The sequence below is a fragment of the Pseudophryne corroboree genome, chromosome 6, assembly GCF_028390025.1.
Source record: "Pseudophryne corroboree isolate aPseCor3 chromosome 6, aPseCor3.hap2, whole genome shotgun sequence".
In the NCBI taxonomy this organism is placed as follows: Eukaryota; Metazoa; Chordata; class Amphibia; order Anura; family Myobatrachidae; genus Pseudophryne; species Pseudophryne corroboree.
Genome location: NC_086449.1, coordinates 69,160,201 through 69,304,379, shown reverse-complemented (window position 1 = coordinate 69,304,379; position 144,179 = coordinate 69,160,201). Strand labels below are relative to the sequence as shown.

The 144,179-nt window shown below is 50.0% G+C and overlaps 1 protein-coding gene across 1 annotated transcript; it reads right to left on the bottom strand.

The window, feature by feature from the left end:
- Positions 1-25,771: 25,771 nt before the first annotated feature.
- Positions 25,772-91,303, bottom strand: LOC134934823 (oocyte zinc finger protein XlCOF7.1-like). The gene is made up of 3 exons (XM_063930173.1): positions 91,153-91,303; positions 88,737-88,782; positions 25,772-28,173 (listed from the first exon to the last, which is right to left on the bottom strand). Exon 3 carries the CDS (start codon positions 27,989-27,991, stop codon positions 26,648-26,650), a length of 1,344 nt encoding a protein of 447 aa, XP_063786243.1. The 5' UTR covers positions 27,992-28,173; positions 88,737-88,782; positions 91,153-91,303; the 3' UTR covers positions 25,772-26,647.
- Positions 91,304-144,179: the final 52,876 nt, after the last annotated feature.

Genomic DNA, 144,179 nt, shown 5'->3' with positions numbered 1-144,179 from the left:
GGATTAGGATCCTGGACATGGCCTTCATATGTCGTATTTCTCTTGTCAAGCCGCACCTAAACAACAAAGAATCGTCTTACTAGGGCTAAAGAAAAAAAAGAACTGCTCTGTTGCTCAGTGGTACAAAGTCCTCTTTTCTGATGAGAGCAAATTTTGCATCTTATTTGGAAACCAAAGTCCCAGAGTATAGAGGAAGAATGGAGAGGAACACAATCCATGATGCTTGAAGTCCAGTGTGAAGTTTCCACAGTCTGTGTTTATTTGGGGAGCCATGTCAGCTGCTGGTGTTGGTCCAAAGTGCTTTATTAAGTCCAGAGTCAATGCAGTCGTCTACTAGGACATGTTAGAGCACTTCATGCTTCCTTCAGAAGACAAGCTTTATGGAGATGCTGACTTCATTTTCCAGCAGGGCTTGGCACCTGCCCACACTGACAAAAGTACCAAAACCTGGTTCAGTGAGCGTGGGATTACTGTTCTGGACTGGCCAGCAAACTCACCTGACCTGAACCCCATAAAGAATCTATGGGGCATTGCCAAGAGAGAGATGAGAAACATGAGACCGAACAATGCAGAAGAGCTGAAGGCCGCTATTGTAGCATCCTGGTCTTCCATAACACCTCAGCAGTGCCACAGGCTGATAGAAACCATGCCACGCCGCATTGAGGCAGTAATTCATGCAAAAGGGGCCCAAACCAAGTACTGAGTGATTATGCATGATTATACGTTTCAGAGGGCCGACATTTGTGTATTTAAAATCCTTTTTTTATTGCGTTTTTGTAATATTCAAATTTTCTGAGATTTTGGATTTGGGGTCATCTTAAGCTGTAAGCCACAATCAAAATTGTAACAAATAAAAGGCTTGAAATATCTCACTTTGCATGTAAGGAGTCTATATAATATATTAATTTCACCTTTTAAGTTGAATTACTGAAATAAATGAACTTTTGCACGATGTTCTAATTTTCTGAGTTTCACCTGTGTACATGTTGCCAGCCCCAGCCCTGTCTATTCTGACTAGTGCTTGGCTCATTCATAAAACTTGACTCATGGGACACGGTGGGCCTTTCGAGATTACAGAATGTTTTCTCAGCAGGTAAATTAGCGCCCTTTTCCCAATTTCAGAGATTCCTAAACATTTTAACAATTACCTGCAACTGTCGCTGGTTGAACACTTAACTTGGAAGGGCGTCTGATATCCCCCCTTTCCCCAAACTAATGTTTTCTAGACTTACTTATTCCCAACACAGAGGGGGCATAACAAAGTGGTATCAATAATAGGATTGTGATTACCTACTGGTAAATCCTTTTCTCGGAGTCCGTAAAGGATACTGGGGTCCATATTAGTACCATCGGGTATAGACGGGTCCACCAGGAGCCATTGGCACTTTAAAAGTTGAATAGTGTGGGCTGGCTCCTCCCTCTATGCCCCCCCTACCAGACTCATGCTAGAAACTGTGCACGAGGAGACGGCATACTTCGAGAGAAGGAATTACACAGATAATTGCGAGATTCATACCAGCTCACACAACAGTCAAACCCAGCTAACATGCCGGAACAACTCAGCAACCGCTGCGAGAGTAACCAACACAGAACTTACCTAGGAACCAGGCAGTACTGAACTATAAAACCAATGCAGGAAAACGCAGCGTTGGGAGGGTGCCCAGCATCCTCTACGGACTACGAGAAAAGGATTTACCGGTAGGTAACCAAAATCCTATTTTCTCTTACATCCTAGAGGATGGCAGAGATGATGGTTCTCCTGCGCAAGCAGGGGGTGAACATAATTCCGTATCTGGACGATCTTCTGATCAAGGCGTCGTCCAGGGAGAAGTTGTTGCGATCCATTGCTCTCACGACACATCTGCTCAGGGAGCACAAAGGGAGGCTGGATGTGCAGAACCCCTTTCAAAAAGGTCTGAACCTCAGGGAGGACAGCCAATTGTTTTTGGAAGATGATGGACAAAGCAGAGATTTGGACTTTGATGGAGCCCAATCTCAGTCCCATATCCACCCCTGCTTGTAGGAAAAGGAGAAAACGTCCAAGGTGAAACTCCACCCCAGGAAACTTCTTGGACTCACACCAAGAAACAGATTTTTTCCAAATGCGATGGTAATGTTTAGATGTTACCCACTTCCTAGCCTGTATCAGGGTAGGAATGACCTCACTCGGGATACCCTTCCAAGCTAAGATCTGGCGTTCAACCGCCATGCCGTCAAACGTAGCCATGGTTAAGTCTTGTTAAGCGAATGGCCCCTGCAGTAGCAGATCCTCCCGAAGAGGTAACAGCCTTGTATCTTCCAGCAGAAGATCCAGTAGATCCGCGTACCAAGCCCTCCTTGGCCAGTCCGGAGCAATGAGGATTGTCAGGACCTTTGTTCTTCTTACCAGTTGAAGAACTTTTGGTATCAGAGGAAGTGGAGGGAACACGTACACTGACCTGAACACCCACAGTGTTACCAGTGCGTCCACCGCCAATGCCTGTGGGTCTCTCGACCTGGAACAGTGCCTCCATAGCTTCTTGTTGAGGTGGGAGGCCATCATGTCTATGTGAGGAACCCCCCACCAACCGGTTACCCCCTCGAACACCTCCGGATGCAGGCCCCACCTCCCCGGATGGAGATCGTGCCTGCTGAGGAAGTCTGCTTCCCAGTGGTCTACGCCCGGAATGAAGATTGGGCAGAAAGGCACGCGGTGGCGATGTCAGCAGAGGAGGATTTTTGACACCCCTGACATGGCAGCCCTGGGCAGAAGGAATTCTTGATCCGATCACCGTCCTTGGAAGGTTTCCTCCTGAGTGACTGCTCCCCAACCTCTTAAGACTTGCATCTGTGGTTAGAAGGATCCAGTCCTGAACTCCGAACCTTCGGCCTTCCAGAAGATGAGGCAGTTGTATCCACCGGAGGAGCAAAATCCTGGCTTTCGGAGACAGACGGATCCTCTGGTGCATGTGTAGGTGAGATCCCGACCACTGGTCCAAGAGATCCAGCTGAAAGGACAGAGCATGAAACCTTCCGTATTGTAGAGCTTCGTAGGAGGCAACCATCTTCCCCAGAAGGCGGATGCACAGATGAACAGAGACCCGGGTAGGCTTTAAGACATCCCGGACCATTGATTGAATCACCAATGCTTTCTCCACCGGCAGAAACACCCTCTGCACTTCCGTGTCTAGGATCATTCCCAGGAAATACAGCCTCCAGATGAGACTTTGGAAAGGTTCAGGATCCATCCGTGCTCCCTGAGCAGATGTGTCGTGAGAGCAATGGATCGCAACAACTTCTCCCTGGACGACGCCTTGATCAGAAGATCGTCCAGATACGGAATTATGTTCACCCCCTGCTTGCGCAGGAGAACCATCATCTCTGCCATCACCTTGGTGAAGACCCTCGGTGCTGTGGAGAGGCCAAACGGCAACGCCTGAAACTGATAGTGATCGTCTAGCAGGGCAAACCGGAGGTATGCCTGATGTGGAGACCAGATGGGAATATGGAGGTACGCATCCTTGATGTTCAGTGACACCAGGAACTCCCCCTCCGTCAGACCTGAGATGACAGCTCTCAGACTCCATTTTGAATTTGAACTCCCTGAGGTAGGGGTTCAAAGATTTTAAGTTCAGAATTGTCCGTACCGAACCATCTGGCTTCGGTACCACAAAAAGGTTCGAATAGTAACCTTTGTTCCACTGATGAGGCTGAACTGGAACAATGACCCTGGACACCACCAATTTTTGGATAGCGTCCAGAAGAATTGTTCTGACTTGAAGAAACGGTGAGGCGGGAGATCTTGAAACTCCAGCCTGTACCCCCTGGACACAATATCCAGTACCCAAGGGTCCAGGCCCGATGGCACCCAGACATGGCTGAACTGCTGGAGTCTCGCCCCCACCTGACCTTCCTCCAGGCCTAGCTGTCCAGCGTCATGCTGAGGACTTTGGGGTATCAGAAGTGGGCTTCTGGTTCTGGGAGCCAGCGGAAGCAGGCTTCTTTCCTTTAGCACGACCACCCTGGAAGGTGTTTGAAGGCTTGTTCTTTCTAGGTTTCGTGGGCCGAAAGGACTGTGATGTAGCCGGTGTAAAAGGCTTCTTCGTAGCCGGTGCCGTTGAGGGGAGGAGACTTACCCGCTGTAGCCGTGGCAATCCACGCATCTAGCGCCTCACCAAAGAGCCTGACCTGTATAGGGTAGACCCTCCACGCTCTTCCTGGATTCGGCGTCCGCAGACCATTGGCGCAGCCAGAGACCTCTGCGAGCCGTGACAGACATGGAGATCTCCGTAACCATGGAACCCAGGTCCTTCATGGAATCTACCAGGAACCCTGCCGAATCCTGAATATGGTGTCAAAATAAATCAACGTCACCTTTATCCATCGTAGTCGATTCCTCCTGCAGAGTGACAGACCACCTGGCAATAGCTTTTGCAATCCAAGCACAGGCTATAGTAGGCCGCAGTATGGCCCCTGAAGCCGTGTAAAAGGATTTTAGCGTAGCATCCACCTTGCGATCCGCCGAGTCTTTCATCGCGGTAGATCCAGGGACTGGTAATACCACCTGTTTGGACAGCCTGGAGACAGAGGTGTCAACTATCGGCGGAGACTCCCACTTTTTTCTACCTTCTTCTGGGAAGGGAAAAGCAACTAAGACCCTCTTAGGGATCTGGAATTTCTTTTCCGGATTTTCCCATGCTTTTTCAAAGATAGCGTTCAATTCTTTGGAAGCCGGGAAGGAACACTTCTATTAGCCAGATAGCATACTGTATGGGAACCAGTTAACATTATACTCCTATCAGTTACTATACGGCATCTACTGTAACACAGTAACTCTCTGGAAACATATTGGATAACTGTCTAGATACTGAATTTATAGACGGATAATATTTCTATTATTATATTGCATTCAGAATATTGAGCAATCATCCCAGAGTATTTAGATCCGTAGTGATCCTTATTACACTAATAAAATCAAATTAAGACAAGATACGACACAGGTAGCGAGCCTTGGTTTTAAAATGTACTTTGTTTATTTCACTTACTGTAGGTAATCAATGTAATATTTGTTGTATTGTATTATTTCATATTTTTGAACTATCTTAATGGATCTATTAAAAGTTAAATTTTAAATTATCCTATGTGCGCCAACAAAGAGACATTCTTTCCTCTTCTTTTTTCGTATAATTGTCTCTGGTTGCACCCTCGAATATCCAGTAATTAGTGACTGACTTCCTGACGGATATTGATCGGGGCTCTTTCTTTGTAATTTGGTATCATCAATTGTCCAGCTAGTGCAGAGCATAGCCCATTCCCCCTATCCTTTTAATGCTCTGAAGATAAATCCTCTGCAGTATATGAGAGTGTCCCTAGACATGTTGTCACATACACACCCAACACCCCACAAACACACAGGGTACTGGGTAGACAGATTTTCCCCCCCAAGAATGGCAGAGACACAGAGATTGGAGCCAACCCACACACAGCGCTATTATAGGTATAGGGAGACCCCAAACCAGCGCTGACGGTGTCCCTTAATAGGTGACACAGCCTATACACAACCTCCCCTCCCTTCTACAACCCCCTGGTACCGTACAGATAGCTGGAGGTGCTCTGGAGGGACCTGTTCATCCACTGGCAGTGAGCTGCAGGCAGGAAAATGGTGCTGAACATTGCTGGGTGCGCTTTGAGGAGAAGCTCCGCCCCTTCAATGGTGCTGTCTTCCCGCTCTTGCAAGATTATACTGGCCTGAGGATCTGTTTGCTGACTGAGATCTGCGGACCCAGACAGGCTGGAAATGGTCAGTGTAGGGTTTTGTGCTGGCTCAGGGCGCCCCACCGCAGTACCGCTGAGCCGTCCTGGAGCGCAGTTAATACCGCTCTTACCCTTAAAGCCGCCCTCTTCACACGGACCTCCCCACTTGCAAGGGGGGACAGTTACTCACTCACCACTTTCAGCTCTGTAAGGGGGTTGCGGCTGGCTGCCGGTGTGAGCATCCCCTCTGGAGCTCAATGTCCAGTCAGCGGCTCAAGACCCCGCAGGGCGGACACTGCTCCCCGCCCCCTAATTCCCTCGATGCAGGCAGGCTGTTGCCAGCAGCCTCCTGTAAAAAAAATAAACTTAAAAAAAAAAAAAAAACTTTTTCCAGGAAAGCTCTGTAGAGCTCCCCTAGCTGTGACCAGCTCCTCCAGGCACATTTTCTAAACTGAGTCTGGTAGGAGGAGCATAGAGGGAGGAGCCAGCCCACACTATTACTCTTAAAGTGCTAATGGCTCCTGGTGGACCCATCTATACCCCATAGTACTAATAAGGACCCCAGCATCCTCTAGGACATAAGAGAAATCGTGTTGAATTCCCAAAATGGGAAACTACCGACTCATCTCAAATGGGAGAAAGATCTATCTAGAGTACTTTGTGAAGCTGAATGGAATTCTATATCATATACCTGTTTTAAAATGTCCAAATGCTTAAGTCATTCTGAGATGCTTTATAAGCTATGTCAGAGGGCATACCTCACATCAGAGCAGCAACATAGCATATGGCCCTCTACTTCCCGACATTGCTGGAGGAACTGTGGTTACATAGGGACTATTTATCATGTCTTTTGGGAATGCCCAATGCTACGGCCGCTCTGGTCTGAGGTGTTTTCTCTTATAGAAGATGTGTTGAAAGTGACTGTTCCTGCTGACCCTGTAGTGGCTTTATTCCATCACTCTTCACAACAACTTCTAAGAGGCGATGACTATCTCTTGGGACATTTTAATATCCACTAAAGCTGCTATCACACAACTGTGGAAGTCAGATTCCATACCTTATATACATTTTATTGTGACTAAAATCCATAAACATTATGTATTTGAAACAGCCAATTGCAAATATTAATCAGCCTCTTCAACACACATGAATTGGTTCAAATGGAACGAATATCAGGAGAGTCAGGGACAGCACACTATTTATAGTGACCCTGTAGACTTATCGGTTCTGTGTTCACCTGGAGACAACATAGATCCGTGATTTAATTTGAAATTGTACCATCTTATATTCTGTAGTTGTAATACCTGATGTACTACATCTGTTTGTCCCTGTTTGATTCTCGTCCCCCCCCCTAATTTGGCTATTTGATTAATCGAGTGTTCGGTCTCACATTCGGTATAATACTTATGTCTCTCTATTTGTGCCACTGCGCAATGGAATGTGACACGGTTGATTGTATATTATTCATTACTACTGCTTAAACCAATAATAAAGTATTATGTAAAAAAAAGAAAACATTTATCCAGATCAGTTTTTATTCATCAATTGTTATTACAAATTATTTGAACATGTCCTTCAGTCTATGCGGAGGAAAGCTCTCTCGGAGATGGATCACTATATACTATAGCATAGTATTATGTATACTTTTAATTTAACACTAGTTTAAAAGAATGTATTATGAATGCTCTTTACTATTTGCCTGTTCCACAATTTGGTCTAATAGGGACTTATTTAATAGCATGGTGTGGAAAACAAGATTGTGTTATAACCCATAGTAACCAGATATCCGCTATTAGGAGGCTATGGTCTGCAAGCTAAAATAGGTTATTATTATTATTATTATTATCATCATTTATTTATATGGCGCCACAAGGGTTCCGCAGCGCCCAATTACAGAGTACATATGCACATAATCAAAACAGTGACTTACAGTTGAAATCAAGTTTGGACAAGTACAGGGTAACTATGCATAACTACACCAGTAAATGACAGAGATAAGTTCCAGGTGGCCCAAAAACTGTGATTTGGGCAGTTGAGAATTATTAAAGAAGAAAAGGGTGAGCACATGAGGGAAGAGGGCCCTACTCGTGAGAGCTTACATTCTAGGGGTAAGGATAAGTTATTATGGGATACAGGTGATCAGTTTCTTAGTTGCACCATTTTACAATATAATACTAACACCCTTTTCCACTAGCTTTTTAGCGGGGCGCGCATTTACCCGTGTTTTTTCCTAGTGGAAAAGGGTTCCCCGGCAAATTCCCGAATCAAGTGATCCAGGAATCCTACCCGGGTAGCTAGCCGGGTTGAACACGTGTTCAACCCGGCTAGCTGTCTAGTGTGAACGGGAGCCGTGTCGAGGCGACACGGCTCCCGTTCACTGTGTATGGGAGGGTGGCGCTGGGAGATCATGTGATCTCCCAGCGCCACCGGGTTGGTGAGCGCTATCATTGGGGGGCTGTAGCACGGGTTGCAGCCGTGTCAGGCGACACGGCTGCGACCCGTGCTACAGTAGTGGAAAAGGGGTATTCGTTTTCAAAATAGAGGGAGATAAGGCTTCAACAAAAAGGTACAAGGGAAAAAAACTGATGTTTCAGAGCCCAGATAAGACCTGTAAGATAAAACATGGCAGTGTGCAAGGTTCCTGTAGAAATGGGATCCGGTCTGAAGGTCGACACTGTCTAGGTCGACCACTATAGGTCAACAGTCACTAGGTCGACATGGATGGAAGGTCGACAGGGTTTCTAGGTCGGCATGAGTTTTTCAAATTTTTTTTCTTTTTTTAAATTTTTCATACTTAACGATCCACGTGGACTACGATTGGAACGGTAATCTGTGCCAAGCGAAGGCACCATGCCCGAAGCATGGCGAGCGAAGCGAGCCATGCAAGTGGACGCGGTGCACTAATTGGGGATCCCGGTCACTCTACGAAGAAAACTACACCAAAAAAAGAAAAGAAATTACACCTCATGTCGACCTAGCACGTCAACCTAGAAACCCTGTCGACCTTCCATCCATGTCGACCTATAGTGGTCGACCTAAACATTGTCAATCTAGATACTGTCGATTTGATGAACCACACCCGTAGAAATATCCAGTACTCTCTGGCTCTGATAGCTCTGGCTGTGATAGAAAGAATCCCAGTACTTGGAAGCTCCTGGTATTCTCTACTGGATAGGAAGCTTCCGTCTGCTAGTCCCAGCACCTGGGTGAGCAGTCCAGCTGTAGATTACATAGTTCAGTAATGGCAACACCATCACTATTGTCTGTTATACTGCAATTCTAGCTCCTAATAATGAGACTGTCCCAGAGGGAAAATGTCCTCAAGCCCGCTTGTCAGACCTTTCCTGTCTTTGGGCTTAATTCAGACCTGATCGCACCAGCAAATCTGCTCTCTAATGGGCAAAACAATGTGCACGGCAGGAGGGAGGATTAGGGGAGAGGGGGCAGATATAACATGTGCAGAGTGTGTTATATTTGGGTGGGGTGTGTTCAAACTGAAATGTAAATTGCATGTAAAATTAGGAATTTAATACATTCCGGTAATTCCTTTTCTCATAGTCCGTAGAGGATACTTGGATGGATTGGTTCCATGGGGTATAGATTAGGCCCATTTTAAGAAATCAGTAGCGTGTGCTGGTCCCTTCCTCCTATGCCTCCTCCTGCAGACCCAGTGTATGAAAACTGTGCCTGAGGAGATGGAAAAAAGCGGTGAGGTAACGAACCAAGACACAATAACAAGGTAGCATTGCTACCCAAAACGAAGGAGATCAACGCTAACCGGAACAAGGAACAGCAACAACAGACCCAACAAAAAAAAGAACTTACAAACAGGTAAGCCAGAAAACAAAGCACTGAGGCGGGCGACTAGTATCGCCTATGGACTACGAGTAAAGGAATTACCGGTAGGTATTAAATTCCTATTTTCTCTAACGTCCTAGGGGATACTAGGATGGATTAGCACCATGGGGAAGTCCCAAAGCTCCCAGAACGGGTGGGAGAGAGCAGAGACCCCTGCAAAACCGCCTGACCAAACTAAAGGTCAACACCTGCCAAGGTATCAAACTTCTAGATCTTCACGAACGTGTTCGAACTAGACCAAGTACCAGCTCAGTACAACTGTAAGGCTGAGACGCCCTGAGCAGCCGCCCAGGAAGAACCCACTGACTTTGTGGAGTGGTCCTGAATAGAAGTCGGAAAAGGCAATGCCGCAGAAGAATTGGGCTGTTGAATGCTCAACCTGACCCATCGAGCAATGGACTGCTTAGAAGCAAGACATCCAATCGTGGTAGCGTCATAAAGGACAAAAAGCAAGTCAGACTTCCTATGATGAGCTGTCCTCTTGACGTAAATCCTTAATGCCTTCACAACGTCCAAGGACTTTGTAGCAACCGATGTGTCAGATAGTACCAGAACCACTATCGGTTGAGTAATGTGAAAATAAGATTTTACTTACCGATAAATCTATTTCTCGTAGTCCGTAGTGGATGCTGGGACTCCGTAAGGACCATGGGGAATAGCGGCTCCGCAGGAGACAGGGCACAAAATAAAAGCTTGAGATATCAGGTGGTGTGCACTGGCTCCTCCCCCTATGACCCTCCTCCAAGCCAGTTAGGATACTGTGCCCGGACGAGCGTACATAATAAGGAAGGATATTGAATCCCGGGTAAGACTCATACCAGCCACACCAATCACACCGTACAACTCGTGATCTGAACCCAGTTAACAGTATGATAAATTTAAAGGAGCCTCTGAAAGGCTGGCTCAACAATAATAACCCGAATTTTTTGTAACAATAACTATATACAAGTATTGCAGACAATCCGCACTAGGGATGGGCGCCCAGCATCCACTACGGACTACGAGAAATAGATTTATCGGTAAGTAAAATCTTATTTTCTCTAACGTCCTAAGTGGATGCTGGGACTCCGTAAGGACCATGGGGATTATACCAAAGCTCCCAAACGGGCGGGAGAGTGCGGATGACTCTGCAGCACCGAATGAGAGAACTCCAGGTCCTCCTCAGCCAGGGTATCAAATTTGTAGAATTTAGCAAACGTGTTTGCCCCTGACCAAGTAGCTGCTCGGCAAAGTTGTAAAGCCGAGACCCCTCGGGCAGCCGCCCAAGATGAGCCCACTTTCCTTGTGGAATGGGCTTTTACTGATTTTGGCTGTGGCAATCCTGCCACGGAATGTGCAAGCTGAATTGTACTACAAATCCAACGAGCAATCGTCTGCTTTGAAGCAGGAGCACCCAGCTTGTTGGGTGCATACAGGATAAACAGCGAGTCAGTTTTCCTGACTCCAGCCGTCCTGGAAACATATATTTTCAAGGCCCTGACAACGTCCAGCAACTTAGAGTCCTCTAAGTCCCTAGTAGCCGCAGGTACCACAATAGGTTGGTTCATGTGAAATGCAGAAACCACCTTAGGTAGAAATTGAGGACGAGTCCTCAATTCCGCCCTGTCAGAATGAAAATTTAGGTAAGGGCTTTTACATGATAAACCGCCAATTCTGACACACGCCTAGCTGAAGCCAAGGCCAACAGCATCGACACCTTCCACGTGAGATATTTTAAATCTACCGTAGACAATGGTTCAAACCAGTGTGATTTTAGAAATCTCAACACAACATTGAGATCCCAAGGTGCCACTGGAGGCACAAAAGGAGGCTGTATGTGCAGCACCCCTTTCACAAATGTCTGAACTTCAGGTACTGAAGCCAGTTCTTTCTGGAAGAATATCGACAGGGACGAAATTTGAACCTTAATGGACCCTAATTTTAGGCCCATAGACAGTCCTGTTTGCAGGAAATGCAAGAAACGACCCAGTTGAAATTCCTGTGTAGGGGCCTTCTTGGCCTCACACCACGCAACATATTTACGCCAAATGCGGTGATAATGTTTTGCGGTTACTTCCTTTCTGGCTTTTACCAGAGTAGGGATGACTTCTTCTGGAATGCCCTTGTCCTTCAGGATCCGGCGTTCAACCGCCATGCCGTCAAACGCAGCCGCGGTAAGTCTTGGAACAGACAAGGCCCCTGCAGTAGCAGGTCCTGTCTTAGAGGTAGAGGCCACGGTTCGTCCGTGAGCATCTCTTGAAGTTCCGGGTACCAAGACCTTCTTGGCCAATCCGGAACCACGAGTATAGTTCTTACTCCTCTCCTTCTTATGATTCTCAATACTTTCGGTATGAGGGGCAGAGGAGGGAATACATACACTGACTGGTACACCCACGGCGTTACCAGAGCGTCCACTGCTATTGCCTGAGGGTCCCTTGACCTGGCGCAATATCTGTCCAGTTTTTTGTTTAGACGTGACGCCATCATGTCCACCTTTGGTCTTTCCCAACGGTTTACAATTTGGTGGAAGACTTCTGGGTGAAGTCCCCACTCTCCCGGGTGAAGGTCGTGTCTGCTGAGGAAGTCTGCTTCCCAGTTGTCCACTCCCGGAATGAACACTGCTGACAGTGCTATCACATGATTTTCCGCCCAGCGAAGAATCCTTGCAGTTTCTGCCATTGCCCTCCTGCTTCTCGTGCCGCCCTGTCTGTTTATGTGGGCGACCGACGTGATGTTGTCCGACTGGATCAACACCGCCTGACCCTGAAGCAGAGGTTTTGCTTGAATTAAGGCATTGTAAATGGCCCTTAGTTCTAGAATGTTTATATGAAGAGATGTTTCCATGCTTGACCACAAGCCCTGGAAATTCCTTCCCTGTGTGACTGCTCCCCAGCCTCTCAGGCTGGCATCCGTGGTTACCAGGATCCAATCCTGAATGCCAAATCTGCGGCCCTCTAGTAGATGAGCCCTCTGAAGCCACCACAGGAGAGACACCCTTGTCCTTGGCGACAGGGTTATCCGTTGATGCATCTGAAGATGCGATCCGGACCATTTTCCCAGTAGATCCCACTGAAAAGTTCTTGCATGGAATCTTCCGAATGGAATCGCTTCGTAAGAAGCCACCATTTTTCCCAGGACCCTTGTGCACTGATGCACTGAGACCTGTCCTGGTTTTAGGAGGTTCCTGACTAGCTCGGATAACTCCCTGGCCTTCTCCTCCGGGAGAAACACCTTCTTCTGGACTGTGTCCAGAATCATTCCTAAGAACAGTAGACGTGTCGTTGGAATCAGCTGCGATTTTGGAATATTTAGAATCCATCCGTGCTGACTTAGCACTACCTGAGATAGTGCCACTCCGACTTCTAACTGTTCCTTGGTTCTTGCCCTTATCAGGAGATCGTCCAAGTAAGGGATAATTAAGATGCCTTTTCTTCGTAGAAGAATCATCATTTCGGCCATTACCTTGGTAAAGACCCGAGGCGCCGTGGACAATCCAAACGGCAGCGTCTGAAACTGATAATGACAGTTTTGTACTACAAACCTGAGGTACCCTTGGTGAGAAGGATATATTGGGACGTGGAGATAAGCATCCTTGATGTCCAGCGACACCATATAGTCCCCCTCTTCCAGGTTCGCTATCACCGCTCTGAGTGACTCCATCTTGAATTTGAACCTTTTTATGTAAGTGTTCAAAGATTTTAGATTTAATATTGGTCTCACCGAGCCGTCCGGCTTCGGTACCACAAATAGTGTGGAATAATACCCCTTCCCCTGTTGTAAGAGGGGTACCTTGATTATCACCTGCTGGGAGTACAGCTTGTGAATGGCTTCCAGAACTGCCTCCCTGTCGGAGGGAGACTTTGGTAAAGCAGACTTCAGGAACCGATGAGGAGGAAACGCCTCGAATTCCAGTTTGTACCCCTGTGATACTACCTGTAGAATCCAGGGATCCACTTGCGAGTGAGCCCACTGCGCGTTGAAATACTTGAGACGGGCCCCCACCGTGTCTGAGTCTGCTTGTAAAGCCCCAGCGTCATGCTGAAGACTTGGCAGAAGCAGGGGAGGGCTTCTGCTCCTGGGAAGCGGCTGCATGGTGCTGCCTTTTTCCTCTTCCTCTGCCCTTGGGCAGAAAAGAGTGACCTTTTGCTCGCTTGTACTTATGGGAACGAAAGGACTGAGTTTGAAAAGACTGTCTTTTTCTGTTGATGTGAAGTAACCTGGGGTAAAAAGGTGGATTTTCCAGCCGTTGCCGTGGCCACCAGGTCTGTTAGACCAGCCCCAAATAACTCCTCCCCCTTATACGGCAATACTTCCATGTGCCGTTTGGAATCTGCGTCCCCTGACCACTGTCTGGTCCATAATGCTCTTCTGGCAGAGATGGACATTGCGCTTACTCTTGATGCCAGGGTACAAATATCCCTCTGCGCATCACGCATATATAGCAATGCATCCTTTAAATGTTCTATAGTTAACAGAATATTGTCCCTATCCAGGGTATCAATATTCTCAGTCAGGGAATCCGCCCATGCGACTCCAGCACTGCACAACCAGGCTGATGCGATTGCTGGTCGCAGTATAACACCAGTATGTGTGTATATACTTTTCAGGATATTTTCCAGCCTCCTATCAGCTGGTTCTTTGAGGGTGGCCGTATCAGGGGACGGTAACGCTACTTGTCTAGATAAACGTGTGAGCGCCTTATCTACCCTAGGGGGTGTTTCCCACCGTGCCCTAACCTCTGGCGGGAAAGGGTATAGTGCTAATAACTTATTAGAAATTAGCTGTTTTTTATCGGGGGAAACCCACGCTTTATCACACACCTCATTTATTTCCTCAGACTCAGGAAAAACTATTGGCAGTTTTTTCACACCCCACATAATACCCGCCTTTGAGGTATTTGTAGTGTCAGAAAGGTTCAATGCCTCTTTCATTGCCGTGATCATGTAACGTGTGGCCCTACTGGACATTACGTTTGTCTCGTCACCGTCGACACTAGATTCAGTATCTGTATCTGGATCCGTGTCGACCCACTGAGGTAGCGGCCGTTTTAGGGCCCCTGAGGGTGTCTGAGACGCCTGAACAGGCACTAATTGATTTGCCGGCTTTCTCATGTCGTCAACAGTTTTTTGTAAATTGCTGACATTATCACTTAATTGCTTAAACACAATCATCCAGTCAGGTGTCGACTCCCTAGGGGGTGACATCACTAACACAGGCAACTGCTCCGCCTCCACCTCATTTTCCTCCTCATACATGTCGACACACGCGTACCGACACACAGCACACACACCGGGAATGCTCTGATAGAGGACAGGACCCCACTTAGCCCTTTGGAGAGACAGAGGGAGAGTCTGCCAGCACACACCCAGCGCTATATATATATACAGGGATAACCTTATATAAGTGTTAATCCCTTATAGCTGCTGTTAATCTAGTTATTTGCTGCCAAAATGCCCCCCCTTCTCTTTTTTTACCCTGAATCAGATGCAGTACTGCAGGGGAGAATCAGGGAGCCGTCCTTCCAGCGGAGCTGTGAGGGAATAATGGCGCCAGTGTGCTGAGGAGATAGGCCCCGCCCCTTCACGACGTCCTTAACTCCCGCTTTTTTGTGTAAAATGGCAGGGGAAAAAATACATCCATATAGCCCTGGAGCTATATGTGATGTATTCCTTTTGCCAGCTAAGGTATATGTGTGTTATATTGCGTCTCAGGGCGCTCCCCCCCAGCGCCCTGCACCCTCAGTGACCGGAGTGTGAAGTGTGCTGAGAGCAATGGCGCACAGCTGCGGTGCTGTGCGCTACCTTAGTCTTGAAGACAGGATGTCTTCTGCCGCCGCTTTCACCGGACCTTCGTCTCTTCTGGCTCTGTAAGGGGGACGGCGGCGCGGCTCCGGTGACCCATCCAGGCTGAACCTGTGATCGTCCCTCTGGAGCTAACGTCCAGTAGCCTAAGAAGCCCAATCCACTCTGCACTCAGGTGAGTTCGCTTCTTCTCCCCTTAGTCCCACGATGCAGTGAGCCTGTTGCCAGCAGGACTCACTGAAAATAAAAAAACCTAACTAAACTTTTATTCTAAGCAGCTCTGGAGAGCTACCTAGTTTGCACCCTTCTCGGCCGGGCACAAAAATCTAACTGGCTTGGAGGAGGGTCATAGGGGGAGGAGCCAGTGCACACCACCTGATATCTCAAGCTTTTATTTTGTGCCCTGTCTCCTGCGGAGCCGCTATTCCCCATGGTCCTTACAGAGTCCCAGCATCCACTTAGGACGTTAGAGAAAAGCCGATACCACTTTCTGCAAAAACTGTGGGCGAGTCCTGAGCTCTGCCCGATCCTCGTGAAATATCAAATACGGGCTCTTACAGGATAACGCCACCAATTCTGACACACATCTTGCAGAGGCTAAAGCCAGTAACATGACAGTCTTCCAAGTAAGATATTTCAAGCCCACCCTGTGTTAGGGTTCAAACCAGTCCGACTGGAGAAAAGTCAGGATCACATTGAGATCCCACGGAGCCGTGGGAGGGACAAAGGGTGGTTAAGTGCGAAGAACACCCTTCAGGAATGTTTGTACTTCTGGAAATACAGCCAGCTGTTTCTGGAAGATGGAGAGAGCTGAAATCTGAACTTTGATGGAGCCTATTCATAAGCCCATATCCACACCTGCTTGAAGGAAGAGCAGAAAATAGCCAAGTTGAAAATCCACAGGAGAGTATTTTCTACCATCACACCACGAAACATATTTCATCCAGATTTGGTGGTAATGTTTAGACGTGACCACCTTCCGTGCTTGGACCATAGTTGTGATAACCCTGGAAGGAAGCCTTTTCCTGGCTAGAATCTCCCTTTCAACCTCCAAGCCGTCAAAAGAAGCTGCAGTAAGTCTGGATAGACGAATGGGCCTTGTTGAAGATCGTTGAGAAGAAGTAGAGGCCAGGGTTCCTCTAGAGACATGGCCAGGAGGTTCGCATACCAGGCCCATCGAGGCCAATCCGGGGCAATTAGAATTCACTGTACATTTTCCCTTTTCAGGATTTTTAGAACACTGGGAATGAGAGGGATTGGAGTAAACAGCTACATGAACTGGCAAGTCCACAGTGCCATAAGAGCATCCACTGCTGAAGCCTGCGGATCCCTTGTTCTGGAACAGTAACAACAGAGCTTCTTGTTAAGACGAGAAGCCATCAGGTCTATCTGCAAACAGCCCCACCAGTGAACCAGTTGTTGAAACACCCGAGGGTGAAAGCCCCATTCCCCCAGATGGAGGTCATGCCTGCTGTAGAAGTCCACCTCCCAACTATCCATGCCTGGAATGAATATGGCTGAGATAGCCCTTGCGTTGGTTTACGCCCAGAGGAGTATCCGAGACAGCTCATGTATTGCGGCCCTGCTTCTTGTTCCTCCCTGCTGGTTTATGGGGATCCGGTCTTTAGATTGACCACACTTAGGTCGACCACTATTGGTGGACCGTAAGTAGGCCGACATGGTTTCTAGGTCGACATGTTCTAGGTCAACATGAGTTTTTCACATTTTTGGAACTCTTTCATACTTTACGATCCACGTGGGACTACATTTGGGAACAGTAACCTGTGCAGAGCACAGCGAGGCACCTTGCCCGAAGCATGGCGGGTGCACTAATTGAGGTTCCCAGTCACTGTACGGAGAAAACACCAAAAAAGTGAAAAAACTCATGTCGACCTCGAAACCATGTCGACCAATAGTGGAAGACCTAGAGTGTGGTTGACCTTACATACCACACCCAGTTTATGTACGCCACAGCCGTTGCATTGTCCGACTGTACCTGAACAGCCTGATTTCAGAGAAGAGAAGAAGCCACAGAAGAGCATTGTAAATTGCCCTGAGTACCAGAAAATTTATCGGGAGTGCAGATTCCTGACTCGACCACTTTCCCTGGAACTGTGCCCCCAGGGTCACTGCCCCCCAACCTCGGAGGCTGGCATCCGTTGTCAGTAGAGTCCAAGATTGGGTACTCAAACTCGGACACTCCACAAGGTGAGAGACTTATAGCCACCATAACAGGTAGATCTGTGCTTTTGGCAACAGAGCTATATACTGGTGCATGTGAGACCCCGAACACTTGTCAAGCAGATCCAGCTGGAACGGACGGACATGGAATCTGCCGTATTGGATTGCCTCGTAAGAGGCCACCATCTTTCCCAGCAGGCGGATGCAAAGGTGAACTGAGACCCTGCAGGATCTGAGCACCGCGCGGACCATATCCTGGAGTGTCAATGCCTTGTCCATGGGGAGGAATACTTTTTGAGGCATCGTGTCCAGGATCCACCCATGTTCCGCAAGAAGGTGAGTAGCCAAGTTGATGCTGTTCAGCAATCTCTCCTTGGACATCACTTTTATCAGGAGATCGTCCAAGTAATGAACTATGTTGACTCCCATCATGTGGAGTTGCATCATCATCTCCGCCATGACTTTTGTGAATACCCTTGGAGCTGTGGAGAGACCAAAGGGTAAGGCCTGAAACTAGGTGTGGTGGTCCAGTACAGCAAATCTTAGATAAGCTTTATGAGGGGGCCTTATCGGGATGTGTAGATATGCATCCTCGACATCCAGGGACACCAGGAATTCCCCCTTCCTCCAGGCCAGAGACCACTGCCCATAGGGAACTTGAACATACGTAGGTACGGGAGCAGAGATTTGAGGTTCAAGATCGGCCGTACCGAGCCGTCCGGTACCACAGACTTGAATAAAATCCCATGTTGTGCAACATAGGTGGTACTGGAAAAATGGGCCCAATTCAGACCTGATCGATAGGGTGCGTTTTGCATCCCTGCGATCAGGTAGTCGGCGCCTACAGGGGGAGGGCGAAATCGCTGTGCAGGGGTGCGATCACATGAGCAGAGAGCTGCAAAAACAGAAGTTTGTGCAGTCTCTACCCAGCCCAGGACTTACCCGCTGCAATGACCGGGGCTGGAGCTGACATCAGAAACCCTCCCTCCAAACGCCTGGATCCTCCTGTGTTTTTCCAGACACTCCTTTAAAACGATCAGTTGCCACCCACAAACAGCCTCTTCCTGTCAGTCACCTTGCAATCGCCCGTGTGATCGCTTTTTTCGTACCATCCTGTATGCACTGCGCATTGCATACGCAGTTCAGACCTGATCGCAGCCTGTACGAAAACGCAGACTAGCGATCAGGTCTGAATTACCCCTATAATAACCTTTGTTTGTAGCAGTTTTTTTAATGGCATCATGCACGGTAACTCTTGCTACAGGTGAAGCTGGACTTGAAGAATCTGGGAGGAGGTAGTGCATGAAATTCTAATCGGTACCCTTGGGATATGAAGTCTCTCATCCAAGGGTTCCGGCCGGAGTTCACGCAGACATGGGCGAAGAGTTGAAGACTAGCACCTACCTGAAAGCCGCCCTGCAGCTGGGGCCAACCGTCACGCTGAGGGCTTAGTGGATGAGGATCTGGAGGTCTGGTCCAAAGACGCAGCAGCTTCTGGTTTACGGGAACTACCTCTATTTCCTCTAGCTGCATTTGAGGCACCCCTGGCTCTGCCTCTAAATCTGGCCAGATGAAAGACTGCAGAGAGGGCCCAGGATAGAAACGTCTAGCAGGAGCTGCAGCAGATGGCAGACAGGTAGACTTACCCACCGTTTAAGAAATCCAACTGTTCAGTTCTTCCCCAAACAAGGCAACCCCTGTAAAAGGAAGATTTTCCATGCCTTTCTTGGAATCAGCATCCACTGACCATTGTCGAGGCCACAGAGCTCTGCGAGCCGAGAACACCATTGGTGTGGCATGGGCATTGAGGAGTCCTATTTCTACGCCCACTGCTGAATAAATTGATTTGAGTGTTGTCTCAATTTTACAATCACCCCGGTCTTTGAGATAGCCCCAGGTACAGGCAGCACAATCTTATGCGACAGCCTGGACACAAGTATCCACGCACAGAGGGGGTGGTGTTCCTATACTTTCCTCTCCTCAGTAGCCAACCTTTAAATTATTCTAACCACTCTGGATCCTGAACACTACTACCCTGTGAAGGTAGAGAACACTGGGTACATAGGAGAGATCCCCCTGGAGAAGGGGAAAACTTAGTGTTGCATGAGGGATACACAGCCTTCTTCCCAGACATTGATTTAGCAGCAACACAGAGCTCAGTGAAATAACAGTTCAGTGAAAACACAGGAAAGTGAACGCCACAGTAAACCCCAGACAATCCGATGGAGTGACACAGAGAGGAATGAGACCAGCACACAATACTTCAGTCAAAGCAGTGCTCTGCTGGGTATAATTCCAGAGCCTTAGCAAGGCAGAATGTGTAAACTAACCTAAATGCTCCCCCCCCCCCCCCCCCCCCTCAAAAAAAAAACAAAAAAACTGGTACCAGTACAATTGGTGAATCAGCAGGTTTTGTGGAGGAGCAGCTCTTGCATGCAGCCTAGCAGTCAGCAGGAAATGGCGCCTTTCAGCTGCTGATCCTGCTTTCCGGGAAGCCCCGCCACCTCAACGGTACACGGTCTCTAAGTGTTTATACTGATCTAAATATAGTGTAAAAGAGTTTAAAAAACAACCTTTTTTCATACATCCTAGAGGATGCTGGGGTCCACTTTATGACCATGGGGTATAGGCGGTTCCGCAGGAGCCATGGGCACTCTTAAGACTTTTCAGTGGGAGTGAACTGGCTCCTCCCTCTATGCCCCTCCTCCAGACCTCAGTTTTAGAAATGTGCCCAGGCAGACTGGATGCACTTAGGAGCTCTACTGAGTTTTTCTCTGAAAAGACTTATGTAAGGTTTTTTATTTTCAGGGAGAACTGCTGACAACAGTCTCCCTGCTTCGTGGGACTGAGGGGGCAGAAGTAGGAACCAACTTCCTGAAGAGTTTCATGGCTCTGCTTCTGGCTGACAGGACACCATTAGATCCTGAAGGGAACTGAACGCTAGCCGTGTCTAGATGCTCACTCCCACAGCACAACGTCACCCCCCTCACAGAGCCAGAAGACAGGTGAGTAGAAGAAGACAGATCTTTAAAAGAGTAAAGTGACGGCTAAGGTACCGCACGGCTGGCGGGAGCGCAGCGCACCATTGCTGTCCACAAATACACAGGCACTGCAGGGCGCTGGGGGGGGGGGAACGCCCTGGCCAGCAAATAACCTCGTAAACTGGATGAGCCAGCACACTATTCAGAGCCATTTTCTCTCATTCACAGACTGCAGGGAAGAAGCTGGTCCACCTCCACTTCTGAACAGGTATCAGGGTGAAAAAAAGGGGGGGGGGGGGGCCTGGGTGCTAAAATATATTGTGCACAATAGAGCTAAAAAGTTTCTGTGTACAGAGTACGCGTCACAGGGATTTTGTCTGCTAGATTTTACTGTGGGTCTGTCCCCTATAAGTCCCAGTGTGTCCGAGTGTGTGTTGTACATGTGTGTGTGACATGTCTGAGGCAGGGAGTTCCTCCCCGGAGGAAGGCATGTTAGGGACACAGAGTTGTAATATGGTGGCGCTGCCGGCCCACCAAGAGCCTGCATGGGTGAAAGAAATACGTGATAGTATGCATCATATCAATAGGAGATTAGATAAGGCTGAATCTCATGCGGAATGCTGGAGAAAATCTGTGGAGGATGTGATTTTTCAGGGCTCTGTTCTTCCATCGGCAGGCGACCCCTCTGGGTCACATAAAAGACCATTTGCAAATGTTGTGAATACAGATACTGACACAGACACTGATTCTTGTGTTGACGATAGTGACTCCAGGTAAATAGATCATAAATTGGCTAAAAATATACAATATATGATTGTGGCTATAAGGGAGGTGCTGGAAGTTACAGAAGCCACGCCTGTACCTCAGGAGGTGGCTTATTTCTATAAAAGAAAAGAAATCCAAGGTCACTTTTCCCCCTTCTCACGAGCTTAATACTCTGAGGGGATGTGGGTGAATCCCTAAAAGAAATTTCGTATTCCCAAGAGAATTCAGATAGCTTACCCTTTCCCGGTGGAGGACAGGAGAAAATGGGAGTCACCCCCTGTGTTAGACAGTGCACTGTCCAGGTTGACAAAGAAGGTAATTCTCCCTGCACCTGGCACGGCTTCACTAAAGGAGCCGGCAGATCGAAAGCTGGAAACTACATTAAAATCCATTTATGTTACCAATGGTACGCTGCTCAGGCCCACAATTGCTTGCGCGTGGGTGAGTTGCGCTATTGAAAAATGCTCAGAAAGCGTGTCATCTGAAATTGACACAATTGACAAAGATGAGATACTCCTTAAGTTAGGGAATATCAAAGACGCTGCCGCATACATGCTAGAGGCGATGAAAGATATTGGACTCGAGCGTTGTGGATTCGCCAGTGGAACGCGGTTGCAAATTCCAAAAGAAATATGGAGGCTCTCCCATATAAAGGAGAGGCCTTATTTGGCGATGGAGTAGATGTGTTAGTCCCGGCGGCTACAGCAGGTAAGTCGACATTTTTGCCCTCTGCACCTGCACCGGCAAAAAAAGACATCACTCTCACATGCAGTCCTTTCGGCCCAATAAATACAAAAAAGCGAGAGGTTCCCTCCTTCTTTGCAGGTAGGGGAAGAGGAAAGGGAAAGAAGTCCACAGTCGCTATAGGTTCCCAGGAGCAGACGTCTACCCCTACTTCTGCCAAATCTTCAGCATGATGCTGGGGCTCCCATGCGGGAGGACGCTCGGGTTGGGGAACGTTTCAAACTGTTCAGCCAAGGTTGGATTCTGTCTGTCCTGGATCCCTGGGTGTTGCAAATAGTGTCCCAGGGATACAAGCTGCAGTATCAAGACGTTCCCCCATGTCGATTTTTCAAATCGACCTTGCCAGCTTCTCTTCCAGAAAGAGAAGCAGTAACAGCGGCAATCCAAAAATTATGTCAGGATCAGGTCAAAGTCCTGGTACCTTTGTCACAACAAGGGGAGCGGTTTTAGTCAAGCCTTTTTGTAGTTCCGAAGCCGGACGGCTTGGTCAGACCGATCCTAAACCTAAAAAATCTGAATCGGTTCAAGTTTTAATCACTCCAGGCAGTGATTTCCAGTTTGGCGGATGGAGACTACATGGTGTCAGTAGACATAAAGGATGCTTACCTGCATGTTCCCATTTATCCCCCGCGCCAGGCTTATCTGAGATTTGCGGTTCAGGATTGCCATTACCAGTTCCAGACGTTGCCTTTCGGTCTCGCCACGGCACCGAGGGTATTCACCAAGGTGATGGCGGAGATGATGGTTCTCCTGCGTCAAAAAGGAGTCAATTTAATTCCTTATCTAAACGATCTCCTGATAAAGGCGAGATCCAGGGAGCAGTTATTACAAAACATCACATTCTCCCTGTCGATACTCCAACAACACGGTTGGATCATAAAGTATCCAAAGTCACAGTTAGAACCGACGACAAGATTGTCTTTTCTCGGGATGATTCTGAACACAGAAGTTCAGAGTATTTCTTCTGGTGGAAAAGGCTCTAGAAATCCAGAAAATGGTAAAACAGATATTGAAACCATCAAGTGTGTCGATCCATCAGTGCATTCGGTTGTTGGGGAAGATGGTGGCGGCCTACGAGGCCAGTTTGGCATGTTCCATGCCAGAGTATTACAGTACAACCTGTTGGAAAAATGGTCGGGATCCCACCTACACATGCAGCGGAAGATAATCCTGTCATCCAAAGCCAGAATTTCGCTCCTGTAGAGGCTATGCAGTTCTCACCTACTAGAGGGGCGCAGGTTTGGGATTCAGGACTAGGTCCTAGTAACCACGGATGCAAGTTTCTGAGGCTGGGGAGCTGTCACTTCCAAGGAAAATGGTCAAGTCAGAAAGCCTGCCTTCACATAAACGGTTCCGGTATGAATGGTCGACCATGTTATGGTCGACAGACATTAGGTCGACATTGACATGGACACATGGTCGAAACATGAAAAGGTCGACATGAGTAACTTTTTTTTGGTGTTGTTTTTTGCGTTAAGTGACTGGGAACCCCAATTAGTGCACCGCGTCCCCTCGCTTGCCATGCTTCGGGCATGGTGCCTTCGCTCCGCTACCGCTTCGCTCATATTACCGTTCCAATCGTAGTCCACGTGGATCGTAAAGTATGGAAAAGTTTCACAAAAGGAAAAAAGTTAAACTCATGTTGACCTTTTCATGTGTCCATGTCGACCATGTCAATGTCGACCAATAGTGGTCGACCTAATGACTGTCGACCATAACATGGTTGACCATCAGAACTGATACCCACATAAACGTGCTGGAATTGAGAGCCATTTACAACGGCCTTCAACAAGCGGTACATCTTCTTCAAGATCATCCCGTGCAGATCCAGTCGGACAATGTATCTGCAGTCGTGTACATAAACAGGCAGGGAGGAACGATAAGCAGAGCGGCAATGGCAGAGGTGATGAAGATCCTCCCCTGGGCAGAAAAACATGTAAGAGCTCTGTCGGCAATTTTCATTCCAGGAGTAGACAACTGGGAAGCAGACTTCCTCAGCAGACACTATCTCCATCCAGGAGAGTGGGGCCTCCACCAAGAAGTCTTCGCAGACGTGACAAGTCTTTGGGGAGTTCCTCAAGTAGACATGATGGCATCTCGTCTCAACAAGAAGCTTCAGAAATATTGTTCCAGGTCAAGAGACCCTCAAGCAATAGCAGTGGATGCACTGGTGGCCCAGTGGGTGTTCCGGCCGGTATACATCTTCCCTCCACTTCCGCTGATCCCAAAAGTGCCCAGGATCATAGGAAGAACAAGAGTTCGAGCAATCTTCATTGCCCCAGGCTGGCCAAGGAGGGCTTGGTACCCAGATCTTCCGGAGTTGCTCATAAAAGATCCTCGGCCTCTTCCTTTTCACGAGGACCTGCTGTAGCAGGGGCTGTGCGTGAATCATTACTTACCGCGGCTACGTTTGACGGCATGGCTGTTGAGCGACGGATCCTAGCCCGAAACGGTATTCCCAAGGAAGTCATCCCCACCCTTATTCAGGCCAGGAAAGGAGTAACGTCGAAACATTACCACCGTATTTGGAGAAAATGTGTGTCTTGGTGTGAATCCAAGAAGGCTCCTACGGAGGAGTTTCACTTGGGACGTTTTCTTCATTTTCTGCGGGCTGGTGTGGAGGCGGGCCTCCGATTGGTTTCAATCAAGGTCCACATTTCGGCCTTGTCAGTGTTCTTCCAGAAACAATTGGCCTCTCTTCCAGAGGTTGACCTTCGTGAAAGGGGTTCTGCACATCCAGCCTCCATTTGTGCCTCCGGTGGCACCATGGGACCTTAATGTGGTGTTGCAGTTCCTTCAATCGGATTGGTTTGAGCCTCTACAAGAGATAGTGTTGAAGTTTCTCACTTGGAAAGTGGTGATGCTTTTGGCATTGGCATCCGCAAGGAGGGTGTCTGAATTGGGGGCCTTGTCTCACAAGAGCCCTTACCTGGTCTTCCATGAAGATAGGGCGAGTTGCGAACTCGTCAACAGTTTCGTCCAAAGGTGGTTTCATCTTTCCACATAAACCAACCTATTGTGGTGCCAGTAGTTACTGGCACGTTCACTGAGTCAAAGTCTCTAGATGTGGTTAGGGCTTTGAAGATTTAGGTCGCTAGAACAGCTCGAATACGGAAAACAGTCTTTGTTTGTCCTGTATGCTCCCAACAAGATTGGGACCCCAGCATCCTCTACGGACTAGAAGAAAAGGATTTACGGGTAGGTATCAAAATCCTGTTTTTGTCAGCACCAGTGTGGGTGTCTCCGGGGGCACCACAGCCCGCAGCCAGGTGCACGCTGCCCTGTATGCCGCCATTTACACCAGGGACCCGCTAACCGGGACCCTGGTGTCTGTACTCACTGCACCACATCTTCGCAGTCTGTTAGGGGTGGCAGCATGCTGCCAGCCTGTGCGCACACCCTGGGGGCAAGTAAAACAGCACCTTACGAGCTTAAAGTACTGTCAGCGGGGATACGAACCATTAACCCTATAAGACAGGCCTGGCCAACCTGTGGCTCTCCAACTGCTGTGAAACTACACAGCCCAGCATGCCCTGCCACAGTTTTAGTATTCCCTCATAGCAAAACTGTGGCAAGGCATATTGGGACTTGTAGTTTCACAACAGCTGGAGAGCCACAGTTTGGCCATGCCTGCTATAAGAGGTTGGTTCGGTCCCACCCTTCCCCCTCCCAAGTCCCACAATGCAGGCAGACTAGTGCAAGCCAGTGCTGCCTGGAAAAAGGAAAGAAAAAAAAAAAAAGGAATGCACCCAGCTCCTTGGGCACATATTTCTAAACGGAGTCTGGCATAGGGGGAGGAGCAAGCACTATTGATATCTTAATGTGCCAGGCTCCAATGGACCCGATCTTTACCCCATGGCACTAATCCATCCCAGTATCCCCTAGGACACAGGTTCTTAAACTCGGTACTCAGGACACCACACGGTGCATGTTTTGCAGGTCTACTCACAGAATCACAAGTGAAATAATTAGCTCCACCTGTGGACCTATTAAAATGTGTCAGTGATTAATTACTACACCTGTGCACCTGCTGGGTTACCTGCAAAACATGCACTCGGTGGGGTTCTGAGGACAGAGTTTGAGAACCACTGCCCTAGGACATTAGAGAAAATAAAGCAGCCAGTATTTACCCTGCACAGAAACAAAATAATCCACCCAAATCTAACTCTCGCTGCACATTATATCTGCCCCACCTGCACTGCACATGGTTTTGCCCATTAAAGAACACATTTGTTGCTGTGATCAGGTCTGAATTAGACCCTTTATCAAAACGGATTTATATAAAAACACTTGCCACATTCAGAAAATAAATATTGCTATATTATTTCCCTGGAATACATATTGTCATGATACAAGTTAACTAACTTCTGAAACCTAAAATATTCAGTATTTAAGAAAGACTCCTTGTGTGATAAGTATCATCTTTCTATTAAAACACTTGCTACATTCAGAAAATCTAAATTTTTCTTCTCCTGTGACTCCTCTTATGTCTAAAGAGATGAGGCTCACGGGAAAAACATTTGCTACATTTTGAGCATTTAAATGTTCTCTCCTGTGAGAGTCATCTGATGTCTAACAAGATGTGATTTATTGGTAAAACATTTGCTACATTGAGCATTTAAATGGTTTCTCTCCTGTGTGAGTCATCTGATGACTAACAAGATGTGATTTATTGGTAAAACATTTGCTACATTCAGAACATTTAAATGGTTTCTCTCTTGTGTGAATCCTGTGATGTTTATTGAGATGAGACCGACGGGAAAAACACTTGCTGCATTCAGAGCATTTAAATGGTTTCTCTCCTGTGTGAGTCATCTGATGACTAACAAGATGTGATTTATTGGTAAAACATTTGCTACATTCAGAGCATTTAAATGGTTTCTCTCCTGTATGAATCCTGTGATGTCTATTGAGATGACACTGACGGGAAAAACATTTGCTACATTTTGAGCATTTAAATGGTTTCTTTTCTGTGTGAGTCAGCTGATGACTAACAAGATGTGATTTATTGGTAAAACATTTGCTACATTCAGAGCATTCAAATGCATCCTCTCCTGTGTGAATCCTCTCGTGTCTAATAAGAGGAGCCTTATGGGAAAAACATTTGCTACATTCAGAACATTTAAATGGTTTCTCTCCTGTGTGAATCCTGTGATGTTTATTGAGACGATACTGACGGGAAAAACACTTGCTGCATTCAGAGCATTTAAATGGTTTCTCTCCTGTGTGAGTCATCTGATGACTAACAAGATGTGATTTATTGGTAAAACATTTGCTACATTCAGAGCATTCAAATGGTTTCTCTCCTGTGTGAGTCATCTGATGTCTAAGAAGATGAGTCTTAAGGGAAAAACAGTCGCTACATTCAGAGCATTTAAATGGTTTCGCTCCTGTGTGATGCCTCTGATGTAAAATAAGATATGGCTTGGAGGTAAAACACTTGCTACATTCAGAACATCTAAATGGTTTCTCGCCTGTGTGACTCCTCTGATGAATGTTAAGAGTTGATTTTCGGGTAAAAGACTTGCTACACTCAGAACATGTAAATGGTTTATCTCCTGTGTGAATACTATAATGTCTGAGAAGATATGATTTATGTGTAAAGCTTTTGTCACACTCCGAGCACATATATGGCTTCTCTCCAGTGTGACTCCTCTGATGTAGAACAAGGAGAGACTTAATGGGAAAACATCTGCTGCATTCAGAGCATGTGAATGATTTATGTGTAAAGCTTTTGTCACACTCCGAGCACATATATGGCTTCTCTCCAGTGTGACTCCTCTGATGTAGAACAAGGAGAGACTTAATGGGAAAACATCTGCTGCATTCAGAGCATGTGAATGGCTTCTCACTTGTATGATTCCTCTGGTGATTAAGCCATGCTTTATATGTAAAGCTTTTGTCACACTCAGAGCACACATGTAGTTTCTCTCCTGTGAGACTCATCATGTATTAGATGATAAAAAAAATATATTTGTTCAAAGTTTCTCCTATTCAGAAACAGAGAGCAGCTTTTGTGAATCCTCCAGAGGCGTAGGAAGAAATGACGTCTTTAGTTGGCTTGATCAGAGAACAATATCCCTTTCCATAATGTCTTCTAATATTCTTAGTGGATATCTTGCTCAATTGTCCTGTAAGAAAGTGATATATAAAAGAGTAAAAGGATACCGGGGTATATTTATATGGCAGAAATATTATATTGCATAAGGAACATAAATTTATAAAATGCATGCGTCTTGATGTATGCGCAGGACTGGCCCAACCATTACAGCGAGGACAGAGCTGAGTAATGTGCCACAGTGAGGAGGGCGCGAGCACGTTCGTACTGGGGGCAGGGATCTGGATAATTCCCCGATACCCCCCACTTCATGACTCTGCCCCATTCTATGAGGGGTAGGTCTTGGCGGGCTACGATTGGAAGGATGGAGGCTGCAACCACGATCATATAGGTGCTGAATTAACATCTCCGCCCAGGTCACCCAACAGGTCACATGACTGCTGTCTTGATCGGAGCTGGCCACTACTGACATCTGTTTCCTCTTCTATTTTTAATCTGCCCCTTTTCCTCCAAGAGTCTCTGCCCCTTTCCTTCTTCTAGCCTCTCTCTGGATGCAGCATCGGCTCACCTGCAACATCATTGGCCAGTTGAGTAACCCTCAGATTACACAGACTGACTGCCACAGCTCCGCCGCTGAGGCCAGGAAATACCGTGGCCTTGGCACTCCCACAAAATGGAGACAACCTGCCCATCGCTGCCCCTTTCCCACTACCAAATGGCTGCAGACTGTCACATAATGTCTGTAGCCTCACTGCGTGTAAGAATGTGAGACCCATTCTGTACATGCACAGTATGGGTCCGGCTTATGCAGTTTTCTGATAAATCGGAAAGCCATGTGAAACTAGCAGCAACCACTGAACCAGAATCAGGACCAATATGCCTTACAGAGATTTTAAATACATTTTGTGCAAGTTTTATGGCTGGTCTTTCAGTATCTTGTCAGGTGCTGCTGTCCTAATTAACTGCTATTATACTGTCTGATTTGGCTGTTCCGTGCCCTGTCCCTGCTGCTGTTAGCAGCTCCCAGGGTGTGATTTCACAGGGAGACGCTGGAGGGAGCCGTGCCCGCCGATAAGCACTCTCTCCCTGCCTTGCCTACCTCCCCCGTCTCCTCTTTTTTAAAAGTCGGATTGAGGTTGTCGGAAACGGGGCCAAATCAGTTTCCAACAGAAGCACGCGGATCGGCGGCTATTCCGCCGATCCACATGTTTTCCGACAAGTCGGGAATTACCTACTTGCTGGAAAAAAATCAGCCCCTATTTATTAGGTCGGAACCCTTTCCGAATACACCCCATAGTTTGCAAACTTTATGTACATTAGTATCTCATATAGGCAACTGCTATTGGGTATAGTGCTGCAGCACGTTATCCAGTGCTTATTAGTATAAATAGATAGACATTAAAATAACAGTCTCTCCCAAGACAATTGATTACTCTCTCAGTGGCGTCCCAGTGAGGTTAGTACAATGAACTCCGCTATCTGTTAAGCTCTCAAAAGTACATGCATTTGGTGGCTAGTGGGGTAAAAGCGACATGTAGTCACAGAAATGCATAGATATTTTCCATTGTGCTGGTTCCTGTGTTGTAGCAATCCAGGGTCCTCTGCAAAATCCACTTGTGGTGATATCCTATTGGAAAAAGGTATGATGTGCTGTTTTTAAAAGCGGGAGAAGCACTTACTCCTTATGTCCGCTTCTTCCACTGTCGTATTCGCCGCTCTCTGCTCTCCAGCAATATCAACGCCGCATACACGTGGACTTTCCCTGACGGATCTCCTACCTCAGTGTGGAGCCGCGTCCACTGGCTATACAGCGGTGGGCGGCTTTACCAGTTATATCCAGCTCTGCACTCTACCCGGATAAATCATGGAAAGTGCAAACAGAGTGCAGCCTGCATTCAGCTTTTAGAAACAGCACAGCATACCTTCTTCCAATGGGATATAACCACAAGTGCAGTTTGCAAAGGATTCTGGATGGCTACAACACAGGAACCAGCACAATGGTAAATATCTATACATTTCTGTGACTGCATGCCGCTTTTACCCTACTAACCACAAAATGCATGTACTTTTGAGAGCTTAACAAATAGTGGAGTTCATTGTACTAACCTCAATTGTCTTGGGAGAGACTTATTTTAATGTCTATTAATTTATACTAATAAGCACTGGATAACATATGTGCTGTGCACTATACCCAATAGCAGTTGCCTATATGAGATAATGGGGCAGATGTATTAACCTGGAGAAGGCATAAGGAAGTGATAAACCAGTGATATGTGCAAGGTGATAAAGACACCAGCCAATCAGATCCTGTTAATTTACATATTGCAGCTGATTGGCTGGTGCCTTTGTCACCTTGCACATATCACTGGTTTATCACTTCCTTATGCCTTCTCCAGGTTAATACATCTGCCCCTTTGTACTTAAAATTTGCAAGCTTAAAATAGGATTTTAATATACCTACTAGTAAATCCTTTTCTCGTAGTCCATTAAGGATATTGGGGACAGAATTAGTACGATGGCGTCCAAAAGAGGGAGTACACTTTAAAAATTCGTCACTGGGTGTGCTGGCTCCTCCCCTCTATGCCTCCTTCTACAGCTCAGTTATAGGTAAAACAGTGCCCGAAGGAGAATGACATACTTGAGAGAAGGAACTTAACAGGTGTGGTGAGCACACCAAAACAAAATTAGCCAGGAAGGTCTGGTAACATTAACAGCAAGAGCTGAACAGGAAAACCAAATAGAGAACCTGCAGAAAGTCACCGCACATACGCGGGCGCCCAATATCCCTTATGGACTATGAGAAAAGGATTTACCGGTAGGTATATTAAAATCCTATTTTCTCTAGCATCTATAAGGGATATTCGGGACAGAATTCGTATGATGGGGGATGTCCTAAAGCTTCCAGAACGGGAGGGAATGTGCGGAGACAACTGCAGCACCGCCTGCCCAAACTGGGTATCCTCTTTGGTCAGGGTATCAAATTTGTAGAACTTCACTAAGGTGTTAGTCCCCGACCAGGTAGCAGCTCGGCATAGTTGTAGGGCCGAGACTCCACTGGCAGCCGCCCAGGAAGAACCCACAAATCTAGTAGAGTGGGCCGTCAGAGACTGTGGAACTGGTAAGGCTGCAGACACATAAGCCTGTTGGATAGTAAGCTTAATCCAACGAGCAATGGACTGCTTGGAAGCAGGGCAACCCTTTTTACGTGCATCATAAGCACAAACAAGGAATCAGTCTTCTTGATGCAATCCGTCCTCTTGACAGACTTGCAAGGCTTGTACAGCATCCAATGCCTCTGGAATAGAAGCAGTGTCAAAACTGGACGGAATCACAATAGGTTGATTCAAGCAAAACGCTGAGACCACCTTCGGCAGGAACTGCTGCAGAGTCCTGAGCTCTGCTCTGTTCTCGTAATAGACCAAGTACGGACTTCTGCATGGCAAGGCCCCCAATTCTGTGAGACACCTAGCGGAAACCAGGGCCAGTAACATCACCGTTTTCCACGTGAGTTATTTATCCTCTACTGTCGTCAGAGGTTCGAACCAGGAGGACTGTAAAAAGCGTAACATAACATCTAGATCCAAAGGAGCCGTAGGCGGCACAAAGGGAGGTTGTATATGAAGCACCCCTTGCAAAGTGGTCTGAACTTCCGGCAAGAAAGCCATGTTCTGGAAGAAGATGGAGAGAGCTGAAATCTGGACCTTAATGGATCCCAGACGTAAGCCCTTATCTAATCCAGCCTGCAGGAAACACAGGAACCTTCCTAAGTGGAATTCTGCAGAAGGATATGTGCGTTCTTCGCACCAAGGGGCATCTCCTCCAGATATGATAGTGTTTTGGCGTTGGAGGTTTTCTGGCTTGTTCCATAGTGGCAATGACCTTTTTAAAAAGCCCTTTGTGAGCTAGGATGTTCCTCGAAACATCCATGCCATCAAACGAAGACGCCATAAGTTTGGGTAGACGAACGGTCCTTGTTGAAGATCTCTTCGTAGTGGTAGAGGCCAAGGGTCCTGTACGGACTTGTGCAAAAGAGACGCGTACCACGCTCTTAGGGGCCAATCCGGGGCAATCAAGATTGCTTCCACTCTAAAAGGTGCATACATACTGGGCATTTTTGCCCAGCATGTATGCACAGCGATGATCGCAGAAATCGCTGGGCTGAAAAGCGCTCAGTGCATACACACTGAGCGCTTTTCCCCCCTGCCCAGCGAGGTCAGCGGGGGCGAGCAGCTTTCCATAGCAGGACGCTATGGAAAGCCGCTCACCCAGACTATGGAAAGCCGCTCACCCAGACGTTCATCTACTGGTAACATCACTAGATGAACGGCGGCCGCTGGCGATGAAGCGGGAGCGCGCATTAGCGCTCACCGCTTGTGCATACACACTGGGCGGTTTTGAGCTGAAAGCAGCTCAAAACACCAAAAGTGAGCTGCTTTCAGCTCAAAATCTCCCAGTGTGTATGGGCCTTTAGGTGTCTGATCCGCTTGAGCACCCTTGGGATCAGAGGAATCTGTGGAAACAGGTAAACCAGCTGATAAGGCCAAGGCAAGGTCAACACATCTACTGCACTCGCCAGAGGGTCCCTGGTCCGTGAGCAGTAACAGCGAAGCTTCTTGTTGAGACGAGAGGCCATCGGATCAATCTGTGGGCAATGCCAACTGTCGATCATTTGTAACACCTGAGGGTGTAGTCCCCAGTCCCCCGGGTGGAGGTCGCGACCACTTAGGAAGTCCGACTGCCAGTTGTCCACTCCCGGAATGAAGATTATCTACCAACAAAGACTAAAGACCCTGGTGCCATATGGATTGAATGAGTCAGTGGAATTGAATAATATATAGGGGGGCTGGGGAAGGGAGGGAGGGAGGGAATGAATTAATAAATAATCACGATTTGTAAAAATAGAATATCCCCTGTGATATGATAAGTGGAGATATGATCTATTTCCATGATGACTACTATTACCATCATTTTGATCTTTAGTTTAAAATAGGGAAAGTTGGAGGATATATATAGAATGTTTTGTTATAGCATGAATTGAGCGATCCTTCTTTTAGGTAATGTGACTCGAATGCGGCGCAACATATTGTAGATGTGCACAAGGGAGAATAACTATTTATTTATTCATATATGATAATGAGATGCACGTCTTTATATGCTGCGCTGTATATTAGTCTAAGATATTTACAATATATGATTGAGAATGAGGCTTGAATTTTTATGGCAAGATGGCCACTGGTATCCGGAAGGAGGCTTGAATATAGGACGAAATGGAAATGAGGTTGGAATATAAACGGCAACATAGTTGCTGGTTGAGGCTTGTATATATGTATCGGAAATGAGGCTTGATTGTAAGCGGCAAGATGGCCGCCGGAGGAGATAAAAGGAAGTGATCCAAACTGAGGCTTGGAACGCACGAAAGAGTGCGCATGCACATGGCGGCGCGGGAGATCTGAACCGTGAGCGGTATATAAGGAGATCGAGTAGAGCTGGGTCATTTGAGCTGAGGAAGCCGCTGAAGGAGCATCAAGGCGGAGAAACGCGTATTCAAGTGACTGTTAACAGATCTTCGCCTCCTGAATGCTGTATTACGGGGTCAATATCACTGTCACACAGTGTAAATTGCAATACAGGCCATTACCAGCAGAGCACTGTGAGCAGAAGTACTGGACCATTGATGCCTTCAATCATTAAAGGAGGACCGTAACAGCAAAGAGTCCAATACTGGAGGTGATATTATAAAGAATCCATATGGTAACACCTGCAAAGGTAATCTAATGTGTGCACACATAAATTAAAAAGGGATCCAAGTAAACTTGGGACAATTTTAAGATTAATATTCATAAATTGAATCAGTTTTGGATTACAGAGATTATGGGGTATATGCAATTCACGGCGAATCGCGGCAAATTATCGCCGTTTTTAATTCGACACAATTCGACAGGTGAATTCCGGCAGGTGGCTGCCGGAATTCACCATATTCAATGAAAAACGGATTCGACAGTCCCGCGAAAAACGGCCGATTTGCCGGATTTTGCCGCGATTTAAAAAAACGGGAAAAACCCGTAAAAAAAATGGCGTGGGGTCCCCCCTTCAAAGCATAACCAGCCTCGGGCTCTTCGAGCTGGTCCTGGTTCTAAAAATGCGGGGGAAAATTGGGCAGGGATCCCCCGTATTTTTTAAAACCAGCACCGGGCTCTGCGCCTGGTGCAAAAAATACGGGGTACAAAAAGAGTAGGGGTCCCCCGTATTTTTTACACCAGCATCGGGCTCCACTAGCTGGACAGATAATGCCACAGCCGGGGGTCACTTTTATACAGTGCCCTGCGGCCGTGGCATTAAATATCCAACTAGTCACCCCTGGCCAGGGTACCCTGGGGGAGTGGGGACCCCTTCAATCAAGGGGTCCCCCCCCCCCAGCCACCCAAGGCCAGGGGTGAAGCCCGAGGCTGTCCCTCCCATCCAATGGCTGCGGATGGGAGGCTGATAGCCTTGAGAAAAATGACAAGAATATTGTTTTTTCCAGCAGTACTACAAGTCCCAGCAAGCCTCCCCAGCAAGCTGGTACTTGGAGAACCACAAGTACCAGCATGCGGGAGAAAATCGGGCCCGCTGGTACCTGTAGTTCTACTGGAAAAAAAATACCCAAATAAAAACAGTACACAGACACAGTGACAGTAAAACTTTATTACACTTTATTACACACTGCCGACACACACATACTTACCTATGTTGACACGCCGACTGCCACGGTCTCCGACGATCCGAGGGTACCTGTGAAAAAAAATTATACTCACCTTCCAGCGTCCAGAGGTACATCCACGTCCAGAGATACATCCACGTACTTGTTAAAAAAAAAAAACGAACACCCGTGCCATGCCGGACTGAAAGGGGTCCCATGCTTTCACATCAGACCCCTTTCCCCGAATGCCGGGACACCACGTGACTCCTGTCACTGAAGTCCCTTCAGCCAATCAGGAAGCGCTACTTCCGTGGCGCTCACCTGATTGGCTGTGCGCTGTCTGAGCTGTCAGACAGCGCATCGCAAAGCCTCTCCATTACTTTCAATGGTGAGAACTTTGCCGTCTGCGGGGGTTACCCGCGGTCAGCCGCTGACCGGCGGGTGACCTCACCGCTAGCCGATAAGTTCCCACCATTGAAAGTAATGGACGGAGCTGTGCGATGTGCTGTCTGAGTTCAGACAGCGCACAGCCAATCAGGTGAGCGCAACGAAGTTGCGCTTCCTGATTGGCTTTAGAGACCTTTCTGTGACAGCTGTCACTCTCAGAGGTCTCTCTGCATTCGGGGTAAGGGGTCCCATGTGTAAGCATGGGACCCCTTTCAGTCCGGCATGGTACGGGTGTCCGGTTTTTTTTTTTTTAACAAGTACGTGGATTTATCTCTGGACCCTGGCTGAGGTGAGTATATTGATCTTTTCTTTTCAGGTATCCGTGGATTCTACTTGGAGAAGAGGACCGATGTCGGCGTGTGAACATAGGTAAGTATGTGTGTGTCGACGTATGAAATAAAGTTTTACTGTCACGGTGTGTGTGTCCTGTTTTTATTTGGGTATTTTTTTTTCAGTAGAACTACAGGTACCAGCGGGCCCGTTTTTCTCCCGCATGCTGGTACTTGTGGTTCTCCAAGTACCAGCTTGCGGGGAGGCTTGCTGGGACTTGTAGTTCTTCTGGAAAAAACAATATTCTTGACATTTTACCAAGGCTATCAGCCTCCCATCCGCAGCCCTTGGATGGGGGGACAGCCTCGGGCTTCACCCCTGGCCCTTGGGTGGCTGGGTGGGGGGGACCCCTTGATTGAAGGGGTCCCCACTCCCCCAGGGTACCCCGGCCAGGGGTGACTAGTTGGATATTTAATGCCACGGCCGCAGGGCACTGTATAAAAGTGACCCCCGGCTGTGGCATTATCTGTCCAGCTAGTGGAGCCCGATGCTGGTGTAAAAAATACGGGGGACCCCTACTCGTTTTGTCCCCCGTATTTTTTGCACCAGCACCAGGCGCAGAGCCCGGTGCTGGTTTTAAAAATACGGGGGATCCCCTGTCAATTTCCCCCCCGCATTTTTAGAACCAGGACCAGCTCGAAGAGCCCGAGGCTGGTTATGCTTTGGAGGGGGGACCCCAACGCCATTTTTTTCAGGGATTTCACCATTCCATCTATAAAAAAAAAAAAATACATTATTTTTAAAAAATATATAAATAATACTTGTGCCTCCCAAAAAGACAAACCAAGTACCTAATCCCTTCTAATATAAATAGATCTGATATTACCACGAAAAAAAAACACAAAAAAAACATGTTTTAAATTTTTTTTATTGGTTTCACCCTCCAAAGTGTGGCGGATTGAAAATGACGAATTTGCTGTCTAAAAGCACTGCTGTCGAATTTCCAAACTTGAATTGAATATGCTTTTGTCGAATTGCAGCACTTGTATCATTGCAGAAAAGTCGAATTTGCAAAAAGTCGAATTTCAAAAAGTCGAATTTTGAAAGTCCGTTTTTTTGACGGAAAGCACTGAATTGCATTGACGAATTATTTTTTTGGGCGAAAAATACCCGAAATTCGACAATTTCGGGAATTCGACCGCAATTGCATATACCCCTATGAATTAAAAGATTCCTTGCACTTTACTGGGACATATTGATGTAATGTGGACATTACCCAGCTAAATTGGTTTTTATATAAGCCTGAGATCCGGATACTAGCAAGCCTTTTAGGATTTTTTAAATATTAATGTGGAAGTAAATTGTACTGTTTTTTCTCTATCGTCCTTGTGGATGCTGGGGTTCCTGAAAGGACCATGGGGAATAGCGGCTCCGCAGGAGACAGGGCACAAAAAGTAAAGCTTTCCGATCAGGTGGTGTGCACTGGCTCCTCCCCCTATGACCCTCCTCCAGACTCCAGTTAGATTTTTGTGCCCGGCCGAGAAGGGTGCAATCTAGGTGGCTCTCCTAAAGAGCTGCTTAGAGAAAGTTTAGCTTAGGTTTTTTATTTTACAGTGAGTCCTGCTGGCAACAGGATCACTGCAACGAGGGACTTAGGGGAGAAGGAGTGAACTCACCTGCGTGCAGGATGGATTGGCTTCTTGGCTACTGGACATCAGCTCCAGAGGGACGATCACAGGTACAGCCTGGATGGTCACCGGAGCCGCGCCGCCGGCCCCCTTGCAGATGCTGAAGTAAGAAGAGGTCCAGAATCGGCGGCTGAAGACTCCTGCAGTCTTCTAAAGGTAGCGCACAGCACTGCAGCTGTGCGCCATTTTCCTCTCAGCACACTTCACACGGCAGTCACTGAGGGTGCAGGGCGCTGGGAGGGGGGCGCCCTGGGAGGCAAATGAAAACCTTTTTTGGCGAAAAATACCTCACATATAGCCCCCAGAGGCTATATGGAGATATTTAACCCCTGCCAAGATTCACTAAATAGCGGGAGACGAGCCCGCCGAAAAAGGGGCGGGGCCTATCTCCTCAGCACACAGCGCCATTTTCTCTCACAGAAAGCCTGGAGAGAAGGCTCCCAGGCTCTCCCCTGCACTGCACTACAGAAACAGGGTTAAAACAGAGAGGGGGGGCACTGATTTTGGCGATATTGAGATATATATAAAGATGCTATAAGGGAAAACACTTATATAAGGTTGTCCCTATATAATTATAGCGTTTTGGTGTGTGCTGGCAAACTCTCCCTCTGTCTCCCCAAAGGGCTAGTGTGGGTCCTGTCCTCTGTCAGAGCATTCCCGGTGTGTGTGCTGTGTGTCGGTACGTGTGTGTCGACATGTATGGGGACGATGTTGGTGAGGAGGCGGAGAAATTGCCTGTAATGGTGATGTCACTCTCTAGGGAGTCGACACCGGAATGGATGGCTTATTTAGGGAATTACGTGAGAATGTCAACACGCTGCAAGGTCGGTTGACGACGTGAGACGGCCGACAAACTATTAGTACCGGTCCAGGCGTCTCAGAAACACCGTCAGGGGCGTTAAAAACGCCCATTTACCTCAGTCGGTCGACACAGACACAGACACTGAATCCAGTGTCGACGGTGAATAAACAAACGTATTTCTCATTAGGGCCACACGTTAAGGGCAATGAAGGAGGTGTTGCATATTTCTGATACTACAAGTACCACAAAAAAGGGTATTATGTGGGAGTGAAAAAACTACCTGTAGTTTTTCCTGAATCAGATAAAATAAAATGAAGTGTGTGATGATGCGTGGGGTTACCCCGATAGCAAATATTGGCGTTATACCCTTTCCCGCCAGAAATTAGGGCGCGTTGGGAAACACCCCTTAGGGTGATAAGGCGCTCACACGCTTATCAAGTGGCGTTACCGTCTCCAGATACGGCCGCCCTCAAGGAGCCAGCTGATAGGAAGCTGGAAAGATATCCTAAAAAGTATATACACACATACGGTGGTTATACTGCGACCAGCGATCGCCATCAGCCTGGAGATGCAGTGCTGGGTTGGCTTGGTCGGATTCCCTGACTGAAAATATTTTATTCATATAGAGCATTTAATAGGATGCATTCTATATATATGTACGTGAGATGCACAGAGGGATATTTGCTCTCTGGCATCAAGATAAGTACGTTGTCCATATCACCCAGAAGATGTCATGGACACGACAGTGGTCAGGTGATACAGATCCCATACGGCACATGGAAGTATTGCCGTATAAAGGGAAGGAGTTAGTTGGGGTCGGTCCATCGGACCTGGGGACCACGGCAACAGCTGGGAAATCCAACCTTTTTACCCCAAGTTACATCTCAGCTGAAAAAGACACCGTCTTTTCAGCCTCAATCCTTCCTTTCCCATGAGGGCATGCAGGCAAAAGGCCAGTCATATCTGCCCAGACATAGAGGTAAGGGAAGTAGACTGCAGCAGGCAGCCCCTTCCCAGGAAAAGAAGCCCTCCACCGCGTCTGCCAAGTCCTCAGCATAACGCTGGGGCCATGCAAGCGGACTCAAGGTGGGGGGGTAGTCTCAAGAGTCTCAGCGCGCAGTGGGATCACTCGCAGGTTGACCCCTAGATAGTACAAGTATTATCCCAGGGGTACAGATTGGAGAGTCGAGACATCTTCTCCTCGCAGGTTTCTGAAGTCTGCTTTACCAACGGCTCCCTCCGACAGGGAGGCAGCATTGGAAACAATTCACAAGCTGTATATCCAGCAGGTGATAAATCAAAGTACCCCTCCTACAACAAGGAAAAGGGTATTATTTTTTCCACACTATATTGTGGTACTGACGCCAGACGGCTTGGTGAGACATAGTCTAAACTGAAATCTTTGAACACTTACATAAAAGGTTCAAATCGAGATGGAGTCACTCAGAGCAGTGATAGCGAACCGGAAAAAAGGGGACTATATGGTGTCCCTGGACATCAAGGATTACCTCCATGTCCAAATTTGCCCTTCTCAACAAGGGTACCTCTGGTTCGTGGTACAGAACTGTCAATATCAGTTTCAGACGATGCCGTTTGAATTATCCACGGCACCCCGGGCCTTTTACCAAGGTAATGGCCGAAAAGATGTTTCTTCAAAGAAAAAAGGCATCTAAATTATCCCTTACTTGGACGATATCCTGAAAAGGGCAAGTTCCAGAGAACAGTTGGAGGTCGGAAGAGCACTATCTAAAGTAGTTCTACGACAGCACGACTGGATTCTAAATATTCCAAGAATCGCAGCTGTTTTCCGACGATACGTCTGCTGTTCCTAGGAATGATTCTGGGCATAGTCCAGAAAAAGGTGTTCCTCCGGGAGGAAAAAGCCAAGGAGTTATTCGACCTAGTCAGAAACCTCCTAAAACCAGGCCAAGTATCAGTGCATCAATGCACAGGAGTCCTGGGAAAAATGGTGGCTTCTTACGAAGCGATTCCATTCGGCAGATCTCAGGGGATTTGCTGGACGAATGGTCCGGATCGCATTTTCAGATGCATCAGCGGATAATCCTGTCTCCAAGGACAAGGGTGTCTCTTCTGTGGGGGCTGCAGAGTGCTCATCTTTTAGAGTGCAGCACACTCAGCATTCAGGACTGTGTTCTGGGGACCACGGATACCAGCCTGAGAGGCTGGGGAGTAGTCACACAGGAAAAAAAAAAAAAAATTTCCAAGGAAGTGTGGTCAAGTCTGGAGACTTCTCTCCACATGAATATACTGGAGCTAAGGGCAATTTACAATGCTCTGAGCCTAGGAAGACTCCTGCTTCAAAGTCAACCGGTGCTGATCCAGTAGGACATCATCATGGCGGTCGCCCACGTTATCAGACGGGGCGACACAAGAAGCAGGAGGGCAATGACAGCAAGGATTCTTCGCTGGGCGGAAAATCATGTGATAACACTGTCAGCAGTGTTCATTCCGGGAGTGGGCAACTGGGAAGATTTCCTCAGCATAAATGAATTCCACCCGGAAAAGTGGAAACTTAATCTGGAAGTTTCCACATGATTGTAAACCGTTGGGAAAGACCAAAGGTGGTTATGATGGCGTCCCACCTGAAGCGCCAGGTCAAGAGACACTCAGGCAATAGCTGGGACGCTCTGGTAACACCGTCGGTGTACCAGTCGGTGTATGTGTTCCATCCTCTGCTTTTCATACCCAATGTATTGAAAATGATAGGAAGGAGAGGAGTAAGAACTATACTCGTGGCTCCGGTTTGGCCAAGAAGGACTTGGTTCCCGGAACTTCAAGAGATACCAAGAAGGGTCTTGATTCGGCAAGAACCGTGTCTGTTCCGGGACTTACCGCAGCTGAGTTGACGCCAAGGCGGGTGAACGCCGGATCCTAAGGGAAAGAGGCATTCCGGAAGAGGTCATCCCTACCCTGGTCAGAGCCAGGAAGGAGGTGACCGCACAACATTATCACCACTTAGGTGAAAATATGTGCCAGGGTGTGAGTCCAGGAAGGCTCCACGGAAGAATTTCAACTAGGTTAATTTCTACATTTCCTGCAAACAGGAGTGTCTATGGGTCTCAAATTGGGTCCATTAAGGTTCAAATTTCGGCCTGTTGATTTTCTTCCAGAAAGAAATTGGCTTCAGTTCCTGAAGTCCAGAAGTTGTTAAGGGAGTACTGCATATACAGCCCCTTTGATGTCTCCAGTGGCACTGGGCGATCTCAACGTAGTTTTGGGATTCCTAAAAAATCACATTGGTTTAAACAACTCAAATCTGTGGATTTGATATATCTCACATGGAAAATGACCATGCTGTTGGGCCTGGCCTCGGCCAGGCGAGTGTCAGAATTGGCGGCTTTATCTCACAAAGCCATATCTGATTGTCCATTCGGACAGAGCAAAGCTGCGGACTCGTCCCCAGTTTCTCCTTAAGGGGGTGTCAGCGTTTCACCTGAACCAGCTTATTGTGGTACCTGCGGCTACTAGGGACTTGGAGGACTCCAAGTTGCTGGATGTTATCAGGGCCCTGAAAATATAGTTTCCAGGTTGGCTGGAGTCAGGAAATCTGACTTGCTGTTTATCCTGTATGCACCCAACAATGCTGGGTGCTTCTGCTTCTAAGCAGTCGATTGCTCGTGGGATTGGTAGCACAATTCAACTTGCACATTCTGTGGCAGGCCTGCCACAGTCTAAATCTGTTAAGGCCCATTCCACAAGGAAGGTGGGCTCATCTTGGGCGGCTGCCCGAGGGGTCTCGGCATTACAACTTTGCCGAGCAGCTACGTGGTCGGGGGAGAACACGTTTGTAAAATTCTACAAATTTGATACCCTGGCAAAAGAGGACCTGGAGTTCTCTCATTCGGTGCTGCAGAGTCATCCGCACTCTCCCGCCCGTTTGGGAGCTTTGGTATAATCCCCATGGTCCTTTCAGGAACCCCAGCATCCACAAGGACGATAGAGAAAATAAGAATTTACTTACCGATAATTCTATTTCTCGGAGTCCGTAGTGGATGCTGGGCGCCCATCCCAAGTGCGGATTATCTGCAATACTTGTACATAGTTATTGCTAACTAAATCGGGTTATTGTTGTTGTGAGCCATCTTTTCAGAGGCTCCGCTGTTATCATACTGTTAACTGGGTTCAGATCACAGGTTGTACAGTGTGATTGGTGTGGCTGGTATGAGTCTTACCCGGGATTCAAAATTCCTCCCTTATTGTGTACGCTCGTCCGGGCACAGTACCTAACTGGAGTCTGGAGGAGGGTCATAGGGGGAGGAGCCAGTGCACACCACCTGATCGGAAAGCTTTACTTTTTGTGCCCTGTCTCCTGCGGAGCCGCTATTCCCCATGGTCCTTTCAGGAACCCCAGCATCCACTACGGACTCCGAGAAATAGAATTATCGGTAAGTAAATTCTTATTTTTATTCTTTATGCTGCAGCATGTATTGTATATGATTAAATTCTTTTTATTTGTGTATATATAGAGAAGGATTCCTATTTAAAATAAAAAAAGATTGAATATAAAATCAGTTGTGAAAGTGTATAATAATATAGAAATTGGGGTGGAAGCAGCGCTCTTGGTATACTCCCGGGATTATATCCCGGTGGGTATGTATATATCTTTGTTACTACTATAAGGAATGCAATTATCCTTTTTAGCTAAAGAGCAGCAGCATCCACCATTATACAAAAATCTCCTCCATTGGTAAATCCCAGCGCCCTTTTGTTTGCGCACACTGGGGTCCTTGTGTGAGAATAAGGAACACGGTGTGTGCGAGTATATGTGTTCGGTGGTTGTCAAAGTACTTGCAGAGAAGTTAGTATAGAGCTCATGAGTGTTTAGAAGAGGAGTGGAAAATAGAAGCTGTAATGTGTACAGAGGGGTGAGTTTCAGGGTGAGTGTAAAATGTGTTAAATTTGGTGAGAATTTCATGAATTGAAATAAGAAACAGTAGCTTGATGACAGTGCCGTTTCTAGCGGCGGGCGAGCCGTGCAACCGCACGGGGCGCCCGCCGCAGCACTTTGTGACTACTCCTCTCCTCCCTCTCTCTCCCCCCGTGCGCTCCTGCTCGGGGGGCGGGGCTTCGCGGAATGACGCGTTTGCGTCGTCACGACGCAAACGCGTCATTCCGCGAAGCCCCGCCCCCCGAGCAGAAGCGCACGGGTGGAAGAGAGAGGGAGGAGAGGACTGGAGATAACCATCGACGGAGGAGGCGGCCGGCGCGCGGGACCCGAAGAGCGGCAAGTTGTAAGTATTCTCTCTCATTCTCTCTCTCTCTCTCTCCCTCCCTCCTCCTCCCACTTGACACCTGCCGCACTGTGTAAAATGGGGATACCTGCCGCACTGTGTAAAATGGGGACACCTGCCGCACTGTGTAAAATGGGGACACCTGCCGCAGTGTAAAATGGGGACACCTGCCGCACTGTGTAAAATGGGGACACCTGCCGCACTGTGTAAAATGGGGATACCTGCTGCACTGTGTAAAATGGGGATACCTGCCGCACTGTGTAAAATGGGGACACCTGCCGCACTGTGTAAAATGGGGACACCTGCCGCACTGTGTAAAATGGGGGCACCTGCCGCACTGTGTAAAATGGGGGCACCTGCCTGCGTACTGTGTAAAATGGGGGCACGTGCCTGCGTACTGTGTAAAATGGGGACACCTGCCTGCGTACTGTGTAAAATGGGGACACCTGCCTGCGTACTGTGTAAAATGGGGACACCTGCCTGCGTACTGTGTAAAATGGGGATATCTGCCTGCATACTGTGTAAAATGGGGGCACCTGCCTGCCGCACTTCGTTAAATGGGGACACCTGCCTACCGTACTGTGTAAAATGGGGACACCTGCCTGCCGCACTTTGTAAAATGGGGACACCTGCCTGCCGCACTTTGTAAATGGGGACACCTGCCTGCCGCGCTGTGTAATATGGGGACACTTGCCTGGTGTAATGTGTAAAAAGGGGACTTTTTTATTTTTATTTTTTCCCCCTGTGGTGGGTGTGATATCAGACGAGGCCACGCCCACTGTAATGAGACCACGCCCATTTTAATCAGGCCACACAGCCTTGTCGGGAGCGCGCGCGCCTTCGGCGCGCGCATTCTTTTTTTTCTGGCTATATGGGGGGGGCACGCAATTTTTTTTATAGCAATGGGGGGGGGGGGGCGCATTTTTAAATCTCGCACTGGGAGCCAAATTGTCTAGAAACGGCCCTGCTTGATGAACATGTTGTGGGTGTTTGTGTTTTTTTGGGTTAAGTGGAGTAGGAGTAAGTTGCTAAAGTAAGTTACCTTTCCTTGATGTTGTTCAATGTTTTTTCAACTGTTTTTTTTTAACTGTTCGGATAACACACTACTTAAATCCACACTAATTAAAATCCACGCAAGCTACCCCCAAGCAAGCTGACCCCTCAACTAAATCTAAAGAAATACTGTCTGATTAAGAACAGGCCTATCTCAGAACATTTGGTCACCTGATTGAAATGCTAATTGATCAAAGAACAAAATTGCACAGGGTGAGTAATCATACAAAAACTACTCTAGCTATCCACAATAAATTCAATCATATACATAGGAAATGGCAAGACAAACATCACATACATTTAAACATGTGATGTGTATTGCAAGCAGCATGTGTGTCATTATATGATACACATTAAATAAGAGCACCAGTAGTAATAATCATAGTAATTCTTTAGAAAAGATAAGCAATTAGCTGGAGCATAAGGAACCTATTCAGTTGTACCAATTTAAATATTGAAAACCACATGCAATTGTCACACAAGCGTGATGTACACAGGACAATACACAATTGAAAAAAAAAAAAATCACAGTTTGAGATACCTAAAGCAGACTTAAATGCGGGACCACACTCCACCTGTCCCTATTGATTCAATGAGTGATTGTACCGATATAAAATGCACCTGGGAGCGCCAGCAACAACAGAGCCAAAAAAATTTACTGCATCAATGAGTATTTTAGCTGGAGCATCAGAACTGGTTATATAAAGCAAGTAATCATTAAATATCACCCTGTGGTATTCAGGTAGGTGAGGTACAAGCAGGAATGCGGGACCACCCTCCACCTGTCCGTATTGATTCAAAGAGTGATTGTATCGGGATATAGTGCACCTAAGAGCATCAGCAATAGTCAAAAAATCTCACTAAAATAGCGAATGTTTAAACTGGAGCATCAAAACCAGTTCAATAAAGCAGGCTTGTTCACTTCCATTGAGAGCAATATAACACTACACAGTAAGAAACTGGATGTATATCACAGGGTAATTGTACTATAAACCCCTGACTAAGGGGGTAATTCCAAGTTGATCGCAGCAGGATTTTTGTTAGCAATTGGGCAAAACCATGTGCACTGCAGGGGAGGCAGATATAACATGTGCAGAGAGTTAGATTTGGGTGGGGTGTATTCAATCTGCAATCTAATTTGCAGTGTAAAAATAAAGCAGCCAGTATTTACCCTGCACAGAAACAAAATAACCCACCCAAATCTTACTCTCTCTACACATGTTATATCTGCCTCCCCTGCAGTGCACATGGTTTTGCCCAATTGCTATCAAAAATCCTGCTGCGATCAACTTGGAATTACCCCCTAAATGCACTCTCTTACTAGCACTGACTAAAAAGGCAGGTAGAATACTTAAGTGTCATGTAAAGGCACAGCGCTGACAACCAGGCGGCTTTACACAGGAAGATTTGCCCAAGCAGTCCCAGGAACAGTGGGCTGAGGAGTAATGGCGCCGCAGACACTGACAGGGAGTGAGGAAAAGACAGAGATGCAGCTCCAGGGCGGGAACACTTGCTAGAAATGGCGCCCTGGGGATGGGGGAGGGGCTTCAGGTCTAAGCCTTATCCCCCTTGCTGGCAAAACCACCGGGTACTGTGGGCGATATTAAAATCGGTTTTGAGAAAAAACCTGACCTGCGCCCATGCCCTGGTGATCTAGTGGGATCGCCTGTACTGCCACAGTGTCCACCGACAGTGCGCGCGCGGCCCGCCTTCCACTGACCGCGCCGGATCACGATAAAGACCGAGTCCCGCGAGCGGGACCCACTTACCACCTCCCGAAGCGCAGCCACGCGATCCTGGAAAGCCCCAGCCGTGTGTGCCTAACGTGAAGTAAACCGGAGCCTCCGCTGTAGGTACCCGGCAACCAGGGCTCGGGAGTGTACAGCGCCGCTGGGGAGAGCTGGAGCTGCAGCAGTGAATGTCTCTGACATTTACCACCGCTGCTGCCCTTGAAGTCTTCACTTTTTCTTCAGAAAAAAGCTCTTCTTAGGGCTGCATGGAACAGCCCCTCTGTTAAGTGCCTGCTTACTGCATCACCAACTTACAAACTGAGCTCCTGAGCTGGGAGGCGGGGTGATATAGGAGGCGGCGCTGTGCATTCTGGGAACAGTCAAAGCTTTGAGTCTGTTGGTGCCTCGGATCAAGATCCTACTCTACACCCCATTGTCCAGACTTGTGGAGCCCAGTGTACCCCGCAGCAGAATATAGGATTTTAATTACCTACCGGTAAATCTTTTTCTCGTAGTCTGTACAGGATGCTGCGGTCCACATTAGTACCATTGGGTATAGACGGGTCCCTTAAGAGCCATGGGCACTTTAAGAGTTTATTAGTGCGGTCTGGCTCCTCCCTCTACCAGACTCCGTACAGAAACTGTGCCCAAGGAGCCGGACAACTTCGAGAGGCAAACCAAGCGAAACAGCTTGAATACTCAGCAACGGCTGAACAACATTACTTTATCTAGTAACAACACAGTAATAAACCAAGAACAAAGCAGTACTGAATTAACCACTGTATTAACGAAGCACTGGGCGGGCACCCAGCATCCTCTACGGACTACGAGAAAAAGGATTTACCGTTAGGTAATTAAAATCCTATTTACTCTTACATCCTAGAGGATGCTGGGGTCCACATTAGTACCATGGGGATGTACCAAAGCACTTAGAACGGGAGGGAGAGCGCGGAGGCTCCTGTAGAACTGCTTGACCAAACTGTATGTCCTCAGAGGCCAAAGTATCAAACTTGTAGAACTTAGCAAAGGTGTTCGACCCTGACCAAGTAGCTGCTCGGCAAAGTTGTAAAGCTGAAACACCCCGGGCAGCCGCCCAGGAAGAACTCACCTTACGAGTAGAGTGGGCCTTAACAGATTTTGGACACGGCAATCCCGAATATGCATACTGGATAGTGAACCTGATCCAGCAAGAAATCGTCTGCATAGAAGCAGGACATCGAATTTTCTTGGGATCATAAAGGACAAACAGAGTCTGTTTTTTGGGTGACGAGCAGTCCTCTTCACATAGATCCTCAAAGCCCTCACAACATCCAAAGACTTTGATGCAATTGAGGAGTCAGTAGCCACTGGAACCACAATAGGTTGGTTGATATGAAAAGCCGACAACATTAGGAAGGAACTGTTGACGCGTCCTGAGCTCTGCTCTATCTTCATGAAAGATTAAATAAGGGCTTTTACAGGACAAAGCCCCCAATTCCAACACACGTCGCACAGAAGCCAAGGCCAACAATGTGACAGCCTTTCACAAGAGAAACTTGACCTCAGCCTCCTGTTTAGGCTCAAACCAATCCGATTGCAGGAAATGCAACACCACGTCAAGATCCCAGGGTGCCGTCGGGGGCCACAAAGGGAGGCTGGATGTGCAGAACCCCTTTCAAAAAAGGTCTGAACCTCAGGGGGGACAGTCAATTGATTCTGGAAGAAAATGGATAAAGCCGAAATCTGGAGCTTTATGGATCCCAAACCACAGGTCCATATCCACACCTGCCTGCAGGAAGAGAAACCGTCCAAGGTGAAATTCCACTGCAGGAAACTTCTTGGATTCACGCCAAGACACATACTTTTTCCAAATTCGATGGTAATGCTTAGACATTACTCCCTTCCTAGCCTGTCTCAAGGTAGGAATAACCTCGCTCGGAATACCCTTCAGAGCTAAGATCTGGCGCTCAACCTCCATGGCATCAAACAAAGCCGTGACAAGTCTTGATAAGCGAACTGCCTCTGTTGCAGAAGATCTTCCCGAAGAGGAAGAGTGCTTGGATCTTCCAGTAGTAGATCCAGCAGATCCGCGTACTAAGCCCTCCTTGGCCAGTCCGGAGCAATGAGGATCGCATGAACTCTTGTCCTTTTTACAAGCTTTAGAATTCTTGGAATGACTGGAAGTCGATAGAACACATACACTGACCTGAACACCCCCGGTGTTACCAGGGCATCCACCGCCACTGCTTGTGGGTCTCTCATCCTGGAACAGTACCTCCGAAGCTTCTTGTTGAGACGCGAGGCCATCATGTCTATTTGTGGAACGCCCCAACGATTGGTCACCTCTGTGAACACCTCCGGATGGAGGCCCCATTCTCCTGGATGGAGAATGTGCCTGCTGAGGAAGTCCACTTCCCAGTTGTCCACTCCCGGAATGAAGACTGCCGACAGCGCCACTGCGTGCTTTTCTGCCCATAGGAGGATTTTTGTTACCTCTGACATTGCAGCCCTGCTCTTCGTTCCGCCCTGTCGGTTTATGTAGGCCACCGTTGTTACATTGTCCGACTGCACCTGAATGGCCTGAACTTGCAGAAGTCGTGCTGCTTGTAGAAGACCGTTGTACACGGCTCTTAGCTCCAGGATGTTTATTAGAAGAAGGGATTCCTGACTTGACCACTTTCCTTGAAAAGTTTTCCCTTGGGTGACTACGCCCCAACCTGAGACTTGCATCTGTGGTTAGACGAATCCAGTTCTGAACCCTGAACATGCGGCCCGCCAGGAGGTGAGGCAGTTGCAGCCACCAGAGGAGTGAAATCCTTGCTTTCGGCGACAGGCGTATCCTCTGGTGCATGTGTAGGTGAGATCCCGACCACTGGTCTAGGAGATCCAGTTGGAATGACAAAGCATGAAATCTTCTGTACTGTAGAGCCTCATAAGAGGCCACCATCTTCCCCAGAAAGCGAATGCACTGATGAACCGATACCCGAGCAGGCTTCAAGACATCCCGGACCATTGACTGTATCACCAACGCTTTCTCCACAGGCAGAAACACCCTTTGCACGTCCGTGTCGTGGATAATCCCTAGGAAATAATCTCCTTGGCGGCTTCAAATGTGACTTTGGAAGGTTCAGGCTCCAACTGTGCTCCCTGAGCAGATGAGTCGCGATACCAATGGACTGTAACAACTTCTCCCTGGATGACGCCTTTATCAGTAGATCGTCCAGATATGGAATTATGTTCACTCCCTGTCTGCGGAGAACCATCATCTCTGCCATCACCTTGGTGAAGACCCTCGGTGCCGTGGAGAGACCGAACGGCAGTGCCTGGAACTGATGGTGATTGTCTAACGGTGCAAACCTGAGAAAAGCCTGATGTGGCGGCCAAATGGGAATGTGGAGGTACGCATCCTTGATATTTAGTGACACCAGAAACTCCCCCTCCTCCAGACCTGAGATCACCGCCCTCAGAGACTCCATTTTGAACTTGAATTCCCTTAGATAAGGGTTTAGCGATTTCAAGTTCAAAATTGGCCTGACTGAACCATTAGGTTTCGATACCACGAAAAAGTTTGAATAGTAACCCTTGTTGTGCTGATGAGGTGGAACTGGAACAATGACTTCTGACGTTTCCAATTTTTGGATGGCTTCCTGTAGGATAGCCCTGTCTGTCATTAAAGCTTGCAAGCCTGATTTGAAGAATCTGTGAGAAGGGAGATCTTGAAACTCCAGCCTGTACCCAGGGATCCAGACCAGACGACACCCAGATGCAGCTGAAATGTCTGAGCCTTGCTCCCACCTGACCGCCCTCCATGCTGTGCGGCCCACAGTCATGCTGAGAATTTTTATGTACCAAAAGCAGGTTTCTGGTCCTGGGAACCTGCAGGTTTTTTGATTTTGCACGACCACCTCTAAAGAAGGTGGTAGAAGGCTTGGACTTTGTCTTAGCGCCCCAAAAGGACTGTGATGAAGATGAAGAAAAGTGTTTCTTAGTAGAAGGTGGAGCTAAGGGAAGAAAAGGTGACTTACCCGCGGTTGCCATGGAAGCCCACGCATCCAACGCTTTCCCAAATAGAGCCTGACCTGTGTAAGGTAGGTTCTCCACACTCCTCCTGGATTCTGCGTCGGAAGACTATTAGCATAGCCAGAGTCCCCTGTGAGCTGAGACAGCCATGGAAGATATTTTGCATTCAGCGTACCCAGATCATTCATGGATTCCACCATGAACCCCCTGTAGAATCCTGTATGTTACGTAAAAACAGTTCAATATCACTTCTATCCAGTGTATCTAAGCCCTCTAGTACAGTGCCTGACCACTTTACTATAGCTATAGAAATCCATGTACAGGCAATAGTAGGCCGTAACGCCACCCCTGAAGCAGTGTATATAGATTTTAGCGTAGTGTCAATCTTACGATCAGCCGGTTCATTAAACACGGTAGAACCCAGGACACGTAAAACCACCTTTTTTGACAGCCTGGAGAGAGACGCGTCAACTATGGGAGGGGTCTCCCAACTTTTCCTATCCTCGTCAGGGAAGGGAAGAGCAACCAGAATCCGTTTAGCAATCTGGAATTTTTTTCTCCGGGTCTTCCAAGGATTTAACAAAAAATAATATTTTACTTAGCGGTAAATCTATTTCTCGTACTCCGTAGTGGATGCTGGGGACTCCGTAAGGACCATGGGGAATAGACAGGCTCCGCAGGAGACATGGGCACTTTAAGAAAGCTTTGGATTCTGGGTGTGCACTGGCTCCTCCCTCTATGCCCCCCTCCTTCAGACCTCAGTTAGAGAAACTGTGCCCGAAAGAGCGGACATTACCAGGAAAGGATTTTGGAATCCAGGGCAAGACTCATACCAGACACACCAATCACACCGTATAACCTGTGATAAACTTACCCAGTTAACAGTATGAACCAACAACAGAGCATCAGATCAACCCTGATGCCACTATAACATACCCCTTATATAAGCAATAACTATATACAAGCATTGCAGAAGAAGTCCGCACTTGGGACGAGCGCCCAGCATCCACTACGGACTACGAGAAATAGATTTACCGGTAAGTAAAATCTTATTTTCTCTAAGGTCCTTCGTGGATGCTGGGGACTCCGTAAGGACCATGGGGATTATACCAAAGCTCCCAAACGGGCGGGAGAGTGCGGATAACTCAGCAGCACCGAATGAGCAAACACAAGGTCCTCCTCAGCCAGGGTATCAAACTTGTAGAATTTTGCAAAAGTGTTCTAACCTGACCAGTGATCGCGCTGAGGCAAAAAAAAAGTGGGTCCCAGGGACCCTTCACTTTTAAAAATTGGGGTCCTACCAGTTTTTTCTGGGTCCCATCGGAATGAAGGTTCTTATTAATCTTAATCTTGTTTGGACACTACAAAAGTGTTGCAAGGTGGGGGGATGGGGTGACAGTGCTGCTGGGCTGTGTAGCATGCAGGACACCCTGCACCAGAGCTGTAACTAGACATTTTGGTGCCCTTAGGCAGAAAGTGAATTGGTGTTACACCTCCTAGATCGCAAAGCATAGGTAGTGCGCGCTGCAAAATTTTAGGGCCATGTCTTCATAGGGAAGGGGCGAGACCACATAATAGTGTCAATTCACATTACACCACACAGTAGTGCCGCTTATACACATTGCACCGGGTAGAACCTCCTATGCACACTGCGCCAGGTAGAGCACATTATTCACATTGCACCAGGTACAGCACGTTACACGCTTTGCGCCAGTTAGAACACCATATACACATTGCACCAGCTAGAGCACATTATACAGATTGCGCCAGTTAGAACACCGTATACACACTGCACCAGGTAGATCACGTTGCACACATTGCACCAGCACGTAATACAGACTGCGCAGGTTAGAACACCCTATACACACTGCACCAGGTAGAGCACGTTATACACACTGCACCAGGTAGAGCATGTTCTAGACATTGCACGTTATGCATGTGCTATATGGTAGCAGGGAGTAAGGACAGAGCGGCACCAGGGAGTAGGGACAGAGAGAGGCACCAGGGAGTAGGGACAGAGAGAGGCACCAGGGAGTAGGGACAGAGAGAGGCACCAGGGAGTAGGGACAGAGAGAGGCACCAGGGAGTAGGGACAGAGAGAGGCACCAGGGAGTAGGGACAGAGAGAGGCACCAGGGAGTAGGGACAGAGAGAGGCACCAGGGAGTAGGGACAGAGAGAGGCACCAGGGAGTAGGGACAGAGAGAGGCACCAGGGAGTAGGGAGAGAGGTAGTAGGGACAGAGAGAGGCATCAGGGAGTAGGAACATAGAGAGGCACCAGGGAGTAGGGACAGAGAGAGGCACCAGGGAGTAGGGACAGAGAGAGGCACCAGGGAGTAGGGACAGAGAGAGGCACCAGGGAGTAGGGACAGAGAGAGGCACCAGGGAGTAGGGACAGTGTGTGGCACCAGGGAGTAGGGACAGTGTGTGGCACCAGGGAGTAGGGACAGAGTGTGGCACCAGGGAGTAGGGACAGAGTGTGGCACCAGGGAGTAGGGACAGAGAGAGGCACCAGGGAGTAGGGACAGAAAGAGGCACCAGGGAGTAGGGACAGAGAGAGGCACCAGGGAGTAGGAACAGAGAGAGGCACCAGGGAGTAGGGACAGAGAGAGGCACCAAGGAGTAGGGACAGAGTTAGCAGGGACAGAGGTAGCAGGGACAGAGTGAGGCACCACGGAGTAGGGACAGAGGTAGCAGGGACAGAGAGAGGCACCACGGAGTAGAGCCAAGAGAGAGGCACCAGGGAGTAGGGACAGAGAGAGGCACCAGGGAGTAGGGACAGAGAGAGGCACCAGGGAGTAGGGACAGAGAGAGGCACCAGGGAGTAGGGACAGAGAGAGGCACCAGGGAGTAGGGACAGAGAGAGGCACCAGGGAGTAGGGACAGAGAGAGGCACCAGGGAGTAGGGACAGAGAGAGGCACCAGGGAGTAGGGACAGAGAGAGGCACCAGGGAGTAGGGACAGAGGTTGCAGGGAGTAGGGACAGAGAGAGGCACCAAGGAGTAGGGACAGAGTTAGCAGGGACAGAGGTAGCAGGGACAGAGTGAGGCACCACGGAGTAGTGACAGAGGTAGCAGGGACAGAGAGAGGCACCACGGAGTAGAGCCAAGAGAGAGGCACCAGGGAGTAGGGACAGCGAGAGGCACCAGGGAGTAGGGACAGACAGAGGCACCAGGGAGTAGGGACAGACAGAGGCACCAGGGAGTAGGGACAGACAGAGGCACCAGGGAGTAGGGACAGACAGAGGCACCAGGGAGTAGGGACAGACAGAGGCACCAGGGAGTAGGGACAGACAGAGGCACCAGGGAGTAGGGACAGACAGAGGCACCAGGGAGTAGGGACAGACAGAGGCACCAGGGAGTAGGGACAGACAGAGGCACCAGGGAGTAGGGACAGACAGAGGCACCAGGGAGTAGGGACAGACAGAGGCACCAGGGAGTAGGGACAGACAGAGGCACCAGGGAGTAGGGACAGACAGAGGCACCAGGGAGTAGGGACAGACAGAGGCACCAGGGAGTAGGGACAGACAGAGGCACCAGGGAGTAGGGACAGACAGAGGCACCAGGGAGGAGGGACAGACAGAGGCACCAGGGAGTAGGGACAGACAGAGGCACCAGGGAGTAGGGACAGACAGAGGCACCAGGGAGTAGGGACAGAGAGAGGCACCAGGGAGTAGGGACAGAGAGAGGCACCAGGGAGAAGGGACAGAGAGAGGCACCAGGGAGAAGGGACAGAGGTAGCAGGGACAGAGTGTGGCACCAGGGAGTAGGGACAGAGAGATGCACCATGGAGTAGGGACAGAGGTAGTAGGGACAGAGAGAGGCACCAGGGAGTAATGACAGAGAGAGGCACCAGGGAGTAATGACAGAGAGAGGCGCCAGGGAGTAATGACAGAGGTAGCAGTGACACAGTGTGGCACCAGGGAATAGGAGCAGAGAGAGGTACCAGGGAGTAGGGAGAGAGGTAGTAGGGACAGAGAGAGGCACCAGGGAGTAATGACAGAGAGGCACCAGGGAGTAATGACAGAGGTAGCAGGGACAGAGTGTGGCACCAGGGAGTAGGAACAGAGAGAGGCACCAGGAAGTAGGGACAGAGAGGCACCAGGGAGTAGGGAGAGAGGTAGTAGGGACAGAGAGAGGCACCAGGGAGTAATGACAGAGGTAGCAGGGAAAGAGTGTGGCACCAGGAAGTAGGGACAGAGAGAGGCACCAGGGAGTAGGGACAGAGAGTGGCACCAGGGAGTAGGGACAGAGAGAGGCACCAGGGAGTAGGGACAGAGAGAGGCACCAGGGAGTAGGGACAGAGAGAGGCACCAGGGAGTAGGGACAGAGAGAGGCACCAGGGAGTAGGGACAGAGAGAGGCACCAGGGAGTAGGGACAGAGAGAGGCACCAGGGAGTAGGGACAGAGAGAGGCACCAGGGAGTAGGGACAGAGAGAGGCACCAGGGAGTAGGGACAGAGGTAGCAGGGAGTAGGGACAGAGAGAGGCACCAGGGAGTAGGGACAGAGAGGCACCAGGGAGTAGGGACAGAGAGAGGCACCAGGGAGTAGGGACAGAGAGAGGCACCAGGGAGTAGGGACAGAGAGAGGCACCAGGGAGTAGGGACAGAGAGAGGCACCAGGGAGTAGGGACAGAGAGAGGCACCAGGGAGTAGGGACAGAGAGAGGCACCAGGGAGTAGGGACAGAGAGAGGCACCAGGGAGTAGGGACAGAGGTAGCAGGGACAGAGAGAGGCACCAGGGAGTAGGGACAGAGAGAGGCACCAGGGAGTAGGGACAGAGAGAGGCACCAGGAAGTAGGGACAGAGAGAGGCACCAGGAAGTAGGGACAGAGAGAGGCACCAGGGAGTAGGGACAGAGAGAGGCACCAGGGAGTAGGGACAGAGGTAGCAGGGAGTAGGGACAGAGAGAGGCACCAGGGAGTAGGGACAGAGGTAGCAGGGACAGAGAGAGGCACCAGGGAGTAGGGACAGAGAGAGGCACCACGGAGTAGGGACAGAGAGAGGCACCACGGAGTAGGGACAGAGAGAGGCACCACGGAGTAGGGACAGAGAGAGGCACCACGGAGTAGGGACAGAGAGAGGCACCACGGAGTAGGGACAGAGAGAGGCACCACGGAGTACGGACAGAGAGAGGCACCACGGAGTAGGGACAGAGTGTGGAACCAGGGAGTGGGGACAGAGTGTGGCACCAGGGAGTAGGGACAGAGTGGTAGGAGAGAGTGCAGCCTGGAACTCCCATTGGGGAGCACCACCATACCAACACCCTGCAGGGACCAGGCCCCCACCGCATACCTGTAAAAAGAACACTCTGGGCTCCTCCATGGACACTGCCAGCAGCAGCAACAGCGGAGTCACGCCGGGGGGTATCCCTCACCTTCCCTGGCCAGCTCTCTCTCCATCCCGGAGCTCTCCCTCCTCGGCCCCGCAGGACTCAGGCCACGCCACAGCACACAGGACAGTCCGGGGATCGGCATGAGGCCTACACCGGAGTCAGGAGATGCGGCCAGGGGGGAGCTGAAAACACGGAGGGAGCGGCCGCCTGGGTGGTGAGGAGAGCGCAATCAGCGCGGGGAGCGGCAGCAGCGGACTCAGCCGGGCGGGTGTCCAGTGGGCTGCCAGGGAGCAGCGATTAAATCACGGCCACACTACTTGCGGAGGGGGGGCACCTGCAGCCGTTATTCGTGTGGAGGGGGGGGGGGGGGCATGCGGAGCAGAGGACGAGGGGAGGGCGGAGATTATCACACTCTTCATGGTCTCCGAGACGGAGACCATGAAGAGTGTGATAACCTCCGCCCTCCCCTTCCAAGTTCCTCCCTCTGTTGCTGTGGAGACCTGCCTGACTGACCGCACAGGACAGCGCTGCGTGTGAGAGCGCGTCCTGAGGGACCCAGCGGTTTTTGATATTTGTGTCCCCATCATCAATTTTGGGGTAAAATACGCGCTATAGCGCATTTTTGCGATCACTGCTGACCAAGTAGCTGCTTGGCAAAGTTGTAATGCCGAGACACCTCGGGCAGCCGCCCAAGTGCCCACCTTCCTCGTGGAATGGGCCTTAACCGACTTTGGCAGCGGCAATCCCGCCACCGAATGAGCTTGCTGAATCGTGTTACAGATCCAGTGAGCAATAGTCTGCTTTGAAGCCGGAGCACCAAGCTTGTTGGAAGCGTACAGGACAAACAAGGATTCTGTTTTCCTGACCTTAGCCGTCCTGGCTACATATACCTTCAAAGCCCTGACCACATCAAGTAACTCGGAATCCTCCAAGTCCCGTGTAGCCACAGGCTGGTTTACATGAAAAGATGAAACCACCTTAGGCAGAAATTGGGAACGAGTCCGCAATTCCGCCCTATCCTCATGGAAAACCAGATAGGGGCTTTTATGAGACAAAGCCGCCAATTCTGAGACACGCCTAGCCGAAGCCAAGGACAATAACATAACCACCTTCCACGTGAGATATTTCAATTCCACAGACTTAAGGGGTTCAAACCAGTGGGATTTCAGGAAACTCAACACCACGTTAAGATCCCAAGGTGCCACTGGAGGCACAAAAGAGGGCTGAATATGCAGCACTCCCTTTACAAACGTTTGAACTTCCGGTAGAGAAGCCAACTCTTTTTGAAAGAAAACCGATAGGGCTGAAATCTGGACCTTAATGGAACCCAATTTAAGGCCCAAATTCACTCCAGCCTGTAAGAAGTGAAGAAAACGGCCCAGCTGGAATTCTTCCGCAGGAGCATTCCTGGTTTCACACCAAGAAACATACTTACGTCATATCCGGTGATAATGTTTAGATGTCACCTCCTTCCTAGCTTTTACCAGGGTAGGGATGACTTCCTCCGGAATGCCTTTTCCTGCTAGTATCCGGCGTTCAACCGCCATGCCCTCAAACGCAGCCGCGGTAAGTCTTGGAAGACACAGGGCCCCTGTTGTAACAAGTCATGTCTTAGAGGAAGAGGCCACGGGTCCTCTGTGAGCATCTCTTGTAGAACTGGATACCAAGCCCTTCGAGGCCAATCTGGAACAATGAGTATTGTTCTTACTCCTCCTTCTCTTATTATCCTCAGCACCTTGTGAATGAGAGGGAGAGGAGGAAATACGTAAACCGACTGGAACACCCACGGTGTCACCAGAGCGTCCACAGCTATCGCCTGAGGGTCTATTGACCTGGCGCAATACCACTGTATCTTTTTGTAGAGGCGGGACGCCATCATGTCCACCTGTGGCAGTTCCCACCGACTTGTGATCTGTGCGAAGACTTCCTGATGAAGTCCCCACTCTCCCGTGTGGAGGTCGTTTCTGCTGAGGAAGTCTGCTTCCCAGTTGTCCACCCCCGGGATGAACACCGCTGACAGCGCGCTTACGTGATTCTCTGCCCAGCGCAGAATCTTGGTGGCTTCCGCCATCGCCACTCTGCTCCTCGTGCCGCCTTGGCGGTTTACATGAGCCACTGCGGTGATGTTGTCTGACTGTATCAGAACAGGTTGGTCGCGAAGCAGATTCTCCGCTTGGCGTAGGGCGTTGTATATGGCCCTTAGCTCCAGGATGTTGATGTGAAGGCAAGTCTCTTGACTTGACCACAGACCTTGGAAATTCCTTCCCTGTGTGACTGCGCCCCACCCTCGGAGGCTTGCGTCCGTGGTCACCAGGACCCATTCCTGAATGCCGAATCTGCGTCCCTCGAGAAGGTGAGCGCTTTGCAGCCACCACAGGAGTGACACCCTGGCCCTGGGAGATCAGGTGATCAACCGATGCATCTGAAGATGCGACCCGGACCACTTGTCCAGCAGGTCCCATTGAAAAGTCCTCGCATGGAACCTGCCGAATGGAATGGCCTCGTATGACGCCACCATTTTTCCCAGCACCCGGGTGCAGTGATGTACAGACACCTGCTGCAGTTTCAATAGGGTCCTGACCAACGTTACGAGTTCCTGAGCTCTCTCCATACGGAGATAGATCCTTTCCTGTTCTGTCTAAAATCATGCCCAGGAAGACCAGACGGGTCGTAGGAACCAACTGGGACTTTGGAATGTTTAAGATCCAACCGTGTTGCTGTAACACTTCCCGAGAAAGTGCTACACTGCTCAGCAACTGCTCCCTCGATCTCGCTTTTATCAGGAGATCGTCCAAGTATAGGATAATTCTAAGCCCTTGCTTCCGCAGGAGTACCATCATCTCCGCCATGACCTTGGTAAATATTCTCTGTGCCGTGGAAAGGCCAAACGGCAGCGTCTGAAATTGGTCATGACAATCCTGCACCACGAACCGGAAGTACGCCTGATGAGGCGGATAAATAGGGACATGTAGATATGCATCCTTGATGTCCAGAGACACCATAAAATCTCCCCCTTCCAGGCTGGCAATGACCGCTCTCAGCGATTCCATCTTGAACTTGAACCTTTTCAGGTATCTGTTCAGGGATTTCAGATTTAAAATAGGTCTGACCGAGCCGTCCGGCTTCGGGACTACAAACAAGGTCGAATAATAACCCTTTCTTTGCTGAAGGAGGGGAACCTTGACCACCACCTGTTGTAGATACAACTTGTGAAATGCCGATAACACTAACTCCCTCTCGAGGGGAGGCTGGCAGGGCCGATTTTAGGTATCGGTGAGGGGGCATCTCCTTGAATTCCAGTTTGTATCCCTGGGACACAATCTCTACCGCCCAGGGATCTACCTGTGAGTGAACCCACCTGTGGCTGAAATTTCGGAGACGCGCCCCCACCGGACCTGGCTCCGCCAGGGAAGCCCCAGCGTCATGCGGTGGATTTTGTGGAAGCCGGGGAGGACTTCTGATCCTGGGAACCGACTGCGCTGTGTGGCTTTTTACCTTTGCCCCTGCCTCTGGCAAGGAAGGACGCACCTCTGACCTTCTTGTTTTTCTGTGACCGAAAGGACTGCATCTGATAATACGGTGCTTTCTTGGGCTGTGAGGAAACAAAAGGCAAAAAATTTGACTTTCCCGCAGTAGCCGTGGAGACCAGATCCGAGAGACCCTCTCCAAACAGTTCCTCACCCTTGTAAGGCAAAACCTCCATGTGCCTTTTAGAGTCGGCATCACCTGAACATTGCAGAGTCCACAAGACCCTTCTGGCAGAAATCGCCATAGCATTTACTCTAGAGCCTAGCAGGCTAATGTCCCTCTGAGCATCCCTCATATACAGGACAGCGTCTTTAATGTGTCCCAGAGTCATTAATATAGTATCCTTGTCTAAAGTGTCAAGCTCCTCGGACAAGGTATCCGTCCATGCTGCCACTGCAATACATACCCAGGCCGATGCTATAGCCGGCCGCAGCAAGGTACCAGAGTGCGTATAAATAGATTTCAGGGTACCCTCCTGTTTTCTATCAGCAGCATCTTTGAGGGAAGCCGTATCCTGTGACGGCAGGGCTACCTTCTTGGATAAGCACGTCAACGCCTTGTCCACCCTAGGGGAAGTTTCCCAGCGTAACCTGTCCGTTGACGGAAAGGGATACGCCATAAGGAGCCTTTTGGGAATCTGCAGTTTCTTATCTGGAAATTCCCAGGCCTTTTCACATAACTCATTGAGTTCGTGCGAGGGGGGAAAGGTTACCTGCGGCTTCTTTTCCCCATACATAGGAACCCTCTTGTCAGGGACCGGGGTTTCCTCTGTGATATGAAACACATCCTTAATTGCTATAATCATATAACGGATGGATTTGGCCAATTTTGGCTGCAACTTTGCATCATCGTAATCGACACTGGAGTCAGAATCCGTGTCACTTCAACAGTTTGAGATAGTGTGCGCTTTTGAGACCCTGACGGCCTCTGCGACATAGGATCAGGCATGGGCTGGTACCCTGACTGACCTAAGGCTTCAGCTTTATCTAACCTTTTATGTAAGGAATTAACATTTTCATTTAAAACCTTCCACATATCCATCCAATCCGGTGTCGGAGCCGTCGGCAAAGACACCACATTCATCTGCTCCCGCTCCGCCTCCACATAGCCTTCCTCGTCCGACATGTCGACACAAACGTACAGACACCACTCACACACAGGGAATGCTCTTTTAGAAGACAGTTCCCCCACCAGGCCTTTTGGAGAGACAGAGAGAGAGTTTGCCAGCACACACCCCAGCGCTATTATAACCCAGGAATCACACAGTACCTTTGTGTTTACCCAGTTGCTGCTGTAAGGAGTCTTTTTTGCGCCAAATTATGTGCCCCCCTTCTTTTTTGTCACCCTCTTCTGCTGCTTCTGCAGGGGAGAGCCCGGGGAGCTTCCTCTCAGCGATGCTGTGGAGAGAAAATGGCGCTGGTGAGTGCTGAGGAAAAGCCCCGCCCCCTCAGCGGCGGGCTTCTGTCCCGCGTTACAGTGTAAAATAATGGCGGGGGCCCGGGCATATATACAGTGCCCAACTGTATATATGCCTAACTTTGCCAGAGGTATCTAATTGCTGCCCAGGGCGCCCCCCCCCCCCCTGCGCCCTACAGTGACCGGAGTGTGTGGGATCGTGTGGGTGCAATGGCGCACAGCTGCGGTGCTGTGCGCTACCTCAGAGTGAAGACCGACGTCTTCTGCCGCCGCTTTCGAAGTCTTCTGATCTTCTCCACGTCTTCCGGCTCTGCGAGGGGGACGGCGGGGCGGCTCCGGGACCGGACGACAAGGATGAGACCTGTGTACGATCCCTCTGGAGCTAATGGTGTCCAGTAGCCTAAGAAGCAAGACCTATCCCGCAGTTGGTAAGGGTTGCTTCTCTCCCCTCAGTCCCACGTAGCAGAGAGTCTGTTGCCAGCAGAAGCTCTCTGAATATAAAAAACCTATCCAAAATAGTTTCTAGCAGCAGGCTCAGTAGAGCCCACCACCAACCACCCAGCTCGGCCGGGCATAGATTCTTAACTGAGGTCTGGAGGAGGGGCATAGAGGGAGGAGCCAGTGCACACCCAGAATCCAAAGCTTTCTTAAAGTGCCCATGTCTCCTGCGGAGCCCGTCTATTCCCCATGGTCCTTTACGGAGTCCCCAGCATCCACGAAGGACGTTTGAGAAATAGCGTTTAATTCCTTGGACGCAGGGAAGGTTAGCGAGGCTTTCTTATTGTCTGTGAAGTAAGCCTCCTCAACCTGCACAGGTGGAGGGTCCGTAATGTTTAACACATCTCTAATGGCCTCAATCATCAGTTGCACCCCTTTTGCAAGGGATGCTGCCCCCCTCAGCACATCCCCATCACAGTCTGCAGTGTCAGAGTCGGAATCCGTGTCATCTTGCATAATCTGGGCAAGTGCACGCTTCTGTGAGTATACACTAGGGGTATTTGAGGGAATGGAACCTGAACACACTGCCATAGACTTCTTTAAAACCTGAGTGTCAGTCTCAGTATGGGCTAACCTAGTAGAGATATCAGAAATCAGTCCCCTAATAGAGGTTAGCCATTCAGGCGCAGTAACCGGAATCTGAGACAATACAGTACGTTCCTGGGTACAAGGAATGGACTCTTCTGGAGAAGAAGCTTCCTTCGCAGCATAAGACAGAGTCCCTGGACATGGTTAAGTGAGAAGCATACACACATAGGAAAATGTCAGACACAGTTGTCCCCTAAATCCCTCAGAAAAGCACAGAGTTTGGAGAAAGCACAAAAACAGCGCTTCCCAGGTATATGCAGTACAACCACCCAGCGCCTACTGTGCACCTTAATAGACTACACAGTAAATAAATAGCCTCCCTCCCAGCCCCCTTCTACCACACAGGATAGCTGGAGTTGCTTGGAGGGACAGCTCTCCCCGTCAGCATCTCTGCACAGGAACTGCAGGCAGGAAAATGGCGCTGAACGCTGCTGGGTCCGCTCTGAGAAGCTCTGCCACCTGAACATGGTGAAGCTTCCCGCTGTTCAATGCATTAGACTGGCCTGAGGATTTCTGCTGGCAGTGTACCGAGGTCCCTGACAGGCTTGCTGACCAGTGTAGGGTATAGCGCTGGCTCAGAGCGCCACTCTCAGCGCCGCACTACGTACTCTAAACTGAGTCTGGTAGGAGCCAGCCCACACTAAACTCTTAAAGTGTCAATGGCTCCTGGTGAACCAGTCTATGGCACTAATATGGACCCCAGCATCCTTTAGGACGTAAGAGAAAATATATGAAACACACTGTTTGGCATTATCAGAAAAAATAAGAATTTACTCACCGGTAATTCTATTTCTCGTAGTCCGTAGTGGATGCTGGGTACTACGTAAGGACCATGGGGAATAGACTGGCTCCGCAGGAGACTGGGCACTCTAAGAAAGATTTAGGACTACCTGGTGTGCACTGGCTCCTCCCCCTATGACCCTCCTCCAAGCCTCAGTTAGGACACTGTGCCCGGAAGAGCTGACACAATAAGGAAGGATTTTTGAATCCCGGGTAAGACTCATACCAGCCACACCAATCACACCATATAACTCATGTTAGGAACCCCGGTTAACAGTATGATAACAATGGAGCCTCTGAACAGATGGCTCGCATAACAACCCGATTTTTGTAAAAATAACTATGTACAAGTATTGCAGACAATCCGCACTTGGGATGGGCGCTCAGCATCCACTACGGACTACGAGAAATAGAATTACCGGTGAGTAAATTCTTATTTTCTCTAACGTCCTAGTGGATGCTGGGTACTCCGTAAGGACCATGGGGATTATACCAAAGCTCCCAAACGGGCGGGAGAGTGCGGATGACTCTGCAGCACCGAATGAGAGAACTCCAGGTCCTCCTCAGCCAGGGTATCAAATTTATAGAATTTTGCAAACGTGTTTGCCCCTGACCAAGTAGCAGCTCGGCAAAGTTGTAAAGCCGAGACCCCTCGGGCAGCCGCCCAAGATGAGCCCACCTTCCCTGTGGAATGGGCTTTTACATTTTTAGGCTGCGGTAGTCCCACCGCAGAATGCGCCAGCTGAATAGTGCTACAAATCCAGCGCGCAATAGACTGCTTAGAAGCAGGTGCACCCAGCTTGTTGGGTGCATATAGAACAAACAGCGAGTCAGTTTTCCTGACTCCAGCCGTCCTGGAAACATAAATTTTCAGGGCCCTGACTACGTCCAGAAACTTGGAATCCTCCAAGTCCCTAGTAGCCGCAGGCACCACAATAGGTTGGTTTAAGTGAAAAGCTGATACCACCTTCGGGAGAAACTGAGGACGAGTCCTCAACTCTGCCCTATCCATATGGAAAATCAGATAGGGGCTTTTACAGGACAAAGCCGCCAATTCTGACACCCGTCTGGCTGAAGCCAGAGCCAACAACATAACCACTTTCCACGTGAGATATTTTAAATCCACAGTCTTAAGTGGCTCAAACCAATGTGATTTTAGAAATTTTAAGACCACATTGAGATCCCAAGGTGCCACTGGGGGCACAAAAGGAGGCTGAATATGCAGGACTCCCTTGACAAAAGTCTGAACTTCAGGCAGTGAAGCCAGTTCTTTCTGGAAGAAAATCGACAGGGCCGAGATCTGGATCTTAATGGACCCCAATTTGAGGCCCAAAGTCACTCCTGCTTGCAGGAAGTGTAAGAAACGACCCAGTTGAAATTCCTCCGTTGGGGCCTTTTTGGCCTCACACCAAGCAACATATTTTCGCCAAATGCGGTGATAATGTTTTGCGGTGACATCCTTCCTGGCTTTGATCAGGGTAGGGATGACTTCCTCCGGAATACCTTTTTCCTTTAGGATCCGGCGTTCAACCGCCATGCCGTCAAACGCAGCCGCGGTAAGTCTTGGAACAGACAGGGTCCCTGCTGCAGAAGGTCTTGTCTGAGCGGCAGAGGCCAAGGGTCCTCTGCAAGCATCTCTTGAAGTTCCGGGTACCAAGTCCTTCTTGGCCAATCCGGAGCCACGAGAATAGTTCTCACTCCTCGCCTTCTTATTATTCTCAGTACCTTGGGTATGAGAGGCAGAGGAGGAAACACATAAACCGACTGGTACACCCACGGTGTCACTAGAGCGTCCACAGCGATCGCCTGAGGGTCCCTTGACCTGGCGCAGTACCTTTTTAGCTTTTTGTTTAGGCGGGACGCCATCATGTCCACCTGTGGTTTTTCCCAACGGTTGACCAGCATTCGGAAAACTTCTGGATGAAGTCCCCATTCTCCCGGGTGGAGGTCGTGCCTGCTGAGGAAGTCTGCTTCCCAGTTGTCCACTCCCGGAATGAATACTGCTGTCAGTGCTAACACATGATTCTCTGCCCATCGGAGAATCCTTGTGGCTTCTGCCATTGCCCTCCTGCTTCTTGTGCCGCCCTGTCTGTTTACATGGGCGACCGCCGTGATGTTGTCTGACTGGATCAGCACCGGCCGGTTCTGAAGCAGGGGTCTTGCTTGATTTAGGGCATTGTAAATGGCCCTTAGCTCCAGAATATTTATGTGAAGTGAAATCTCCTGATTTGACCATAGTCCTTGGAAATTTCTTCCCTGTGTGACTGCCCCCCAGCCCCGAAGGCTGGCGTCCGTGGTCACCAGGACCCAGTCCTGTATTCCGAATCTGCGGCCCTCTAGTGGATGAGCCTTCTGCAGCCACCACAGCAGCGACACCCTGGTTCTTGCCGATAGGGTTATCTGGAGATGGGACCCGGACCATTTGTCCAACAGGTCCCACTGGAAAGTCCTTGCGTGGAACCTTCCGAATGGAATTGCCTCGTAACAAGCTACCATCTTTCCCAGGACTCGTGTGCATTGATGTACCGACACCTGTCCCGGTTTTAGGATGTCTCTGACTAGAGATGACAACTCCTCGGCTTTTTCCACTGGAAGAAACACTCTTCTCTGGTCTGTGTCCAGAATCATTCCCAGGAACAGGAGACGTGTCGTCGGGACCAGCTGTGACTTTGGAATATTGAGAATCCAGCCATGCTGTTGTAGCACTTCCCGAGCAAGTGCTACCCCTACTATCAACTGTTCCCTGGACCTCGCCTTTATCAGGAGATCGTCCAAGTACGGGATAATTGAAACTCCTTTCTTGCGAAGGAGTATAATCATTTCGGCCATTACCTTGGTAAAGACCCTCGGTGCCGTGGACAACCCAAACGGCAGCGTCTGGAACTGATAGTGACAGTCCTGTACCACAAACCTGAGGTACTCCAGGTGAGGAGGGTAAATGGGGATATGTAGGTAGGCATCCTTGATGTCCAGGGAGACCATGTAGTCCCCCTCCTCCAGGCTCGCAATAACCGCCCTGAGCGATTCCATCTTGAACTTGAACCTTTTGATATAAGTGTTCAAGGATTTTAGATTTAAGATGGGTCTCACCGAACCATCCGGTTTCGGTACCACAAACATTGTGGAATAGTAACCCTTTCCTTGCTGAAGGAGGGGTACCTTGACAATCACTTGCTGTGAATACAGTTTTTGAATAGCCACCAACACTGCCTCCCTGGCAGAGGGAGTTGCCGGTAAGGCAGATTTTAGGAGGGGGGAAGACGTCTCGAATTCCAGCCTGTACCCCTGAAGTACTACTTGAAGGACCCAGGGATCCACCTGTGAGAGCCCACTGTGCGCTGAAATTTTTGAGACGGGCCCCCACCGTACCCGGGTCCGCCTGAGCAGCCCCAGCGTCATGCTGTGGACTTACCGGACGCAGGGGAGGACTTCTGCTCCTGGGAACTAGCTGTGTGCTGCAGCTTTTTCCCCCTTCCTCTGCCTCTCGGCAGAAAGGATGAGCCTCTAGCCCTCTTGCTTTTCTGGGGCCGAAAGGACTGTACCTGATAATACGGTGCTTTCTTTTGCTGTGGGGCAGCCTGTGGCAAAAAGGTTGATTTCCCAGCAGTAGCTGTGGACACGAGGTCCGAAAGACCATCCCCAAACAGTTCCACCCCCTTATAGGGCAAAACCTCCATGTGCCGCTTTGAGTTGGCATCGCCAGCCCATTGCCGAGTCCATATCCCCCTTCTGGCGGCAATGGACATAGCGCTTATTCTTGATGCCAGCTGGCAAATATCCCTCTGTGCATCACGCATGTATAAGACTGCATCTTTTATATGCTCAATCGTCAGCAAAATATTGTCCCTATCCATGGTATCGATATTATCTGACAGGGAATCTGACCACGCAGCAGCAGCACTGCACATCCAAGCTGATGCAATCGCTGGTCGTAATATAATGACCGTGTGTGTGTAAATAGAAAGCAGGAGGCTACCCTAAAAGCTATCAGCAGGTTCCTTCAGGGTGGCCGTATCCGGAGACGGTAGTGCCACCTTTTTTTATAAGCGTGTCAGCGCCTTATCTACCCTAGGGGGTGTTTCCCAACGTGACCTATCCTCTAACGGGAAAGGGTACGCTGCCAATAATCGTTTTGAAATTATCAATTTCTTATCAGGGGAAGTCCACGCTTCCTCACACACCTCATTTAATTCCTCAGATGCAGGAAAAACTACAGGTAGTTTTTTCTCACCAAACATGGGAGGTCATTCAGAGTTGTTCGTTCGCAAGGCGATTTTAGCAGTATTGCACACGCTAAGCCGCCGCCTACTGGGAGTGAATCTTAGCTTCTTAAAATTGCGAACGAAAGATTCGCAACATTGCGATAAGACATCTCGTAGCAGTTTCTGAGTAGCTTCAGACTTACTCGGCATCTGCGATCAGTTCAGTGCTTGTCGTTCCTGGTTTGACGTCACAAACACACCCAGCGTTCGCCCAGACACTCCTCCGTTTCTCCAGCCACTCCCGCGTTTTTCCCAGAAACGGTAGCGTTTTTTCCCACACGCCCATAAAACGGCCTGTTTCCGCCCAGAAACACCCATTTCCTGTCAATCACACTACGATCGCCTGAGCGATGAAAAAGCCGTGAGTAAAAATCCTAACTTAGCAAAATTTACTTGGCGCAGTCGCAGTGCGGACATTGCGCATGCGCACTAAGCGGAAAATCGCTGCGATGCGAAGAAATTTACCGAGCGAACGACTCGGAATGACCTCCATAATACCCTTTTTTGTGGTACCTGGGGTATTATCAGAAATGTGTAAAACATTTTTCATTGCCTCAATCATGTAACGGGTGGACCTATTGAAGGGTACACTAGTCTCATCATCGTCGACACTGGAGTCGGTATCCGTGTCGACGTCTGCATCTGTCACCTGAGTTAGCGGGCGTTTTAAAGCCCCTGATGACATTTGAGACGCTGGGACAGGCACAAGCTGTGTAGCCGGCTGTCCTATGTCGTCAAACCTTTTGTGTAAGGAGTCGATACTTTCACGCAATTCCTTCCATAAGTCCAGCCACACAGGTGTCGACCCCACAGGGGGTGACATCACATTCACAGGCATTTGCTCCGCCTCCACATCATTTTCCTCCTCATACATGTCGACACAGCAGTACCGACACACAGGGAATGCTCTTACAGAGGACAGGACCCCACAAAGCCCTTTGGGGAGACAGAGGGAGAGTATGCCAGCACACACCAGAGCGCTATATATCACAGGGATATCACCTATAGAAGTGTGTTTTCCCCTTTAGGCTGCATAAAAACGTTATACTGCGCCTAATTTGTGCCCCCCCTCTCTTTTTTACCCTTTTCTGTAGTGCAGGACTGCAGGGGAGAGCCAGGGAGCGATCCTTCCAGCGGAGCTGTGAGGGAAAATGGCGCCAGTGTGCTGAGGGAGAAGGCCCCGCCCCTTTTTCGGTGGGCTTTCTCCCGCTATTTTAATATATCTGGCAGGGGTTAATATACACCTATATAGCCCCTGGGGCTATATATGGTGTTAGTTTGCCAGCCAAGGTGTTAATATTGCTGCTCAGGGCGCCCCCCCCAGCGCCCTGCACCCATCAGTGACCGCAGTGTGTGTGGTGTGCATGAGAAGCAATGGCGCACAGCTGCAGTGCTGTGCGCTACCTTGGAGAAGACAGAAGTCTTCAGCCACCGATTTTCTGGACCACCTTCTTGCTTCTGGCTCTGTAAGGGGGACGGCGGCGCGGCTCCGGGAACGGACGACGAGGTCGGGTCCTGTGTTCGATCCCTCTGGAGCTAATGGTGTCCAGTAGCCTAAGAAGCCCAAGCTACCACCACTTAGGTAGGTTCGCTTCTTCTCCCCTTAGTCCCTCGATGCAGTGAGCCTGTTGCCAGCAGGTCTCACTGAAAATAAAAAACCTAAACTATACTTTCTTTCTAGGAGCTCAGGAGAGCCCCTAGTGTGCATCCAGCTCGGCCGGGCACAGAAATCTAACTGAGGCTTGGAGGAGGGTCATAGGGGGAGGAGCCAGTGCACACCAGGTAGTCCTAAATCTTTCGGTGCCCAGTCTCCTGCGGAGCCCGTCTATTCCCCATGGTCCTTACGGAGTACCCAGCATCCACTAGGACGTTAGAGAAATTAGAAGGCAGTTCAGATTCAACTTCTTGAACCCAGGCTTCAATAGCCTTCGTAGCCGCTATAGTGGGTCTATGTACAGCACCTGCAAGAGTGTAAATAGACTTCAAGCAAGCCTCCACACACTTATCCGTTGGTTCCTTCAAAGAGGTGACGGTAGTGGCAGGCAGAGTAGATAACAACAGACGCGTGACATGGGAGTCCACCGGTGATTCACAATTTTTACTGAACTCTGCAGCGAGGGGATAACGAGCTAGCATCTTCTTAGACCGGGAGAATTTCTTTCCTGTAGACTCCCAGGATTCCTGACGTATGTCAACTAAATGGTCAGAATAGGCAAAAATGAGTTTTATGGTAAGAACTTACCTTTGTTAAAACTCTTTCTGCGAGGTACACTGGGCTCCACAAGGATAGACATAGGGGTGTAGAGTAGGATCTTGATCCGAGGCACGAACAGGCTCAAAAGCTTTGACTGTTCCCAGAATGCATAGCGCCGCCTCCTCTATAACTCCACCTGCCTGCACAGGAGCTGTTTTTAGTTAACCAGCAAAATGCAGTAGCAGGAAAAGAGACGACAACGGTTAGTAGCCACGTACACCACACTCTCACGACAGTAGAACTGGCAGCGGCTAATGCCATACCAACCCAAAGAAGCTAAGTGCGTCAGGGTGGGCGCCTTGTGGAGCCCAGTGTACCTCACAGAAAGTTTTAACAAAGGTAAGTTCTTACCATAAAACTCAATTTATGCTGCGGGGTACACTGGGCTCCACAAGGATAGACATAGGGGATGTCCTAAAGCAGTTCCTTATGGGAGGGGATGCACTGTAGTGGGCACAAGAACCCTGCATCCAAAGGAAGCATCCTGGGAAGGCATAGAACCTTATGAACGTGTTAACAGAGGACCACGTAGCCGCCTTGCACAATTGTTCAAGGGTCGCACCACGTTGGGCCGCCCAAGAAGATCCAACAGACCAAGTAGAATGGGCCGTAATGTGAGCAGGAGCTGATAGACCAGCCCTCACATAAGCATGAGCAATCACCATTCTAATCCATCTGGCCAAAGTTTGCTTGTGAGCAGGCCAGCCCCGTTTGTGAAATCCAAATAGGACAAAGAGAATCAGATTTTCTAATAGAAGCAGTTCTCTTTACATAGATACGGAGAGCCCGTACCACATCCAAAGACTGCTCTTTGGGAGACAGATCAGGAGAAACAAGTGCCGGAACCACAATCTCCTGGTTAAGGTGGAACTAAGAAACCACCTTAGGTAAATATCCGGGACGAGTCCTAAGAACCGCCCGGTCACGGTGAACTATCAGATATGGGGAACTACAAGACAAGGCACCCAAATCCGACACTCTTCTAGCTGAAGCAATAGCCAGCAGAAACACCACCTTAAGGGAAAGCCACTTAAGGTCAGCTGAACCAAGAGGTTCAAACGGAGACTCTTGTAACGCCTCCAAAACCACCGACAAGTCCCAAGGAGCCACAGGCGGGACATAGGGAGGTTGGATACGCAACACACCCTGAGTAAAAGGTATGCACATCAGGTAAGGTCACAATTTTTCTCTGAAACCACACTGACAAGGCAGATATTTGAACCTTGAGGGAGGCCAGACGCAGGCCTAAATCCAGGCCCTGCTGTAGTCAAGCCAACAACTTGGCAGCGTCATAATTGTTAGATGCGCACCAAACAAAGTAAGAATGCCAGAGCCTATAGTAAATCCGAACCGAAGCCGCTTTCCGGGCCCGCAACATAGTTTGAATGACCGCCTCAGAAAAACCTTTAGCCCTTAAGATGGAAGCTTCAAGAGCCACGCCGTCAAAGACAGCCAGGGTAGGCCCTGGTAGACACAGGGGCCCTGAATGAGGAGGTCTGGGCGCTGTGGAAGTAGAATTGGACGCTCTGACGATAGCCCTTCAGGTATGAGAACCAGTGCTGTCTGGGCCACGCTGGAGCTATGAGAAGCAGATTTTCTTTTTCTTGCTTGAACTTTCGAATTACCCTGGGCAGGAGTGACACCGGAGGGAACACGTACGGCAGCCGAAACCTCCATGGCACCGCCAGCGCATCCACGAATGCTGCTTGAAGATCCTTTGATCCCTTGTCCTTGCAACCTTGTGAGTGTGTCGAGACGCCATCAGATCTATGTCTGGAAGGCCCCACTTTTCCACTAGGAGTTGAAACACTTCTGGATGGAGGCCCCACTCGCCGGCATGAAAGTCCTGACGACTGAGAAAGTCCTCTTCCCAATTCAGGACTCCCGGAATAAATATTGCCGATATGGCCGGTAGATGGCGTTCCGCCCAATGTAGAATCCGTGAGACTTCCTTCATTGCCAAACGGCTTTGAGTGCCGCCTTGATGATTTATGTAAGCCACTGTGGTGGCGTTGTCCGACTGTACTTGAACAGGACGGTTCTGAATTAAATGCTGGGCCAGGTTCAACGCATTGAAGACCGCCCGCAATTCCAGAATGTTGATCGAGAGGAGGGATTCCTCCTTGGTCCACCGACCCTGAAGGGAGTGTTGCACCAGCACCACGCCCCAACCTCTTAGACTGGCATCTGTCGTCAACAGGACCCAGTTGGATATCCAGAAGGGACGGCCCCTGCACAATTGTGGCTCCAGGACCGACCAGAGCAGCGACAGACAAACCTCCGGAGTCAATGAGATCATGTGAGACCTGATCCGGTGAGGCAGGCCGTCCCATTTGGCTAGAATCAGCTTCTGGAGGGGGCGAGAATGGAATCGAGCATACTCCACCATGTCGAATGCTGATACCATGAGGCCAAGCACCCGCATCGCCGAATGTATCAACACTTGCAGACGAGATAGGAAGCAACGAATCCTGTCCTGAAGCTTCAGGACTTTCTCCTGTGACAACAACCACCTCTGGTTGCGAGTGTCCAACAGCGCTCCCAGGTGCACCATGCTCTGAGCAGGGACCAGGGAGGATTTCTTCCAATTGATGAGCCACCCGTGGGCTTGTAGAAACCGGACAGTCATATCTAGATGACGTAGGAGAAGTTCTGGGGAATTTGCCAGGATTAACAAGTCGTCCAGATATGGCAGTATCCTGACCCCTTGACGGCGGAGTATCACCATCATCACCGCCATTACTTTGGTGAAGACTCGCAGAGCCGTAGTTAAACCAAAAGGTAACGCCCGAAACTGGTAATGGAGGTTGCCAATCGCAAACCTCACGTATTGCTGATGCGACGCTGCTATAGGAATATGCATTTAAGCATCCTGTATGTCCAGGGAGACCATGTAGTCCCCAGGTTCCAAGGCCAGAACTATAGAGCGAAGGGTTTCCATACGGAACTTGGAACCCTTCACAAACCTGTTCAATGCCTTGAGGTTGAGAATGGGCCGGGAGGACCCATTCGGTTTCGGAACTAGAAACAGCGGAGAATAGTACCCCCGGCCCGTCTGCGCAAGAGGCACCTGTACTACGAATCCTGTATCCAGGAGGGTCTGTACCAGCGAATGTAGTGTTTGCCTTTGTCTGGTCCGACGGGACGTCTGCCCAGCAAAATCGATGAGGGGGTCGGTTTTTGAAGGCTATGGCGTAACCTCGACTGACGACTTCCCGTACCTAGGCATCTGAAGTGGTCTTCAACCATTCCTGGGTATACCCTAGAAGCCGGCCCCCCGCCCTGGGATCCACCAGGGGGAGGCCCGCCCCGTCATGCTGCAGGCTTATCGGTCTTCGAAGCTGACTGACGGGCCGCCCAAGCTCTTTTGGGCTTTGGCTTACCAGGTTTGGAAGTGCGGGTCTGTTTGTTGTACGCCTGACCTTTTGGTTTACCTGAAGGACGAAAGGAAGTACCTTTAGCCTTCGACACAGAAGGAGCGGTACTTGGCAGACAGGCAGTTTTGGCAGTAGCCAAGTCAGCCACAATCTTATTTAAGTCCTCCCCAAACAGAATGTCTCCCTTGAAAGGGAGTACCTCCAGGGTTTTTCTAGAGTCCAGATCCACAGACCAGGATCTCAGCCACAATATCCGGCGAGCCAGCACTGATGTAGTAGAGGCCTTGGCTGCTAGGATACCGGCATCAGAAGCTGCCTCTTTAATATAGTGAGAAGCTGTGACAATATATGACAAGCATTGTCTAGTATGGTCAGAAGAGATTTCAGCTTCTAACTCCAAGGCCCATGCTTCAATAGCCTCTGCAGCCCATGTTGCTGCAATAGTGGGCCTTTGTGCAGCACCCGTGAGGGTGTAAATCGCTTTCAGACAACCCTCCACACGTTTATCCGTAGGCTCTTTTAGAGACGTGGCGGTAGTGACAGGAAGAGCTGAGGAAACCACCATACTAGCCACATGTGAGTCTACTGGAGGAGGTGTTTCCCAATTTTTATACAGCTCTGGCACGAAGGGATAGCGAGTCAGCATCTTCTTTAGAGGCACAAACTTCTTACCCAGGTTTTCCCAGGGTTCCTGACGCATATCCACTAGGTGGTCAGAGTGAAGTAAAACTTTAACCACCTTCTGACGCTTGAACCTATCTGGTTTCTTAGGAGGGACGGATGGCTCGGGATCATCCGTAATCTGTAAAATCAACTTAATAGCCTCCAAGAGATCAGGAACATCCACATGTGAACTACCCTCCCCATCAGCAGTATCTGTGTCAGAATCTGTGGGGTCAGTGCAAGTGCCATCTTCATCAGACGAGGTGTCAGGGACAGCAGTGGATTGTGAGGAGATAAGAGCTCGCTTAGAGGACCCCTTGGGCTTGGGCGAGCGAGGGTCAGACTTTTTAGTAGTCAGGGACTGGTTCAACTTCTTCAATTGAGCAGATAAATTGTCCGCCCACGGCGGGTTAGTTGCAGGGACCACATACGGTTGCACTGGCATAGGGGTCCCATAGGGGGTGTTAGTTTATCAACTAGCGTATGCAGAAGCGTGGAAAAAGCAGCCCACGGTGGGTCATTATGTGCCTCCGTTGCCACAGTCCCACTGGGGGTCAAGGAGCCCCCAGAACCAGAGCCCACAGCTGCTATATTCTCCTCATATGGATCTGTGACTTCAGCAACACCTGCAGTGTGTTCCGCCCCAGAACAGTTACCTTCAGAAGCAGACATGATATAACTTGCAGTATCAGGTAACCGTACAATTGGCAGCAGCACAATACCTCTTGCCCCAAACCCCTGCGCAGTGAAGTCAGCACAAGCATAGATAAAGGAGAGATATGGTGACTAAAATCACAGAAAAAAAATACGTATTAAAGTATATCTTGTGAAAATCCTATATAAATATTAAACCTGATGCACCAAGCCCCCTCAGGTTATAGAATATATGGATAGCAAGTTGAGTGAGACTCGAAATGGAAACCACTCAGCAAGCTAATGCACACACATATAGTCACAGTTGTACAATGCAGAGGTTATTACTAACAATAATACTGCACTGGACCAGCTTATATAGCTATGTAGTCAATAGATATAATACTGCACAGTAAGAACTGTATGTATATCACAGGGTAATTGTACTAGAAAACCCTGACTAAATGCTCTCTTTCTTAACTAACACTGTCTAATAGGCAGGTAGAATACTTAAGTGTTATGTAAAGTCACAGCGCTGACAACCAGGCGGCTTTACCCAGGAGGATTTGCCCAAGCAGTCCCAGGAACAGTATAGCTGAGAGAAATGGCGCCCAGACACTGACAGGGAGTGAGGAAAAGACAGATATTCAGCTCCAGGGCGGGAACATTTGCGGGAAATGGCGCACTGGGGCTGGGGGAGGGGCTCCAGGTCTAAGCCTTATCCCCCTGCTGGCAATACCACTGGGTACTGTGGGCTACTATTAAAATAGTTTTAAGGGAAAACCTGACCTGCTCCCATTGCCTGGTGATCTAGTGGCATCGCCTGTACTGCCACAGTGTCCACTGCCAGCGCGCGCAGTCCGCCTGCCACTGACCGCGCCAGATCGCGATAAAGTACAGGACCCGCAAGAGGGACCCACTCACCACCTCCCGAAGCGCGGCCACGCGATCCCGGAGAGCCCCCGTCATGTGTGCTTGACCATGGAAGAAAACCGGAGCCTCCTGCTGTAGTTACCCAGCAACTAGGGCTTGGGAGTGTACAGCGCCGCTGGGGAGAGCTGGAGCTGCAGCACTGAATGCCTCCTGACATTTACCACCGCTGCTGCCCTTGTAGTCTACACTTTTTCTTCAAAAAAGCTTTTCTTAGGGCTGCCTGGAGCAGCCCCTCTTATGTGCCTGCTATCTGCAGCACCAACTACAAAACTGAGCTCCTGTGCAGGGAGGCGGGGTTATAGAGGAGGCGGCGCTATGCATTCTGGGAACAGTCAAAGCTTTTCAGCCTGTTGGTGCCTTGGATCAAGATCCTACTCTACACCCCTATGTCTATCCTTGTGGAGCCCAGTGTACCCCGCAGCAGAAACTAATTTAGTGACCTTCTGACGTTTGAACTTATCGGGCTTCTTAGACGTATCTGGAGGTTCAGATTCACCATCAATCTGAAGAATTAGTTTGACAGCCTCCAAGAGGTCAGGAACATCTACCTGTGAAATAAATTCTGCATCAGTGTCTGAGGGGTCAGTGTATACGCCATCTTCATTGGATGAAGTATCCAAAACATGCACAGATTGTGAGGAAGTAATGGCCCGCTTAGATGACCCTTTAGTACTAGGAGGGTGAGGGTTGGGATTTTGTTTAACCAAAGACTGATTTAATTGCTGTAACCGAGTTGACAGAGTATCTGCCCATGGCGGATTAACAGCAGGGACATTATATGGCTGCAATGGCACAGGAGGTCCCACAGGGGGCGTAAGTCTCGTTACTAACGTAGTCAGCTGACTAGAAAAAGTAGTCCAAGGTGTGTCTTGGTGTGCCACCGGTGCTGCAGGCTGACTGAGGGGTACTGGACCTCAGGTACCTGAATCCTCAGCTGGAATATATTCCTCAGGTGCATCCGCTGCGACACAGGATCAGCGACGGATCTCCAGCCCTGTGTGTTATGCACACCAGTGCCAGCAGGAATGTACTGGTGTCTGAACGGAGAGGGATGCAAAACAAATGAACTCACAGACAGACTGGGGAATATGACACTACATACACAGAAGGTGATAGAGTAACAAAATAAACACAAAGTGAACAGAGAAGCCCAAAGGCTAAGAAACTGGGTGTCTCCCTAGTATTAGAAATGCTCAGATGGAAAGAAGCGAGATGTTGTGATTTAATAAGTAGAGAACCCTAAATGCTGTTGCTAAGGGCAACAGCAAAACCCTAAAGGGTTACCAACGGGTGTGGCAGTAAACTCCTTGGTCAGAGATGGAATAATAGACACAAGGAGAGTCTCCACAATCCTAGTCCTCACTTGTAGTGCACCGGTTCAGCTTACTGCCACTAAACTGACACCTGAACACCTTGCACAGTGAGAAAGGATTTTTGCAGGCAAGTCTGAGAATACAGCCGCAAACTTGCTAAGTTCACAGAGTAGCAAAAGAACCCCAGCAGGTTAAACGACTGACTTCAGTCTTACTGCTAGGTCTGGATTGGCAGAGTGTAGTACCAAATCCCAAGGCCTATTTGCAGTAAGCAACAAACAAATACAAAGTTACACAGTACTAGCTAACTTTCAGGAACTGACTAACCAACAAAGATTCAGCAGCATCTGCCTAACCTGAGAAGAGGGTTTATATAGCAGGTGCTGTCCACGCCCCACTCAGACCTCACAGACTGAGCACAAAAACCAGCACCGGATCCCCTGCCGTGCACAGAGCCTGTAACCACTGCACAGCAAAAGACCCGAACCGGAGTATCAGCTGCGCTCAGGTTACTCCGCTAGCACTTGTCTCCCGGTTGCCATGACGACGTGGCAGCACAGGGCAGGAGACCCTAACACTGTGAAGCATACATTATTTGGAAACGTAGCCTTAAGGCGTAATAGTACAATATAGCCAGACAAAAAACCCTATGGAATGTGACTGCAGATGCAGAACACAAACAGGGGATTTAAGTGGTATATTGTGACTGAAATACAACTTAGACCCCCTCAGGGTACAGAATAAGGAGATGTTAAGAACTTACCTTTATTAAATCTCTTTCTGCAAGGTACACTGGATTCCACAGGGAACAACCTCGGGGTGTAGAGTAGTATCTTGATCCGAGGCATTAGCAGGCTAAAAGCTTTGACTGTTCCCAAAATGCTCAGCGCCGCCTTCTCTATATCCCCGCCTCCATGCACAGGAGCTCAGTTTTGTTAACCAGTCTAATGCAGTACCAGGTAAAAAAGAGATGACAACAGTTCGTAGCCACAGACATCACATTCTCTCGACAGGAGAAGGTATCAGCGGCTAATGCCATACCAACCCAAAAGAAGCCAAGTGCGTCAGGGTGGGCGCTCTGTGGAATCCAGTGTACCTCGCAGAAAGATTTAACAATGGTAAGTCTTACCATAAATCTCCTTTTCTGCAGCGGGGTACACTGGTATTCCACAGGGAATAATATCGGGGATGTCCTACAGCAGTTCCTTATGGGAGGGGACGCACTGTAGCGGGCACAAAAACCCGGCATCCAAAGCATCCTGTGAGGCAGAAGTATCGAAGGCATAGAACCTTATGAACGTGTTCACTGAGGATCACATAGCCGCCTTGCACAATTGTTCAAGGGTCGTAACACAGCGGTCCGTCCAAGAAGGTCCAACAGACCAAGTAGAATGGGCTTTGATGGTAGCAGGAGCATGTGCAACCACCATTCTAATCCATCTGGTCAAGGTCTGCTTGCTACCATGCAGGCCACGTTTGTGAAAACCAAACAGTACAAAGAGAATCAGACTTCCTAACGGAGGCTGTCCTCTTCAAAGATACGGAGAGCCCGTACCACATCCAAAGACCTCTCCTTGACAGTCAATTCAGGAGAGACAAAGGCTGGAACCAATCTCTTAGTTAAGGTGGAACGAAGACACCACCTTAGGTAGATAACCAGGGCGTGTTCGAAGAACCGCACGATCACGGTGAAAAATCAGATAGGGGGACCTACAAGACAAGGCACCCAAATCAGACACCCGTCTAGCAGAAAGAATAGCCAGCAGAAACAAGACCTTAAGAGAAAGCCACTTAAGTACCGTAGATTCAAGAGGGTCTAACGGAGACTCTTGCAAAGCCTCCAGAACCACCGACAAATCCCAAGGATCCACAGGTGGAACATAGGGAGGTTGAATACGCAAAACACCCTGAGTGAATGTATGAACATCAGGCAGCAATATTTCTCTGAAACCAAACTGACAAGGCGGAAATATGAACCTTGAGGGAGGCCGGGCGCAGGCCCAAATCCAGGCCCTGTTGTAGGAAAGCCAAAAGTTTGGCCATACTAAACTTCTAAACGTCCTGATTGTTAGATGACAAAGTAAGAATTCCAGACCCTATGGTAAATCCGAGCGGAAGCCAACCACAAGAGTGACCCCACTTAACTCCGCGGTCAACTGCAGACCGCAAAGTTCCCACCACTGGATATAATGTAGCACCGCTGTGCTACATTGTATCCACAATGCGCCGCCTGACTGGCTGTGCGCTCCTGCACTGTCAATCAGGAGAGTGCCATGACGTGGCGCTCCCTGATTGGCTGAAGGGACCCTCTTTGACAGGAGTCACGGGGTGTCTGTGTAAACATGGAACCCCTTTCAGTGCGTGGACCGGGTATTTCGTTTTTTTATTTTGCCAAGTACGTGGATTATAACATTTAAGAAGAGGACAGATCTACACAGGATTTTTTGTAAGTATCATTTTTTTACAGGTACCCCTGTATTATACTGGACAAGGGGACCGAGTGCTTCGTGTCAACATAGGTAAGTATGTGTGTATGCAAGTGTGCATGTATGTACATTAAAGTTATACTTTCATGGTGTGTGTGTCTTGTTTTTATTTGGGTATTTTTTGGTAGTAGAACTACACAAAAGGCTATCAGCCTCCCATCCACTGCCCACGGATGGGGGGGGGGGGGGGATATTGGGACAGCCTCAGGCTTCACCCCTGGTCCTTGGGTGGCTGGAGGGGGTCCCCTTGATTTAAGGGGTCCCCACTCCTCCAGGGTACCCCAGCCGGGGGTGACTAGTTGGTGATTTAATGCCAGGGCCGCAGGGACCAATATAACAGTGTACCCCGGCTGTGGGATTCTCTCTCTGACTAGTGGAGCCCGGTGCTGGTGGTAAAAATACGGGGGACCCCTACGTTTTTTGTTCTCCGTATTTTTTGCACAAGGACCAGGCACAGAGCCCGGTGCTGGTTGTTTAAATATGGGGGAACCCCAGACACTTTTTCCACCGTATTTTTACAACCAGGACCGGCTTAAAGAGCCTGAGGTTGGTTATGCTTAGGAGGGGGGACCCCACGCAAAAAAAAATAAGAATTTACTTACCGATAATTCTATTTCTCGGAGTCCGTAGTGGATGCTGGGGTTCCTGAAAGGACCATGGGGAATAGCGGCTCCGCAGGAGACAGGGCACAAAAAGTAAAGCTTTAGGATCAGGTGGTGTGCACTGGCTCCTCCCCCCATGACCCTCCTCCAAGCCTCAGTTAGGATACTGTGCCCGGACGAGCGTACACAATAAGGAAGGATTTATGAATCCCGGGTAAGACTCATACCAGCCACACCAATCACACTGTACAACCTGTGATCTGAACCCAGTTAACAGTATGATAACAGCGGAGCCTCTGAAAAGATGGCTCACAACAAATAATAACCCGATTTTTGTAACTATGTATAGGTAATGCAGATAATCCGCACTTGGGATGGGCGCCCAGCATCCACTACGGACTCCGAGAAATAGAATTATCGGTAAGTAAATTCTTATTTTCTCTATCGTCCTAGTGGATGCTGGGGTTCCTGAAAGGACCATGGGGATTATACCAAAGCTCCCAAACGGGCGGGAGAGTGCGGATGACTCTGCAGCACCGAATGAGAGAACTCCAGGTCCTCCTTAGCCAGGGTATCAAATTTGTAGGATTTTACAAACGTGTTTGCCCCTGACTAAATAGCCGCTCGGCAAAGTTGTAAAGCCGAGACCCCTCGGGCAGCCGCCCAAGATGAGCCCACCTTCCTTGTGGAATGGGCATTTACATATTTTGGCTGTGGCAGGCCTGCCACAGAATGTGCAAGCTGAATTGTATTACACATCCAACTAGCAAAAGTCTGCTTAAAAGCAAGAGCACCCAGTTTGTTGGGTGCATACAGGATAACAGCAAGTCAGTTTTCCTGACTCCAGCCGTCCTGGAACCTATATTTTCAGGGCCCTGACCACATCTAGCAACTTGGAGTCCTCCAAGTCCCTAGTAGGCGCAAGACACCACAATAAGCTGGTTCAGGTGAAACACTGACACCACCTTAGGGAGAGAACTGGGGACGAGTCCGCAGCTCTGCCCTGTCCGAATGGACAAACAGATATGGGCTTTTTTGAGAAAAAAACCACCAATTTGACACTCGTCTGGTCCAGGCCAGGTCCAAGAGCATGTTCACTTTTCATGTGAGATGCTTCAAATCCACAGATTTGACTGGTTTTAAACCAATGTGTTTTGAGGAATCCCAGAACTACGTTGAGATCCCACAGTGCCACTGGAGGCACAAAAGGGGGTTGTATATGCAATACTCCCTTGACAAACTTCTGGACTTCAGGAACTGAAGCCAATTCTTTCTGGAAGAAAAATCGACAGGGCCGAAATTTGAACCTTAATGGACCCCAATTTGAGGCCCATAGACACTCCTGTTTGCAGGAAATGCAGGAATCGACCGAGTTGAAATTTCTTCGTGGGGCCTTCCTGGCCTCACACCACGCAACATATTTTCGCCACATGTGGTGATAATGTTGTGCGGTCACCTCCTTTCTGGCTTTGACCAGGGTAGGAATGACCTCTTCCTGAATGCCTTTTCCCTTAGGATCCGGCGTTCCACCGCCATGCCGTCAAACGCAGCTGCGGTAAGTCTTGGAACAGACATGGTACTTGCTGAAACAAGTCCCTTCTTAGCGGCAGAGGCCATAAGTCCTCTGTGAGCATCTCTTGAAGTTCCGGGTACCAAGTCCTTCTTGGCCAATCCGGAGCCATGAGTATAGTTCTTACTCCTCTACGTCTTATAATTCTCAGTACCTTAGGTATGAAAAGCAGAGGATGGAACACATACACCGACTGGTACACCCACGGTGTTACCAGAACGTCCACAGCTATTGCCTGAGGGTCTCTTAACCTGGCGCAATACCTGTCCCGTTTTTTGTTCAGACGGGACGCCATCATGTCCACCTTTGGTAATTCCCAACGGTTTACAATCATGTGGAAAACTTCCCCATGAAGTTCCCACTCTGCCGGGTGGAGGTCGTGCCTACTGAGGAAGTCTGCTTCCCAGTTTCCATTCCCGGAATGAAACACTGCTGACAGTGCTATCACATGATTTTCCGCCCAGCGAAAAGTCCTTGCAGTTTTTGCCACTGCCCACCTGCTTCTTGTGCCGCCCTGTCTATTTACGTGGGCGACTGCCGTGATGTTTTATCCCACTGGATCAATACCGGCTGACCTTGAAGCAGAGGTCTTGCTAAGCTTAGAGCATTATAAATTTACCCTTAGCTATATTTATGTGGAGAAAAGTCTCCAGACTTGATCACACTCCCTGGAAATTTTTTCCTTGTGTGACTGCTCCCCAGCCTCTCGGGCTGGCCTCCGTGGTCACCAACATCCAAAACTGAATGCCGAATCTGCGGCCCTCTAGAAGATGAGCACTCTGTAACCACCACAGGAGAGACACCCTTGTCCTTGGATATAGGGTTATCCGCTGATGCATCTGAAGATGCGATCCGGACCATTTGTCCAGCAGATCCCACTGAAAAGTTCTTGCATGAAATCTGCCGACTGGAATTGCTTCGAAGGAAGTCACCATTTTTTATTTTTTTTTTTTTTTTTTACCATGGCCCTTGTGCAATGATGCACTGATTTTAGGAGGTTCCTGACTAGCTCGGATAACTCCCTGGCTTTCTCTTCCGGGAGAAACACCTTTTTCTGGACTGTGTCCAGAATCATCCCTAAGCACAGGAGACTTGTTGTCAGGATCAGCTGCGATTTTGGAATATTTAGAATCCACCCCTGCTGTTGTAACAGTATCCGAGATAGTGCTACTCCGACCTCCAACTGTTCCCTGGACTTTGCCCTTATCAGGAGATCGTCCAAGTAAGGGATAATTAAGACGCCTTTTCTTCGAAGAAGAACCATCATTTCGGCCATTACCTTGGTAAAGACCCGGGGTGCCGTGGACAATCCAACGGCAGCGTCTGAAACTGATAGTGACAGTTCTGTACCACGAACCTGAGGTACCCTTAGTGATAAGGGCAAATTTGGGACATGGAGGTAAGCATCCCTGATGTCTCGGGACACCAGATAGTCCCCTTCTTCCCGGTTCGTTATCACTGCTCTGAGTGACTCCATCTTGATTTGAACCTTTGTAAGTGTTCAAATTTTTTTAGATTTAGAATAGGTCTCACCTAGCCTTCTGGCTTCAGTACCACAATATAGTGTGGAATAATACCCCTTTTCTTGTTGTAGGAGGGGTAATTTAATTATCACCTGCTGGGAATACAGCTCGTGAATTGTTTCCCATACTGCCTCCTTGTCGGAGGGAGACCTTGGTAAAGCAGACTTCAGGAGCCTGCGCAGGGGAAACGTCTCGACATTCCAATCTGTACCCCTGGGATACTACTTGTAGGATCCAGGGGTCCTGTACGGTCTCAGCGTCATGCTGAGAGCTTGTCAGAAGCGGTGGAACGCTTCTGTTCCTGGGAATGGGCTGCCTGCTGCAGTCTTCTTCCCTTTCCTCTATCCCTGGGCAGATATGACTCTTATAGGGACGAAAGGACTGAAGCTGAAAAGACGGTGTCTTTTTCTGCAGAGATGTGACTTAGGGTAAAAACGGTGGATTTTCCAGCAGTTGCCGTGGCCACCAGGTCCGATGGACCGACCCCAAATAACTCCTCTTCCTTTATACGGCAATACACCTTTGTGCCGTTTGGAATCTGCATCACCTGACCACTGTCGTGTCCATAAACATCTTCTGGCAGATATGGACATCGCACTTACTCTTGATGCCAGAGTGCAAATATCCCTCTGTGCATCTAGCATATATAGAAATGCATCCTTTAAATGCTCTATAGTCAATAAAATACTGTCCCTGTCAAGGGTATCAATATTTTTAGTCAGGGAATCCGACCAAGCCACCCCAGCTCTGCACATCCAGGCTGAGGCGATCGCTGGTCGCAGTATAACACCAGTATGTGTGTATATACTTTTTATGATATTTTTCCAGCCTCCTGTCAGCTGGCTCCTTGAGGACGGCCCTATCTATAGACGGTACCGCCACTTGTTCTGATAAGCGTGTGAGCGCCTTATCCACCCTAAGGGGTGTTTCCCAACGCGCCCTAACTTCTGGCGGGAAAGGGTATACCGCCCATATTTTCTATCGGGGGGAACCCACGCATCATCACACACTTCATTTAATTTATCTGATTCAGGAAAAACTACAGTAGTTTTTTCACATCCCACATAATACCCTCTTTTGTGGTACTTGTAGTATCAGAAATATGTAACACCTCCTTCATTGCCCTTAACGTGTGGCCCTAATAAGGAATACGTTTGTTTATTCACCGTCGACACTGGATTCAGTGTCCCTGTCTGTGTCTGTGTCGACCGACTAAAGTAAACGGGCGTTTTAAAACCCCTGACGGTGTTTTTGAGACGTCTGGACCGGTACTAATTGTTTGTCGGCCGTCTCATGTCGTCAACCGACCTTGGCGCGTGTTGACATTATCACGTAATTCCCTAAATAAGCCATCCATTCCGGTGTCGACTCCCTAGAGAGTGACATCACCATTACAGGCAATTGCTCCGCCTCCTCACCAACATCGTCCTCATACATGTCGACACACACGTACCGACACACAGCACACACACAGGGAATGCTCTGATAGAGGACAGGACCTACTAGCCCTTTGGAGAGACAGAGGGAGAGTTTGCCAGCACACACCAAAAACGCTATAATTATATAGGGACAACCTTATATAAGTGTTTTCCCTTATAGCATCTTTTTTATATATTTCTAACGCCAAATTAGTGCCCCCCCTCTCTGTTTTAACCCTGTTTCTGTAGTGCAGTGCAGGGGAGAGCCTGGGAGCCTTCCCTCCAGCCTTTCTGTGAGGGAAAATGGCGCTGTGTGCTGAGGAGATAGGCCCCGCCCCTTTTTCGGCGGCCTCGTCTCCCGCTCTTAACGGATTCTGGCAGGGGTTAAATATCTCCATATAGCCCCCGGAGGCTATATGTGAGGTATTTTTAGCCAAAAATAGGTTTTCATTGCCTCCCAGGGCGCCCCCCTCCCAGCGCCCTGCACCCTCAGTGACTGCCGTGTGAAGTGTGCTGAGAGGAAATGGCGCACAGCTGCAGTGCTGTGCGCTACCTTAAGAAGACTGAGGAGTCTTCATGCCGCCGATTCTGGACCTTCTTCTTGTTTCAGCATCTGCAAGGGGGCCGGCGGCGAGGCTCCGGTGACCATCCAGGCTGTACCTGTGATCGTCCCTCTGGAGCTAATGTCCAGTAGCCAAAGAAGCCAATCCATCCTGCACGCAGGTGAGTTCACTTCTTCTCCCCTAAGTCCCTCGTTGCAGTGATCCTGTTGCCAGCAGGACTCACTGTAAAATAAAAAACCTAAGCTAAACTTTTCTAAGCAGCTCTTTAGGAGAGCCACCTAGATTGCACCCTTCTCGGCCGGGCACAAAAATCTAACTGAGGCTTGGAGGAGGGTCATGGGGGGAGGAGCCAGTGCACACCACCTGATCCTAAAGCTTTACTTTTTGTGCCCTGTCTCCTGCGGAGCCGCTATTCCCCATGGTCCTTTCAGGAACCCCAGCATCCACTAGGACGATAGAGAAATAAAAAAAATTCTGATTTTTAACCCATTCCCACTGATAGGCATGCTTATCAGAATACAGTAAAAAAAAAAAAAAAGCAGGTCTATTTGAAAACTGCTTCTTTTTTTTACGATTTGTATTTTTTCACAGCAGTGCCTGACTATTGCCGGCAGTGATTGTGAATACAAATTTTTAGTAAATTACCGATTTGTATAAAATAACAGTTGTGTTTTACTGCTGGTGTATTCATTCGTATTTTTTTTCTTTGCCTTCACAAAAATATACGAATGCCCTCATCACTGCCGAGATTTAGTAAATTCCCGGGATGACACTTTGAAGAAAAAACATCAAATCGGTCAAAATCGGGAGCTTTGTAAATATACCCCGCAGTCTTAGCAGACACTAAGTCAGCAACAATCTTGTTGAGATCCTCACCAAAGCGGATGTCTCCTTTAAACATGAGCACCTCCAGGGTTTTCTTAGAGTCCAGGTCCACCTACCAGGACCGCCACCAGAGAATACGGCGGGCCAAAATGGATGTCGTAGCAGCCTTGGCTGCCAGAACACCTGCATCAGAAGCTGCTTCTTTAATGTAATGAGATGCCGTGACAAGAGAGACATTGTCTAGCATGTTTGGGAAAATTGGACGGAAACTCAGCCTCCATTTCCTGAGCCCACGCCTCAATTGCTTCTGCGGCCCAAGTAGCCGCAATGGTGGGCCCATGCGCAGCCCCTGCAAGGGTATGGATAGCTTTCAAGCAATCCACCACACGCTTATACGTCGGCTCCTTGGGAGAAGTGACGGTAGGGATCGGCAGAGCAGATGACACCACCAGTCGAGCGATTTGCGAGTCTACTGGCGGTGGCGTTTCCCAATTTTTGCTCAACTCTGCAGCAAGGGGATAGCGGGCTAGCATCTTCTTTTGCAGGGTGAATTTCTTTACTGGGTTCTCCCAGGATTCCTGACGTATGTCAACCAAATGGTCAGAATGAGGTAAAACCAATTTGGTAACCTTCTGATGTTTGAACCTATCCGGTTTCTTATATGTAGTAGCAGGGTCATCATCAATCTGAAGAAAGAGCCTGAGCATCCCCCCGCATGTCAGAGTTTACGATCGTAGCTGTGCTAAATTTAGCACATCTACGATCAATTCAGAATGACCCCCAATATCAGGAGATCGAATACCTAACACAAAAAACCCCATGCAGTGTGACAGCACGAACAGAGGATTTCTGACGTAAAATGTGACTGAAAAACACAGAAAAATACATATATCCAGTGAAATACCTATATTATCTAATAACCCCGATGCACGTAGCCCCCTCAGGTTACAGAATATAGGGATAGCAGTAGGAGTGAGATACACGGAGTAGAGATCACCCAGCAGCTATATGCACACACAGTCACATGTACAATGCAAGAATTATGACAAACAATAAAACTGCACTGGACTAGTAATACTATTACTGAGTAAGGCTATGTATATAAACAGATATATCAATGCACAGCAAAAACTGGATGAATATCACAGGGTACTTGTACTAAATATTCCTGTAGTTATGCACTTGTTGTTAACTAACACTGTCTAAACGACATGTGGAATACTTAAGTGTCCTGCAAATGCACAGCGCTGATGATGCAGGCGGCTTTACAGAGGAGGCATCACCCAGCAGTCCCAGAATCAGCGCAGCTGTGTGTAATGGCGCCCAAACGCTGACAGAGAGTGAGAGAGAGATGCAGCTCTACGGTGGGAACATCTGCTGTAGATGGCGCCTGGAGCTGGGGCTGGGGCTACAGGTCAGAGCCTTATCCCCTCTGCTGGACTTCACCACCAGGTACTGCGGGGCCTATACTAAACGGATTTTAGTAAATCTGACCTGTGCCCCTTGCCCTGGTGGATATAGTAGGGTCCTGGCACGGCCACAGTGTCCACGCCAGCGGCGCGGTCCGTCTCCGGAGTCCACGCCGGATCGCGATTTCGGCGGGTCCCGTCTGGGGGACCCTCTTACCTCCTCCCGATGATGCGGCCACGCGATCCAGGAGAGCAGCGGCGGTGTGTGTGCCTGAAGGGACCGGAGCTCCTCCGATGTAAGTACCTGGCAATTAGGGCACGGGAGTATACAGTGCCGCTGGGGGAGGTGAGGGAGCCACAGCACGATATGTCAGCAAGAAATATAGCAACTAGTGCCTGTGCTGCGGCCCTTGAAGTCTTCTTTCTCGTCAGAAAAGCTCTTTTCAGAGCTGCCTAGTGCAGCCCTCCCTGTTAACTGCCTTACAAACTGAGCTCCAATGCCTGGAGGCAAGGATAGAGAGGAGGCGGTGCAAGGCATCCTGGGAACAGTCAAAGCTTTAGCCAACTCTACTCTACACCCTGACGTTATTCCTTGTGGAATACCAATTGTACGAGTATCATATACTCAGAAGATGGCGCCCAGCGTCTCAGGCAGGGAGTGAGGGAGAGTGTGAGGAAGCTCCAGGGCGGGAAAATCTGCAGTAGATATCGCCCTGGGTCGGGGAGAAGCTATGATGGCGTTAATAATTAGCCACTATATTGGGTTATAATAATCAAATGCTTTTTATATAAGAAAGCAATGTGTTTAAATAAAGCTTGGACATAAAATAAATGAAGGTATATGAAGTATAAACTAAGAAAACTTCATACTGGTTCTAAGAGAAAAGCTAACATCTGATATTCATCATGTATTGTCCACGACGACAGAAAATGGCTGTATGCAGTCTATGGAAAAACTTCGGAACAATAAATAGTCTGTTGCTAAAGAAATGCTAACGTAGCAGAAAAGAATTAGCAATGTATGAGATGATTATGCTATAGGGTTTACTGGATATTGTGCAATGTATGTTACGAAATGAATGGAAAATAACTGTGCCCCCTCCTTTGGAGAGAGAAATGTGAGCTGGACAATTAAAACCAGATGTACACTGTATGCCTATAAACGTGTTTTTAACTCAGTAAAAGCAGAATACTTGTGAGACATATCCTGTGCGTTTGATTCATTGAGTGTTCTCCCAACGCGTTGGTCCCTGCTTCAAAGAGGTGACTTGATAATTGAAGGACTTTTCTTTAGTGACCAGACTGCGCTAATGAGGCTAGCGCTATCAGCTACAGGTTAAACACCGAGGCCCTCATTCCGAGTTGTTCGCTCGCAAGCTGCTTTTAGCAGCTTTACACACGCTAAGCCGCCGCCTACTGGGAGTGAATCTTAGCTTCTTAAAATTGCGTACAAAAGATTCGCAATATTGCGAAAAGACTTCTCTGTGCAGTTTCTGAGTAGCTCCACACTTACTCGGCATCTGCGATCAGTTCAGTGCTTGTCGTTCCTGGTTTGACGTCACAAACACACCCAGCGTTCGCCCAGACACTCCCCCGTTTCTCCAGCCACTCCCGCGTTTTTCCCAGAAACTGTAGCGTTTTTTCGCACACACCCATAAAACGGCCAGTTTCCGCCCAGAAACACCCACTTCCTGTCAATCACATTACGATCACCAGAACGAAGAAAAAACCGTGAGTAAAATTCCTAACTGCATAGCAAATTTACTTGGCGCAGTCGCAGTGCGGACATTGCGCATGCGCACAAAGCGGAAAATCGCTGCGATGCGAAAAAATGTACCGAGCAAACAACTCGGAATGACCACCCGACTCCACTATGCTGGTCTTCCACCCCAGGTACTAGTGAGCCTTATTAAATGGGGCATTACTACACCCGACCTGTGCTCTATTACCCTGGTGGTCTAGTGGGGTCCCTGCTCTGTGACAGTGTCCACACCAGCGTTGCGATCCGTCTCCCTAGACCACGACAGGAATGCGATTTAATGGCGGGTCCCACCTGGGAGACCCTCTTACCTCCTCCCCGTAGCAGCCATACGAGCCAGGAGAGCGCCTGCGACCGTGTGCCTAAAGCTGTAGCGTCTCCACCACAAGTACCCGGGAACAGGTCACAGAAGTATGCGACGCCGCGCTGAATGTCACCCTGACATGAAGTCTTCTTACAAAGCTTTTTCAGAACTGACCAGCGCAGCCCCGCTGTTAGGTGAGCTGCTGCTACAAGCACCAACTCGAAACTGAGCTCACAGTGCCTGGAGGCAGGGTTACAGGGGAGGCCCCAATGCATTCTGGGACAGCCTAAAGTTTTAGCCTGTTGGTGCCTCTGGACCAAGATCCACTCTACACCCCGATGTTTTCCTGTGGAACACAGCGTACCCTGCTGCATAAAGATAGAGACTAAATTGTAACAACATTTGCTATATTTGCGGACCCCCTGTGACCTTAATAACGCAGCACTGATGGTTGCTATGTGTATGAGTAATAAAAGAGTGATATATGGGACCATCGGTTACAGAAACTTCATATATTGTTGCAACAATATTTACTACAAATGTTATAACACTGAATACATATGCTGATTATCCTTTGTATATCACAGCTGTAATATCAGACATATGAAATTATACATAATATTGTCATTACTGCGGTATTGATCAGATCACAGTATAAAAAAGGTTATGTTATATTTACCTGATCTTCTCAGGTCTCTCTCGGGATCGCAGCACCCAGCAAAACCCTGAGGGGAATGAGATTCTTGTTATATTTCCGCCTCCATTTACAGAGACCATACAGTACAGTATGTCATTACAATAAGGGGGTGGTATTTGATATGCCGGCTTTTGGGATCCCGACGCCAGAAAACCGACAGCCGGCAAACCAACAACTTTTCTCCCTCTTGGAAGGGGGGGGGGGGGGGGGGCGCATGACCCTCCTGTGTGACCCAAGGGTCATGTAACAGCCCCTAACCGTGTGACCCAAGGGTCACGTAGCAGCCCCTAAACCAGGCATGTCCAAACTGCGGCCCTCCAGCTGTTGTTAAACTACGTATCCCAGCATGCCCTGACAGTTTTGCTGTTAGAGAATGCTAAAGCTGTGTCAGGGCATGCTGGGATGTGTAGTTTCTCAACAGCTGGAGGGCCGCAGTTTGGACATGCCTGCTCTAAACATTTTAGACATAGCCGCGGTTCCTGATTGGCTGCCGATCCACGTGCTCGGATTTGTTAACGAACCTGCGCCTCATTTTAGATACCCACCGCTGGAGACTGGACTTCACAAGCATTAAGGGGCAGGCAGAGCCGGCCATAGGCAAACTAGGCAATTGCGTAGGGCATTAGATATGCCTTGGGGCATCAGCAGCTTCTGCCGATTAAAATGATATGCAGCATGCCTATATTCTGTGTGTAGCATTTCATATGCAGATACAGCCACAGTCTCACACAGTATATAGGCATGCTGCATATCATTTTAATCAGCAGAAGCTGCGTGTGCATCCTAGCCACATAGCAATGCAAATAAGATGCATTTTCAATAAAAACAATGTGCCCGGCATTAGAATTGAGGCAAGATTTGTGAGGACACAGCTGTATCCAAGCAGGTCACAGTGTTAATGGCCGTGTGAGTGCTGTGTGCATGTGAGTGGGTTGATTGTGCAGTAGTGTTCTGAATATGTGTAAGGAGCATTGTGTGTGTAATGTAAAATGCATTAATAATGTGCAACATGTGTAAGGGGCACTATGTGTGTCAGGGCATTTATAATGTGCGGCATTGGTGTAACAGGGTACTACTGTGTGTGTGTCATTATGTGTATAGGGGCACTAATAATGTGCAGCAAATGTGTAGGGGGCACTGTGTGTCATTACGTATATAAGGGCTTTAATAATGTGCAGCATATGTGTAAGGGACATTATGTGTAAAAGGGCATTAATAAAGGTTGTCATAATGTGTAAGGCGCATTATGCTTATAAGGACATTAATAATGTGTCTCATATGTGTAAGGGGCATTACTGTGTGGCATTATGTGTATAAAGTGCTTTACTATGTGACATTGCGTATAGAAAGGGCACTACTGTGTAGTCTAATGTGAATATAGAGCAATAGGGTGTGGTGTAATGTGAATAAGGAGCAATTCAGTGTGATTTAATGTGAATAAGGGGCTCTACTGTGAGGAGTAATGTTTATAAGGTAAAGTGATACTACTGTGGGATGTTATATGAATTATGGACACTATCGCATGATCAAATCTGAATAAAGTTGCAGTACTGTGTGGCGTAATTGGAATTGGGGTTTCTATTGTGTGTCCATGCCCCTTGCCAGCAAAAACACACCCCTTTTTGGGCTGTGCGCCAAATGTGCGAACTGTTCCTATTTAAAATATAGGGGGTACAAGCACCAAAATAAGGACTGCTATGGATGAGGGGTGATGGTGATGGGAAAGAGGCGGAACCAGCTGTGGTGCTAGGGGGCACCAGACAAAATCTTGCCTAGGGTATCATATTGGTTAGGGCCGGCTCTGGGGTCTATCCTACCCTCACATAGCAGAAACAGAGGAAGCGGTGAGCAGCGGCACTCTGGGGCAAAGCGTATCTGGCGCTGTGGGGGCATATGTGTATCTGCCCCCCCATGTGTATCACACACCAATTTTCATTGGCCACATCACATGTGGCATTTGGCCACGCACATTTCTTCAGGGGCGCGAGTACCACTAAAACCATTCTTCTGCGTGCAGCACCATTTGGCACACTCTAATATATCAGCTACCAGCATGGGGGCGATGGCCATCTGTATGCTGGACTGTTACACCCAGCATCAGCACTATACACTCCTAACATGTCCCCACAACAGCCAGCCCCTGTGCCCGGGGAACAGATGCTGGGAATAGTGTAGTGGGAAGATGGAAGTGGTGACAGTATGCTCCTGCTGTACAGGAACGGAGTCCCCGGCACAGTACCGGCGCTGTGTCCCGCAGCAGCACATAGTGACCAGCACCGCACATGCAGCTGCAGGGGAGTAAGAGGAGGGGGCGCCGGGCACCACACCTTTGGTTACCCCCAGAAGTGGGATCGGCCTTCCAAGCTCCCCTGCCAAGCACCAGGGAACCCGCACTCACCTCACTGTCTGCCGGACACTTTGCGACCGCGGCGCCTCTGATTTTTCCCGCTGCTCCTGTGCACGAGCACTCTACGCCACAATCAGCAGTGGGATCATTTGGGGGAGGAGACTGGGCGGAGACACGCAGAAGGGAGAAGACACGGAGGAGATTGTCCCAACACCCTGTAAAAATAAAAAATAAAAAAAATATTCATTTAGCCTGTGCCACCGATGGAGAGAAACCATCTGGTTCTCTCCCATTAATGGCAAAAACATTCAACATCGGCCATAAACCATCGAAGATTTTTGAATCATCGACGGTAGATGGCCATCCCTTCCACGATCGTCTGCTCACACATAGCCGGATCAGTGAGAGGTCCTTTCCCCAACTTTGTTGTTTTTAGCCATAACCATACTGTGTATAGCTGGTACTGTATGCTCTGTGCACTATAGAGGCCGGCTGTATACGCCCTGTGCGCTGAAGAGGTCGGCTGTATACGCCCTGTGCGCTGTAGAGGCCGGCAGTATACGCCCTGTGCGCTGTAGAGGCCGGCAGTATACGCCCTGTGCGCTGTAGAGGCCGGCAGTATACGCCCTGTGCGCTGTAGAGGCCGGCAGTATACGCCCTGTGCGCTGTAGAGGCCGGCTGTATACGCCCTGTGCGCTGTAGAGGCCGGCTGTATACGCCCTGTGCGCTGTAGAGGCCGGCTGTATACTCCCTGTGCACTATAGAGGCCGGCTGTATACGCCCTGTGCGCTGTAGAGGCCGGCTGTATACGCCCTGTGCGCTATAGAGGCCATCTGTATATACCCTGTGCGCTATAGAGGCCAGCTGTATACGCCCTGTGCGCTGTAGAGGCCGGCTGTATACGCCCTGTACGCTGCAGAGGCCGGCTGTATACGCCCTGTGCGCTGTAGAGGCCGGCTGTATACGCCCTGTGCGCTGAAGAGGTCGGCTGTATACGCCCTGTGCGCTGTAGAGGCCGGCAGTATACGCCCTGTGCGCTGTAGAGGCCGGCAGTATACGCCCTGTGCGCTGTAGAGGCCGGCAGTATACGCCCTGTGCGCTGTAGAGGCCGGCTGTATACGCCCTGTGCGCTGTAGAGGCCGGCTGTATACGCCCTGTGCGCTGTAGAGGCCGGCTGTATACTCCCTGTGCACTATAGAGGCCGGCTGTATACGCCCTGTGCGCTGTAGAGGCCGGCTGTATACGCCCTGTGCGCTATAGAGGCCATCTGTATATACCCTGTGCGCTATAGAGGCCAGCTGTATACGCCCTGTGCGCTGTAGAGGCCGGCTGTATACGCCCTGTACGCTGCAGAGGCCGGCTGTATACGCCCTGTGCGCTGTAGAGGCCGGCTGTATACGCCCTGTGCGCTGTAGAGGCCGGCTGTATACGCCCTGTGCGCTGCAGAGGCCGGCTGTATACGCCCTGTGCGCTGTAGAGGCCGGCTGTATACGCCCTGTGCGCTGTAGAGGCCGGCTGTATACGCCCTGTGCGCTGTAGAGGCCGGCTGTATACACCCTGTGCGTTACAGAGGCCGGCTGTACATGCCCTGTGCGCTGTAGAGGCCGGCTGTATATGCCCTATGTGCTTTAGAGACCTGCTGTATATACCCTGTGGACTGTAGAAGCCTGCTGTATATGTCCTGTGTGCTCTAGAGGCCGGCTGTATATACCCTGTGTGCAGTAGAGGCCGGCTGTATATGCCCTGTGCGCTGTAGAGGCCGGCTGTATACACCCTGTGCGCTGTAGAGGCCGGCTGTATACACCCTGTGCGCTATAGAGGCCGGCTGTATATGCCCTGTGCGCTGTAGAGGCTGGCTGTACATGCCCTGTGCAGTGTAGAGGCCGGCTGTATATACCCTGTGTGCTGTAGAGACCGGCTGTATATACCCTGTGCGCTGTAGAGGCCGGCTGTACATGCCCTGTGCACTGTAGAGGCCGGCTGTATATACCCTGTGTGCTGTAGAGACCTGCTGTATATACCCTGTGCACTGTAGAAGCCGGCTGTATATGTCCTGTGTGCTCTAGAGGCCGGCTGTATATGCCCTTCGCGCTGTAGAGGCCGGCTGTATATACCCTGTGCGCTATAGAGGCCGGCTGTATATGCCCTGTGCTCTGTAGAGGCGCCGGCTGTATATACACTGTGCGCTGTAGAGGCCGGCTGTATATACCCTGTGCGCTGTAGAGGCCGGCTGTATATACCTTGTGCGCTGTAGAGGACGCCTGTATAAGCCCTGTGCGCTGTAGAGGCCGGCTGTATATACCCTGTGTGCTGTAGAGGCCAGCTGTATATACCCTGTGCGCTGTAGAGGCTGGCTGTATATACCCTGTGCGCTGTAGAGGCCGGCTGTATATACCCTGTGCACTGTAGAGGCCGGCTGTATATACCCTGTGCGCTGTAGAGGCCGGCTGTATATACCCTGTGCGCTGTAGAGGCTGGCTGTATATACCCTGTGCGCTGTAGAGGCCGGCTGTATAAGCCCTGTGCACTGTAGAGGCCGGCTGTATATACCCTGTGCGCTGTAGAGGCCGGCTGTATAAGCCCTGTGCGCTGTAGAGGCCGGCTGTATATACCCTGTGCGCTGTAGAGGTCGGCTGTATATACCCTGTGCGCTATAGAGGCCGTCTGTATATGCCCTGTGCGCTGTAGAGGCCGGCTGTATATACCCTGTGCGCTATAGAGGCCGGCTGTATATGCTCTGTGCGCTGTAGAGGCCGGCTGTATATACCCTGTGCGCTGTAGAGGCCGGCTGTATATATCCTGTGCGCTATACAGGCTGGCTGTATATACCCTGTGGCTGTAGAGGCTGAGTGTATATAACCTGTGCGCTACAGAGGCCGGCTGTATACGCCCTGTGCGCTGTAGAGGCCGACTGTACATGCCCTGTGCACTGTAGAGGCCGGCTGTATATACCCTGTGTGCTGTAGAGACCTGCTGTATATACCCTGTGCACTGTAGAAGCCGGCTGTATATGTCCTGTGTGCTCTAGAGGCCGGCTGTATATACCCTGTGTGCTGTAGAGGCCGGCTGTATATGCCCTTCACGCTGTAGAGGCCGGCTGTATATACCCTGTGCGCTGTAGAGGCCGGATGTATATGCCCTGTGCGCTGTAGAGGCCGGCTGTATATGCCCTGTGCGCTGTAGAGGCCGGCTGTATACACCCTGTGCGCTATAGAGGCCGGCTGTATATGCCCTGTGCGCTGTAGAGGCTGGCTGTACATGCCCTGTGCACTGTAGAGGCCGGCTGTATATACCCTGTGTGCTGTAGAGACCGGCTGTATATACCCTGTGCGCTGTAGAGGCCGGCTGTATATGCCCTGTGCGCTGTAGAGGCCGGCTGTATATACCCTGTGCGCTGTAGAGGCCGGCTGTATATACCCTGTGCGCTGTAGAGGCTGGCTGTATACGCCCTGTGCGCTGTAGAGGCCGGCTGCAAATACCCTGTGCACTATAGAGGCCGGCTGTATATGCCCTGTGCTCTGTAGAGGCGCCGCCTGTATATACACTGTGCGCTGTAGAGGCCGGCTGTATATACCCTGTGCTCTATAGAGGCCGGCTGTATATGCCCTGTGCTCTGTAGAGGCGCCGGCTGTATATACACTGTGCGCTGTAGAGGCCGGCTGTATATACCCTGTGCGCTGTAGAGGCCGGCTGTATATACCTTGTGCGCTGTAGAGGACGCCTGTATAAGCCCTGTGCGCTGTAGAGGCCGGCTGAATATACCCTGTGTGCTGTAGAGGCCAGCTGTATATACCCTGTGCGCTGTAGAGGCTGGCTGTATATACCCTGTGCGCTGTAGAGGCCGGCTCTATATACCCTGTGCACTGTAGTGGCCGGCTGTATATACCCTGTGCGCTGTAGAGGCCGGCTGTATATACCCTGTGCGCTGTAGAGGCTGGCTGTATATACCCTGTGCGCTGTAGAGGCCGGCTGTATAAGCCCTGTGCACTGTAGAGGCCGGCTGTATATACCCTGTGCGCTGTAGAGGCCGGCTGTATAAGCTCTGTGCGCTGTAGAGGCCGGCTGTATATACCCTGTGCGCTGTAGAGGTCGGCTGTATATACCCTGTGCGCTATAGAGGCCGTCTGTATATGCCCTGTGCGCTGTAGAGGCCGGCTGTATATACCCTGTGCGCTATAGAGGCCGGCTGTATATGCTCTGTGCGCTGTAGAGGCCGGCTGTATATACCCTGTGCGCTGTAGAGGCCGGCTGTATATATCCTGTGCGCTGTAGAGGCCGGCTGTATATACCCTGTGCGCTGTAGAGGCCGGCTGTATATACCCTGTACGCTGTAGAGGCCGGCTGTATATACCTTGTACACTGTAGAGGCCGGCTGTATATACCCTGTGCGCTGTAGAGGCCGGCTGTATATACCGTGTGCACTGTAGAGGCCGGCTGCATATGTCCTGTGCGCTCTAGAGGCCGGCTGTATATACCCTGTGTGCTGTAGAGGCCGGCTGTATACACCCTGTGCGCTGTACAGGCTGGCCGTAAATACTTTGTGCACTGTAGAGGCCGGCTGTATACGCCCTGTGCACTATAGAGGCCGGCTGTATACGCCCTGTGCGCTGTAGAGGCTTGCTGTATATGCCCTGTGCGCTGAAGAGGCCGGCTGTATACGTCCTGTGCGCTGTAGAGGCCGGCTGTATACACCCTGTGCGCTATAGAGGCCGGCTGTATATGCCCTGTGCGCTGTAGAGGCCGGCTGTATACGTCCTACGCACTGTAGAGGCCGGCTGTATATACCCTGTGCGCTGTAGAGGCCGGCTGTATATGCCCTGTGCGCTGTAGAGGCCGGCTGTATATACCCTGTGCGCTGTAGAGGCCGGCTGTATATACCCTGTGCGCTGTAGAGGCTGGCTGTATACGCCCTGTGTGCTTTAGAGGCTGGCTGTATACGCCCTGTGCGCTGTAGAGGCCAGCTGTATATACCTTGTGCGCTATACAGGCTGGCTTTATATACCCTGTGGCTGTAGAGGCTGAGTGTATATAACCTGTGCGCTACAGAGGCCGGCTGTATACGCCCTGTGCGCTGTACATGCCCTGTGCACTGTAGAGGCCGGCTGTATATACCCTGTGTGCTGTAGAGACCTGCTGTATGTACCCTGTGCACTGTAGAAGCCGGCTGTATATGTTCTGTGTGCTCTAGAGGCCGGCTGTATATACCCTGTGTGCTGTAGAGGCCGGCTGTATATTCCCTTCACGCTGTAGAGGCCGGCTGTATATACCCTGTGCGCTGTAGAGGCCGGCTGTATATGCCCTGTGCTCTTTAGAGGCCGGCTGTATATGCCCTGTGCGCTGTAGAGGCCGGCTGTATACACCCTGTGCGCTATAGAGGCCGGCTGTATATGCCCTGTGCGCTGTAGAGGCTGGCTGTACATGCCCTGTGCACTGTAGAGGCCGGCTGTATATACCCTGTGTGCTGTAGAGACCGGCTGTATATACCCTGTGCACTGTAGAGGCCGGCTGTATATGCCCTGTGCGCTGTAGAGGCCGGCTGTATATACCCTGTGCGCTGTAGAGGCCGGCTGTATATACCCTGTGCGCTGTAGAGGCTGGATGTATACGCCCTGTGCGCTGTAGAGGCCGGCTGCAAATACCCTGTGCATTATAGAGGCCGGCTGTATATGCCCTGTGCTCTGTAGAGGCGCCGCCTGTATATACACTGTGCGCTGTAGAGGCCGGCTGTATATACCCTGTGCGCTGTAGAGGCCGGCTGTATATACCTTGGGCGCTGTAGAGGCCGCCTGTATAAGCCCTGTGCGCTGTAGAGGCCGGCTGTATATACCCTGTGCGCAGTAGAGGCCAGCTGTATATACCCTGTGCGCTGTAGAGGCCGGCTGTATATACCCTGTGCGCTGTAGAGGCCGGCTGTATATACCCTGTGCGCTGTAGAGGCCGGCTGCAAATACCCTGTGCGCTGTAGAGGCCGGCTGTATATACCCTGTGCACTGTAGAGGCCGGCTGTATATACCCTGTGCGCTGTAGAGGCCGGCTGTATATACCCTGTGCGCTGTAGAGGCCGGCTGTATATACCCTGTGCGCTGTAGAGGCCGGCTGTATATACCCTGTGCGCTGTAGAGGCCGGCTGTATATACCCTGTGCGCTGTAGAGGCCGGCTGTATAAGCCCTGTGCACTGTAGAGGCCGGCTGTATATACCCTGTGCGCTGTAGAGGCCGGCTGTATAAGCCCTGTGCGCTGTAGAGGCCGGATGTATATACCCTGTGCGCTGTAGAGGTCGGCTGTATATACCCTGTGCGCTGTAGAGGCCGGCTGTATATACCTTGGGCGCTGTAGAGGCCGCCTGTATAAGCCCTGTGCGATGTAGAGGCCGGCTGTATATACCCTGTGCGCAGTAGAGGCCAGCTGTATATACCCTGTGCGCTGTAGAGGCCGGCTGTATATACCCTGTGCGCTGTAGAGGCCGGCTGTATATACCCTGTGCGCTGTAGAGGCCAGCTGCATATACCCTGTGCGCTGTAGAGGCCAGCTGCATATACCCTGTGCGCTGTAGAGGCCGGCTGTATATACCCTGTGCACTGTAGAGGCCGGCTGTATATACCCTGTGCGCTGTAGAGGCCGGCTGTATATACCCTGTGCGCTGTAGAGGCCGGCTGTATATACCCTGTGCGCTGTAGAGGCCGGCTGTATAAGCCCTGTGCACTGTAGAGGCCGGCTGTATATACCCTGTGCGCTGTAGAGGCCGGCTGTTTAAGCCCTGTGCGCTGTAGAGGCCGGATGTATATACCCTGTGCGCTGTAGAGGTCGGCTGTATATACCCTGTGCGCTATAGAGGCTGGCTGTATACGCCCTGTGCGCTGTAGAGGCCGGCTGTATATACCCTGTGCGCTATAGAGGCCGGCTGTATATGCTCTGTGCGCTGTAGAGGCCGGCTGTATATACCCTGTGCGCTGTAGAGGCCGGCTGTATATATCCTGTGCGCTATAGAGGCCGGCTGTATATACCCAGTGCGCTGTAGAGGCCGGCTGTATATAACCTGTACGCTGTAGAGGCCGGCTGTATATACCCTGTGCGCTGTAGAGGCCGGCTGTATATACCGTGTGCACTGTAGAGGCCGGCTGAATATATCCTGTGCGCTCTAGAGGCCGGCTGTATATACCCTGTGTGCTGTAGAGGCCGGCTGTATACACCCTGTGCGCTGTACAAGCTGGCCGTAAATACCCTGTGCGCTGTAGAGGCCGGCTGTATACGCCCTGTGCACTATAGAAGCCGGCTGTATACGCCCTGTGCGCTGTAGAGGCTTGCTGTATATGCCCTGTGCGCTGCAGAGGCCGGCTTTATACGTCCTGTGCGCTGTAGAGGCCGGCTGTATACACCCTGTGCGCTATAGAGGCCGGCTGTATATGCCCTGTGCGCTGCAGAGGCCGGCTGTATACGCCCTACGCACTGTAGAGGCCGGCTGTATATACCCTGTGCGCTGTAGAGGCCGCTGTATATGCACCGTGCGCTGAAGAGTCCGGCTGTATATACCATGTGTGCTGCAGAGGCCGGCTGTATACGCCCTGTGCGCTGTAGAGGCCGGCTGTTTACGCCCTGTGCCCTGTAGAGGCCGGCTGTATACGCACTGTGCGCTGTAGAGGCCGGCTGTATACGCCCTGTGCGCTGTTGAGGCCGGCTGTATATGCCCTGTGCGCTGTAGAGGCCGGCTGTATATGTCCTGTGCGCTGTAGAGGCCGGCTGTATATACCTTGTGCGCTATACAGGCTGGCTGTATATACCCTGTGGCTGTAGAGGCTGACTGTATATACCCTGTGCGCTGTAGAGGCCGGCTGTATATGTCCTGTGCTCTGTTGAGGCCGGCTGTATATAACCTGTGCGCTATAGAGGCCGGCTGTATATGCCCTGTGCGCTATAGAGGCCGGCTGTATATGCCCTGTGCGCTGTAGAGGCCGGCTGTATATACCCTGTGCGCTATACAGGCCGGCTGTATATACACTGTGCGCTGTAGAGGCCGGCTGTATATACCCTGTGCGCTGTAGAGGCCGGCTGTATATACCCTGTGCGCTGTAGAGGCCGGCTGTATATACCCTGTGCGGTGTAGAGGCCGGCTGTATGTACCCTGTGCGCTATAGAGGCCGGCTGTATACGCCCTGTGCGCTGTAGAGGCCGGCTGTATATACCCTGTGCGCTGTAGAGGCCGGCTGTATATACCCTGTGCGCTATAGAGGCCGGCTGTATATGCTCTGTGCACTGTAGAGGCCGGCTGTATATACCCTGTGCGCTGTAGTGGCCGGCTGTATATACCCTGTGCGCTGTAGAGGCCGGCTGTATATACCCTGTGCGCTATAGAGGCCGGCTGTATATGCTCTGTGCACTGTAGAGGCCGGCTGTATATACCCTGTGCGCTGTAGAGGCCGGCTGTATATACCCTGTACGCTGTAGAGGCCGGCTGTATATACCCTGTACGCTGTAGAGGCCGGCTGTATATACCCTGTGCGCTGTAGAGGCCGGCTGTATATACCGTGTGCACTGTAGAGGCCGGCTGTATATACCCTGTGCGCTGTAGAGGCCGGCTGTATACACCCTGTGCGCTGTACAGGCTGGCTGTTTACACCCTGTGCGCTGTAGAGGCCGGCTGTATACGCCCTGTGCGCTGCAGAGGCCGGCTGTATACGCCCTGTGCGCTGCAGATGCTTGCTGTATATGCCCTGTGCGCTATAGAGGCCGGCTGTATACGTCCTGTGCGCTGTAGAGGCCTGCTGTATAAGCCCTACGCACTGTTGAGGCTGGCTGTATATGCCCTGTGCGCTGTAGAGGCCGGCTGTATATACCCTGTGCGCTGTAGAGGCCAGCTGCATATACCCTGTGCGCTGTAGAGGCCGGCTGTATATACCCTGTGCACTGTAGAGGCCGGCTGTATATACCCTGTGCGCTGTAGAGGCCGGCTGTATATACCCTGTGCGCTGTAGAGGCCGGCTGTATATACCCTGTGCGTTGTAGAGGCCGGCTGTATAAGCCCTGTGCACTGTAGAGGCCGGCTGTATATACCCTGTGCGCTGTAGAGGCCGGCTGTATAAGCCCTGTGCGCTGTTGAGGCCGGATGTATATACCCTGTGCGCTGTAGAGGTCGGCTGTATATACCCTGTGCGCTATAGAGGCTGGCTGTATACGCCCTGTGCGCTGTAGAGGCCGGCTGTATATACCCTGTGCGCTATAGAGGCCGGCTGTATATGCTCTGTGCGCTGTAGAGGCCGGCTGTATATACCCGGTGCGCTGTAGAGGCCGGCTGTATATATCCTGTGCGCTATAGAGGCCGGCTGTATATACCCTGTGCGCTGTAGAGGCCGGCTGTATATAACCTGTACGCTGTAGAGGCCGGCTGTATATACCCTGTGCGCTGTAGAGGCCGGCTATATATACCGTGTGCACTGTAGAGGCCGGCTGAATATATCCTGTGCGCTCTAGAGGCCGGCTGTATATACCCTGTGTGCTGTAGAGGCCGGCTGTATACACCCTGTGCGCTGTACAAGCTGGCCGTAAATACCCTGTGCGCTGTAGAGGCCGGCTGTATACGCCCTGTGCACTATAGAAGCCGGCTGTATACGCCCTGTGCGCTGTAGAGGCTTGCTGTATATGCCCTGTGCGCTGCAGAGGCCGGCTTTATACGTCCTGTGCGCTGTAGAGGCCGGCTGTATACACCCTGTGCGCTATAGAGGCCGGCTGTATATGCCCTGTGCGCTGCAGAGGCCGGCTGTATACGCCCTACGCACTGTAGAGGCCGGCTGTATATACCCTGTGCGCTGTAGAGGCCGCTGTATATGCACCGTGCGCTGAAGAGTCCGGCTGTATATACCATGTGTGCTGCAGGGGCCGGCTGTATACGCCCTGTGCGCTGTAGAGGCCGGCTGTATACGCCCTGTGCCCTGTAGAGGCCGGCTGTATACGCCCTGTGCGCTGTAGAGGCCGGCTGTATACGCCCTGTGCGCTGTTGAGGCCGGCTGTATATGCCCTGTGCGCTGTAGAGGCCGGCTGTAAATGTCCTGTGTGCTGTAGAGGCCGGCTGTATATACCTTGTGCGCTATACAGGCTGGCTGTATATACCCTGTGGCTGTAGAGGCTGACTGTATATACCCTGTGCGCTGTAGAGGCCGGCTGTATATGTCATGTGCTCTGTTGAGGCCGGCTGTATATACCCTGTGCGCTATAGAGGCCGGCTGTATATGCCCTGTGCGCTATAGAGGCCGGCTGTATATGCCCTGTGCGCTGTAGAGGCCGGCTGTATATACCCTGTGCGCTGTAGAGGCCGGCTGTATATACCGTGTGCACTGTAGAGGCCGGCTGAATATATCCTGTGCGCTCTAGAGGCCGGCTGTATATACCCTGTGTGCTGTAGAGGCCGGCTGTATACACCCTGTGCGCTGTACAAGCTAGCCGTAAATACCCTGTGCGCTGTAGAGGCCGGCTGTATACGCCCTGTGCACTATAGAAGCCGGCTGTATACGCCCTGTGCGCTGTAGAGGCTTGCTGTATATGCCCTGTGCGCTGCAGAGGCCGGCTTTATACGTCCTGTGCGCTGTAGAGGCCGGCTGTATACACCCTGTGCGCTATAGAGGCCGGCTGTATATGCCCTGTGCGCTGCAGAGGCCGGCTGTATACGCCCTACGCACTGTAGAGGCCGGCTGTATATACCCTGTGCGCTGTAGAGGCCGCTGTATATGCACCGTGCGCTGAAGAGTCCGGCTGTATATACCATGTGTGCTGCAGGGGCCGGCTGTATACGCCCTGTGCGCTGTAGATGCCGGCTGTATACGCCCTGTGCCCTGTAGAGGCCGGCTGTATACGCCCTGTGCGCTGTAGAGGCCGGCTGTATACGCCCTGTGCGCTGTTGAGGCCGGCTGTATATGCCCTGTGCGCTGTAGAGGCCGGCTGTAAATGTCCTGTGCGCTGTAGAGGCCGGCTGTATATACCTTGTGCGCTATACAGGCTGGCTGTATATACCCTGTGGCTGTAGAGGCTGACTGTATATACCCTGTGCGCTGTAGAGGCCGGCTGTATATGTCATGTGCTCTGTTGAGGCCGGCTGTATATACCCTGTGCTCTATAGAGGCCGGCTGTATATGCCCTGTGCGCTATAGAGGCCGGCTGTATATGCCCTGTGCGCTGTAGAGGCCGGCTGTATATACCCTGTGCGCTATACAGGCCGGCTGTATATACACTATGCGCTGTAGAGGCCGGCTGTATATACCCTGTGCGCTGTAGAGGCCGGCTGTATATACCCTGTGCGCTGTAGAGGCCGGCTGTATATACCCTGTGCGGTGTAGAGGCCGGCTGTATGTACCCTGTGCGCTATAGAGGCCGGCTGTATACGCCCTGTGCGCTGTAGAGGCCGGCTGTATATACCCTGTGCGCTGTAGAGGCCGGCTGTATATACCCTGTGCGCTATAGAGGCCGGCTGTATATGCTCTGTGCACTGTAGAGGCCGGCTGTATATACCCTGTGCGCTGTAGTGGCCGGCTGTATATACCCTGTGCGCTGTAGAGGCCGGCTGTATATACCCTGTGCGCTATAGAGGCTGGCTGTATATGCTCTGTGCACTGTAGAGGCCGGCTGTATATACCCTGTGCGCTGTAGAGGCCGGCTGTATATACCCTGTACGCTGTAGAGGCCGGCTGTATATACCCTGTACGCTGTAGAGGCCGGCTGTATATACCCTGTGCGCTGTAGAGGCCGGCTGTATATACCGTGTGCACTATAGAGGCCGGCTGTATATGTCCTGTGCGCTCTAGATGCCGGCTGTATATACCCTGTGCGCTGTAGAGGCCGGCTGTATACACCCTGTGCGCTGTACAGGCTGGCTGTTTACACCCTGTGCGCTGTAGAGGCCGGCTGTATACGCCCTGTGCGCTGCAGAGGCCGGCTGTATACGCCCTGTGCGCTGCAGATGCTTGCTGTATATGCCCTGTGCGCTATAGAGGCCGGCTGTATACGTCCTGTGCGCTGTAGAGGCCTGCTGTATACGCCCTACGCACTGTAGAGGCTGGCTGTATATGCCCTGTGCGCTGTAGAGGCCGGCTGTATACGCCCTACGCACTGTAATGGCCGGCTGTATATACCCTGTGCGCTGTAGAGGCTGGCTGTATATGCCCTGTGCGCTGTAGAGGCCGGCTGTATATACCCTGTACGCTGTAGAGGCCGGCTGTATACGCCCTGTGCGCTGCAGATGCTTGCTGTATATGCCCTGTGCGCTATAGAGGCCGGCTGTATACGTCCTGTGCGCTGTAGAGGCCTGCTGTATACGCCCTACGCACTGTAGAGGCTGGCTGTATATGCCCTGTGCGCTGTAGAGGCCGGCTGTATACGCACCAACGCACTGTAGAGGCCGGCTGTATATACCCTGTGCGCTGTAGAGGCCGGCTGTATATGCCCTGTGCGCTGTAGAGGCCGGCTGTATATACCCTGTGCGCTGTAGAGGCCGGCTGTATACGCCCTGTGCGCTGTAGAGGCCGGCTGTATACGCCCTGTGCGCTGTAGAGGCCGGCTGTATACGCCCTGTGCGCTGTAGAGGCCGGCTGTATATGCCCTGTGCGCTGTTGAGGCCGGCTGTATATGCCCTGTGCGCTGTAGAGGCCGGCTGTATATGTCCTGTGCGCTGTAGAGGCCGGCTGTATATACCTTGTGCGCTATACAGGCTGGCTGTATATACCCTGTGGCTGTAGAGGCTGACTGTATATACCCTGTGCGCTACAGAGGCCGGCTGTATACGCCCTGTGCACTGTAGAGGCCGGCTGTATATACCCTGTGTGCTGTAGAGACCTGCTGTATATACCCTGTGCACTGTAGAAGCCGGCTGTATATGTCCTGTGTACTCTAGAGGCCGGCTGTATATACCCTGTGTGCTGTAGAGGCCGGCTGTATATGCCCTCCGCGCTGTAGATGCCGGCTGTATATACCCTGTGCGCTGTAGAGGCCGGCTGTATATGCCCTGTACGCTGTAGAGGCCGGCTGTATATGCCCTGTGCGCTGTAGAGGCCGGCTGTATACACCCTGTGCGCTATAGAGGCCGGCTGTATATGCCCTGTGCGCTGTAGAGGCTGGCTGTACATGCCCTGTGCACTGTAGAGGCCGGCTGTATATACCCTGTGTGCTGTAGAGACAGGCTGTATATACCCTGTGCACTGTAGAGGCCGGCTGTATATGTCCTGTGCCCTGTTGAGGCCGGCTGTATCTACCCTGTGCGCTATAGAGGCCGGCTGTATATGCCCTGTGCTCTGTAGTGGCGCCGGCTGTATATGCACTGTGCGCTGTAGAGGCCGGCTGTATATACCCTGTGCGCTGTAGAGGCCGGCTGTATATACCCTGTGCGCTTTAGAGGCCGGCTGTATATACCCTGTGCGCTGTAGAGGCAGGCTGTATATACCCTGTGCGCTGTAGAGGCCGGCTGTATATACCCTGTGCGCTGTAGAGGCCGGCTGTATAAGCCCTGTGCACTGTAGAGGCCGGCTGTATATACCCTGCGCGCTGTAGAGGCCGGCTGTATAAGCTCTGTGCGCTGTAGAGGCCGGATGTATATACCCTGTGCGCTGTAGAGGTCGGCTGTATATACCCTGTGCGCTATAGAGGCCGGCTGTATACGCCCTGTGCGCTGTAGAGGCCGGCTGTATATACCCTGTGCGCTATAGAGTCCGGCTGTATATGCTCTGTGCGCTGTAGAGGCCGGCTGTATATATCCTGTGCGCTGTAGAGGCCAGCTGTAAATATCCTGTGCGCTGTAGAGGCCGGCTGTATATACCCTGTGCGCTGTAGAGGCCGGCTGTATATACCCTGTACGATGTAGAGGCCTGCTGTATATACCCTGTATGCTGTAGAGGCCGGCTGTATATACCATGTGCGCTGTAGAGGCCGGCTGTATATACCGTGTGCACTGTAGAGGCCGGCTGTATATGTCCTGTGCGCTCTAGAGGCCGGCTGTATACGCCCTGTGTGCTGTAGAGGCCGGCTGTATACGCCCTGTGCACTATAGATGCCAGCTGTATACGCCCTGTGCGCTGTAGAGGCTTGCTGTATATGCCCTGTGCACTGCAGAGGCTGGCTGTATACGTCCTGTGCGCTGTAGAGGCCGGCTGTATACACCCTGTGCGCTATAGAGGCCGGCTGTATATGCCCTGTGCGCTGTAGAGGCCGGTTTTATATACCCTGTGTACTGTAGAGGCCGGCTGTATACGCCCTGTGCGCTGTAGAGGCCGGCTGTATACGCCCTGTGAGCTGTAGAGCCCAGCTGTATACGCCCTGTGCGCTGTAGAGGCCGGCTGTATACGCCCTGTGCGCTGTTGAGGCCGGATGTATATGCCCTGTGTGCTGTAGAGGCCGGCTGTATATGTCCTGTACGCTGTAGAGGCCGGCTGTATATACCTTGTGCGCTATACAGGCTGGCTGTTTATACCCTGTGGCTGTAGAGGCTGACTGTATATACCCTGTGCGCTGTAGAGGCCGGCTGTATACGTCCTGTGCGCTGTTGAGGCCGGCTGTATATACCCTGTGCGCTATAGAGGCCGGCTTTATATGCCCTGTGCGCTGTAGAGGCCGGCTGTATATACCCTGTGCGCTATACAGGCCGGCTGTATATACACTGTGCGCTGTAGAGGCCGGCTGTATATACACTGTGCGCTGTAGAGGCCGGCTGTATATACCCTGTGCGTTGTAGAGGCCGGCTGTATAACCCTGTGCGCTGTAGAGGCCGGCTGTATATGCCCTGTGCGCTGTAGAGGCCGGCTGTATATACCCTGTGCGCTGTAGAGGTCGGCTGTATATACCCTGTGCGCTGTAGAGGCCGGCTGTATACACCCTGTGCGCTATAGAGGCCGGCTGTATACGCCCTGTGCGTTGTAGAGGCCGGCTGTATGTATCCTGTGCGCTGTAGAGGCCGGCTGTATGTACCCTGTGCGCTATAGAGGCCGGATGTATACGCCCTGTGCGCTGTAGAGGCCGGCTGTATATACCCTGTGCGCTGTAGAGGCCGGCTGTATATACCCTGTGTGCTGTAGAGACCGGCTGTATATACCCTGTGCACTGTAGAGGCCGGCTGTATATGTCCTGTGCGCTGTTGAGGCCGGCTGTATCTACCCTGTGTGCTATAGAGGCCGGCTGTATATGCCCTGTGCTCTGTAGAGGCGCCGGCTGTATATACACTGTGTGCTGTAGAGGCCGGCTGTATATGCCCTACGCGCTGTAGAGGCCGGCTGTATATACCCTGTGCGCTGTAGAGGCCGGCTGTATATGCCCTGTACGCTGTAGAGGCCGGCTGTATATGCCCTGTGCGCTGTAGAGGCCGGCTGTATACACCCTGTGCGCTATGGAGGCCGGCTGTAAATGCCCTGTGCGCTGAAGAGGCTGGCTGTACATGCCCTGTGCACTGTAGAGGCCGGCTGTATATACCCTGTGCGCTGTAGAGGCCGGCTGTATATACCCTGTGCGCTGTAGAGGCCGGCTGTATATACCCTGTGCATTGTAGAGGCCGGCTGTATATATCCTGTGCGCTGTAGAGGCCGGCTGTATATACCCTGTGCGCTGTAGAGGCCGGCTGTATATACCCTGTGCGATGTAGAGGCCGGCTGTATAAGCCCTGTGCACTGTAGAGGCCGGCTGTATATACCCTGTGCGCTGTAGAGGCCGGCTGTATAAGCCCTGTGCGCTGTAGAGGCCGGATGTATATACCCTGTGCACTGTAGAGGTCGGCTGTATATATCCTGTGCGCTATAGAGGCCGGCTGTATACGCCCTGTGCGCTGTACAGGCCGGCTGTATATACCCTGTGCGCTATAGAGGCCGGCTGTATATTCTCTGTGCGCTGTAGAGGCCGGCTGTATATACCCTGTGCGCTGTAGAGGCCGGCTGTATATATCCTGTGCGCTGTAGAGGCCGGCTGTATATACCCTGTGTGCTGTAGAGGCTTGCTGTATATGCCCTGTGCACTGCAGAGGCCGTCTGTATACGTCCTGTGCGCTGTAGAGGCCGGCTGTATACACCCTGTGCGCTATAGAGGCCGGCTGTATATGCCCTGTGCACTGTAGAGGCCGGCTGTATACGCCCTACGCACTGTAGAGGCCGGCTGTATATACCCTGTGCGCTGTAGAGGCCGCTGTATATACCCTGTGCGCTGTAGAGGCCGGCTGTATATACCCTGTGTGCTGTTGAGGCCGGCTGTATACGCCCTGTGCGCTGTAGAGGCCGGCTGTATACGCCCTGTGCGCTGTAGAGGCCGGCTGTATACGCCCTGTGCGCTGTAGAGGCCGGCTGTATACGCCCTGTGCGCTGTTGAGGCCGGCTGTATATGCCCTGTGTGCTGTAGAGGCTGACTGTATATGTCCTGTGCGCTGTAGAGGCCGGCTGTATATACCTTGTGCGCTATACAGGCTGGCTGTATTATACCCTGTGCGCTGTATATGTCCTGTGCGCTGTTGAGGCCGGCTGTATATACCCTGTGCGCTATAGAGGCCGGCTGTATATGCCCTGTGCGCTGTAGAGGCCAGCTGTATATACCCTGTGCGCTATACAGGCCGGCTGTATATACACTGTGCGCTGTAGAGGCCGGCTGTATATACATTGTGCGCTGTAGAGGCCGGCTGTATATACCGTGTGCACTGTAGAGGCTGGCTGTATATGTCCTGTGCGCTCTAGAGGCCGGCTGTATATACCCTGTGTGCTGTAGAGGCCGGCTGTATACACCCTGTGCGCTGTACACGCTGGCCGTAAATACCCTGTGCGCTGTAGAGGCCGGCTGTATACGCCCTGTGCACTATAGAGTCCGGCTGTATACGCCCTGTGCGCTGTAGAGGCTTGCTGTATATGCCCTGTGCGCTGCAGAGGCCGGCTGTATACGTCCTGTGCGCTGTAGAGGCCGGCTGTATACACCCTGTGCGCTATAGAGGCCGGCTGTATACACCCTGTGCGCTATAGAGGCCTGCTGTATATACCCTGTGCGCTGTAGAGGCCGGCTGTATACGCCCTACGCACTGTAGAGGCCGGCTGTATATACCCTGTGCGCTGTAGAGGCCGGCTGTATATGCCCTGTGCGCTGTAGAGGCCGGCTGTATATACCCTGTACGCTCTAGAGGCCGGCTGTATACGCCCTGTGCGCTGTAGAGGCCGGCTGTATACGCCCTGTGCGCTGTAGAGGCCGGCTGTATACGCCCTGTGCGCTGTTGAGGCCGGCTGTATATGCCCTGTGCGCTGTAGAGGCCGGCTGTATATACCTTGTGCGCTATACAGGCTGGCTGTATATACCCTGTGGCTGTAGAGGCTGACTGTATATACCCTGTGCGCTACAGAGGCCGGCTATATACGCCCTGTGCGCTGTAGAGGCCGGCTGTACATGCCCTGTGCACTGTAGAGGCCGGCTGTATATACCCTGTGTGCTGTAGAGACCTGCTGTATATACCCTGTGCACTGTAGAAGCCGGCTGTATATGTCCTGTGTGCTCTAGAGGCCGGCTGTATATACCCTGTGTGCTGTAGATGCCGGCTGTATATGCCCTACGCGCTGTAGATGCCAGCTGTATATACCCTGTGCGCTGTAGAGGCCAGCTGTATATGCCCTGTACGCTGTAGAGGCCGGCTGTATATGCCCTGTGCGCTGTAGAGGCCGGCTGTATACACCCTGTGCGCTATGGAGGCCGGCTGTATATGCCCTGTGCGCTAAAGAGGCTGGCTGTACATGCCCTGTGCACTGTAGAGGCCGGCTGTATATACCCTGTGTGCTGTAGAGGCCGGCTGTATATACCCTGTGCGCTGTAGAGGCCGGCTGTATATACCCTGTGCGCTGTAGAGGCCGGCTGTATATACCCTGTGCGCTGTAGAGGCCGGCTGTATATACCCTGTGCGCTGTAGAGGCCGGCTGTATGTACCCTGTGCGCTGTAGAGACCGGCTGTATATACCCTGTGCGCTATAGAGGCCAGCTGTATACGCCCTGTGCGCTGTAGAGGCCGGCTGTATATACCCTGTGCACTGTAGAGGCCGGCTGTATATACCCTGTGCACTGTAGAGGCCGGCTGTATATACCCTGTGCGCTATAGAGGTCGGCTGTATATGCTCTGTGCACTGTAGAGGCCGGCTGTATATACCCTGTAGGCTGTAGAGGCCAGCTGTATATACCCTGTGCGCTGTAGAGGCCAGCTGTATATACCCTGTGCGCTATAGAGGCCGGCTGTATATGCTCTGTGCACTGTAGAGGCCAGCTGTATATACCCTGTGCGCTGTAGAGGCCGGCTTTATATGCCCTGTGCGCTGTAGTGGCCGGCTGTATGTAGCCTGTGCGCTGTAGAGGCCAGCTGTATATACCATGTGCGCTGTAGAGGCCGGCTGTATAAGCCCTGTGCGCTGTAGAGGCCGGCTGTATATACCCTGTGCACTGTAGAGGCCGGCTGTATAAGCCCTGTGAGCTGTATAGGCCGGCTGTATATACCCTGTGCGCTATAGAGGCCGGCTGTATATACCCTGTGCGCTGTAGAGGCCGGCTGTATATACCCTCTGTGCTGGAGAGGCCGGCTGTATAAGCCCTGTGCGCTATAGAGGCCGGTTGTATATACCCTGTGCGCTATAGAGGCCGGCTGTATATACCCTGTGGCTATAGAGGCCGGCTGTATATACCCTGTGGCTGTAGAGGCCGGCTGTATATACCCTGTGGCTATAGAAGCTGGCTGTATATACCCTGTGGCTGTAGAGGCCGGCTGTATATACCCAGTGCGCTGTAGAGGCCGGCTGTATACACCCTGTGCACTATAGAGGCCAGCTTTATACGCCCTGTGCACTGTAGAGGCCGGCTGTATGTACCCTGTGCTCTGTAGAGACCTGCTGTATATACCCTGTGCGCTATAGAGGCCAGCTGTATACGCCCTGTGCGCTGTAGAGGCCGGCTGTATATACCCTGTGCACTGTAGAGGCAGGCTGTATATACCCTGTGCACTGTAGAGGCCGGCTGTATATACCCTGTGCGCTATAGAGGCCGGCTGTATATGCTCTGTGCACTGTAGAGGCCGGCATTATATACCCTGTAGGCTGTAGAGGCCGGCTGTATATACCCTGTGCGCTGTAGAGGCCAGCTGTATATACCCTGTGCGCTATAGAGGCCGGCTGTATATGCTCTGTGCACTGTAGAGGCCGGCTGTATATACCCTGTGCACTGTAGAGGCCGGCTGTATATACCCTGTGCGCTGTAGTGGCCGGCTGTATAAGCCCTGTGCGCTGTAGAGGCCGGCTGTATATACCCTGTGCACTGTAGAGGCCGGCTGTATAAGCCCTGTGAGCTGTATAGGCCGGCTGTATATACCCTGTACACTATAGAGGCCGGCTGTATATACCCTGTGCGCTGTAGAGGCCGGCTGTATATACCCTCTGCGCTGGAGAGGCCGGTTGTATAAGCCCTGTGTGCTATAGATGCCGGCTGTATATACCCTGTGCACTATAGAGGCCGGCTGTATATACCCTGTGGCTATAGAGGCCGGCTGTATATACCCTGTGGCTGTAGAGGCCGGCTGTATATACCCTGTGGCTATAGAGGCTGTCTGTATATACCCTGTGGCTGTAGAGGCCGGCTGTATACACCCTGTGCGCTGTAGAGGCCGGCTGTTTACGTCCTGTGCACTGTAGAGGCCGGCTGTATAAGTCCTGTGCACTGTAGAGGCCGGCTGTATATACCCTGTGCGCTATAGAGGCCGGCTGTATGCAACTTGTGCGCTGTAGAGGCCAGCTGTATACGTCCTGTGCACTGTAGAGGCCGGCTGTATATACCCTGTGCGCTATAGAGGCCGGCTGTATATACCCTGTGCGCTATAGAGTCTGGCTGTATATACCCTGTGGCTATAGAGACTGTCTGTATACACCCTGTGCGCTGTAGAGGCCGGCTGTTTACGTCCTGTGCACTGTAGAGGCCAGCTGTATACGTCCTGTGCACTGTAGAGGCCAGCTGTATATACCCTGTGCGCTATAGAGCCTGGCTGTATATAGATATGTATTGGGAGATTGCTGGCACACTGCACAGGCGGGAGGGGCAGTTGCTGATACTGTATATATACAAAGTTTGTGGCTGTGTGAGTGGGACAGGAATACAGTGTGGGTGATACAGAGGTGTGCGCAGAAGCCGCTGTGTCTTACGCTGATGCTGCAGCTCATTATCCCAACACTGAGACGCCCGCTTGTAGCGTATTGCCGCAGTGTAACTGCATCCCTGAGCCTGCTACAGAGGTGGATGCTGTTGTGGCATCGGACGCATGTGGCCGATGTTCTCGGAGTCGCACTCTGCATGTACCCCGATGGTTAACCGCCGGGGAACGCAGAACATATTTAGTTATAGAGAGAGGCAATGTCAGTGGGTCTCCCTGGGAGGTAGAGGGTGGTAAGCTGGACGATGCCATATTGTGCCCAGTAACTGTTACGACCCGGATGCTCAGGACCAGGGAGATCTTATATAGTAGTCCGGAGCAGCAGGACATAATGCTGGAAAAGGGAAACGGAATGGGAAATGTTACAACCCGGAGGCTCAGGACCGGAGAGATCTTATACAGTAGTCCAGAGCAGCAGGACGTAATGCTGGGAAAGGGAAACGGAATGGGAATAGCCTCTGGCACCCTACCTCCGTTGTTTTACCCGTGCTGTCAATTCACTCTTGCGAGACTATGGTTTCTTGGGCCCATGGCAGCCGCGTTTGAAGGGCGGATTAAGTCTGCCCAACTCCGATGCCCCCTCAGGTCTTAAGGAGAGACAAAGAGTGAACTGAGACAGGGTAATAACAAGGGGCCCTCTAACTGAAACAACAAGGCCAGGGGCTACTGGCTAACCTAAAACTAAAAGTATGCGCGGCTTACCGCCAAGGGAAAGAACAACCAAAAGATACCACTTGTCCACTCCCCTACACGGCACCGCCGAGTTCCGGGGAGGACAATGGAAGCGGAAACCTCCTCAAATGTTCCAGTACAAAAAACAATACAAAAGCGGCCTAGGCCGCAACACGCGGCAAGGCCGCCACTCACGAAACCGGGTGAGAACCCCAACCGACAGCCACAGGTAAATGAGGACCAGAAGGATTCCCGGGACCGGCTAACGAACTCCAAGATACAGGAACTCAGGGAGCAGGACGGACCGGATACGGCAGACCAAGAACAGACGTTCACCAAACATGAGCAGCATGCAGGAAGCTATCACCGGCGTTAGTGTGAGGCACTGAGGAGGCATATAACAGGGAACCCTCCAATAGGAACACAGAGCCTAATGAACAAATGTCGTGCAGCTGCTTTGCTGCACGAGCAGGGGAAAACAGGTGAATGCTGATTAGTGCAACGGGGAACGCGGTCCGCCTGTGGCGTCCCCGTTGCTAAGGACCCGGCGGCCCTGCACGCACGGCGTCCTAGCGTTGCCAGGGAGCCGGCGGCTAGCGCGCGCCTAGCGTCCCGGAGTTGCTAGGCGCCGTGCAGAAGAAACAAGCAGAGAGGCGCGGCGGCCGTGACCGCGCCTAACAGTACCCCCCCCTTGAGGAGTGGTTACAGAACCCCTAGAGCCGGGTTTTTGAGGAAACTCCTGAAAAAATACCCTCTTAAGTCTTGGAGCATGTAAATCTTTATCCAACACCCAAGACCTTTCTTCAGGGCCATAGCCTTTCCAGTGGACCAAAAAATAAAGTCGGCCCCGAGACCTCTTAGAATCTAAAACCTTCTCCACCAAGTACTCCCGCTGCCCCTGCACATTCACCGGAAGTCTCCTCCGGGAAGCCCTCCGAAGAAATCTCCTGAAGGAAAAATACTGTTTCAGAAGGGAACAGTGAAAAGTATTGCCAATCTTTAGTGATCTCGGTAAACGTAATCGAAAAGCATGATAAGGAACGGTCCAATAAATTTGGGTCCTAATCTAGCCGAGGGCTGTCGGAGCCTGATGTTGCGGGTTGACAACCACACCTTATCTCCCACCTTAAACGCGCATGGGCGCCGGAACCGGTCAGAAAAAATCTTTTCTCGGAAGGCAGCCTTCTTGAGGGCAAGGTGAACTTTTTTCCAAATAATTCTAAGACGGGAAGTTAAGGTCAACGAAGAGACTGGAACATGAGGGTAAAAAGAATTTGCTCTAGGATGGAAACCCAACACTGAAAAGAACGGGGACTCCTTGGTGGAGGAATTACAAGAGTTATTATAAGCAAACTCGGCCAACGGCAGAAATTCAGACCAATCATTTTGGAGTTTGGCCGAATATAACCGTAAGTACTGTTTTAATGACTGATTTACACGTTCAGTTTGTCCGTTAGACTGGGGATGATATCCAGATGTTAAAGAAAGTTTCATATTCAATGAGGCACAAAAACGTTTCCAGAATCGTGCGATGAATTGCGGACCCCGATCAGAGACAATATCCGTGGGTAAACCATGGAGCCTGAACACATGGCGGAGGAACAAAACTGCTAACCCTTGAGCAGAGGGTAACCGGGGGAGAGCAATGAAATTAGCCATTTTACTAAAACGGTCTACCACCACCCAAATGACTCGAAGGCCCGCTGAAAGAGGAAGGTCCACCACGAAATCCATGGATATATGTGACCATGGCCTGAGAGGAATGGCTAGAGGCATGAGTTGCCCGACTGGCAACGCTCGATCAACCTTGAACTGAGCACAAACCTGACAGGAACGGACAAATTCTTTAACATCTTTAGAGAGACTAGGCCACCACACCGAACGAGATACTAGTTCCAAGGTCTTAGTGATACCTGGATGACCAGACACTTTGTTGTCATGAAACTCAGCTAGAACAGAGCCTCTCAGAAATTCAGGGACAAAAAGACGATCAGCAGGAGTAGCTTTGGGAGCCTGCTGTTGAAGCTGGACCAGCTGTGTAAATAAATCCTGTGTGAGGCCTGCCCGGATGATAGATGATGGAACTATGGGGGTGGTGGCAGGATGGTTATTGTGCACTGGAAGAAAACAACGTGACAGGGCGTCAGCTTTCGTATTCTTGGAACCGGGCCTGAAGGTGATAATAAACCTAAAACGAGTGAAAAACAATGCCCAACGTGCCTGACGAGCATTAAGTCGTTTCGCTGATTCAATATACTGCAGGTTCTTATGGTCAGTAAACACTGTAATGGTATGCCTAGCACCTTCCAGCCAATGCCTCCACTCCTCGAAAGCCCATTTAACTGCCAGCAATTCTCGATTACCAACATCATAGTTGGATTCTGCGGAGGAGAATTTCCTGGACATGAAGGCACAAGGGTGTAACTCCTGAGACTCCGGATCTTCCTGAGAAAGGATAGCCCCCACTCCAACCTCTGAGGCATCTACCTCGACTATAAAGGGGAGCTCCGGGTTAGGATGTCTGAGGACAGGAGCCGAGACAAAGGCCTGCTTCAAGGCCAGAAAGGCAGACTCAGCTTCTGGCGACCAATTGGAAGGGTCTGCTCCTTTCTTAGTCAAGGCTACAATTGGAGCGACCAAATCAGAAAAGGCATGAATGAAACGCCTATAATAATTGGCAAACCCTAAAAAGCGCTGAATTGCTTTTAAATTCGTGGGTTGCGCCCAATTAAGGATGGCCTGGAGTTTTTTCGGTTCCATATAAAACCCCTGGGGAGAAATAATATACCCCAAAAAAGACACTTCCGTGATGTGGAAATCACATTTCTCAAGTTTAGCATACTAATTGTAAAGCGCAACGGAATATGCTGCGCTATATAAGAAACTGTTAATAAATAAATAATTAATTAATAAATAAATAAATTATTCTCCCGTAGCTTTTGAAGAACCAGACGCACATGGGAAACATGCTGTTCCAAAGACTCAGAGTAGATCAAGATGTCGTCTAAATAAACGACTACAAACTTCCCAAGAAAGTCACGAAGCACATCATTAATGAGGTCTTGAAATACCGCAGGCGCATTAGACAGCCCAAATGGCATCACCAGGTATTCATAATGACCTGACTGTGTGCTGAAAGCCGTCTTCCACTCATCCCCAGATCTTATTCAGATGAGATTATAAACTCCTCTAAGATCGATCTTAGAGAAGATGACGGCAGAGCGTAACTGATCAAAGAGTACTGAAATTAATGGCAAGGGATAAGTATTCTTAACATAAATTTTATTTAGAGCCCGAAAGTCAATACATGGTCTGAGCGACCCATCTTTTTTCTCAACAAAAAAGAACCCTGCACTCAATGGAGACTTCGAGGGCCTAAAGAAACCTTTTTTCAGGCTCTCCTGAATGTAATTATCCATAGCCGTGGTTTCTGGCCCAGACAGGGCATATAATCTCCCCTTAGGTAAAGTGGCATCTGGAATTAAGTCAATAGCACAATCATAGGACCGATGGGGAGGCAGAACCTCCGCGTTACCTTTGGAGAAAACATCGGCAAAATCCTGATATTCCAAAGGAATAGATTCTGGGGTAACAGCCGCAACCCGGACTGGATGGGAAATACACTCCTTGCAACAAAAGGGACCCCACTGGGAAATCTCCCCAGACCGCCAATCTATGGTGGGATTATGAAGGGCTAGCCAGGGCTGGCCCAAAACCACTGGAACTGCCGGGCAATGAGTAAGGTAAAATTCTATTTTTTCAGAATGTAGGGCCCCCACAGTCAGTAGTACTGGAGGTGTGCGGTGAGTAATAACCCCATTGGAAAGCGGACCACCATCCAAGCCGTGCATGGTAATACGTTTATCCAAAGGTACCTGAGGTACGCCTAAAGTCCTAGCCCAACCTAAATCCATGAAATTTCCTGCAGCTTCACTGTCGACGAAGGCCGACACCGACGAACTGAGGCTACCAAAGGAAATCTTTACAGGAACTAATAAAGAATCTTTTGAGGATATTAACTGCAGACCTAAGTGAACCCCCTCACCATTCACTTGGTCAAAGCGTTTTCCGACTTATTTGTGCAACTACATGCGATATGTCCCTTGCCACCACAATACAAACAGAGACCAGATTTTAATCTTCTGGTCCTTTCCTCTGGGCACAGCCGGGAGAAACCCATCTGCATGGGCTCCTCGACGTCCTCAGGAAAAGTGTATACACATGGACTAGGCCTAAAAGTTGTTCCTCTTTCAGCCCTCCGCTCTCGGAGACGACGATCAATTTTAATGGCAAGCTCCATGAGTTTGTCTAGAGTCTCAGGAGCGGGGTACTGAAGGAGACTGTCTTTAATAATTTCAGACAAACCGAGGCGAAACTGACTGCGCAGGGCCGGGTCATTCCAGCAACAGTCGTTCGACCAACAGCGAAACTCGGTACAATATGCTTCTGCTGGACCTTTCCCTTGCTTTAGAGCACACAGATGGCTCTCAGCTGATGCTTCTCTATCAGGGTCATCATACAAAAGGCCTAAGGATTCAAAAAAGGCGTCTACTGATCGCAAGGCAGCATCATCTGATTTTAGCCCAAAAGCCCAGGTCTGTGGATCACCTTAGAGTAAAGATATGACAATCCCGACCCGTTGGGACTCCGTACCAGAAGAACGAGGCTTTAAACGAAAATAAAGCTTACAAGCTTCCTTAAAATTAAAAAAATCCTTCCGACTACCCAAAAAACGATCAGGTAAATGCATCTTCGGTTCAGGAACCACACTCGGGGAGGCTCGCAAAAGATCTTCCTGCGATCTCACCCGAAGAGAAAGATCCTGAACCATCTGAGTTAACTCCTGAATCTGGTTGGCCAAAAGCTGACTGGGATTTGGACCTAACCCTGCCGGATTCATAAGGACGAATTTCTAGGCCCACCAATACAAAAAATAAAAAACCCTTTTTTTTTTTCTTTTTTTTTTTGGCCCGGTGATAATGTTACGACCCGGATGCTCAGGACCAGGGAGATCTTATATAGTAGTCCGGAGCAGCAGGACGTAATACTGGAAAAGGGAAACGGAATGGGAAATGTTACAACCCGGAGGCTCAGGACCGGAGAGATCTTATACAGTAGTCCAGAGCAGCAGGGCGTAATGCTGGGAAAGGGAAACGGAATGGGAATAGCCTCTGGCACCCTACCTCCGTTGTTTTACCCGTGCTGTCAATTCACTCTTGCGAGACTATGGTTTCCTGGGCCCATGGCAGCCGCGTTTGAAGGGCGGATTGTCTGCCCAACTCCGATGCCCCCTCAGGTCTCTAACTGAAACAACAAGGCCAGGGGCTACTGGCTAACCTAAAACTAAAAGTATGCGCGGCTTACCGCCAAGGGAAAGAACAACCAAAAGATACCACTTGTCCACTCCCCTACACGGCACCGCCGAGTTCCGGGGAGGACAATGGAAGCGGAAACCTCCTCAAATGCTCCAGTACAAAAAACAATACTAAAGCGGCCTAGGCCGCAACACTAGAGATGAGCGCCTGAAATTTTTCGGGTTTTGTGTTTTGGTTTTGGGTTCGGTTCCGCGGCCGTGTTTTGGGTTCGAACGCGTTTTGGCAAAACCTCACCGAATTTTTTTTGTCGGATTCGGGTGTGTTTTGGATTCGGGTGTTTTTTTCAAAAAACACTAAAAAACAGCTTAAATCATAGAATTTGGGGGTCATTTTGATCCCAAAGTATTATTAACCTCAAAAACCATAATTTACACTCATTTTCAGTCTATTCTGAATACCTCACACCTCACAATATTATTTTTAGTCCTAAAATTTGCACCGAGGTCGCTGTGTGAGTAAGATAAGCGACCCTAGTGGCCGACACAAACACCGGGCCCATCTAGGAGTGGCACTGCAGTGTCACGCAGGATGTCCCTTCCAAAAAACCCTCCCCAAACAGCACATGACGCAAAGAAAAAAAGAGGCGCAATGAGGTAGCTGTGTGAGTAAGATTAGCGACCCTAGTGGCCGACACAAACACCGGGCCCATCTAGGAGTGGCACTGCAGTGTCACGCAGGATGGCCCTTCCAAAAAACCCTCCCCAAACAGCACATGACGCAAAGAAAAAAAGAGGCGCAATGAGGTAGCTGTGTGAGTAAGATTAGCGACCCTAGTGGCCGACACAAACACCGGGCCCATCTAGGAGTGGCACTGCAGTGTCACGCAGGATGGCCCTTCCAAAAAACCCTCCCCAAACAGCACATGACGCAAAGAAAAAAAGAGGCGCAATGAGGTAGCTGTGTGAGTAAGATTAGCGACCCTAGTGGCCGACACAAACACCGGGCCCATCTAGGAGTGGCACTGCAGTGTCACGCAGGATGTCCCTTCCAAAAAACCCTCCCCAAACAGCACATGACGCAAAGAAAAAAAGAGGCGCAATGAGGTAGCTGTGTGAGTAAGATTAGCGACCCTAGTGGCCGACACAAACACCGGGCCCATCTAGGAGTGGCACTGCAGTGTCACGCAGGATGGCCCTTCCAAAAAACCCTCCCCAAACAGCACATGACGCAAAGAAAAAAAGAGGCGCAATGAGGTAGCTGTGTGAGTAAGATTAGCGACCCTAGTGGCCGACACAAACACCGGGCCCATCTAGGAGTGGCACTGCAGTGTCACGCAGGATGTCCCTTCCAAAAAACCCTCCCCAAACAGCACATGACGCAAAGAAAAAAAGAGGCGCAATGAGGTAGCTGTGTGAGTAAGATTAGCGACCCTAGTGGCCGACACAAACACCGGGCCCATCTAGGAGTGGCACTGCAGTGTCACGCAGGATGTCCCTTCCAAAAAACCCTCCCCAAACAGCACATGACGCAAAGAAAAAAAGAGGCGCAATGAGGTAGCTGACTGTGTGAGTAAGATTAGCGACCCTAGTGGCCGACACAAACACCGGGCCCATCTAGGAGTGGCACTGCAGTGTCACGCAGGATGTCCCTTCCAAAAAACCCTCCCCAATCAGCACATGATGCAAAGAAAAAGAAAAGAAAAAAGAGGTGCAAGATGGAATTGTCCTTGGGCCCTCCCACCCACCCTTATGTTGTATAAACAAAACAGGACATGCACACTTTAACCAACCCATCATTTCAGTGACAGGGTCTGCCACACGACTGTGACTGATATGACGGGTTGGTTTGGACCCCCCCCAAAAAAGAAGCAATTAATCTCTCCTTGCACAAACTGGCTCTACAGAGGCAAGATGTCCACCTCATCTTCACCCTCCGATATATCACCGTGTACATCCCCCTCCTCACAGATTATCAATTCGTCCCCACTGGAATCCACCATCTCAGCTCCCTGTGTACTTTGTGGAGGCAATTGCTGCTGGTCAATGTCTCCGCGGAGGAATTGATTATAATTCATTTTAATGAACATCATCTTCTCCACATTTTCTGGATGTAACCTCGTACGCCGATTGCTGACAAGGTGAGCGGCGGCACTAAACACTCTTTCGGAGTACACACTTGTGGGAGGGCAACTTAGGTAGAATAAAGCCAGTTTGTGCAAGGGCCTCCAAATTGCCTCTTTTTCCTGCCAGTATAAGTACGGACTGTGTGACGTGCCTACTTGGATGCGGTCACTCATATAATCCTCCACCATTCTATCAATGTTGAGAGAATCATATGCAGTGACAGTAGACGACATGTCCGTAATCGTTGTCAGGTCCTTCAGTCCGGACCAGATGTCAGCATCAGCAGTCGCTCCAGACTGCCCTGCATCACCGCCAGCGGGTGGGCTCGGAATTCTGAGCCTTTTCCTCGCACCCCCAGTTGCGGGAGAATGTGAAGGAGGAGATGTTGACAGGTCGCGTTCCGCTTGACTTGACAATTTTGTCACCAGCAGGTCTTTCAACCCCAGCAGACCTGTGTCTGCCGGAAAGAGAGATCCAAGGTAGGCTTTAAATCTAGGATCGAGCACGGTGGCCAAAATGTAGTGCTCTGATTTCAACAGATTGACCACCCGTGAATCCTTGTTAAGCGAATTAAGGGCTGCATCCACAAGTCCCACATGCCTAGCGGAATCGCTCCCTTTTAGCTCCTTCTTCAATGCCTCCAGCTTCTTCTGCAAAAGCCTGATGAGGGGAATGACCTGACTCAGGCTGGCAGTGTCTGAACTGACTTCACGTGTGGCAAGTTCAAAGGGCATCAGAACCTTGCACAACGTTGAAATCATTCTCCACTGCACTTGAGACAGGTGCATTCCACCTACTATATCGTGCTCAATTGTATAGGCTTGAATGGCCTTTTGCTGCTCCTCCAACCTCTGAAGCATATAGAGGGTTGAATTCCACCTCGTTACCACTTCTTGCTTCAGATGATGGCAGGGCAGGTTCAGTAGTTTTTGGTGGTGCTCCAGTCTTCTGTACGTGGTGCCTGTACGCCGAAAGTGTCCCGCAATTTTTCTGGCCACCGACAGCATCTCTTGCACGCCCCTGTCGTTTTTTAAAAAATTCTGCACCACCAAATTCAAGGTATGTGCAAAACATGGGACGTGCTGGAATTTGCCCATATTTAATGCACACACAATATTGCTGGCGTTGTCCGATGCCACAAATCCACAGGAGAGTCCAATTGGGGTAAGCCATTCCGTGATGATCTTCCTCAGTTGCCGTAAGAGGTTTTCAGCTGTGTGCGTATTCTGGAAAGCGGTGATACAAAGCGTAGCCTGCCTAGGAAAGAGTTGGCGTTTGCGAGATGCTGCTACTGGTGCCGCCGCTGCTGTTCTTGCGGCGGGAGTCCATACATCTACCCAGTGGGCTGTCACAGTCATATAGTCCTGACCCTGCCCTGCTCCACTTGTCCACATGTCCGTGGTTAAGTGGACATTGGGTACAACTGCATTTTTTAGGACACTGGTGAGTCTTTTTCTGACGTCCGTGTACATTCTCGGTATCGCCTGCCTAGAGAAGTGGAACCTAGATGGTATTTGGTAACGGGGGCACACTGCCTCAATAAATTGTCTAGTTCCCTGTGAACTAACGGCGGATACCGGACGCACGTCTAACACCAACATAGTTGTCAAGGACTCAGTTATCCGCTTTGCAGTAGGATGACTGCTGTGATATTTCATCTTCCTCGCAAAGGACTGTTGAACAGTCAATTGCTTACTGGAAGTAGTACAAGTGGGCTTACGACTTCCCCTCTGGGATGACCATCGACTCCCAGCGGCAACAACAGCAGCGCCAGCAGCAGTAGGCGTTACACGCAAGGATGCATCGGAGGAATCCCAGGCAGGAGAGGACTCGTCAGAATTGCCAGTGACATGGCCTGCAGGACTATTGGCATTCCTGGGGAAGGAGGAAATTGACACTGAGGGAGTTGGTGGGGTGGTTTGCGTGAGCTTGGTTACAAGAGGAAGGGATTTACTGGTCAGTGGACTGCTTCCGCTGTCACCCAAAGTTTTTGAACTTGTCACTGACTTATTATGAATGCGCTGCAGGTGACGTATAAGGGAGGATGTTCCGAGGTGGTTAACGTCCTTACCCCTACTTATTACAGCTTGACAAAGGGAACACACGGCTTGACACCTGTTGTCCGCATTTCTGGTGAAATACCTCCACACCGAAGAGCTGATTTTTTTGGTATTTTCACCTGGCATGTCAACGGCCATATTCCTCCCACGGACAACAGGTGTCTCCCCGGGTGCCTGACTTAAACAAACCACCTCACCATCAGAATCCTCCTGGTCAATTTCCTCCCCAGCGCCAGCAACACCCATATCCTCCTCATCCTGGTGTACTTCAACACTGACATCTTCAATCTGACTATCAGGAACTGGACTGCGGGTGCTCCTTCCAGCACTTGCAGGGGGCGTGCAAATGGTGGAAGGCGCATGCTCTTCACGTCCAGTGTTGGGAAGGTCAGGCATCGCAACCGACACAATTGGACTCTCCTTGTGGATTTGGGATTTCGAAGAATGCACAGTTCTTTGCTGTGCTGCTTTTGCCAGCTTGAGTCTTTTCATTTTTCTAGCGAGAGGCTGAGTGCTTCCATCCTCATGTGAAGCTGAACCACTAGCCATGAACATAGGCCAGGGCCTCAGCCGTTCCTTGCCACTCCGTGTGGTAAATGGCATATTGGCAAGTTTACGCTTCTCCTCCGACAATTTTATTTTAGGTTTTGGAGTCCTTTTTTTACTGATATTTGGTGTTTTGGATTTGACATGCTCTGTACTATGACATTGGGCATCGGCCTTGGCAGACGACGTTGCTGGCATTTCATCGTCTCGGCCATGACTAGTGGCAGCAGCTTCAGCACGAGGTGGAAGTGGATCTTGATCTTTCCCTAATTTTGGAACCTCAACATTTTTGTTCTCCATATTTTAATAGGCACAACTAAAAGGCACCTCAGGTAAACAATGGAGATGGATGGATTGGATACTAGTATACAATTATGGACGGGCTGCCGAGTGCCGACACAGAGGTAGCCACAGCCGTGAACTACCGCACTGTACTGTGTCTGCTGCTAATATATAGACTGGTTGATAAAGAGATAGTATACTCGTAACTAGTATGTATGTATAAAGAAAGAAAAAAAAACCACGGTTAGGTGGTATATACAATTATGGACGGGCTGCCGAGTGCCGACACAGAGGTAGCCACAGCCGTGAACTACCGCACTGTACTGTGTCTGCTGCTAATATATAGACTGGTTGATAAAGAGATAGTATACTCGTAACTAGTATGTATGTATAAAGAAAGAAAAAAAAACCACGGTTAGGTGGTATATACAATTATGGACGGGCTGCCGAGTGCCGACACAGAGGTAGCCACAGCCGTGAACTACCGCACTGTACTGTGTCTGCTGCTAATATAGACTGGTTGATAAAGAGATAGTATACTCGTAACTAGTATGTATGTATAAAGAAAGAAAAAAAAACCACGGTTAGGTGGTATATACAATTATGGACGGGCTGCCGAGTGCCGACACAGAGGTAGCCACAGCCGTGAACTACCGCACTGTACTGTGTCTGCTGCTAATATATAGACTGGTTGATAAAGAGATAGTATACTCGTAACTAGTATGTATGTATAAAGAAAGAAAAAAAAACCACGGTTAGGTGGTATATACAATTATGGACGGGCTGCCGAGTGCCGACACAGAGGTAGCCACAGCCGTGAACTACCGCACTGTACTGTGTCTGCTGCTAATATATAGACTGGTTGATAAAGAGATAGTATACTCGTAACTAGTATGTATGTATAAAGAAAGAAAAAAAAACCACGGTTAGGTGGTATATACAATTATGGACGGGCTGCCGAGTGCCGACACAGAGGTAGCCACAGCCGTGAACTACCGCACTGTACTGTGTCTGCTGCTAATATATAGACTGGTTGATAAAGAGATAGTATACTCGTAACTAGTATGTATGTATAAAGAAAGAAAAAAAAACCACGGTTAGGTGGTATATACAATAATGGACGGGCTGCCGAGTGCCGACACAGAGGTAGCCACAGCCGTGAACTACCGCACTGTACTGTGTCTGCTGCTAATATATAGACTGGTTGATAAAGAGATAGTATACTCGTAACTAGTATGTATGTATAAAGAAAGAAAAAAAAACCACGGTTAGGTGGTATATACAATTATGGACGGGCTGCCGAGTGCCGACACAGAGGTAGCCACAGCCGTGAACTACCGCACTGTACTGTGTCTGCTGCTAATATAGACTGGTTGATAAAGAGATAGTATACTACTAATATTATATATACTGGTGGTAAGGTCACTGGTCACTAGTCACACTGGCAGTGGCACTCCTGCAGCAAAAGTGTGCACTGTTTAATTTTAATATAATATTATGTACTCCTGGCTCCTGCTATAACCTATAACTGGCACTGCAGTAGTGCTCCCCAGTCTCCCCCACAATTATAAGCTGTGTGAGCTGAGCAGTCAGACAGATATATAATATATATAGATAATGCAGCACACTGGCCTGAGCCTGAGCAGTGCACACAGATATGGTATGTGACTGACTGAGTCACTGTGTGTATCGCTTTTTTCAGGCAGAGAACGGATATATTAAATAAACTGCACTGTGTGTCTGGTGGTCACTCACTATATAATATATTATGTACTCCTGGCTCCTGCTATAACCTATAACTGGCACTGCAGTAGTGCTCCCCAGTCTCCCCCACAATTATAAGCTGTGTGAGCTGAGCAGTCAGACAGATATATATAATATTATATATAGATAATAGATGATGCAGCACACTGGCCTGAGCCTGAGCAGTGCACACAGATATGGTATGTGACTGAGTCACTGTGTGCTGTGTATCGCTTTTTTCAGGCAGAGAACGGATTATAAATAAAACTGGTGGTCACTGGTCACTATCAGCAAAACTCTGCACTGTACTGAGTACTCCTAATGCTCCCCAAAATTAGTAAATCAAGTGTCTCTCTAATCTATTCTAAACGGAGAGGACGCCAGCCACGTCCTCTCCCTATCAATCTCAATGCACGTGTGAAAATGGCGGCGACGCGCGGCTCCTTATATAGAATCCGAGTCTCGCGATAGAATCCGAGCCTCGCGAGAATCCGACAGCGTCATGATGACGTTCGGGCGCGCTCGGGTTAACCGAGCAAGGCGGGAAGATCCGAGTCGCTCGGACCCGTGAAAAAAAACATGAAGTTCTGGCGGGTTCGGATTCAGAGAAACCGAACCCGCTCATCTCTACGCAACACGCGGCAAGGCCGCCACTCACGAAACCGGGTGAGAACCCCAACCGACAGCCACAGGTAAATGAGGACCAGAAGGATTCCCGGGACCGGCTAACGAACTCCAAGATACAGGAACTCAGGGAGCAGGACGGACCGGATACGGCAGACCAAGAACAGACGTTCACCAAACATGAGCAGCATGCAGGAAGCTATCACCGGCGTTAGTGTGAGGTACCGAGGAGGCATATAACAGGGAACCCTCCAATAGGAACACAGAGCCTAATGAACAAATGTCGTGCAGCTGCTTTGCTGCACGAGCAGGGGAAAACAGGTGAATGCTGATTAGTGCAACGGGAAAGCGGTCCGCCTGTGGCGTCCCCGTTGCTAAGGACCCGGCGGCCCTGCACGCACGGCGTCCTAGCGTTGCCAGGGAGCCGGCGGCTAGCGCGCGCCTAGCGTCCCGGCGTTGCTAGGCGCCGTGCAGAAGAAACAAGAAGAGAGGCGCGGCGGCCATGACTGCTGCTCTGTCAGAGAGCGGGCGTACCGCCGCGCCTAACAGTAACTGCTACATTATTGTAGTTGCACTAATTTTAGTGCCCATGTTCAGATACATATTCTGCGCCTCCGTTGGGCTGGTGCAGTGTTTGATGGTGTGACTGATGGTGCATCCTAATATGCAAAGCTGCAGATTAGCGCTGCAGCCAGGGGGCATCTCTATGACTTCCATTGGCAGCGGCATATAAGCTAAGTCCACAGCTGCATTAACCCCCACCTCTGAATCAGGCACTCTGTGCATCTTTATATGCACCATGGAAACTTGCAGCAGCCCTATGACAGGTACAGTCTCTCTGATCATGGCCCCCTGTGTGAGCGACTGCGTATTTGGACACAGCAGCTGTTAGAGACATGTCCGCAACACGCCGCATCTGCTGAGCCGCCCCCGTTACCTCCCACTGACATCTGCATCTCTGTGTGGTTGCAATCTGGACCCATGCGCTGTGCAACTCCGACACACACACAGACCATCGGCCAACTGCATGCGTCATTGTCACTGAGTGCGCCTCTGGGTCAGGCCCATTGTCACATGAGATCAGGGGCGGATCCAGAAGAAAATGATAGGGGGGGCACCATAGAAGGGGCAAGTACATTTGCGTGCGGCTTCGGTGCATGTGAGGTGGCGCTTCTTATACAACGCCCACAGTTGTAGCGCTCATTATGCAATGTCCACTGTACTGGTAGTGCCCCTTATATAGACCCCATAGTAGTGGTGCCCCTTATGCAATGCCCGTATTGCCCCCAGTAGTAATGTTGCCTGTAGCAATGCCCGCAGTCATTTAGCGCCCTAGTAGTTATGCCCCCAGTGGTAATGCCCCTGCAGTTATGACCCCAGTAGTTTACCCCCCCCCCCCTTTAGTTTAGCCTCCCAGTGGTAATGCCCCTGCAGTTATGACCCCAGTAGTTTACCCCCCCCCCTTTAGTTTAGCCTCCCAGTGGTAATGCCTCCCTGTAGTTTGCCCCATTGTAGTTTAGCCCCTGTAGTTATGCCCCCTTGTAGTTTAGCCCCTGTTGTTATGCCCCCCTTGTAGTTTAGCCCCCAGTAGTAATGCCCCCAGTAGTTTGGCCCCTGTAGTTATCCCCCAGTAGTTTGGCCCCTGTAGTTATCCCCCAGTAGTTTGGCCCCTGTAGTTATGCCCCCAGTAGTTTGCCCCTCCTGTAGTTTAGCCCCCAAGTAGTAATGCCTCTGTAGTTAAGCCGCCAGTAGTAATGCCCTTGTAGTTACACCGCCAGTAGTAATGCCCTCCTGTAGTATGCCCCCAGTAGTAATGCCCTCCTGTAGTATGCCCACAGTAGTTAGCCCCTTTGTAGTTGACACCCAGTAATAATGTCCCCCAGTAGTTTGCCCCAGTAGATGCCCCCCAGTAATAATGTCCTCCAGTAGTTTGCCCCCAGTAGTAATGCCCCCTAGGAGTTTGCCCCCAACAGAGGACCCCCCAGTAGTAATGGCCCCAGTAGATGCCCCCAGTTATAATGCCCCCAGTAGATGGCCCCCAGTAAAAATGTCCTCCAGTAGCTGCCCCCAGCAGTAATGCCTCCAATAGATGACCCCCCCAGTAGTAATGCCCCCAATAGATGACCCCCCAGTAGTAATGCCCCCAGTAGATGCCCCCCAGTAATAATGCCCCCAGTAGAGAAAGGCAGCTGGGTGGCAATCTTCTAAAGCTAGAATCGTTCCACCTGATATATTGCCCAGTGTATATGCAGTCAGGTATATAAATATTGGGACATGGACACAATTCTCATATTTTGGGCTCTATACACCAACACAATGGATTTTAAATGAAATAAACAAGGTGTGCTGTAACTGCAGACTTTCCGCTTTAATTTGAGGGTACTTACATCCACATCAGGTGAATGGTGTAGGAATTACAACGGTTTGTATATGTGCCTCCCACTTTTTAAGGGACCAAAAGTAATGGGACAATCGACCCAAAAGCTATTTCATGGACAGGAGTGGACTATTCCCTCGTTATTTCATCATCAATTAAGCAGGTAAAGGGCCTGGAGTAGATTCCAGGTGTGACATTTGCATTTGGAATCTGTTGTGTCACGATCCGGGTAACTGGACGCCGTTTCCTGCCTGTTAGGTGTCTCCTGGGGTTGGCTCAGCGAGCCAGGGCCGGGCTATAACTATGTTTTGGGGTACATTTCATGGTATGGCCTGCAGCGCTGGTTCAGCGACCTCCATAGTGTATACACGTACCGTGGTGTGGCGCTCTCAGCCCCGTCGCAGCTGTCACTGCCGCGCCTGTGGTCTTCCGTTGGATGTGCGTCCTCTGTGTGCCGCGGCTGCCACTGCCATCCCTGTGGCTGCTGGGCTCGTCTGCGCACGTGGAGTTTCTGCTGCTGCGGCCTCCGCCGCCATTACCGTTTGACACATGGATTCTGAGTGCTTCTTTCCCTTTCAATCTCCATCAATGGGCGCAGCCATTTTGGTTTGAATCACGTCACTCTTCTCTCCTATCCGCAGCGCTGCCGAAGCCTGAGCATATTGTCAGCCAATCCCTGCTATCCAGCAGGTATAAATATCCTGTCCCAGCAACCAGAAGGTTGTCAGTGCTTCAGTTGTCTTTTCCAGCGTTCCTGTATGCAGCTTCATTAAGGACTCTCCTGTGAACACTCCCTGCAGTATAGCCTGACTCCCTGTTGGTTACTCTCTGCGGTGCAGCTCCAGTTCTCCTGTGCTGATACTCTGTGGTGCAACCTGTCTTCCTTGTTTCCGCACCTAGTGCTAACAGAGTGTATGACTCCGGCTTCCAGCCAGTAGTGGATCTTGCCACGGGCAAGCAGGACTTTTGCCCGGGGCGCCGCCTTCCGGATGGCGCCGCACCATGGCAAGATCCGCTGCTGCTTTGCCCCCAACTGCCGCTGCCCGCTGTGAAGGGAAACTGGACTCTACGCGTCTAGTTTCCCTTTGTGGAGAGGACCTTTTCTGTAATGCTGTGCGGTGCGCATTGACGTCATCGCGCACTGCACAGCAGAGGTCCTCTCCACGAATGGAACTAGATGAGCGTCTAGTTCCCTTCGTGGAGAGGACCTTTGCTGTGCGGTGCGTGATGACGTCAACGCGTACCGCACATCATTTCAGCGGTGCTACTACTGTACAGGGGGCGTAACTGACCACGCCCCCTGTATGAAGCCACGCCCCCTATGGCCGCCCTGGGCGCAAAAAGCCCCTGAACCAGCCCTGCTTCCAGCAGCTACTCTCCAGCAGTTCTCTGTTCCCATGTGGGGGGACGCCCAGCACAGGGCTATCCTGCCCCGCATGTCAGTGCCGACCCCCCCCCCCCACACACACACACACACGCAGAAGTGCAAAGGCATCGCACAGCGGCAATGCCTTTGCACTTCAAGAGTAGCTCCCGACCAGCACAGCTTTAGCGCGCTGGCCGGGAGCTACTCGTCGCTCACCGGCCCGCAACAGCTACGTGTTACATCGCGCAGCCGCTGCTGTCCGCCCCCCATTTGGTCTGGCCACGCCTGCATTGGCCGGACCACGCCCACAAAATGGCGGCCAAACGCAGCCGTTCTGCCTCCCCGCACAGCTACTGTCTCTGCCGGTTAATCAGGTAGAGTTGATCGTAGTGGCCCGACGACCTTAGGCCATCTGGCATGCACCGGCGCCGCGCAGTTCTGACCAGATCGTACCGCTGCGATAAACTGCAGCGTGCGATCGGGTCAGAATGACCCCCATAGGCTGCCCTTTGCACAGAGCCTCACTGAAACAACTAGAGGGGCAGAGGGAGTCAGAGCTCAGTGTGCTTGGAAGCCACTGTGGGCCAAAAGGCCAGTCCAGACCTGCATGTGACAGGATGGGCTACCAACTTCTGTGTATGAACTGCACTTGGCAGACAGCCAAGCCAGAGCATGTGTTATTCGTGCAGGTACTAGACGAGACAGTGAGACTTTGGGGTATACTTACTAAGGTCCCGATTTTGACCGAGATGGTGTTTTTTCTTCAAAGTGTCATCTCGGGAATTTACTAAACTCAAATCTCGGCAGTGATGAGGGCATTCGTATTTTTTTGGAAGTCAAAGAAAAAAAATACGAATGAATACACCATCGGTCAAATACGACTGTTTTTTTATACAACTCGGTAATTTACAAAAAAGTGTATTTCACGAACACTGCTGGCAATAGCCAAACACTGCCGTGAAAAAATATAAATCGTAAAAAAAAAAGCAGATTTAAAACAGACCTACTTTTTTTTACCGTGTTCTGATAGGCATGCACGGATCCATGAGATCCGTGCATGTTTATCAGTGGGAAGGGGTGGGAAAGTGTTACATTTTCAGGAAAAAAATGCGTGGGGTCCCCCCTCCTAAGCAAAACCAGCCTCGGGCTCTTTGAGCCGGACCTGGTTGAAAAAATATGGGGGGAAAAATGTCAGAGGTTCCCCCATATTTAATCAACCAGCACCGGGCTCTGCGCCTGGTTCAAAAAATACGGGGGACAAAAAGCGTAGGGGTCCCCCGTATTTTTGAAACCAGCACCGGGCTCCACTAGCCAGGTAGATAATGCCCCAGCCGGGGGACACTTTTATGTAGGTCCCTGCGGCCCTGGCATTACATACCCAACTAGTCACCCCTGGCCGGGGTACCCTGGAGGAGTGGGGACCCCTTCAATCAAGGGGTCCCCCCCTCCAGCCACCCAAGGGCCAGGGGTGAAGCCCGAGGCTGTTCCCCCGATCCAAGGGCGGCGGATGGGGGGCTGATAGCCTTTTGTTAAAAATGTGAATATTGTTTTTAGTAGCAGTACTACAAGTCCCATCAAGCCTCCCCCGCAAGCTGGTACTTGGAGATCCACAAGTACCAGCATGCGGTGGAAAACCGGGCCCGCTGGTGGGAACTTTGCGGTCAGCGGTTGAATGAAAGTAACCTCACCGCTGACCGCAAACTTCCCACCATTGGATACAATGGAGCGCATAGGTGCTACATTGTGTCTCTGCCGTGTGCTGCCTGACAGACACTACAGGAGCACACAGCCAATCAGGAGGGTGCCACGACGTGGCGCTCCCTGATTGGCTGAAGGGACCCTCTTTGACAGGAGTCAGGGGGGTCCTGGCAGTCGGGGAAAGGGGTCCCATGTGTAAACATGGGACCCCTTTCAGTGCGTGGTCGGGTTTCCATTTTTTTATTTTGCCAAGTACGTGGATTATACAAAGAACAGAAGAGGACCGATCTACACTGGATTATGTGAGTATAATTTTTTCCACAGGTACCCCTAGGATTCTACATGGAGAACAGGACCGAGCCTCGTGTGAACATAGGTAAGTATGTATGTTTGGAGATGTGCATGTATGTAATAAACTTATACTGTCACGGTGTGTGTCTCCTGTTTTTTTGGGGGTATTTTTTTAGTAGTAGTACTACAGGTACCAGCGGGTCCGGTTCTCCACCGCATGCTGGTACTTGTGGTTCTCCAAGTACCAGCTTGCGGGGGAGGCTTGCTGGGACTTGTAGTACTGCTGCTAAAAACAATATTCACATTTTTAACAAAAGGCTATCAGCCCCCCATCTGCCGCCCTTGGATTGGGGGGGACAGCCTCGGGCTTCACCCCTGGCCCTTGGGTGGCTGGAGGGGGGGACCCCTTGATTTAAGGGGTTCCCACTCCTCCAGGGTACCCCGGCAAGGGGTGACTAGTTGGGTATGTAATGCCAGGGCCGCAGCGACCTACATAAAAGTGTCCCCCGGCTGTGGCATTATGTACCTGGCTAGTGGAGCCCGGTGCTGGTTTCAAAAATACGGGGGACCCCTACGCTTTTTGTCCCCCGTATTTTTTGAACCAGGACCAGGCGCAGAGCCTGGTGCTGGTTGATTAAATATGGAGGAACCCCTGACATTTTTTCCCCATATTTTTTCAACCAGGTCCGGCTCAAAGAGCCCGGGGCTGGTTTTGCTTAGGAGGGGGGACCCCACGCAATTTTTTTATTTTATTTGTAACAATGTTATTTTTTTTTAAGAAAGGTGCACAATGAAGCCCTGCACGGATCTCCCGTAAAAAAACACTGCCAAAAAATACGAATGACATCGACATCGGAAAACACGAAAATGCAGAATACGACAGCTTAGTAAATTAGTCGTAATAAATTCAAAAAGTTGCAAATTTACACTTTCGATGTCATTCGTGTTTGAACTTTAACCTCATTCTGAAAAATACGAATTTTAGTAAATATACCCCTTTGTCTGCACACTATCTACCAAGCATAAGTGCATTTTTGATGAATGCTGACAGTAAAGTAAATATCATTTATTTACATGAAAAAATATATTTAGGACCTGATTCAGGTACAGAGACACTGCACCAATACATTCATCTACCAATCTAAGTACCCCATATCATCACAGTGGATAATTAGAGAGACTGCAATCTCAATCATCAATGGAAAATGCTGCAGTTTCTCAAGAGATGGGAATGGACATTTCAAACACAAATACCAGATGTCTTCGGGTGTGGTATGATGGTTAACAGTGAGCAGGTGACCTGCATCAGCTTGACATGAGAATGTCAACATTTTGGCATGCAGCATGTAAACAGCGACCATGTCAACATCCATCATGTCTACATGGGTGACATGTTGACATAATAGAATGTCAATCTCACATCCCTGGTAACCCAGAGGTCACTTACCTGGTCCCAGTGGCTGCAGTGACTCTGGTGCTGTATCTAATGGTCAGGTCACCATCACGTCCGCCAGAAGCAATGTTTTAGTAAGTATATTAACACTATCCCCTTTAAGTCTCCCCAACGTACCTAACCCTACACCCCCTCTGCTAGCCGAACCCTAACCTCCAACCCTAGCTAAACCCTAACCCTTCCAGCAGCGACTAACCCTGTTGACATCCTTATAATGTTGACATTTCACATAGCAACATTTCAGATGTCAACACTGGGAACTTGATGCCATTCTGATGATGCATCCAACTCAGAATCAGGCCCTATGATGAGTGATCTTGACCCCATCCACAGACCACTCACCCCCAAAGGCAGGCTTCATTAGGACTGCTTCCAGAAATTTACCGGTGTGGTTTTCCATCCCAATCCGCATGGAGTCACAATCCTGCAATAAAAAGCACTGGCGTGTTCCATGAATTGTGATTCTGGAACTTTGTGGTCTTGAGGCCAGCGGTTCTGCAAACTGAGCAATGGCAGCTACTGTTTAGTTACCTTTTGTTGTATCTCCTAAATGAGTTTGCTCTCCACCTTCCTCCTGGTCACATCCAGTCGCCTGCATGCTGTGGGTATTTAAGGCAGGAATTTAACACACCGGTTATATTAACTGCTGACCTGTCGCATGCCAGTCGCACATCTGCAGTTCTGACACATGTTGTTTGACTTATCCTTTGATCATCTGTTGTCTAGACCTTGCCCTGAACTTGGACCATATCTCGTTTACACTTTCTGTCTCCTGCCCTGATCTTGGACTGTTACCTGCTTATTCTGCCTGCCACCTGTTTCAACCTCTTGCCTGGCCCTGAACCATGTTCAGTCTCAGCTCTTGCTTGTTCCAGCTGAAGTACTAACTTCAGTAGAGCAGTTCGTGTTCTGCCCAATCATATTCCAATGTTATTTGACACTTACACAGAGGGCCGTGACCTGAGGGTTGTCAGCAACCAAACTTACTTGTGGGCGTCCCTGGTGAACACTGACCCTTGTTAGATGCTGTGCCCTTGGGCTAAGTAGCACCAAACTGAACTGATTAACCAAAGGCTAAGTGACCTAACATTATAACCAGCTATTATATACTTGGGTGTGATGCAATAGAATCTGAAAACCTCTGCCCTGCACAGATCCTGACAAACCAGGTGCAGGAGCTCAACCAGAGCATCTTTAGACGTCACCAGAGAGTAACAGCCTAGGAACAAGCCGGCCAACCTGCTCCAGTTGCCCTCACCCCCAGATGCCTTCCTTGCAGCCTTTATTTCTATTGTATGATGACCCAGAGTATTATCTGCTATATCTCACAGGACTTATGTCAAGACTGCAGAACATTCAAGGATTATGCTAGAGTGATCAGAAGATGGTCTTCAGATACTGATTGGAATGACCCTGCTCAGAGAAACTAGTACACACTGAGACACATTGAATAAATCAAAGTTGTATTACTTAAATAGTTGGTTTCTACCTCTTTGGAGGCCCTAATGCAACTTACTATTACCCCTTTCACATCGCACAAATAACCCGGTATCGACACGGCATATTGCCGTGTCGAAATGGGTCAGTGTGCGATGTGACAGCACCTTTGCCGAATTAGCGGGTCGCCTGACCCGGTAATTCAACCCGGTTAAAAAGAAGGGTTATTACCGGGTTGAATACCGGGTCAGGTGCAGTGTGAATGGGAGCCGTTTCGATGCGACACGGCTCCCATTCACAGCATAGGGAGAGGCGGTGTAGGAGATGAGCTTATCTCCCAGCGCCGCCTCCACCCCCCCCCCCCTGCTGCTGCTGCGCCCCCCGCTGCTATGGCAACCAACCCGGTATATTGCCAGGTCGGAAAGCCAGCAGAGAAGAGCAAATGCCGGATCCCACCCGGTAAGGACACATTTCTCTTACCGGGTTGGATCTGGCATTTGCGATCTGAAAGCGGCATATATGTATCACAAGTGTTTCAACTATAGACCCAGGGAAAGAGTTTTCATTCACTCTCCATTGATAAGCTCACAAAATGATGAAGTCCATGCAAGTCAGAGCACCCCATCTTCTCCCTGTGAAGAAGTCTAGAAGAAGTGAAATGGGTATGAGCTCCTACTGTAGTGCTAGCATGAACTGGTCCATACTTGTCTGAGTAAGTCAGGCATTGGGAAAAGCTGAGACCTGACGGGAAGGAGAGACGTCTTGTTCTTTCAAGAATTCAGTGAACTTCTTAATAATCTCTGTACGACTGACCTATTCTACTGGACCTTCTGAACTGATAGTGGAGCCTCTGGAAACGCCACTGACTGTGGATCAGCGTCCAGGCTAGGGACCAAATTCTGAGTTGTCTACAGGTTCGAATGCGGCCGAGTAGCAAACAATATGCAAATGTGAGTAGAAAATCTGACATTGCCAATGAACTGCCATATTTTGTACTGTCTTGTTTCATCAGTCAGGATTTACACATGACTATCTGAGTATTTATTTATTATTTATTTATTACCAGTTATTTATATAGCGCACACATATTCCGCAGCGCTTTACAGAGAATATTTGGCCATTCACATCAGTCCCTGCTCCAGTGGAGCTTACAATCTATATTCCCTATCACATGTACACACAGACACATTCACACTAGGGTTAATTTTGTTGAGAGCCAATTAACCTATCAGTATATTTTTGGATTGTGGGAGGAAACCGGAGCACCCGGAGGAAACCCACGCAAGTACGGGGAGAATATACAAACTCCACACAGTTAGGGCGATGGTGGGAATCGAACCCATGACCTCAGTGCTGTGAGGCAGTAATGCTAACCATTACACCATCCGTACTGTACACACTTAAGACTGTGTGTGACTAGGGGGTCAAGGCCAGGGCTTTCTTGGGCTTGCAGTCATGGGAAGTGGGTATGCCACCATAGACAGTTGGCGTGTGTATGTTAAAAGTGGCGTGCAGTTGCAGCCAAAGTACAGTAAAGACGTGATGTGGGCATCTAGACACCGATCTCACATGCAGCCTTTTATTTACCCTCATCATCCCCAGAGCTAGTGTATATGGGGCCTAATTCAGATCTGTTCGCTCGCTAGCGTTTTTCGCTGCGCGGCGATCAGGTAATTACTGTGCATGCGTATGCACCGCAATGTGCAGGCGCGCCATACGGTTACAAAGCGGATCGCTGTTGTGCACTGGTTCTAGCGAAGATACCATTCGCACAGCCGTTTGCAAGGAGATTGACAGGAAGAGGGTGTTTGTGGGTGGCAATTGACAGTTTTCTGGGAGTGGTTGAAAAACGCAGGCGTGTCAAAGCGTTTGCAGGGCGGGTGTCTGACGCAATTCCAGGCTCAAATAGGCTGAAGTGATGGCAGCGGCTGAGTAAGGTCAGGGCTACTCAGAAACTGCACAAGCTGTTTTCGTACAGGGCGGCTGCACACTCGTGTGCACACTTGCAAAGCTAAAATAAACTCCCCTGTAGGTGGCGTCTATCTAAAAATAGCTAGCGAGAGAACAGATCTTAATTAGGCCCATCGTTACTTCGCAGCGTGATATATTGTCAGTCAGGAATATCACGATCTCATGTGACAATGGGCCTGACCCAGAGGCGCACGCAGTCACAATGACGCATGCAGTTGGTCGATGGGCTGTGCGTGTGTCTGAGTTGCACAGCACATGGGTCCAGATTGCTACCACACAGACGCATATGTCAGTGGGAGGTAACAGGGGCGGCTCAGCAGATGCGGCGTGTTGCGGGCGTGTCTCTGACAGTTGCTGTGTCCAAAGACATAGATGCTTACACAGGAGGCCATGATCGGAGAGACTGTACCTGTCATAGGGCTGCTGCCAGTTTCCATGGTACATTTAAAGATACACAGAAGTCTTGATTCAGAGGCGGTGGCAAACACAGCTGTGACTTAGTTTATATGCTGCAGCCAATGGAGTCATAGAGACGTACCCTGGCTGTGGCGCTAATCTGCTGCTTTGCGTATTAGGATGCACCATCAGTCACACCATCAAACACTGCACCAGCCTGATGGAGGCGCAGAATATGTATCTGAACATGGGCACCAAAATCAGTGCAGTGAATAAAAATTCTAGGCATTCAATTCAACCATGGCAATTATGCCAGTGCAAACTGGGATAGAAGGCTGGAGGATGAAACCAGAAAAGGAGCTGGAAAAGGTGGAAATTCTCTCTAAAGGATGGGGTTTACTTGTGCAAGACTTATTTGATTCAAATGTTTTTGTGCATCAGTTATGTGTGTTTCTTGCCTCAATCTTTGTGGTCAAAGATCGGCTCATTGTTCTTCCTACTGTTGTGGGGGAATAAAATGAACATGCTTAATAGCCTGCAAACAAAGGGCAGACTGGACATGGTGAACCCTGTAGTCTTTTTTGTAACAGAATTCTTAAAAACGAATTTCGGAGGTCTCTTTTAAGAGACACCCCCCCCCCCCTCAGTGGGCAGATGGTTTCAGGGAATGGGTGTCTCCTTTTTTTAAAACATGGTCAGAGGGAGGCCGCTTAAAAAGTCTTCGGGCTAGGAAAGGCTACCTCATGATCTATGTGATCCAGTGCTTGAGAGTAATAGGGCGATGGGGTTTGGAAGTGAGGGAGTTAAGGGACCTCGGTAGGAAGGAGTTGGGGGAAAAAAAGGGTCCTGCAAAATCACTGCCATGTTCCATTGGCCTTGAGGGATTGCCCAGGAGAAGTATGTTCTTTGGGAATTTCTCTGATACATTCTCAGAGGATTCCATTAAAATTCAGGGACATTGTCAGGCTCTCTTTCCAGGGGAAGCTGTATGGTAGAGGGAATCTGAAGTTTAGAAGTCCCAATGATCATGATTGTCCATGTGAGGAATGTCAAGGAAAGGAAGGAGACCGTGGACCACTTCTTTCTTTAGTGTCCCTTTAATATAGGTATAAGATGGTGTCAAGGGCTCTGGGAATACCCTGTCTTTCTGGTCTGAGTTACCATGATGTAAGCACAATTTTATTAGTTTAGCAGTCAGGTATCACGCATGGAATGCACAGTGTCAAGTATCATTGAGAGGCAAAGTTCTTCCCTGTAGAGTGGTGGTGGGCTTGATCTTACACGAGGTGCGGGAGAGGAAAGAATTGCAGGAGGGGAAGTTAGAAGCTCTCAATTGGTCTCATCTGCTGAAGCCCCCTTAGTGGGTGATGGATGACCTCCCTCCTCACCAATCTTTAATGGCTGTCTGTGATGGTTCCTTTCACTTTTTCTTTCCAATGATGAGATTTTGAATATCGGGAAAATGTTTTTTGGAAAAATGGTTTGCATACATCAGAAGGGCTATGAGCAGGGCCGGATTAACAATGGGGCGGATGGAGCTGCAGCTCCAGGCCCCCCATCAAAATAGGCCCACAGTAGAAGCTGTGCTGCTGCTGCAGACAGGAAAAATGTTTTCCTGCTACAGCAGCCTGGCACTGTCTGTACGAAATCTCCCCTCACCCCCGGAAGAGAGCAGTGACCACTGACCACTCCTCCTGCGGCGCCGCCTGACCAGGGCCGTCTTTTCGTATGGGCTCAATGGGCTCTTGCCCAGGGGCCCCAGGAGTTTAAGGGCCCTAGGCTGATAGCTGAGGGTCCCCTCTTTCCAACGGTACCAGATTTTTTAAAATCGGCCATGGGGAACCGGAGATATCCGACTTGAAACCAGTGGTCCCCATCCAAGCCGGTTAATTGCTCTTCCTTGCCAGATATCTTGGGTTCTGTCTGACTTAGAGTTTTTCTGAGGGTATAATCCAAAAGCTGTGACTCTCCCCTTTCAGTGAACACTGGCATCTTGTCTCTGCTATGCCCAGAACCAGAGATATCAGCCTTCAAGCAGATGGTCTCTGCTTCAACGCCACACGCCTAATATGCAGTTTTAGATTTTCATTGGTAAATTGCTCTGGCTCCTGAACTCTGAACCCCAAGTCCCCAGAAACTTCTGAAAGGTGGGACTCTCTAATTTTTTATCCCATTTAAAGCTAAGAAATACATTTTCAGGAACTTGAGATATCTGCAGTCAAGCAAGCTGCCCTCCCACCAAAAAATTATAAATATTAAGCCCACTCCACTATCCACCCCTTCCCTACGTATTAAACACCCCTACCACCCTGGAAGTCATGTACAGGGGCCCCTTCATTCAGCCCAATTCCCCCTTCTACAGTTTAGCCCCATCTGTGAGTAAAGGTGAAATTAGCAGAAATGACTGCTCCAGGTCCTGCATGCTGAGCAGAAGATAGAACACCCCTACTGCCCGCGGGACATCAAAGCTGCCGCTGACAGCATCCCCACCCCTACTCTGAAGGATGGGTAGGGGGCCCAGTGCATTGATGTGCCCAGGGGCCTACTCTACTGTTAAGACGGCCCTGCGCCTGACTAAATATCCGCCGCGGCCGCAGGCATATAAACTTGCTAAACTTTGCGGCACAGTGAAAGGCTTCACTCCCCTGCCGCATACGATTAGAGGATGCGCCGAGTAACGTCAGAATGCGTGACCGCGGCCGCGCGGCATGCCCTGAAGGAGGCATCGGAACCGGCAGGATCAGAGGCAGACAGGGAGCAGGACCGTGAAGACTGGGACTTTTAGCAGGCTACTTAGGTGAGGTGTCATGCAGACTGCTACTCTGCGCTGCATAGAATGTCATGATGTACTCGCTTTTAATGTACTGTAATTGACCAGTCTTTTTTGAGTTAGATGCTTTTCTACCTGCTACAGTATATACTGTAAATGCAACTAGCTAATTGCTCTGTAAGTTAAATATACAAGATAACATTTACTGTATTGCAGTTATAAGTTTCACATGCAATAGATTAGTACCATAGTCAGTTATTGCTATCTTGTTTTGTTGGATTTATGTATTGGATTGCATCCAAATACACTGCACCATGTGCTCTACTGGCGATGTACCTGCCAGGTAATAACATGTCCATTTTGATGATAGTATTTCTACATTGGTAGCTAAATGGACTATATATATATATATATATATATATATATACATATACATACATACATACATACATACTCATTGTGTACGGATCTCCCTCTATTAATGCAATTTGACCAGGTGCCCACATAGCAGCCATGTAAACCACAGCATATAATTCACAGCACAGCAGCACTCTTGCCAATAATTTCACCTTCAAACTATATAATGTATGCCAGTGTGGAGGTTGAATTATGTCCAGCCACACCTGCGTTTTTCCTGGCACGCCTCCGTTTTTCCGAACACTCCCTGAAAACAGTCAGTTGACACCCAGAAACGCCCCCTTCATGTCAATCACTCTGCGGCCAGTAGTGCGACTGAAAAGCTTGGCTAGACCCTGTGTAAAAATACATCGGCCGTTGTGAAAGTACGTTGCACGTGCGCACTGCGCCGCATACACAGAAGTGTCGACTTTTTACCTAATCGCAGCGCAGCGAACATTTTCAGCTAGCGATCAACTCATAATGACCCCCTATGTAGCCAAAAATATATAGCGGCACTTGTAGGACTTAGATCTGTAAAATAAAAATATGGTGTCTAGCACCGATAGACTTGTTGGTACTAGACACAGTATTTTTATCTTCGGATCTAAGTCCTATGAGTGCCACTATATATTTTTGTCTATATTATCTATCTATCTATCTTTGTTCTGGCCGGTACTCCTTTGAAAAATGATTAGCTGCATCCTGGTGCCCTCCTATTGCATATCCAAAGTAGACGTATACAATATAACAGGACTTTACAAATGTGTTCATGCTGACCCGGAGTCAGGATACACTCGACTTCGGGTCAGCGTGAACACATTTGTTAATTCGGATGTCTATCTATCTATCTATCTATCTATCTATCTATCTATCTATCTATCTATCTATCTATCTATCACACAAGCAGGCCGGCACTTCATTAAAAGTTCAATCATAATTGCCTTGGTTCCCTTCCAGGTGTCACAAAGGAACCCATCAACAGAATAATAGCAAAGGCGGCACTCTCGGGTCTCTCATGTAAACAAGATGACACACAAAAGTCTTGTTCCGTTCAACTTTTTGAACATGTTCTTAATAAAGGTTGAAATATACTGTACTGAAACGTTGACCGGAACAAGACTTTTGTGTGTCGTCTTGTTTACATGAGAGTGGAGTGCCGGCCTGCTTGTGTTGTTATATAGATAAATAACTGACAACTTAACAAATGTGTTCACGCTGACCTGAAGTTCAGTTTATCTTGATGAAAATCATTCCCCAGTGACCGCACACCTCAGGCCTGATCTACTACCGACTGTAATCTGAACCTTATCACAAAGCCACAGCTGTATCACTCCACAATTGTACACAGTTCCAGCTCCCAGAGAGACGCTGCTCACAGGGCAACAGCACATCACTGCCTCACTATGATTGATATTTATGACAGAAACATTTCCCAAAATGATATCACATCAGACCTCATCACACATGACTTGTACAATGATCTATAAACCTCACGCAGCCAGATGCATACACACATCACTCATATCCACACTTATCTGAAATAAAGACACCAACAACCGAATTATGGCATGAAAGGGGTTGGCTTTTATTTAAGAAGAGGAAGGCCTATTTAAACTATACTTAGTAAAAAGTCCCTCTTCTAATATAAGGTGGCGAGGAGAAGAACTGTTAAAAATATGCTCAGCAAAAAATATGGAAAAATATATGTTACAGTATATCTGTTACATATACACATACACATACACACATGTATTTTGGATGAAACGCACTGTGTCCTTGAACATAGTGGGGGGAATTCAATTGCTTCTTGTGTGCCTATTAGTATTGGGCGCCTGGCAGCTATTCAACTGTAATGCAAACGGAAGTGAGTGTCGCTGGTGTCCATTACTTATCATGCCCAAAAGCTCTGGGTTTAGCTTCATAAAGTTGCTAAACCCATCTAAACTATTGACAAGCTGATGAAACTGCAGTTTGGGCACTTCGACAGATTTCTACAAGGCTGCGAGCAGAAATCATGCCGTCATGACCAATCGGCAAAACAAAAGTTCTGTCAGGTGCTAAAAAAACAATTGAGTTTCCCCCAGTGACTCTCTCCTTCCTCTCTGTCTATCTATCTATCTATCTATCTATCTCTATCCTTCTTGAAATATACAGTATATTTCTCTGACGTCCTAGTGGATGCTGGGGACTCCGTAAAGACCATGGGGAATAGCGGCTCCGCAGGAGACTGGGCACAAAAGTAAAGCTTTAGAACTACCTGGTGTGCACTGGCTCCTCCCCCTATGACCCTCCTCCAAGCCTCAGTTAGATTTCTGTGCCCGAACGAGAAGGGTGCACACTAGGTGGCTCTCCTGAGCTGCTTAGTGAAAAGTTTAGTTTTAGGTTTTTTTATGTTCAGTGAGACCTGCTGGCAACAGGCTCACTGCATCGAGGGACTAATGGGAGAAGAAGCGAACTCACCTGCGTGCAGAGAGGATTGGGCTTCTTAGGCTACTGGACATTAGCTCCAGAGGGACCGATCACAGGCCCAGCCATGGATAGGTCCCAGAGCCGCGCCGCCGGCCCCCTTACAGAGCCAGAAGACAGAAGAGGTCCGGAAAATCGGCGGCAGAAGACGTCCTGTCTTCAACAAGGTAGCGCACAGCACTGCAGCTGTGCGCCATTGCTCTCAGCACACTTCACACTCCGGTCACTGAGGGTGCAGGGCGCTGGGGGGGGGGGCGCCCTGAGACGCAATAAAAACACCTTGGATGGCAAAAAATGCATCACATATAGCTCCTGGGCTATATGGATGAATTTAACCCCTGCCAGAATACACAGAAAAACGAGAGATAAGGCCGCCGAGAAGGGGGCGGAGCCTATCTCCTCAGCACACTGGCGCCATTTTCCCTCACAGCTCCGTTGGAGGGAAGCTCCCTGGCTCTCCCCTGCAGTCACTACACTACAGAAAGGGTTAAAAAAGAGAGGGGGGCACTAATTACGCGCAGTATTAAAAATACAGCAGCTATAAGGGGAAAAACACTTATATAAGGTTATCCCTGTATATATATAGCGCTCTGGTGTGTGCTGGCAAACTCTCCCTCTGTCTCCCCAAAGGGCTAGTGGGGTCCTGTCCTCTATCAGAGCATTCCCTGTGTGTGTGCTGTGTGTCGGTACATTTGTGTCGACATGTATGAGGAGAAAAATGATGTGGAGACGGAGCAGATTGCCTGTAATAGTGATGTCACCCCCTAGGGGGTCGACACCTGAGTGGATGAACTGTTGGAAGGAATTACGTGACAGTGTCAGCTCTGTATAAAAGACAGTGGTTGACATGAGACAGCCGGCTACTCAGCTTGTGCCTGTCCAGACGTCTCATAGGCCGTCAGGGGCTCTAAAGCGCCCGTTACCTCAGATGGCAGATATAGACGCCGACACGGATACTGACTCCAGTGTCGACGGTGAAGAGACAAATGTGACTTCCAGTAGGGCCACACGTTACATGATTGAGGCAATGAAAAATGTTTTACACATTTCTGATAATACGAGTACCACCAAAAAGGGGTATTATGTTCGGTGAGGAAAAACTACCTGTAGTTTTCCTGAATCTGAGAAATTAAATGAGGTGTGTGATGATGCGTGGGTTTCCCCCGATAACAACTGATAATTTCTAAAATGTTATTGGCATTATATCCTTTCCCGCCAGAGGTTAGGGTGCGTTGGGAAACACCCCCTAGGGTGGATAAAGCGCTCACACGCTTGTAAGAACAAGGGCTCTACCCTCTCCTGAGATGGCCGCCCTTAAGGATCCTGCTGATAGAAAGCAGGAGGGTATCCTAAAATGTATTTACACACATACTGGTGTTATACTGCGACCAGCAATCGCCTCAGCCTGGATGTGCAGTGCTGGGTTGGCGTGGTCGGATTCCCTGACTGAAAATATTGATACCCTAGATAGGGACAGTATATTATTGCCTGTAGAGCATTTAAAAGATGCATTTCTATATATGCGTGATGCACAGCGGAATATTTGCCGACTGGCATCAAGTCTAAGTGCGTTGTCCATTTCTGCCAGTAGAGGGTTATGGACACGACAGTGGTCAGGTGATGCGGATTCCAAACGGCATTTGGAAGTATTGCCTTATTAAGGGGAGGAGTTATTTGGGGTCAGTCTTTCAGACCTGGTGGCCACGGCAACAGCTGGGAAATCCACGTTTGTACCCCAGGTCGCCTCTCAACATAAGAAGACGCCGTATTATCAGGCGCAGTCCTTTCGTGGGCAAGCGGGCAAAAGGTTCCTCATTTCTGCCCCGTGACAGAGGGAGAGGAAAAAGGCTGCAGAAATCAGCCAGTTCCCAGGAACAGAAGCCCTCTCCCGCCTCTGCCAAGCCCTCAGTATGACGCTGGGGCTTTACAAGCAGAATCAGGCACGGTGGGGGCCCGTCTCAATGAATTTCAGCGCGCAGTGGGCTCACTCGCAGTTAGACCCCTGGATCCTTCAGGTGATATCTCAGGGGTACAAATTGGAATTCGAGACGTCTCCCCTTCGCCGTTTCCTAAAGTCGGCTTTACCGATGTCTCCCTCTGACAGGGAGGCAGTTTTGGAAGCCATTCACAAGCTGTATTCCCAGCAGGTGATAATCAAGGTACCCCTCCTGCAACAGGGAACGGGGTATTATTCCACACTGTTGTGGTACCGAAGCCGGACGGCTCGGTGAGACCGATTCTAAATCTAAAATCTTGAACACTTACATACGGAGGTTCAAATTCAAGATTGAGTCACTCAGAGCAGTGATTGCGAACCTGGAAGAAGGGGACTACATGATGTCTCGGGACATCAAGGATGCTTACCTTCATGTCCCAATTTACCCTTCTCACCAAGGGTACCTCAGGTTTGTGGTACAGAACTGTCACTATCAGTTTCAGACGCTGCCGTATGGATGGTCCACGGCACCCCGGGTCTTTACCAAGGTAATGGCCGAAATGATGATACTCTTTCGAAGGAAGGGAATTTTAGTTATCCCTTACTTGGACGATTCCCTGATAAGGGTAAGATCCAGGGAACAGTTGGAGGTCGGTGTAGCACTATCTCAGGTAGTGTTGCGGCAGCACGATTGGATTCTCAATATTCCAAAATCGCAGCTGATTCCGACGACTCGTCTTCTGTTCCTAGGGATGATCCTGGACACAGTCCAGAAAAAGGTGTTTCTCCCCGAGGAGAAAGTCAGGGAGTTATCCGAGCTAGTCGGGAACCTCCTATAACCGAGCCAAGTCTCATCAATGAAAGTGTTCTGGGAAAAATGGTGGCTTCCTACGAAGCAATCCCATTCAGCAGATTCCACGCAAGAACTTTCCAGTGGGACCTGCTGGACAAATGGTCCGGGTCGCATCTTCAGATGCATTAGCGGATAACCCTGTCACCA

Excerpts from the sequence above, each read along its gene's own strand:
- LOC134934823 (XM_063930173.1), bottom strand. The coding sequence starts at position 27,991 with ATGATGAGTCTCACAGGAGAGAAACTACATGTGTGCTCTGAGTGTGAC.